General features: G+C 37.5%; 1 protein-coding gene and 1 pseudogene across 1 annotated transcript; one reads left to right on the plus strand and one right to left on the minus strand.

Annotated features, from left to right (window-relative positions):
* Positions 1–4,223: 4,223 nt before the first annotated feature.
* LOC125939136 (60S ribosomal protein L27a-like) lies at positions 4,224–4,658 on the minus strand (annotated as a pseudogene).
* A 27,950-nt stretch (positions 4,659–32,608) lies between these two features.
* Positions 32,609–117,992, plus strand: RSPO3 (R-spondin 3). The gene is made up of 5 exons (XM_049654317.1): positions 32,609–33,045; positions 65,015–65,206; positions 66,782–66,928; positions 72,270–72,467; positions 116,792–117,992. The coding sequence occupies exons 1-5, from the start codon at positions 32,949–32,951 to the stop codon at positions 116,983–116,985; spliced, it is 828 nt and encodes a 275-aa protein (XP_049510274.1). The 5' UTR covers positions 32,609–32,948; the 3' UTR covers positions 116,986–117,992.
* The last annotated feature ends 26,187 nt before the right edge of the window (positions 117,993–144,179 follow it).

The following is a 144,179-nucleotide window of genomic DNA, read 5'->3' on the forward strand; positions in this document are numbered from 1 at the left end:
CCATAATAGTAGGAGACTACAACACCCCACTCACAGTAATGGATAGCATATCTCATCAAAAAAACAACAGGGAAACAATGGCTTTGAATGATACACTGGCCCAGATGAACTCAACAGATATATTCAGAACATTTCATCCTTAAGCAGCAGAATATACATTCTTCTCCAGTGCACATGGAATAGACCAGATACTGGGACACAAATCAGTCCTAAGTAAGTACAAAAAGATAGAGATCACACCATGCATATTTCCAGACCACAATGCTACGAAACTCGAAATCAACCACAAGAAAAATTTGGAAAGGTAACAAATACTTGGAGACTGAAGAACATCCTACTAAAGAATGAATGGGTTAACCAAGCAGTTAAAGAGGAAATTAAAAAGAGGAAGTCCATGAAAATGATAACACCACAACCCAAAACCTCTGGGACGCAGCAAAGGTGGTCATAAGAGGAAAGTATATAGCAATCCAGGTCTTCCTAAAGAAGGAAGAAAGATCCCAGATACACAACCTAACCTTACGCCTTAAGAAATTGGAAAAAGAACAGCAACTAAAACCCCAAACCAGCAGAAGCCAGGAAATAATAAAGATTAGAGAAGAAATTAATGCTATCGAAACCAAAAAAAAAAAAAAAAAAAACAGATCAATGAAACCAGAAGTTGGTTCTTTGAAAGAATTAACAAAATTGATAAACCACTAGCCAGTTTGATCAAGAAGAAAAAGGAAAGGACCCAAATAAATAAAATCAAGAATGAAAGAGGAGAGATCACAACCAACACAACAGAAATAAAAACAATAATAAGAGAATATTATGAGTAATTATATGCCAATAAAATGGGCAATCTGGAAGAAATGGAAAAATTCCTAAAAACATATACACTACCAAAACTGAAATAGGAAGAAATAGAAAATTTGAACAGACCCATAACCTGTAAGGAAATCGAATTAGTAATCAAAAATCTGCCAAAAAACAAGAGTCCAGGCCAGATGGCTTTCCAGGGGAATGCTACCAAACATTTAAGGAAGAGTTAACACCTATTCTCTTCAAGCTGTTCCAAAAAATAGAAATGGAAGGAAAACTTCCAAAGTCTTTCTATGCAGCCAGCATTACCTTGAGACCCCACTAAAAAGGAGGCAGAGACCCCACTAAACCAGACAGAGACCCCACTAAAAAGGAGAACTATAGACCAATTTCCCTGATGAACATGGACGCAAAAATCTTTAACAAGATATTAGCCAACCGGATCCAACAATACATTAAAAAAATTATTCACCACAACCAAGTGGGATTTATACCTGGGATGCAGAGCTGGTTCGATATCCACAAAACAATCAATGTGATTTATCACATCAATAAAAGAAAGGACAAGAACCATATGATCCTCTCAATAGATGCAGAGAAAGCATTTGACAAAATGCAGCATCCTTTCTTGATAAAAACCCTCAAGAAAGTAGGGATAGAAGGAGCATACCTCAAGATCATAAAAGCTATATATGAACGACCCAATGTTAATATCATCCTCAATGGGGAAAAACTGAGAGCTTTCCCCCTAGGGTCAGGAACAAGACGGATGTCCACTCTCGCCACTGCTATTCAACATAGTATTGGAAGTCTCAGTCTCTGCAATCAGACAACACAGAGAAATAAAAGGCATCCAAATCAGCCAGGAGGAGGTCAAACTTTCACTCTTCACAGATGAATTGATACTCTATATAGAAAACCCAAAAGATTCCACAAAAAAACTGCTAGAATTGATTCATGAATTCAGCAAAGTTACAGGATATAAAATCAATGCACAGAAATCAGTTGCATTCCTATACACCAACAATGAAGCGACAGAAAGAGAAATCAAGGAATCGATCCCATTTACAGTTGCACTAAAAACCATAAAATACCTAGGAGTAAATCTAACCAAAGAGGTGAAAAATCTATACACTGAAAACTATAGAAAACTTATGAAAGAAATGGAAGAAGACACAAAAAAATGGAAAAATATTCCCTGCACCTACAAAGGAAGAACAAATATTGTTAAAATGTCGATACTACTCAAAGCAATCTACATATTCAATGCAATCCCTATCAAAATAACACTAGCATTCTTCACAGAGCTAGAACAAACAATCCTAAAATTTGTATGGAACCAGAAAAGACCCTGAATAGCCAAAGCAATCTTGAAAAAGAAAACCAAAGTAGGAGGCATCACAATCCCAGACTTCAAGCTATACTACAAAGCTGTAATCATCAAGACAGTATGGTACTGCACAAGAACAGACACTCAGATCAATGGAACAGAATAGAGAACCCAGAAATGGACCCACAAACGTATGGCCAACTAATCTTCGACCAAACAGGAAAGAATATCCAATGGAATAAAGACCATCTCTTCAGCAAGTGGTGCTGGGAAAACTGGACAGCGACATGCAGAAGAATGAACCTGAACCATTTTCTTACACCGTACACAAACTCAAAATGGATGAAAGACCTCAATGTAAGAAAGGAAACCTTCAAATTCCTCAAAGAGAAAGCAGGCAAAACCTCTTTGACCTTGGCTGCAGCAGCTTCTTACTCAACACATCTCTGGAGGCAAGGGAAACAAAAGCAAAAATGAACTATTGGCTCCTCATCAAAATAAAAAGCTGCTGCACAGTGAAGGAAACAATCAGCAAAACTAAAAGGCAACCGACAGAATGGGAGAAGATATTTGCAAACGACATATCAGATAAAGGGTTAGTATCCAAAAGCTATAAAGAACTTATGAAACTCAACACCCAAAAAACAAACAATCCAGTGAAGAAACGGGCAAAAGACATGAATAGACACTTCTCCAAAGAAGAAATCCAGATGGCCAACCAACATGAAAAAATGCTCAACATTACTCATCATCAGGGAAATACAAATCAAAACCACAATGAGATACCACCTTACACCTGTCAGAATGGCTAACATTAACAACTCAGGCTACAACAGATGTTGGCGAGGATGCGGAGAAAGAGGATCTCTTTTGTATTGCTGGTGGGAATGCAAGCTGGTGCAGCCACTCTGGAAAACAGTATGGAAGTCCCTCAAAAAATTAAAAATATATAGAACTACCCTACGACCCAGCGATTGCAATACTAGGTATTTATCCATGGGATACAGGTATGCTGTTTTGAAGGGACACATGCACCCCCATGTTTATAGCAGCACTATCAACAATAGCCAAAGTATGGAAAGAGCCCAAATGTCCATCGATGGATGAATGGATAAAAAAGATGTGGTGTATATATATATGTGTATGTATATATATATGTGTATATATATCTATATATGTATAAGTATATGTGTATATGTATATATGTACATATACATATATATATACACGTATATATGTGTACATATATATACGTGTATATATATACACGTGTATATATGTACACATATATACGTGTATATATATACACATATATGTATATACACACACACACAATGGAGTATTACTCGGCTTCGAAAAAATGAAATCTTGCCGTTTGCAACTACGTGGATGGAACTAGATCGTATTATGCTAAGCAAAATTAGTCAGAAAAAGACAAATATCATATGACTTCACTCATATGAGGACTTTAAGACAGAGAACAGATGAACACAAGGGAAGGGAAGCAAAAATAATATAAAAACAGGGAGGGGGACAAAACATAAGAGACTCTTAAATATGGAGAACAAACAGAGGGTTACTGGAGGGGTTGTGGGAGGGGGGATGGGCTAAATGGGTAAGGGGCAATAAGGAATCTACTCTTGAAATCATTGTTGCACTATATGCTAACTAATTTGGATGTTAATTTAAAAAATAAAATTAATAATAAAGAAAAAAATACTGAGATAGTTTAAAAAAAAAAAAAGAAATCCTATGAATTTTCCCCTTTGACTCTGAGTTTCAAAGGATAACCTCAGTTATCCTTGATTTCTACTCCAATTTGCAGTTCATTTTTATTTATGTACTCAAGATGTTCATTTGCTAGGTTCAAATAGTAATAATTTATAATTGTATTATATCAACCTATTGTTTTTCAGTTGTCATATCTACATTTGTCTAGATCAGGATTGTAAGCCTTTTGTTAAAAACTCTGGGAATTATGAACCATATCTACATGGTGCTTTTTATGAGGTCCCTTGGAACTTTTTTAATCCATTTACTTTTTTGAAAAGCACTTGTTAGAATTTAATGAAACTCCCTCCATGTGGCTTCAAGCCAACACACAGGCATCCTTAATCTTCTCCTTGGCTCTTCTACTGACGAATTTGGCCTTCATGATGACAGGCCATTTTGATAGCTTTCCCTTTCCCAAAACTTTATAGTAGCCTGATCGTACCACATCAATGATAGGAGCAGCTCCATTCTTGTTTTTGACAGCATTTACCCTTGTCTGCTCACTGACCAAGGTTCACAGTTCATCAAGGATGTCAGTTGGGCGGAAGTTCTGGTTCTTCCTTAAGTCATAATGCCTCATGCCAACTTCTCCAAAGTAACCTGGGTGATATTTGCCAACATTGATCCTGTGGTGATGCATGCCACCAGGATTACCTCAGCCTCTGGGGTGATTCCAGGGCTTGCCAATTTGGCTGTGGCCGTGTTTCACGTGGCCCCAAAGTTTCTGGGTCTTCCCCAGTCTGGATGGCATGTCAGCAGCCCAGACAAAAGAGTTTAATTCATTTTTTTAATGTTATCAGCATTATATCTAGATTGGGGTAGCCACCCTGGAATATAGTTTGAGAAAGATGCAAATGGAGAGGGTGAAAGGTCATAATATGTAAATATAAAAGAAACAACAAAATGAAGGGATTTAAGTCAAATGTCAGACAAATAGGCAAAAAGGGCAGTAAATTCCAAAGAAATCCAGAAGGAGCAAAAGTGACAGGACAGGTCATGGCCTGAGGCAGGCATACTAGTATATCCCAAATTTAGATTATTGTGTCTTATCACTTTAATGTCCCAAACAACTCGATCAATACAAATGCACCACCCTATTCACTTGAGGGAAATTTTGCCAAAACTCAGTAAGTTTCAATTTAAACACATTGCACATATGTTTACATTCAGTAGAGAAATTTGAGAATTTTCATGAGGATATACAAAAATTGAGTCTGGAAGTTTGTGGTCTAACAAGTCCTCCTACTCAAAAACAAAGGCATTATCGCCAAAAAGGCTGTTCCGAGCTCAGAGGAAAGGACTAAGGTTTGAGAGACAATGGGAAATAGTGTGCCTATCCCAACTAATCCCTGTTAAGAGTCAAGCTATCTTCCTGGCCACACCAAAATTGGCCAAGACCAGATTTTTGTGCTTACTTATTAACTTGGTGTCACAAAAAAGATGAAATGTTTATTTCAATAATTACATATTAGAATTCACAGTTTTCATTTCTTCAAGACTGCATGATAGGGTCCTGGGTAAGAAGCAGGATTCTCATTTCTATCAATGGAAGTGTTCCCCTAGAATTTACATTTGAAACTAATTTCCTTTTAGTTTATAATTGTTTACTCTCTTCTATTCGTGCAATAAAAGTCATTGATCACCTACTATATTTAAAGCACTTTCCTTACCACAGAGTACCAAATGATGAATAAAACAAAATCCCTGCCCTAAAGGAACTTAAAGTAGGCAGTTATCTTTGGAAACAGACCATCAGAGAAGCACACTCAAATTGCCACTCCAACAAAAATATTTAGGTTGTTAGTTGGTTTAACTTGCTACATTTATTAAGTTATCTGACCTATAAAATTTTTTTTAATGTTTATAAATATTATATCTATATAAAATATATTTACATACACATGTTACTATACTTTTTGCAAAGTTGAAAGTAAAGCAAAATTACAAGTGGCTAGACTCATTCTTATAATTCATTTTTATTAAATTGTAAGGCACTAGGAATATAAAAACTAGCCTATATTAAAACTAATAGCAATAATAATTTGTGGTTTTGCTGTAACCACTATAATCCTCATCCTCCAGTCATGCACGCAGCACTTTGACTTGGTCACTCTTTTCTGCCTGTGTAAATGTGCTGCTAAGTGAATTCACCTTGTGAATTCACTGCCATCATGAGGTTTCTATTTCTGAGAAAGTGAATCCAAGGAAAGTATTCCAAGGAAAGTTTCAGATAGCATAGCCAAGGTAAACAGATAATAAAGATGTTGAAGTGTCTTCCTTCAGCCATCAAACAGTGTCAGGCAGTCATCTGACTTATTTATTGTTGGGGTTCATCCTTGTGACAGCCACCTCTATTATTACACACAGGATAATTATTACACGGATATATCAGGCCATTGCCAAACTGCAACTAAGAACTCTGCATAGATCTATATAGGTGATGCTAGGCCACATGAACAAAAATGGAAAGATCACATCCTAGAATGTACCACTATCCTATTATTCTTTGCTTCAGACAGTAAAGCCACCTTTTGTTCATTCATATATGGTCTGAACTTGATATCCAGCATTGCCCTAGATGGAAAGAAACTGAGTAAATGAAATCTAAATACAAACATCTCATTTTTACCATTCATTGCAACTTACCTCCTCTGAACTTCTTTTACAAAAACGAAGACATGCGATCTTCAACCAAATTAAGGTCTCTGTTGCCTTTACCTCTCACTTTTCTCTCCTAGAATATTAACTATGTACCCTCCATCTCCAACATACATTGCTTTACTTGCTTCTCTACACAACCTACACCCCTATAGCCTCATATTTTTAATGTGTTTTTCCCAGTACATGGTCCTTGGTCGTTTTGTAGCACCTGTCCAGAAAACCTGCAAACTTTTAACAGTGCAACAATCTACCTTCTTCCTTGTTAACCACGAAACAAGATGAAAATCACTTATTGTGAAAACTGTGACCCCCCCCCCTACAAATTTCTGGTTTCTGGCCTCTTTGGGGCTTGTAATGTTTCATTTGCCCCTGGTCTTTATCCCTGCCTCCTATTCGCTCCTGTTGGACATTCCAAATTTTCACTTCTTTCCTTAGGCTCAATGCTCCATTACACTTGCTGCAGCACAAACAGATGATTTCTTCCAGTTACGTAGTTAACTTCCCTACCTTGTTTTTAAGCCTACATTCAAAGTAGGCTTCCTGAAAGTTCAATCTTACCTCTATTTACTTTATTACTGTTCTGGAGAAATCAGTGATAATTTCTTTCCTAGACTACTGAACATTCTAACTGATCTCCTTGCCTACAGTCCTGATTTTCCCTATCATCTGCCCCCTTGCAAACAACATTTATTCACTCTAATCCTATTTACATATGCTGGTAATTCCCAAACCCATAGCTCCTATTCTAACGGATCTCCTAAACCACAGATCCATAGTTACAACTACCTTCTGAATATCTTCAAATGCACATTCAGACTCCACATGCTTAACATGTCAAAAATTAAATTTTTAAGTTTCTTGCCCTGCAAGCTACCCACCCGCCACACTAAATTATTGAATCAATAGTGCAATTTACAATCTGTTAGCCACTGTTGGCGCCTTTTTCTTATTCATCAATTTCCCGGACGTGACAAATAACTGATGGGTGAGCATTGTCATTATACCACCAAATCTCTCTTCAATCTTTCTTCTATTTAGTCCTCTTACTAATGTTCAAGTCGTTTTCATTAGGATTAAAATCATGAATGTAGCCTACTAACTATTCTTGTTTCCTCAACCTTATTCCCTATCTGATACCCGAGCATTATTTCTAAAACGTACATATATAATTCAGTATGAAAAGGCTGGAAAGCATCTGATAAATCTCACTATTCACCATCTAAAGGAAATGAAAAGATAACGTTACACTAGAAACTAAGACTGACAGTAAACTAACACCAGGATTTAAGAAGCATTTGGGAAGAATCCTCACTAAATACAAAGTCAGTGGCATTGCCCACCATAATGAAGAAGGAATATACATTTGTAGCTACATGTATCACGTTATGCAGTAGATGCTTAGGTAAGAAACTAATTCATCACAACTCATTGGATCAGAAGTGTACTCTCCAGAAGGAATACCTATACATCCCTAGTTCTAAGTGCAGGTTTTCAAAGCAGGTGGAGGGCTTCTTCCCACTCCACATCCCAACCCACAATTTGGACTTCATTTTCTACAACTAGTCCAATCCTGCACTAGAAACTGGAAACTGGATAGGGAATAGAGTGTGGGCCAATAGTAATGACACATTTATTTCTAGAAAGTATACTTCTTACAAGTGATTCATGACAAGTATAGGTAGAGACAAGATTTGTGGAAGCAGGGAATATTGAAGATTGTGGTTTTTAATGTACATATGTGCTCAAAATGTCATAGAAAGCAGTGGAATGAAAAGGTAAATCACATCTTAGATAGCGACACTAGATAAACAGTTGCAAAAAGTAAAAACTAAGAACAAATTCTGGCCATTACAACCATAAGTCTGGGAAGTGGACTTAACCATCACTAAAGTAAACAGGCTCTGGAGACCAAAGGGCAAGGCACATACCCGGTGTGTTGCCAAATACCAAGAGTGAATAAATCAAAAAAGAAAAAGAGAAACAAAAACAAAAAGAAATGATAGCTGACTTCTGGAAAGGTTAACCAAATGTAAGCTCCAATGGAAGAAAGAGAATTTTGATAATTTAGTAATTATTAGATTTAACTTAATATATATATTAAGTTAATATAAGATATAGGTTAGGTAAGAAAGGATTGTTTCCTCAAGCTAAAATGCAGTAACAGATTTAAAATCTACACTGAAAGACACAAGTGATGATATTAACACTGTGAGAAATGAAACAAGTGATACAGTGGGTGTGCTTGAAATATCCCAGAATACTGTGGAAAAAGAAAAAACTTAAATGATGGATATGTAGGCAAAATTAAAAAAAAAAAATCTAAGAATGCAACAATAGTTAACACAGAGCATCCTTTAAAGCACTTTACAAGCATTCTACCCACTTAATTATCTCAATACTCCATCCTCATCATATTTATAGATATAGAAACTGCAGGAAAAATTATTAGTCCAAGGTCATGAAGCTAGTAGGGAGAGAATAACAACCAAGGCCATCTGACATCAGAGTCTGCTGTTAGCCACTACACTATAAACTCTCTCAAATATATATATATACACATATATATGTATATATATACACACACACATATATACAAATATATATATACATATGTATGTGTGTGTGTATATATATATATGTATATATATATATATATATATATATATACATATATATATATATGAGAAAAGAAACAGTCAAGTAACAAAAAAGAAATTTAACTGATAAAAGATTTGATAAGTTACATTATGGATTTGTTATCCATAAATGTAAAAATAGTGTAGACAAAAATTTTACATGATGGCTATAAAGAAAAAGAATAGCTTGGGGTGCCTAGGTGGCTCAGTCGGTTAAGCATCCAATTCTTGATTTCGGCTCAGGTCATGATCTCATGGTTCATGAGATCAAGCCCCATGTCAGGCTCTGCTCTGAGTATGGGAAGCCTGCTTGGGATTCTCTCTCTCTTCCTCTCTCCCTCTCTGCTCCTCTCCCATGTGCTCACACGAATTCTCTCTCTCTCTCTCTCTCTCTCTCTCTCTCAAAATAAACATTAAAAAGAAAAGAAAAAGAATAGCTGACACAGCTCTTTTTTTTTCCTATAATAATTGGCAAAAAGAGTTGAGAGAAAACTTTCTGTCCCAATTGTTTAATATTGAGCCAAGTTATTCATCTCTAAAGGCAAAACTGAAGATGTTCTAATGTTCAGAAGTATCCCTCCCTTGGAAGGGAAAAAAAAAAGAGGTTAGAGTGGGAGACAGCCAAAGCATAAGAGACTCTTAAAAACTGAGAACAAACTAAGGGTTGATGGGGGGTGGGAGGGAGGGGAGGGTGGGTGATAGGTATTGAGGAGGGCACCTTTTGGGATGAGCACTGGGTGTTGTATGGAAACCAATTTGACAATAAATTTCATATATTGAAAAAAAAAAGAAGTATCCCTCCCTTGCAACACTTGTGAAAAAAACAGATATGCTCAAGAAATGTTTGCATTACACAGCTAAGTGGGAAAAGCAGGCTATAAAACAATAGGTATTATGTAAACCATTTTTTGAAAAAATGTGCATCTTTGCAAATATATTCATAGAAAATGTCTAAAAAGTTTTATGGCAAGATTTTAACATGTATGGAGGTGTTTTTTTTTTTAATTTCCACTTTTGTAGTATGCAATTGCTTGTGCCATAACAAAATAATGAAAGTTAAAATAAAAAAATGTTTTTGGAAACAGAGATTAATAAGGAACTTTATAGGCAATCACATTAAAAATGATGGTTAAGTGTTGAACTCTATGAGGCATAAAGTCAAACAGAAATATTTACTTGATACTAAAACCTAGTGAGAACCCACAAAAAATAATTATTTGCTAATAATAATCTTGTATAAAAGTCAATTTAAAAAAATCAGTACCTCAGTAGCAAGAAGGGCTCAAAAGAGTCAAAAATTCCCATAGAACTCATCATACATGTGGGCCCTAAAGATAGCATGATGGAAGAATAAGAACAGACTTTCTTAGAAGAACTTTTAGGGGCTAGGAAATATGAAAAGCTGTTTGTCCTCCTAATTAAGGAAATATAAATTAAAGTAACAACGAAATGTTCTTTCATGTATGGGCATGGCATAAGTAGAGGTTTATTATCCAGTGCTATTGAGTTTGAAAAATCAGTGAAATTGATCACAGTAAAAATATATACAGATGATGAGAGATGTAGGAGTTAAGAGTGGCTGGCAAAATGTATAATGTGCATAACACTCATGTCCAACAATCTTACATATTTCTCTATTCCAGACAAGCATTTCCAAAAAACTTATTGCAGCATTATTTGTAACACCAAAAAATCAGAAACATGTACATGTGAGTTAAAAATGGAATGGGTTAAATCAATATGGTACATCCATGCTACGGAATACTGTTTTAAAAAATGAGAAAGAACACTATACGCTGGCATAGAACAATGTCCAAAAGTCATCATTTTATGAAGAAATCGACTCAGGAAAATACATACAAGATTATTCCATTTATATGAAAAAACTCCACAAAGCAAAAAGATACATATTATTATCTGCCTTAAATATATTAAAGTGTCTATCCAAAATCTGGAAAAATGGAAAAAGAATGGGAATTATTTGTTTTACTCCTATATCTTAAAAATCTCTATGGGATTTATTTTAAAATAAAAATATATCTGTCAAAACCCAGGTTTCCCAAAACACAGTGATTAAGGTAAAGCTTGGATCTTAATGCCTGACTGAGGGGAAGAGTATAGTCAATGGGCTGCAGGAGTGAGAAAAACCAGAAAATGAGGCAGGGAAGTAAGGAAAGCAAAAACAACATGGGGCAGGAAGGAGCTGGCACGGCTTCACGGGAAAGCATAGCTGGGGACATGTCCTGGCAGGCCAAATGGAACATCTGCACTGTGAAACAGTTGGGGGTGGGCTGGGGAGTGGACTAGAGAATCAGCTCACTCTCATCTCCTATTCCTCAGTGGTCAACTTTTTCCTCATAAGTTAACTTCCCTGTACTTCTGGGTCATGTTACTCGTTGCATCTGAAGAATCTTTGGGAAAGACAGATCTTATGTGCAATACTCAGTGCTCATCTGAATGCAGACCCAGTGGAAAGAGACGGAACTGTCATGTATTTAGTTGAGTTCAGCCTAGTTTAGATGGTGCTGCAGATCTCCCCTCATCAGGTGCAATAATGCCCGACTTCCTGCCAGGGAAACCAGAAGCAGCAAGTGGTATTTGGGAATGAGGTGACTTCACAGGGTGATGGAGATCTCCACTGATCAAGTGTCCAAGACCCCAGGAAGCAGATGGGGCCAAGTGAACGGGGGAAGGCACATGAATGTTTAATTCCACTGTCAGTGTATTAAATTATGTTAATACACTAATTATAGAATTTAAAACAAACAACTGAACAAATAAAGTTAATACATCTTTACATTCTGTAATAAGGGGAACGAAGATGGGGCATGTGGGTGGCTCAGGCAGTTAAGCATCTGGCTCTTGATTTCGGCTCAGGCCATGATTTCACGGTTTGTGAGTCTGAGCCCCACATCAGGCTCTTCGCTAAGAGTGCCAAGCCTGCTTTGGATTCTGTCTCTCCCTCTCTCGGCCCCCCATCCCAGGCTTCCTCTCTCTCTGTCTCTCAAAAATAAGTAAATGGGAAAAAGGGGGAAATAAAGAAACTAAAGAAGAAAGAAGAAAGAAAAAACGATGATGACACAATATAAACTGAAATACTAACAGTAGGTCAATTCCATGATAAAATTTATGTCTATTCTATTAATATTGGCCATATATATATACTTTCTCACCACTTATATCTGTATCAATAGCATAAGGAGCCAGCCTGAAGTTGAAGTAGTTCAGAAATCAAGAGAAAAGAATGATACCAACCATGCCATAAGAGGAGACAGCTGGCTGCTTTTTAGTAGTGTCACACTGGCTTTAGTACTCAAACATTCGTCTACATTAAAGGCACACCTCAAATTGTTAAATGAATTGTCAAAGGTCAGAAACTAAGACTTCAAAATCATGGATGATGCTAATTACCTCTATTAGGAAATTCTGCTCAGTTTTATTGTAAAAACGAAAGAAGTTTTGTTTTCTTTCATATTGGCACTTTGATTTTATATGGAAACATCTCCATTCTACAATAAAGACATAGAAATTAAGCTGGAATATTACTACAAATTGTCTGCAGTCTATGTTTCTGTTAGATACTGCACAGTCCACCCTACTCAGTTCAATGGAACGCCAGAAAAAGCAGTTGAACGGAACATAAATCCCAGGGACAGAACTGAAATCCAGGCTTCCAAAAACCCCTACCAGAGCTGATCCTTGCAGGACATCTGTCCCCTCTTTAACTCTTGTATTTCTCTTTGACTTTTAACATTAGCTTGTTTGACACTTCCAACTCTGTGATCGGTCAATGATCCTACTCTGTAACCACTAACATAAGATACAATTTTCAGATATATTTTTGGATAGGGATAAAGCCTTCTTACCCCAGTCATCACAGCAGTCCAGAGAGGCACAAAGGGATAAGCAGAAGAAAAATTAAGTAACCTGGATAGAGCTCTGCCTCTAGCCCTAAGCTGAGCTGAGCTGAGCTGTGAGGTGAGAAAGCTACAATGAAGTCGAAAAGATTCAATATCAGTAGAAGGAAGAACATTCTGCCCATAGCCACTGGTAAAGCCATCGATGTTCATAGGATGATATGAAGGACATGACGATGCACAAGGCCTTCCTGCTCAAAAATCTCAATCCCACCCCTTAATATTTTATCATCAGGGATTTATGCCTTCCTAATTACCAAGGGGAAGCAGATCCCACAGTGAAAGCTAATACCTGAAAGGAACAGAATGGCAGCCACTTGAAAAAGAAATACAGAAAAACTAAATACAGAATGAAAAGTTGGTAATGAAAAAGGCCACTGAGAGTGGAGGTATCTGTAAGGAAAAAAAAAAGGACAAATAGCCCACATATGTCACTCATTTCCCTGAATTTTCCATACCCTGGTTAAGCAAAAGGAACAGTGAGAATCAAAGCAAAATAAAGTATGTATTGGGCACCTAGTATACAATGCCTTGCTGTAGCTGCGGGCTATAAGGAAAAAACAAAATGTAGAAATGAAAGTAGGAAGATAGCAAAAAGGCATAAAAACAGAAATCAAAGTTACAACAATAAGAAAATGTGAAGCAAAATCCTAAAACACATCTTGTGCTAAATGTAAGAATTTCTAATTCCATGTCCATCTCTATTTGGAGATTTGATCCTATTGAAATATGGAAATAAATTGGTACCTTATGAGAAAAATGCTGACTACTCCTCAACTCTGAGGGCTACACCTACAGGAGACTGTGTGAAAATGTGCAAATCTGAAAAACACTCACTCAAAATCTGCTTCTTTTGAGTAAATATCAAATTAGAGTTGCCACAGACCAGAACTGAAGCTGTTGACTTCTTAGAAATAAATATGTAAAGTACAAAAGAAAAAGAAATATAAAATATTTCCCCCCTTAATTCCTAGAAAGCAAATGCCATAAACCTAATTTCCTCATAAACACAGAAGCTGTGTCACCATTCAAGTATGAAGCTTGAGGAACTGTAATTAGTGACAGCAAAATAGACTCCATATCTTCTTAAATAAGTTTTCACAAAAAGTGTTCTTTTTCAATAGCTTTCTTTTATTCATTCTGTCAGCACATTTTTGTTGAGCATATCCTATAGGCAAGCCATGTTGCTTAAAATGAAGAATGTAAAGTTTAGATCACTGGATCCCTACACTTAAGGAGCTTGAAGCCTTGTTGAAGAGGTAAGATGCATCCAGAAAAAAAACTATAATGCAAAGCAGAAGATGTCAAAAGAAAAATTAAAAATTAAAGCAAATGCCAGGAAAGCTCAGAGGAAGCAGAAATCATAGAGGCAAGACATTTTTCTTGGAGCACATACCAGCTGAGTAGAACCCTGAAGAACATGTACCATTTCTATAATTATGGAGAAAAACTGAAAGAATTGCAAGTGAAAGAAATATTGTAATAAAAGAAGCAAACATGAAAAAGTCCAAGATGTACTGGGGGCGGGGGGGAGAACATATAGTCTAGTTGTGTATATTTAGTGTATATGCTCAGGATATTAAGAACAAAATGCTAGACTTCTATGATTTTTCTAGGAGCTGCTGGCTTATATTCAGATTTTCAAGGCATGCTTTTAGACAAACCATAAACTATCTTCTGTTGAAATAATATCATTACATTTACATATGAAACCTTCTGGCTCAACCTTTTATTTTAGCAGAATTGAAAATTGAACTTCAAAGAGGATAAATGGTATTTGCAAGTTCGTATAGCTAATTAATGGCAGTGTTGAGACTCACAGTGTGGGTTTATTATTCCAGTCCAGGAGGAAGGATTTTCCCTGGGCCATAAATGCTCTCTTGCTCCACATCTACCTCTCACTCTCTCTCCATTCATGCCAAAATATGCATTGGTTCACAGGCTGACTCATGCAGTCTATGACCAAGGAAGAGGGTATTTTCTAGGTAAGATGCTAATTGGTTCTTTTAGGGAGTCAGTCTCTACCATGGCCTTGTTAGTTCCCAGGTTCTAACTAACTTCTAGACTAGACCTTAACTAAGAAGGTCAAAACAATGTTGCCACCAAGAAATTTTCTAAAAAGAACCAATAGCAGTTGAAATGTATTAAACATAACTTTCTTAGATTTGACTCCCTCTAGAGTATGTTGGAGGAAAAGACTTGATCCAGTAAATTCCTTTTCAATACACAGTTTAAAACATGGAAAGTTCTTGATACAATACTCTCCCTCTCCTGAAAAATCTATGTTTTCTTAAAAAAAAAAAAAAAAGCAAAAACAATTCAGTTTTTCTTAATGGATAGAGCTAAAATGTTTCTGTTGAGTAAACTACTGATTTATACCTCTAATTCATTCACCTACTGGTACCAGGACCAGAGATCTCTAAAGTACATCATTAAATACTGGCTCTTTAATTTAAAGTATTAAAATTCCAAATTCATAGTAATGCCTTTAGTATGAGGCAGGTTATGTTTTTTTAATGAGCTAGCATTTAATAAATGCTACCAAATTAAATAAACCTATTGTGAAGCACTTATGTTCTACAATTTCTATGAAAGTTCATTAACCCAATTCAATGAGATTCAGCTTTTCATACATATAATAAACATTATTCATTTGCAAGTGTGAAAATGTCATAAGTTCTTTTATGGCAGGATACGCATGTATTCATTCCATATTGCAAAAAAGAAAATCAAATAACTTGTTTAATGCTCCTAAAATCCTAATCTTTGAACACATTTAGGAGATTTCTTTCATGTGTTTTGCATTCTCAGTCTAAGGTAGACTTATTCAACATAAATTTTTTCTCAATTTCACTGAAGCATTAAGTACCATACATCAATAATTAGAGAAGTATTTGTGAAATCCCTCAGAGGAATAATACCCATGCTAGAATAATCAAATTACATCCAATCTTTTTTGTCCTTTCTCATTCTAGTGAGGAACATACATAAAGCATATACAGTATGTGTGCATGTGTATATGCTTTATAAACATATAGATATAGATAGAGGTGATACAGATATGGATTTCCATGTATATTAGTGAGCTCTGTTAAATGAGCTTCTGTTAGCCTATGTTGGTAGACCCTATTACAGTGTTATTTCACTACCTGTCACCCCCAAATTTAGTGTACTTAAAGAAACTTGGATATAACATGGTAGAAAAAACCAGAAAACTTTAATTTGAAAATACCTTAACACTCATCCCAATGGATGCAGAAATTCCACTCTGCAGGAAAACACATTCCATTTTAGGCAGCTCTCATAGTCCAAAATTAACCCTTATGTCATTCTCTCTCAGTAATGTTCCTCCCAGTACAGAAAGCTCTCATTAGGCCTTGGGTCCCCAGCTATTAGTTGATTACTAAAGTGCTTTGGCTTGTCTACTAATATTAATAATTAACTTGATTGATTAATATACATTAAAGGGGCAGGGGAAAGTCATGCTGGTGGGAACCTGTAACAGATTGGTTATTTATTTGAACACTATGGGGCATTAAGAGTTCATTTTGGCTTCCTTGAATACCGCAAAGCAGATAATTGCTCACTTTCCTTAGGATTAAGAAAAAAATTAGTTTTTTCACAAGTTGCAAAATGTAGTGACTAATCCTTATTACGTTGTATTACACAGTTGTATGATGACTCCTCATGTCAAGAGACCATTTCCCATTCCACAGACTAGACTTACTTGACTTTCTGTTTATTTTAGTGACACTCTTGTTTGAAATTCTGGGGGCTTCTTATCCCTTTGAGTCACACACTGCGTCTAGGAGCCTCTGCTCTGGCACTTTTAGCACCTCATTAATTACTGACTGTAGCAAAGTCCTGCTGTTTTGCAACTCCTCTGCCTTTGTCGGGAAATCACAACCCCTTGCTAGAATGAGAAGGCAGGACAATAGTTATCTGCCAAATGTCCAGTTTGCAAGCATATTACAAAGGCTAATTATCTTAGTGTCTAGTAATTTCCCTAGATATTCAAACTTGATAAGATAACTCATTGTTTCTCTGAAGTACCTTTAAGTTTAGCACCAGGGGAAATCCAGGAAGCATTTGCATTCAGCTAACTGATATTCAGAGAAGTTAAATAATTGTTAAAGTTAAAAATGAGAACAGGTGATGAAACAATATACCCTCCCAGTTAACATAGCCATCTTTTAGAGGGAGAGCCCAAGGCACAATACCCACAGGCAGGCGTAACAGCACCCTCAACTTCTTTTGCACATGCTGTCTGAATCTCTCATTGGTTTTCAATATATGCTCTGCTCCACTGTTTTTTTTTATTTTTTGTGCATCCTAGTTCTGATACCAATCCCTCCTACCCACGCCAACAAATTTTAAGTGCTTCAGAGGTACGAGCCATATCCTCTAATATTTTTACCTGTAACACCTATAAGAATGCTCCACACATTTCAATATATAAATACTTAAAATGCAGGCTATTTTCCTATTACACAATATAAATAATTCTCAGAATCAATGCAAGATCTTGCATGACAGCTAAGAATCTTATGAAGAAATAACCTGTCAAATCAACCTGATGTTCTATATCAAGATGGCAGATGTGTTGAATATAAGTGTCATCCACACCAGTATTAGAAATGTATTATTTGGGGCTCCTGGGTGGCTCAGTCGGTTAAGCGTCCGACTTCAGCTCAGGTCACGATCTCACACTCCATGAGTTCGAGCCCCACGTCGGGCTCTGGGCCGATGGCTCGGAGCCTGGAGCCTGTTTCAGATTCTGTGTCTCCCTCTCTCTCTGCCCCTCCCCCGTTCATGCTCTGTCTCTCTCTGTCTCAAAAATAAATAAGTGTTAAAAAAAATTAAAAAAAAATGTATTATTTCCCTTTGTGTCACATTTATCAATAAAGAGACTACCCATTCTTGAAATCAATATTCCTCAATCTGGGGTTTAAATATAAGTAAAAGGAATCCAAAGGACAGCTTTTCCCAGTACTGAAGAGTCCCTACCCCTTCTGTTCATAGTAAATCCTAAGACTCAGAGTCAAGTTAACCATTCTGATTTGCTCTCTCTCTTCCCCTAGAAACTATGGTTATCTTGTCTGAAATGTTCCCTTTCAGCACCAGCCCTTTCCCAAACAAAGAGACTTAGAGGTGTTGAGAATCAGTCACTGATCTAGGAGTAGCAATGGCTCTTGATAAAGATAAAGGGATGCCTCACTTGAGTCCTACCTCCACCTCTGCTCCCACCCTATCAGATATTTTGGACTCTCATCCCACATTCTCTCTTTTCCATGCTGACCTCCCTGCTTTGTGAGTCCATCCCCTCCTGTCACTTAGTGAAAGGACAGAGAGGCTCTGAGACAAAAATGGTCTCCCACAAGATTACCAGGTAAAAGGAATGAACACCATAAGATCCCCAGTGTTTCCCGGGCTTCCTTGTTAATAAATGGCTTGTTCAATATACTGAAAATTCTGATTTCTGACTCAGTAGGTCCCAGACCTAGACTCTGGAATCTGTTTTGTCAATAAGAGCTGTAGGTGATTCTTATCTTTAGGCATATTTGGGAAAGAGTAAAGCAATGTGCTTCACTCTGTTGGCACACTAGAAACTCTGGGAAGTATTTAAATCATACAGATACCCCAGTCAGCGGATTTTGATTTAATTGCATTGAAATAGATCCCATTCATCAGTACGTTTAAAAGCTCCCCCAAAGCAGCTTCTCAAGCTTTAATGTGCATACAAATCACCTGGGAAATGGTTAAAATGAGTCAGTAGATTGTTATTCAGCAAGTCTAGGGTGGGGCCTGAGATTCTGCATTCTAACAAGGTGATGTCTGTGGTGCTGGTCTGTGGACCACATGTGAGTACCTAAGACTATTAAGTGATATCTTTGGGACTGGAGCCAGAGCTAGAGGTAGCACTCACTCACTCACTTTCCCTTTCCCTCTCCCTCTCCCACACACATTATTTATATATTTCAGATTCCAGTAGTGAGTAAAATGAATAGCATGGAAGGGAAGATTGAGAGTAACCTGCTGACCTGCCTAGATGGGAGAACTATTAGGTGAACAAAGGTGACAACATGCCATAGGTGCCTCACGTAGAGCCTGAAATGTGGGTTCTCAGAAACTGGCCCTGAATGTGAATCTGAACACGGTGAGGGGGCATATGCACAGAGTGGGTCATTCTGTTGGTCTCAAAAGAGAGAGGAGGAGAATTTGAGCCTAAGTCTTTCCTTTGAACAGGAATAACTGTAACACCCGAACTGCCCTTTCCCTATATCTCCCTGAGATTTGCTTCAAAATCTGGATTAACGCTCAAGTCTTCAAAGACTGGCACCTTGACTGAACTGCTCATCTGTAGGCTAAAGAGCAATCTTTTTCTAGGGATGAGAAAGTATATGTAACATAAAATTTTCATTGTTTCTATTTTTCTTTATATCTTCTTCTTGACTAAATTATGACCTCCTGGAGACCTGTGCCCTTTATTTCTTCTGTGGCACTCTCACAACATTTAATAAACTTGAGTTTATTGCCCACACCATAGACACTCAGCACTCTCACCAATTGGCAGTGTGGAAGCTGAGTCCAAGTGATTTTTGTATACGGCAGGAAGTTGAAAATAAATGGATACATTTCAACAGTATTAGTTAGCTTAGCACATGGAATAAACACATTGCCTTATTTATTTGGGCAGGTTATAATTTTTTTCCTTAAGTCTGACTAAAAAGTAAAAACAGGGCCACTTGTACAACAAATTTATGTTGAAGTTCTCTATCATAAAAACAAATATGGGCTTCATTTCTAAAAGTAAATGCAGAAATATTAGAACTTCCTTCTATTATATTCAGAATTCACCTGACCCTAGACTTTAAAAATGTAAGTATATCAATATCAATAAAGAATTATTAAAAGAACCAAAATTAAAGTGTTTAACTCAAGGATATGAGTAAATTCATTATTATTTTAAATTCTATGAAGAATTCTTCATTGAAAAATGATAATGAGAAATTGAGGATAATGCCCAAAGACGATACTAAAGAATTACTACATAAATGTAAGTGAATGAATGAATAAACTAGTGAATGAATGAGCTGTTCTCAAATTCCATTGATATGAAACAAAAGGATACAAATTTTTAAAGCAGCATGAGTGATGAAACAGCATCCAGAATCCTGGTGTGATCAAAAGTATCCTACTCGTGAAAGGGAGTGCATTTTATTCTCAGCACTGACCATAGGGCCTTGGGCAAGCCATTTAAGCTTCTGGGTCTCAGTTTCTTCATACACAAAATAAAATAATATATACTAGATGATCTCTAAGAGTTCTTACAGTTCTCAAATTTTATGAATTTTGCAAGCCAAATTAAGCTAAAACATTCATTAAAAATCAGAAGTTTTACCAGTTTCTAGGCAAAGATTCTAGTTTCCTTTTGAAATTTCAACACAGAAACCGGATGTTGGCATAGCTTGCATTGATGAGAAATGAAATTTGTTCTAAATCTTTAAAAGCCTACATAGAAGATTGGAAACTCCCCCAAGGTCTTTAAAAACAGTATATACACTTTCCTCTCTCAGAGATGCTTTAAATATTCTCCTACCGCAGGTTCAACTGGCAAGCAGGTTTCCCTATTGTACTCCAGCCCCCACTGATTGACAGTCACAGCACATAGCCCTGTATGTAAAGGATCCTAAAAGCCCTTAGCACTTGGGGGTTCAGAGTGCCATGATCACATCAATACTGTACACTTCTGAGGAAGGGAGTTGTGGCTCCGGACTGAACATTTGCCAAGAGTGAAAGATTAAATTAACTGTCAAACCCTTCAAGTTCTCCAAAATACATGTATTTCAACTTGGTATTAAAAGTAATCACTCTTTGGGGTGCCTGGGTGGCTCAGTTGGTAAGTGTCCAGCTCTTGGTTTCAACTCAGGTCATGATCTCACAGTTTCCTGGGTTCAAGCCCTACATCAGGCTCTGTGCTCACAGCATGGAGCCCTCTTAGGATTCTCTCTCTCCCTCTCTCTCTTCCCCACCCCCACTCATGCTGTCTCTGTCTCTCTCAAAAATAAATAAATTTTTTTAAGGTGATCATTCTTTAACAATGGACATAAAATAAAAGAATCCATTCAATTAATCCAACAACAGAAAATATATTTATTCCAGGGGATCCAGATGTTCCATTTTTCAGTCAGTCTTGCCCATTATCTGTAAGGACCTATTGAATCTTATTCTGTAAATGATCCATGACTTCCCTCTTTGTTATCTTAATACAAACTGCCTACTTTAATTCCCTTATTTACTACCCTTCTGCATACTCATTTTGGTTTGCTTATGCTAGGCTCTATGCTGATGGAAGGAATCAGAATCTGACTTAAGGGAAACCTCAGAACCCAATAACTGCAAAGTATATTTCTCATTCATGCAATATGTCCAGCATAGTCAGCAGGGGCTAGGGAGTGAGAGGGCTATTCACCATAGTCCCACAGTGAGTTAATCTGATGAAGGCTTAATTTTGTCAAGTGCTTCCATGATCATCAATTACAATGTTAAAAAAGAGAATGTGGTAAGCCAATTTTGACTCTTAAAACTTTTATCTTCAAGTGACTTAGTGTCACTTCTGCTCTCATGTATACATTCTCCACTTAACTTTGCTGAACAGCCCCATAGCTACCACAGAAGGCCATGTCGGGGCCAGCAATATAGAGAAACCTCTTTGGGTCATTTTTTTACCCATGCTTGAATGCTGTACAAGATGTCTTTGGCCCCCAAGTAAATTTGCTCTTGAACTATTATATTAGGTCCCACCAGCATAGAGAGGAATTTTGTTCCTCTTCTGACCTTTGATTATAAGGTCCTCATGGACATTTTGGTTCCAGAAAGGCTCCACTCCCACTTCCTTCTGATAAGGAAATCTTTTAAGTGCTGATTTCTCACGATGACTTTTAGTGAAACTATATACTTAGACCTCCACACAAAGTTATTACAATATTATTGACTATATTCCCTATGCTATACTTTTCATTTCCATAACTTACGTATTTTATAACTGAAAGCTTATACCTGTTCAACCCCTTCACCTATTTCGCCCATCCCTCCCCAACCTCTTCTTTAGCGACCACCAGTTTGTTATCTGTATTTAAGAGTCTGTTTGTTTCTTTTTGTTTGTCTATTCACTTGTTTTGTTTCTTAGATTTCACATTTAAGTGAAATCATATGGTATTTGTCTTTCTTTGTGTTACTTATTTCACTTAATATAATACCCTCTAGGTGCATCCATGTAATCACAAATCACACATCCTTTTCTTATGGCTGAGTAATAGTCTATTTTATACACACACACACACACACACACACACACATCTCACATCTCCATCCATTCATGTGTCAATGGACATATTTGTGTTCTTTCTATATCTTGGTTATTGAAGTAATACTGTAATAAACATAGGGGTACATATATCTTTTCAAATTAGTGTTTTCGTTTCCTTTGGGCAAACTCCCAGTAGTGGAATTATTGGATCATATGGTATTTCCTTTTTGAACTTTTTTTTATTTAAATTTTTTTTAACGTTTATTTATTTTTGAGACAGGGAGAGACAGAGCATGAACAGGGGAGGGTCAGAGAGAAAGAGACACAGAATCTGAAACAGGCTCCATGCTCTGAGCTGTCAGCACAGAGCCCAACGTGGGGCCCGAGCTCACGGACCGCGAGATCGTGACCTGAGCCGAAGTTGGCCGCTTAACCGACTGAGCCACCCAGGCACCCCCTTTTTGAACTCTTTAAGAAAGCTATTTTTCATAGTGGTCGTTGCACTAATTTACATTCCCACCAACAGTGCAGGAGGGTTCCCTTTCTTCATATCCTTGCAAACACTTGTTATTGCTTGTCTTTTGATACTAGCCATTCTGACTGCTTTGAGGTGATAACTCATTATGGTTCTGATTTGCATTTGTACTCTACTTTTAATCTTCAGTGCATGTTTTGGATAATTTTCCTGTGTCATAGAACATGCCTACTCAGATGAGTCGTGTCAGGGAATTTTAATTTTTTTTAGAACAACCCATTTTATAATCTTTAATGCAATCTCTTCCTACACTAAGGAGATTGCAACAGAGTGTCTAAATTAAATTTTTATTAATGCTTTATTGGGCGATCCCTAGAAAACTAGGTTCATCCTTAAAACACACCTCCCCTCTGCTGCTGCTTTTTCTTGCAGTTTTGGTTTCTGCCCTCATTTTTCACCTCCCATAATCACTAACCATCCTTATTAGATGCAAATCTCCTAAATACTCACATTCCATAATGCCCTGCACAGGTTGGACCTTCTCCCTTTGCCAAATGTCAGAGATCTGTTACAAAGAAAACAATCTAATTAATATAATCCACCAGTTCTTCACTTTCTTGAGAGTATTTGTACTTAAAATAAATTTCTAGTTGTGATGATTTCAAGCAGGACATACATAATTTAATCAATAAGAATAGATGAAAATATGCATACACATTCACACACAGAGGGAAGCAAGCTATACATATCAGTATCATTATTTAGGGGAAACGTCCTCAAGTTATTATCTATTAGAAGTTAGTCTGGCCTTGAATTTCTAGCTATTATACTATGCATCTTTAACAAAATCATGAATGACCATATTTTATGTAATTAGTAACATTACAAAAAAATATTGATTCTTATGACCACAAATAATGAAAATTCACCATAAAGTCATGCAACATCAATGATCATTCTTAAGTTAGAGAATCAATCAACAGCCAAGGAATAAATCCATTAGTTTACTTGCCTCCTCTCCTAAACCCTGGTAAATCTATTTTGTAGGAAAAAATCAGTGTATCTATTTCATTAAATCTTAGAATTATGGAATTTAATAATATAGTAGTTTCATGTTCTTATGCACTAAAATGACAAGTCTTTCAGTCAATTTTAGTAAACAAAAGAAAGGCCTCCCAGCAAGAAGGCATGTACACAGTGGTTCTTTTTAATGAAGAGACTTGTAGATTGTATTCACAAATTTTTAGTAATGCTATCTTAGCTCTTGAGACCAAAAAGAAAGGAAGGAAAACAGGCTGAAGTTACCTCTATATAAAGAAAGTCCTTACGACTTCTCCCACAATCAGAATGCTCCAGCAATTTTTTCTCAGTGAGTTGCAAACCATAACACCTCTCTATTAATGGACTTAATGCCAAAACATCATTGCAAAAGTAGTCTGTACTGATTTGATATTCTGAGGACTCAAAACTGGAATTTAAACTCAATCCAAAGAAAGAACTAATCTAGAACCAGAATACTCTTTACAGATAGAGTATATGGTAAGTCTCATTTTGCTTTCTTATTTCAATTTGGTATCAGTTTTCTGACCTCCCAAAGGGTTTGAAAGCTTGACTTTATACAGAGATCAATAACCTTTTCATTACCTTTGTGATGGGTTAAAAACAGCCAGTAATTCTCATATTAAAAGATGGCATCTATTGGGTAAACTTTGGAGTCTGGGCCAGCCCTGTAACCTGCTTTGACCATCAGAATGTAGTGGAAATGACACTAGAGAGCTTCAAAAGGGCTTTTCAGTCTCCCCAAAGAGCCCATGCTCAGAGGGTGAAAAACCACCTGAGGAGAGAGGCCTGCCTTCTCTGCCAGCTGAATAGCATATGAATGAAGCATATAAGCATAGGCAGAGAGACCAGCAAGAGAACCAGTCAACCCACAAAACTGTGAGAAGCCATGAATAGTCAACAATTTCAGGCACTAAATTTTAGGGGTGGTTACAGCAATTTGTAACAGGATTCAAGCTCCCTGGGAGGAAAATCCTTTGTTTCCCTTCATTTTCTTACAGAATACTTCTCACTGAGGCAATAGGAAAACAAGGCAAATAGGCTAGCATGCAAATGTCAGAGGCACCAGCCAATGAGAACCTTTTCTATTCCTCCTAATGGCTTATAACTCCCTACATCTGTGGCATACCCCACGGGACAACATAAAATTAAAATGGGTTCCTAGAAAGAAAAGAAGAGAGAGGGCAGAACTAAGCTAACTCTTAATCACTACTACGTGACCTAGGGCTAGGTTTCAGAGTAGAAATCTGCTAATGTGGAGAAGTCTAGACAGCCAAAGGGATAAGGTTCAGCAGGGAAATTCTGGGTAAGGTTGGGGGCATAAAACATTGTTTGGGGAGAACAAGTTGCAAAGGAATTCTAGAAGGTATGGGGAATGGTGGAACATGAGGCTGGGGCAAGAGAATGAGAGCAGCTGGACACCTAGGAAGGCTGATCCTCGTTTCTTTGTCGGTTACTCTAAATACACTCAAACACTTGTAGGAAATAGGAGAAATGAAGAGTCATTTTTCTCACATGAGAGGAATCTACCCACAGTGTATCTACAATAAGCTGGTCAAATCATTAACCTAAAAAGACCCCCCCCCAAAAACACACACAGGTATCAGCCATTAACAACTCTCCCACACGGTCAATATTGAGCCACCTTGAATTGCTGAAGGAGGAGGAGTCCTGATACTACTCCAGACTACGGCTGCCTCCCTAGCAAGCAGGCAGCTGACTGGAACCACTGACCTCGAGAAAACAAGATAGAAGACCTTACACCTCCACCTCTGAAATCAGCACCAGTCTAAAGCAAAGGAAAAAGTCTTTCCTTATCTACAGTAAGACTCACCATCAAGTCCTTTAAATGCTGGTACATTTTAGACACAGAGTTTATCTCTACGCCCCATCCCCACGCATTCTCTTTCCTCTTCCCACAACATACCACGTAGACTTTATCACACAGCATTTATTTCATGAAAGCTTCAATGGTTTATACACCTGCCTCCCTCAGTGAGGGTTTTCTACTTGAGAGCAGGGCTATGTGAACTACTGTTCATAGTCTCGTATCTCTAGAAACTAGCATGGTGTAGAATAAGAGTAACCAGCTGACCAAAATTTGTTACCCAAACACATCAGTAGTAACAAATGTAAACCATAAATGATAGCTAATTACATAGATGGGGAAAGGGTTTTATTTTTTAATATAGGTCCTTTATTTTTTTTAATGTTTATTTGTTGATTTGAGAGAGAGCATGCTTGCATGAGTGGAGGAGGGTCAGGAAGAGAGGGAGAGAGAGAATCCCAAGCGGACTCTGCACTGTCAGCTCAGAACCCCACGCATGATCTCACAAACTGTGAGATCATGGCCTGAGCCAAAATCAAGAGTCGTACACTTAACTGACTGAGCCACCCAGGCGCCCCTAACAGAGGAGCTTTAAAGAGATGTTTCCTAAAGCCTGCTGTTGAGCATACCCATATGTGCTTCTACACTCCATTTTATTTGCTATAAACTATAACATTGCTTTTAACCAGAAGATCAACACGAACTATAAAGTCATCTCTTCAATATTGTCTTAAGGGCCATAAATAAAACTTCTGTTTGTCTAGCCTGGAATCACCCATAGCAGGCAGCCTTAACAAACATTTGTGGGATGAATGGATGACCAATTTACCTTAGCTACCACACTTTACTACCCTTTCCAACAAGGCACCCTTACTTACCTATGAATTGTTCAAGATGAGTTTTAGATCTAGCAGAAATTAATTAATTTTTAAAAAGTGACTTAGTCAAAACAGCCTCAAAATCAATGTCATCTGCTGCTGCTGCTGTGTCCTGCCTTGCTCCTTCTCTTCCTCATTATCATGTTGTTTCTAATGCCGGGCTACAATTTCGAACATGAACTTTGGTCTGCTCCTTGACATTCTGATTCTAGTTATTCGCTCTGGCTTAGCCCACAACCTTACTCTGATGTTGGGTGCCCATGGCCTTCCTTGATAAGCCTTTCTGGCTTGTAACCCTCCAGTCTCCCTTGATCCCCTCCCCTTCATCCAACTCTGTTTTAATCAGGGTGCATTCTCTGGAAAGGCCAGATGACATGAGAAAAAATAAAAATCACTGGCTTTAAACCAGGCAAGCTGGTTTCAAGTCCCAGCTGATACTTATGGTCACTTAAGAACCCAGCAAGAAATTTTGGAAGGTACTTTTACAAGAGGACTATGATAGTGCAGAGTTAAGGGATACAACAGGAGATGTTGAGGAGCCCAGGGACTAGGAACAATGGGAAGCCATTTCCACTCCTAGGCCTCAACAGGCAGGGAGAGTAGAGGGTGTTATTAAAACCTGGGAGAGATAAAGCCATGGAAAAGGCCTGCTTGACAAAGGCCCTCAGTCACCCTGAGGGATACACTGATTTCCAGAATGATGCCAAAGCAGGGAGGGAACAGAATCACTCTTTCCTTGCATGCTCCCACTGGTGTCCCCGTTGACTGAACTAAACCAGAAAGCAGAAGAGGAAAGCTCTTATGACTAGTCCACAGAAGTCAACATCCTGGGATCACAGAGGACAGAGAAAATAGATGTCAGGGTAATATAAAATAACCAGAATAGTTCCATGTAAATTTAGGCAAGTGACTTTACCTTGCTGACTTCAGTTGTCTCCTCTATGAAACAACTGTTTTGAGGCTGTTTTGAGATAACACATGCAAAAACAAGTATACAAACATGCTCATTAGGGGTGCCTGGGTGGATGAGTCTGCTAAATGTCTGACTTCGGCTCAGGTCATGATCTAATGGTTCATGGGTTCAAGCCCCATGTCGGGCTCTGTGCTGACAGCTCAGAGCCTGAAGCCTGCTTCTGATGCTGTGTCTCCCTTTCTCTCTTCCCCTGCCCTGCTCACGCTCTGTCTCTCTCTCTCTCTCAAAACTAAATAAAAACATTAAAAATTTAAAAATAAATGCTCATGAAAATGATCTTTCCCCTAACCTTGCACTCTCCATTTCATAGTACTTTTATGTCTTTGATAGTAAGCCCTCAACCTAAAGCTGCAACCACAGCCACTTAAACTTCACTGTTGACTTTCTGAGAGTTTCTTGAGGCAAAAGAGACATGGATATAAATCCTTATCCAAAGATTTAGATAGGAAAAAGAAAGGAATAGCATGAAATAAAAGGGAAAGTCCTCATTCAATGAAATCCCTGTTCCTTCCTCATCTATAGATTTTTGAAAACAGGAACTGAGATTGAGTGGTTATCTCCAGGAGGTTCAAAAGTCCTTTTCCTTAACCACTCCAAGCATCTGCCCACAATCTGAGGCTTAAAATTTGTTCTTCCTTGTCCCAAAGTCTAGAGACATCTAGAAAGAGTAAACTAGTTCTGGACACATTTTGCTAGGCCAGAGTCATCTAGGATTCTTGTAATGGGTTAAGCGTTTCCAGAAAATCAACAAGTTTACAAGCAGGTTTCTAAATCTGGGCCTATTGAATTAAACACAATTCTGTAAGTGAAAGCTGTGATGTCACATAACTAGAAATAGCATTGACATTTGCAATTACAAGACTGCCTTTCTTTTTTGGATATATTGTCATTATTTTCAGAGCTAAAAGGCACTTTGGAGATCATTTAACTGAATCCTCTCATTTTTCAGATGAAGAAACCTGAAACCTAATGATAAATGCAGAACAAGAACTTCACCTTGGTCCCTAGATTGCTAGTCTAGTGCCCTTCTTACTGTAACACATAGCCTTTTGATATTAAAGCTCTACAATCAAAAATTTCTGAGGTATTAAATTCTTTATATTAAATACTACTGGATATTCGCTTTTAAATGAGCCCAGCAATTAGCTTATTTGTGAAAGAAAGAAGTTTTTAAAAGTAAGGACACTAGACAGTGCTCACCAGTTTTGTAAGTGTCCTATAACTTCATCTGGGAGGAAGAACATTCCTTCTTGTTGACAGAAAGTAATCCATCATGGGTCTTGACTTTCTCATTTTCTTAATGCTATATAACCATTTAATCATTTTTTTTAAATTGCTATAATAATTCTGTCTTCTTTATTTCTTGCTCTAAGAATAGTAGCTGTCCTTCATCTGCTAATTTCAATGCCTTTTAAATGCTGCCGTCTGCTCTACATTTCAGGGATGACCTCTAGCTGCGTCAGTTACCCCACCAGCAATACCCTGTTTTCACTTATTCAGATGTCTCCAGATCTGAGTAACTGGAAAGCTGAGCATTTTCAGGATCTGCATGTTAGCTCTGTGGTATAATGACTGATGTCAGCCTGAACTTTGCCAAACATCTCTCATCACTACTAGCTATATCCCATTCCAAACGATTGGGCTTGCTCTCTTTCTGGAGCACACCCCCTTTCACATATTTGAGTATGGATTCAACAATATGACAATCATTTTCTTTCCTTAAAATGCCACTCCTGCCATGGACGAAAATAACTTGTTACTGTTGTCACTGCCTGCTAGGGGAGGTGGTAAAGGGGAGATGAGAAGTTGTAGTAACTAGTCTGGATGTGTTTAGTCCCCCATCTTTATCCAAAACTATTCTATTCTCCTGGCTGACTCTCTTAACTCCTGGTTATCCAAACTCCTTGGGACTTGAATGTTTTCTGGAGAAAAATTACAAGCAAACGTTGACTTCTATGCTGAGCCTATGGCTTGTAACTTGCTTTAGGCTTGGGCCCTGGAATACATTGGCAGCCACAGACTTCTATGAGTGTCATTTTATTGATTTATAAAAAAAAAAGGGGGGGGGTACTATGTTGCACAAAATAGGCCATGGCATGCTTTCCATAAGCTGCTAGGACAGTTGAGGGAACGGACGACTCAGCCAGGCAAGTAAACACACGTTTAATAGTACGGTAACATGGATCAAGAAAAAGTTATTCTAAAGCATAGCGTCAAGAGAGAAAGAATACACTCTCCATTTATTTAATGTTTTCCTTATGTTTCCTCAGAACAGTGCTTATTCCTTGACAAGCTTTCCCTGCACACAGCATCTAGTACTTCTTTCCTGGGATAGCCCAAGAACTGCAGCCTGTCTCTGTGCTTGTTTATTTATTTACACTGCCATTTATATTCTCATCCAAACTAACATATGTCTGCAAAATACAGAGTGAAAAGTACATGTCTTTCTTCGTGTTTATTTCCCTGAAGTTGTTCACCAAATTGCTTTTTTTTACATCCCTTTTGCAATCTCATCCCATCCGGCTCAAGTATCCCGGATTAGAAAGGCCGTCTCTGGAGTCCTTTTCAAAGGGAGCCTCCCACAGCCTTTAAATCCCCCACATTTTATGGTGCAGATATTCAGGATCTGAGGTATTAAGTAAGAAGGAAAGCAAAGCTGACTGGGACGGTCACAGAAAAATAGAGTAGCTTCTTGTTTGGATAATCATTATTGGAAGTGTCCTATTATCTGTAACCTTTCTGGTTCAAAGTGATAAACTCAGTCATTTGCAACTGGACATCATGCAACAGATAAAAAAGGGTAGTATGTGTGTGTGTGTGCGCGCGCATGCACACACACACACACGCACATGCATGCATGCAATGTACAGAAAATACAGTTCCACCAGAGAAAGAAATGTTGCAAATGGCAATTCTTAAAAATAAGTCAAAAATAATCTTGAGGCGGTTGTTGTCTTCCCCATAATATGAAATCTAAAGAAAACTACATCTAACTTCAAAATTCCACTACAGGTATAAAAGTAATTAATATTTAATTAAGGAATTAGCCGGTAAAAGCCAGCCTCTCAGATTCTACTTTTTAGCTTCTTAACAAGAATGTATTTTATGTTCCTTTCCGTTTGCTTCTGGGCCACTTCATCTCCTCAGTCCTCTCCTCTGGGATGTATAACAACTACACCATTGACGACTTCAGAGACATACAATTTGAAGCAATGCAAGCTTGCAAAATGGGATGGGTAGGAGCAATGACCTTTTTATCCCTCTCATTTATAAACACATAAATAGAAGACAATCCAGGCTAGGGATTATAAATGGAGGAAAAAGAGAGAAATAAAATCTTACTTGCTTCCCAGAAAGGCTTTGGCTATATTCCAAACCTAAATTATTTGAGCATAACAGTTAGCAAGGTGTATATGAATCGGGGACTTTTTCAAAGTGACCTCTCAGGGGCTGTGTAAACTGTAAGGTTATAAAGTATTGTCTTTAGGATATTATTAAATACAACTACCTACTAGTTTATATTAAAATCACTTTGAGGGCTTGTGACTTTAAATCCTTCTTCAGTAACTTCTGGAAGCTCATCGACTTGTGCTACTGGAGAAAAAAGGTGGGAAGCTTACCACTGACTAATAACAGCCAGAGTGCATACCGCTCAGAAACGCCGGCCCTCGGTTCTCCCATCCCTGGGTGGACCAGCGAACCTTATTTTCTAGATGCCATGCGGCCCTTACCTGCGCTGGGAACAGAAGGAAGTAGTGGACCCTCCCCTCCTCCCCCAAGACTGGAAAAAGTCTTTCCAAATATCATTCCCTGCCCTCCAGATGAGAAACTACACTGCACAACAGATCCTCTCAAGATTGAGAGACGGAGGGTGAGGCAGAGAGCACGCGCCAAGCGAGGGCAATCAGACTGAGGAGAGAACTGCCTAAGGGGTGGAGGAATCTTCCAAAGCAGCAGCAAAGGCTCAGTTTGGAAGAAAGCCTCAACACAACTGAATGTCCAAAGGGACGGTCCTGAACGCACACACCACTGGTTCCTACCCACTCCGGGCAGGTAACCCGAGGGCGAAGTGACCGCCAGCGCCCAGTGAGCTCCTCCGGACCAGCCTCCTGGCACCCAAGTGCAGCTGCCTTTATTGAAAGGAAGAAAGAAAGGGAGCAAAGCTACAGAGAGGGTCTTCAAGAAAACTGGAAAGGAGTCCGCAGATAGAAACCCTCCGGCGATCTGCCTAGGTGGCGAGGTTAGAGCTGCCTTGGGGCCAGTCGTTGAGCGCCAGTGCTGGGGGCGGAGGCGCGAGGGAGCTGGGGAGCTGTGCCCGGGAGAGCAGGGTGCGCCTAGCCTGGGGCCGCGGAGAGTAGCGGGCTCAGAAGCGGGGGGCGGGGGTCTGGCGCCCGCCGGACCTTCGGCCCCAACACTCCCAGCGCGAACGCGCACACCTCTCCCCGCGAGAGCTGCCTTCTGAGGGGGCTCTCCTCACCACGCTGTGCCTCCCCCACTCCCCCCGGCTCGCGTTCTCCGCCTTCTTTGCAGTGTCCAGAGATGCTCCGTCGCAGACCCGGGACCCCTTAGGCGCCTCTTCCCGTCCCTCTGCCAAATCGCAACGCCTGTACTTTTCCAGCTCCCTCTTTCCCTCTTGAAATTGAAAGTTATTGAGGTCGCTCAGGGTTGTTGCTCCAGCAGTTTCCTTCCCCGCCCCCGAGCTCCCCCCGCCCCCCGCAGCCATCCCCCTCTTCCCCCTCCCTCGTCCCGTCCTTCCCTCCCTCCCTCCCTCCACCACTGGAGCGGCTCCTACTCGCGAACAGCAGAAGCAGCTCGGGGTCTCTCCGCCGCCCCTTGGCCATGGCCGCGGTGCCGACGGCGCCCGCTCCCCTAGGATCCCCGGGCGCCCGCCGTTGCCGCCGCAGCCACCGCAACCTCTGAGCCCAGTGGGCCGCCGCCGCCGCCGCCGCCGCCGCCGCCCCCCGCCCGGATCCCACCCGCCGCCGCCGCTCACCATGCTACCTGCGGCCGTCCCGGCGAGGCCGCTCGCTGCTCGTGGAACCTTCGCTCGCGGTGTTGACAGCCACCGTTGCGGAGCCGCCGGGGTCCAGGACTCGGACAATTTGAAAGTACAATAGTTGGTGTCCCTGCACCCGACCCGCTTCGTTTGCCATCCCAGCACGCCTATCGGATCTGCGGGGAGAAGTTGTCCGCTGCTTGCGTTCTCCCTCTCTGTACGCCCAACACCTACCTATATTTCTAAAACATTTAATATAATTAACGGAAGAAAAAGGAGAAAAGGAAGGGAAACATTACTGGGTTACTATGCACTTGCGACTGATTTCTTGGTTTTTTATCATTTTGAACTTTATGGAATACATCGGCAGCCAGAACGCCTCCCGGGGAAGGCGGCAGCGAAGAAGTAAGTGCAGTGTTTTTTGTTTTTGTTGTTTTTTACGCGTTTGCTCCCTCCCGCTGCTTTCACCTGTCGGGTCTTCTAGCCTGTCCAGAGTCAGCTCCCAGCTGCAGCGGTCCTCCCGCCCAGCACCCCACGCCTCCGGGAGAAGGCGGTAGTCCAGGCTCCGGTATTGACGGCGTCTCTCACGGCTTCTCGCTACGCGCCCCTGTCTTCCTCCGCATCCTCGCGGGTGCCAAAGCGGGCGGACCGGGCGCTAACGTGGCTCCCGCCCCCTCGTGACTTAAAGTTCGCGGAAAAGTTCTGTCTTTCGTTAGACTAGCTCTAGGTATTTGTGCTTTCCTTCCGTGACTCGGGCGGGGGCCCGAAGCCCCAAGCATCCTAGACGCCCGACCCGCGAGTTGCCCCTGGCCACTGAATAAGCGCCGGGGGAGGCGCGGCCGCGGCGCCCGCTCACCTCACGCCGACGCCTCGGACAGGGAGAACTAGCTCGGGTTGCGAAGAGCTCGCGGGGCCGGCCTGGGAGCCAGCGAGCAAGCGCCTGCGCGGCCGCTATGCGCAACCGCGCACGGAGAGACCAGAAAGGCACGCGGGATGCTCGGGGTTCGCGTGTCTGCGCGCTTGCTGAGCCATTCGCGATTCCACTCCGCCGGCGGGGTGGGGGGTGGGGGGGTGAGTAGGCACTGCGGAACCCGCCGCTGGGAGCCAGAGGTGCAGGGTTTCCAGTTACGATCTTGCCCGTCACGCGTGAGCGCTTTTACCGTCTCAGGCTCTTTCAAGGGTCCCCTGGGGCAGACGGGGCCAGTGAGGGTGGGGTTCCCCCCAAAGACTTAGGCTCGCCTCCTAGCTGCCCCTTATCCTGACTCCTGTTCCTTGGATGGTTATTTTGTGAAGGCGTCTTAAAACAGTGCTCTGGCTTGAATTAAACAGGTATCCCCAGGGCACCCTCAACACGGGCTGGTCTGTCTGAAAGGTGGCGTCTTCCAGAAACTAGGAGACAGGCGCGAGAATGGCACGTCTCCCTGCGCCCGGGTAGCCCGGGTAGCCCGGGTAGCCCGGCGCGCTGGCGTCTGTGCCGCCGTGGGGAGTCTGTTCGCAAATAGCAGGGCCGGGGGCGACCCTGGCTCCAGCGTGGGGGGCGCTGGTAGGGTCAGGGAGGGAGAAACCTTCCCGGAGCTCGCCGGGGGCAGAGAGCGGCGCTACTGCGGTGGCCCCTCGGACCTCCGCCGCGGGGGAGCCAGTGACGCTTGGCGGCGACGCGTCCGGCGCGCGGACCCTTCTCGGAGCGCCGACCCGCGAAGCCTCTCGCGGCGGGCGCAGCGCAGAGGACACAGGACAGGCTTGTGTGAGATGGAGATTTAGTAATCGCTTCTCTGCGCTGTCTCTGCCCTGCCCCTGGACGTGAGGGTCCCCTGAAAGCTCCCTTTGTGCCACTCGCCTCGGGCAGACAAGGTCTGATTCACCTGAAAATTGCCTTTAAAAAACGTAGCTGGGCCCAAGCGCCAGGGGATCCGGCTCGGTCTCACCCGCCTCTGAGATCGCGTAGCAAGGGGCAGGAGTGCCCAAGCTAAACATGTCAGGGCACCCGATTTATTATTCTTGGCCTCTGAATGGTTTGTGTTCTTCGTAACTCCTCCATCCACCCTTTCAGTCAAGACGTGCGGCCGCCTCACAGAAGGAACGGCCTGGGGCTCGAGCCTTGCCCTTGCGCCCTGGTGGTCCCTGCCTCCTTTCCTCCTCGGGATGGGGCAATCTCGTCTCTGGTCGGTTGGGAGACGGATGCCGGGCCTAAAGGCAGCCTCTTGCTTTACACTGCTCTTACCCACTACTGCCATCACCCCACCAAGGACCCCAGGGGCAGGAGCTGCACAAATTCTGGGGCGGGACAGGGTCCGGAGCGTCAGTGCAGAGGTGCCTCTGATTGCTGTTTAAGGACCCCTGTTAATGAAGGAAGACACAGGGGGAAAAAACTGGCCATCCATTCGTTCCTACCTCTCCCAGCTGACCCTCCCGCCTGCCCCCCGAGGACAACTGTGCGGGAAGCTGCCCTGTGATGCAGCCCCAAAGCTGCGGAGAGCAAGGGATGACGCACCTCTAGGCTCATACTAGGCAGAAATCACAGAGTCAAAGGGGGAACTGCTTTCCGACTTGCCTTAACCATTTCAAGGCCAAGTCAGAGGCGCCCTCTGGTTGTGTAGCGGGGATGAGAGAAGGAGTGGGTGGCATTGGGTTGAAATTCCAATTATTCTGTGGGAGTGGTGCTGGGAGAGAGCTCCCATAACAAGGGACGCTCCTTGCTTCTTAGCCCTGGAGTCGGCCTTGGCGGCTGGGTTTGCTGGTGCAACGCTGGGAGAGGGGCGACCCCTTGCGTCCTCTGAGGAGACAGACGAGGCTCCTGGCAGGTGCAGTATGATTTTTTGGAGAATCTGGAAGGAGTGGAGGGTAAGGAGAGATCTTTGTTAAATGTCCATTGAAACTCAAGGCCAAATTGCGTGTACATGTACTCGTTTCTTTGGAAATTTGGGAAGGAAATGTGTAAAACTTTTTTCTTCAATTACGGTCTAGGGGAAAAACTTTTACGAAAGATAAGGTAGTAGTCAAAGGTATTTTAGGAAAAATATAAAAAAGCTGTCCTTACTATTTTTCCTAAGAGACAGCTAATGTGAACATTTAAGAGTATCCTTTTTGGCCTGTAGTTAAATAGCTTCACTTTTCTACACTTTTAAAATCTTAACTAAGGATACAAGAGATAGAAAATTAAGGTGTAAGGACTGTTTTTTCAAAGTTTTTTAAGTGATCTCTTGAATGTTTTAGTAGAAAAGTTTCTTGCCAAAAAAAAAAAAAGACATTTGTTTGCAGTGTTAAGTATTGTGAAGTGTAAGGGACCATGGTTAATCCTCAGATGTAGCAGATGAAGTCACGTTAGTATTCTCCTGTTTTCCTGACACAAATGCTGTACCATTTGTCTGTACTTTGTGAAAACTAGTGATCTTTAAACATGAATTGTGTACTTTAAAAATATATGTGGAGTTATGGGTGCAACAGATACACAATAACCTTTTTTTTAAATCTATTTGGATTCATATACAGCTTCTAGAGATGACTAACTTTAATTTATTTAAGATAAGAATGAAATGCAACTCTTACTTAAAACTCCCCAACCAGCAATGTTTTCAAAGGCAAGGCTTGGCTTTAAGTACAGTGCTAAATCAAGAACCCAAATCCAGTTCTTAACTCATTTCCAGCTCAGCCTTTGCAACTTAGTACAGTCAGCTTCTGAGTTTCAGATTATATGCTAATAAAATTAAAGGTCATATTTACCATAATGATAATAACCACAATACCTTACTGGCACATTGAACTTTCACTTGAATTATTCATTCAGACCCCTAAGTAGTAATGTGAAGTGCGGGCATTAATATTCCCATTTTACAGAGAAAGAATCTGAAAAACAGACTAAGTAATTTGTACAAAGCCATACAACTAGTAGGTAGAATTTGTCTCCTGCTAGTTACACTACCTGCTGATCCATGTCAGAGAGAAAATGTCAGTTATGTTAAGTAATACATCTGATAGTCTCCAGACCATCATTTATCCACTTTGTCTGAGGAATAAGCTGTTCTGGTTGACTGAAGATTTTTGGACTGATACTTACATTAGCAACCAACGTCAAAAAATTAATTATTTAGTAATAACAGTAATAACGTATACTAGTAGTGAAGCTTGCTAAATATAATAACATTATTTGGTTATTTAGAAGACATTGTAGGATCATATTATTCCAGAAGATTATTGTTAGAAACATCATATGCCTTTGTAGTATACATCTATTAATTGGATTTTAATTGTCTGGATTCTAGGTACACACAAGTTGTGAAAAGCCATTGCGTGCATAATAATTACAAAGCTTCCATTGCACAATCTGCGAAACTTCTAAAAATATTTCATAAATATATCTGAAATAAAGGAGTAAGAATACAGGACAAATAATTTTAATGGTAAAAAAATAAAAGCCATCTTATTAGAATACTCTGGTCATTGTTCATGACATTGTTTTGGATGTGGAGCCATTCTTTGGGATTCTGATACACTCTTGGTAATTACACTGCTAATTCTAGTAAATAACAACTTATAGGATAGAAAAAATATTTCATTCTACTTTGCATTTGTAGTATTAATTTTGAATGGAAACATGTTTTGGATATTGGCTACAATGCGTTTTCCTATCTGTCTACCTTTGTTACCAGTCTACTTTGTTTTTGAGAGAAGCATTGTTTAATAGATGGGAGACATGAGTAAAATTTGCTGGAGAAAATATATTCTGCAACCTATCATGTGATATCTATGAATCAAAGCAACAAATTTAAACTCGTAGGCAGTAATGGCAGTATCTAAAGACACTCAAAAGACATTTATTTTTGTAAATTCTGATATAGTCACTATTATACTATCAGAGTTATTTCTTAAAATATCTTTTTGTTAACTATTTTAATTCCTTGTTTATTACTTTAATGGAAGGATTTTACTTAGAACATTAAGAATGATTAATTTTTAAATATTGTGTTTTTAATCCCGAGCTATTCCATGAAAAGTAATTAAGAATGTAAGAATGAGTGTGAAATTGACTTAATATCATTTCATTGTTCCTCTAAGCATGAAATATGAACAGTATTCCAACTTATAAGTAGAAAAATTTTGCTAAATCATTTCTCCACTAAATATTTTACACATAATTTAATATTCTACAAATTAGGTCCCCAGAAAGCAATGAATGGAAATTAAAACATGTACTTACATTTGATTTTCAAGTTATTATGGGGAAACCATACATGCCACGATAGTACAAAACAAATTTCTTAGTCATTTGATCATTTTAGACTATTTCAATCTGGACAGAGATCTCTAGATTGCTACTAAATATCTAAAAATATTTTCCCATTAATATTTTAATGCAGTCATTCTTTTAAATTCTATGTATATACTGTGTACAGTTGTCAGAACCTTAAATGGAATTAAAGACCAAATGGTCCCTTTGAAATTATAAGAATGAAGTGTCAAAAAAATAAAACTATTCTACATATAGTTATTTCTTAAATCATCTTTTCCTGCTTTATCTCCATCTAAATGTTTCATTTTGGATGTTGTCCTAACCTTTCTTCCTATTTTCCCACTGTCCACTCATCCCACCTCCCAAAAATCCTTTTCCAAGTAGTGAATTCTTGAAATGCCATCAGAGTGGGTATTATATTTCATGAAATGTAAGATTCAACTTTGGTTACCATTAGGAAAACATCATTCAGTTCTGAGAGCATGGTAAGGATCATGCAAGACAGTGTGTTGAAATTACATGTTTTACTTGGTTAGAGCTATTTCTTCTCTGAACAGTGCATTTTACATTGGCATGCTTTTGAGAATGATCATTTGAAAAGTGTTGCATCATAAATTATATAGACTTTTTTAGCTTGCTTTTTGATTTTGAGGGAAAATGTGGATTGCTTTCTTAATTGTGGATTTTTTTCTTCAGGTTTAAAATGATTGGATTATCTTAAATTTACCATCTGTTGGACAACCTAGTAAGTTTGAAATGCTTTGCAAAACATGAAGTGTGAAATGTACATCTGTAAAATTTACTGCCCATTTTTTCTATTTATTTAATCCCACCCATCAGATATTTCCATTCAGGAATATACTAGCATTCTGCTTAAAGTACTGATCCAGCAATACCAAAAAGAATGGAATGTTCCATTCTCAAGGATTGTGGGGGTGCTGAGAATGTTTAATGTCCAAGTGCCATTGAGTACCATGAAATCCCATTTTCTGCTCCAAAGACTTTGCAACAATATGAAACTTTTGAGCAAAATACCTACATTTTCACATTTGAAAAGTTTAAATAATTTCAAAAATTCATTTTAAAAATACAGTTACAGGTGCCTCTTATCTGATAAGAGCATTTCTACTTTCTTTGTTATCTTGGCAAAGGACCTAGTTGCCATCGGCTGTCACTAAAATTCTTCTGGAAGTTTTATAGAGAAAATTCAGTGGTACTACAGAATATGATTGCCCAGTTAAATATGTATTTAATAGCTTTTAGCTGTCGTTATGCCTTATGCAAAAATCTAGTCCAGTCTTCGAAACACTACCTGATTGGCATTCCATCTGACACTTAAGAATTTGATGAATAGCAAGCATCATAAATTCATGGTAGAGACTGGGACCTAAGATGCAAATGAGGGAGGGGCGCCTGGGTGGCTCAGTCAGTTGAGCCTCTGGCTTCAGCTCAGGTCATGATCTCGCAGTTTGTGAGTTCGAGCCCTGTGTGGAGCCTGCTTCAGAGTCTGTGTCTCCCCCACTCTCTGCCCCTACCCCACTCATGCTTTGCCTCCTTCTCTGTCAGGAATAAAAAAACGTTAAAAAAAAATTTTTTTTTAAGATGCCAATGAGGGAGAATCCCCAGGGTGTGGTGGAGAAAAGTAGACTGGGAAGTAGAACTGGGTTCTAGATCCAGCATAGCTACTAATATTTGGACGACCCAGGCAAGTCCCTTCACCACACTAGGTTGTAAGTCCTCATCTGTGAAATAGGGTGGTTGATTGAAAATTTGTAAGTGATTCCTACAGTCTCTTCAACTTGTCATCTTTTGGCTTGAGAACGTAAATCAGGCTAGGGAGTTAAACAGTTCTTCTAAACTTAGTTGTCCTTTTCAACTAAGTTTAGTGGATGAAGATTGAGAATGCAAACAACTATAAGTATTCATTTATTATAAGGAAATGCATATAAAGATTCATTTTTAAGTACCTTATCAAAGTACAGACTGAATTAATTATGATATTTCTCATTCTTCACAATTTCTAGTGCCCCAAAACTGTAGCCATAGCACCAGTCAGCATACTCAGTCTTCAGCAGGCCTATCTTGTCCTTGAGTCTTGGGGTGCCTGGGGAGCTGGTTTGGAATGCACTAGAGAGATCCTGCAGAGCTCCCCTACCATGGCAGGCTTTCAGAAGTGGCCTGTGCTGGAATGGAAGAAGCAATTACAGTGGCCCAGGTTTAAGATAATAAGGGCCTGTGTTATGATAGTGACTGATTGAGCAAGGGTGTGTATACAGCACATATTTTCTATTGATCGAATGTATAGGTCTTGGCAACTAATTGGATATGAAGGGAAAAGACATGGACACATTTGGCAGTAAACTTTGTAGTATAAGGACTCAGAATCGGATGAATGGAAAAGTCATGGAGATAAACAAAAAGATGGGAAAGTGAGAGAAGCAGACTGAGTAGGAAACTTACTTTTCTTTTGAGCTATCTTTTGTTTGAGGGCCAGTAGAGCATCCAGTAGCTCAGAATCAAAGTTTCAGAGGGTCAGGGCTGAAGATAAGTATTTTGCAGTCACATAAAGGAGATAGTTGAATGCATGAAATAAAATCTAGTGGTGCCGTATTTATTATTAAAAGGGTTTGCATAGCTGACACTGAGACTCACTCTTATTGGTAGTATCAAAATAAGATTAAGGTACTTTCTGTATTTTAAAGAATCTAATATATCATTCTTAACTGCAGCTTCTCATTTTTATAAGAGAATGGTCACTGAGCTGCATTTTTAAAAATTATTTTAGAAAGAGAACACAAGTTAGGGAGAGGGGCAGAGGGAGAGAATCTTAAGCAGGCTCCATATTCAGCGTGAAGCTAGACTTGGGACTAGATCCCACAACCCTGGGATCATGACCTGAGCCGAAATCAAGAGTCAGATGCTCCACCGACTGAGCCACCCTGGTGCCCCTGACCTGCAATTTTAAGTTGCCAAATCATGCAACTGGACATCATACTTGGAAATCTTATCACCTGTGGAACTGTCTTACCTAGCCACAGATCACAGGAGACTTAAGAAACTTTATGATAATGAAAGATATGTTCCCATAAGGTGTAAAAAATGCTTTTTAAAAAATCATTCCATTGGGATCTCCTCATAACAGCATCTCCTCATAACAGTGGCCTTCTCCTTTCAAGCAGATTTCTCTCCAAAGTGTGCTGTCTTATAATCAGTGGTTCTGAGGATGGGGCGGAACTTAAAGGAGCCGAGTCCCTCTGGACAGTGTGTGGATTCCCTCTGCAACATCTCTTCTGTGTAGTTACCCAGCCCTAGTAACAGCTAGGACCCCACCCTCTTTCTCCTCCTATTCAATTTTGACCTTCTGTATCAGAAACAGGTAGTGTTTTCCAGTGTGTCTGTTCTTCTAGTTCTCTTCTGAGCACTTGGCTTGGGCATAGGATTCAATTAAGTTATGTTAAAACATCTTTCTAAAATGAATACACAATAATGCAATGCACTATATTCACTCCTAAAAACTGTCCTCAGAAAACTAGCTGGTAAGCATATTTATAATTATACCCCAATACAAAGCACATTCCTGAAAGCAAGTGGTAAAGCAGCCCCCATTTTATAACCACATAATACAAACCACCACCACACAATATAAAATAACAGAATTTGTGAGATGCTTATTTTAGAACACTGTTTTTTTAACATATGCTTGATAAGTTGGTAAGAAAAAGAGCAGCTATTTTCTCATTGTTATGTTCTAATTCAAAGGGACGTCACAGGTATGAACACAGTCATCTTGATAAAGGCTTTCACAGAAGGAAAGGCGTATTGGTCACATTTTACTGATATGAAAGAGACAAAAATGAAAATTTTTGTGAGTGTAAATGCCTTGTGGCAAACTATAGTTTTGTAGTCCTCAGACCACTGTTATATTCATATATTTGTTATTTTACTATACATTTATACTTATTAACATGAGTGTTGAGATACTGATTATTATCTACATAGCTGCCATGTTTTGGGGCACCTGAGTGGTTCAGTTGGTTAAGCTTTCGGCTCTTGACATTGGCTCAGGTCATGATCTCATGGTTTATGGGTTGGAGCCCTGCGTCGGGATCTGTGTTGACAGTGTGGAGCCTGCTTAAGATTGTCATTCTCTCCCTCTCTTTCTGCCCCTCCACAGCCCGCTCTCTCTGTCTCTCTCTCTCTCTCTCTCTCAAAATAAACTTAAAAAAAAAATAGCTGCCATGTTTTAATCACCTGTGAGCGCCAGATCCTGTACTTGATGTTTTTGCAAATGTTATCTCATTTAGTGTTCACACTTACCCTGTAAGGAAGGTACCAATAGTCTCATGTTAGTTGCCTAACAGCACTCAACAAAAATGTGGTGGACCTGGGATTTCAGCCCAGGTTTGGCTCCAAAGCCCATGTCCTTCCCTGATTTCTTCACATCTCCTCGACTCCTGGGATTATTACTTGGGCGGTAATAGGTGTATTTTCTCAAACCTCAGCTCACCTTTTCTTTCCCTTACTCTCTCTTTGCTCATTTTTTTTCTTCCTCCTTTAATAAACCACAGCTGCTACCCCAACATTTACTATAGAGGTCATTTCTGGTGTTCTAGTACTTTCTCCCACTTCTCTTTCTTTATTTCTACCCCTTTGCTCCCTTTCCTTAAATTTGCCCTACTGATGGTTTTTAAAAATAAAAAGTTGTTGATTTTTTCATTAGAAGCAATAGAGTAACACATCTTATATGAAATACTTTGAGATTATTCTTCTCATGTACCGTGTGCATATCCAGGAGAAGATTAACTTGGGCATGAGGATGTGGGAAAGTCTATAATTTTGCAGTTAAATATCAAAAACCTTTTATGTAATTTACACCCACAATAGATATTTCACTGGCTAGTTTTTGTTTTCCAGAAAAGTTATCTTTACGGTGTTTCATAAAATCTGCTATTTATATTACTTTTACCATGAGTATTAACAGTAACCTCCACTCCAAATTCTTGCTTTATGGGCCTTGGTACAGTGATTTTCAACCCTGATTTCAAATTAGAATCACCTGGGGAATCTTTAAAACAAAACAAAACAAAACAAAAAACTAATGCCAGACTCCACCCTGGGCCAAATGAAGCAATCTCTGGGGATGGGCCTGGACATCTGTATTTTCAAAAGTAGCCCTGGTGATTCTAATTTGCACCCAAGACTGAGAACTACTGTTGAAACCTTAATTCAAGAGTAACTATTACAGGGGCACCTGGGTGGCTTAGGTTGGTTAAGCTTCCCGACTCTTGATTGTGGCTCAGCTCATGATCTCATGGTTCGTGGGTTCGAGCCCTGAGTCGGTCTCTGTGCTGACCCTGCGGAGTCTGCTTGGGATATTCTCTCTCCCTCTCTCTCTCTCTCTCTCTCTCTGCCCCTTCCCCACTCTCAGGCTCTCTCTCTCAAAAATAAATAAGTAAACATTTAAAAACAGAGTAACTATTACAGCCAAGCAGCTGTTAAAAACAATGCCAGTTTCATGGGGGTCAGACAGAAAAATGCACTTGTGTGAGGCGTGACAAGAGATGAGATATATGTCCTCTGAGCAGGTAGTAGTTTAAAATATAAAGTAGTCTGATAGCCCCATATTGTTTATCAATAGAGTATTGTTAATTAAACCTGTGGCACTGACCAGAACACAGCAGACTATCTGACAGAGAATTGTTTCAGCTGAAGAGTCTAAGAAAAGAGAGCAAAGTGCACACAGTAGGACACGATAGTGTGTTTAACACTGACTTCACAGGGCAAGAACATTGCTGCTGGGCGACGTGCACCAGAGGAGAGCCTGCTTGCTGCTGAACTCCTCCGTGGGTGAGTGAGGCAGTAAATGGATAGAAGATGGGGTATCAGCCATACCAAAATTTTTTTTCAAAGCTTCTTAATAATAAACAACTGTTTTCATGTCTTACCAAGTGATTGGTAATGTGCCCTCGAGCCCTTTTTGTTTTTAGAACACACGTAATGGTTAGAAAACTGCCTAAAAGAAATAAACATTCCTTTCTTTTATAGTTTCAACAATTGCTGACTAACTTTAGATTGACTACTGTTGGTGAGTAAAATTACTATAAATAGCGTACTTTAACTCCATGTTAATGGGTTAAGTTTTGTGGTAGGTTGTTTACTTATGAACTTACTGCTTTTTACTTCTGTCCTAATGTGCTCTTCTGTGGGTGGTTATCTTCATTACATCTCATCTATTATTCTTTTCCAGTCAATGAAGGATTTTCAAACCTTGTCATAAACCAGGGAAATCTCCATGTAAAAGTGAAGTGGAAGTCTGGGCTTCCTGTCAGACTTAATTCGGCTTGTTAAGGGGGCTCCTTGGGAGAATTTGGGTTCTAGTGAGTCACCAGGCCAAATCCCAATAACCACAATTGCCAAAAGTAATTAGACTGAGGAAAGCCAGGCTTCTTGGGAGGAGGGTCATCACAGCACACTTGAGCCATTGCTCCGTGGTCAGACCTAGTTACTTGTCCCTAAGGATTGGGAGCAATCATGAGTTACAGAGAGCAGGAAATCCACCAGAAAACAGTGCTTTTCCACCACTTTTTTTTTTCTTCAATAGATTATTCACCCTAAGCATGCAAGAGATGAAACTGTGCCCGTGGCATACACGGTATAAACTGCAGTTCATGTCACCATCAACTTGACAACCACTTTGTCTGCCTGCAGGGGTGCATTTGCACACACAAGGAGCTCCTGCTGCTCTGCAAGTACTCTCCTTCCCATCCTCAGTAGATGAGAAGAACCTAAAAAGCTTACTCTGAGGCTTTGTAGAAGAGGTGTCTGGTTAGGATGGGAAGGGAAGAGATCCTTGTAAGCATCCTGAGTTCAATTTAGATATAATATTACTGAAGTAACATTTGGAAATAAGAAAATCATAGTACATTTCCAGGACAGGGGTTCTAAAACCTCCAGAGCTAGGAAAGGGCCAAGAGTGCACTTACGATTTCTTGTACTGAAAAGAATACCACTTAGAAACATGATGCCATAGTAGCTAAGGAGAAGTTATCAATAAGTGGTGCTCTAATTTTAAACTTGTAATATGTTAGAAGTTAGAAGATTGCTGAACATTTCTGTAGGAAAATATTCACGTAACACAAAGATATCTGTGCTTAATAACCTAGGTGAAAGTTCACCTTTGAAATTATTGGCAATTGCCTCAAACATCCAAAAAGGATACTCTGTCACTCTATGTGATGGATCTTTAATTGTACAAAGACACAGAGTTCCCACTGTTCACTGTCCTTAAATGGGGGGAAGTTTCACATTCTTTTATGATTCAGAATAATTTCAGATTATTTCAATACTTCTGTGACTTTGGATCACTAGCTCTTTTTGTTTAAACATGTGGCTGGGAGATATTGCTTACTTTAAATCCGTAGAGAGGCAGGCAGTCAGATTCTTTTTCTGGCCAGCATTCTCTGGCAAGTGGCAATGTCCAGGTAACACTTGGCAAGTAAACCTTGGCCTCATGCACTGTGCACCTTGAAGAGATGCAATGACCTCTAGACACTATGATATTACCAATTTGGTAGCACTGTATATTTGATTTTCTTTGGTCTTGAATTTGACTATGAGATAATCTAAGAATAGAAAATTTTAATTTTTGGAAATTTAGCAGCAGAACTGTGACCTCTATTTACTTGTGTCACTACCTTTGGAAGGCATGTCATTTCTGCCATGAAATACAAAAGATAGAGACAAATGCTGCTTGGCCACAAGCTATATGAGCACATACTGAGCTGCTGAGTATTTGTTTCTTACAAAATTCAGTCTTGTCTTTCTAATTTATGACCAATTTGTTGACCTAAGTCCAAAAGGGCCTTCATTACTATTTGGTAACAAGAAACCCCACAGGTGGCATCTTTAGCCACCCTGACCTCTATTCACCCACTCACTTCATGCCATCCTCAGAATAACTCTTGAGGTATCTCTTAGCCTCTTCCATAAAGAGGAGGCAGTCTCTCTTTCCTATAGCACATTTCCGAGACATCCACCCAGCTTTCCAGTTCTATCCAGGGCTTGATGTAGACCCAAGCTTTTAACATAGATCAGTGGGATTTCCTAGGAAGCCAGTTAGACTTACAGGATCTTGTCGATGCATACTCGGCCCTGGTATCAATAATCAATAGCATGTGCCATTCTACCCACTACTGAGGTTCCAGGGCCCAGCCCTGATTCATATCTGTTTTCAGACTTGTAAGCATTATGAGCCCATACGTCAAGGTTTAATTTCTGATAAATCAAAGGACAGTTCCAGGAAAAGAAATTCCCAACCATTTCAGGCTACCACTGCCATTTTCAGCATCCATGTGCACATCTCACTGAAATTCCAGAAATTCATTAAAAACTGCCTCTGAACTTAATATATTATCCATACTATAAATGGAGAATGTACAATCCCAGAAACCTTTATGTAATAATTTTTAACCAAATTACTAAATTAATAGGCTGAGGGGCAAAAGTACTATTGTTCTTCAGGTAAGAACACATTTTAAATGAAAATTGGCAGGATTTTCCAACGTAGGATATTTTCTCTACCCTACCCTAGCCCCAAATCACTTCCTCAAACACTCTTAAAATTCTAAACCACTACGAAGATGAGTTGAACAGTCTTAATTTTAGAATCTTCCAAAGAAAAAACAAACACACAGACAGCCGAGTTAATTTATAAAACACTGCTGCATTTATCTTGGCAGATTTCAGTTCTCTCCTGTCTAACTCTTGCAGGCTAACTCACACTCAGCAATTCATGGAACCAACAAGTCATTTCTATGTATTAAGCACATTGGGAACCATTGCACAGAATAAGTCTGGTGCTTCTTCTCACTTCTTGTACAAGTTTCTCTTCTCCTATACAATTCATTTACTGGGTCTCTGAAACCTAAATAATCCCTTTACTTTAAACCTGAAGCAAATGGAGAGTCATTTTTACAAGAGCAATAAATGAAAGTGGCTGTTGAGATACTTTACTTGAATTGGTCTGCACACTGAAGTACCTTTTTGTTAATACAAACCCTTCATATTCTAGCAAGCAGCTCCCTGAAATTCTAGGGCTGCTTAAAATTATACGACCAGAGACCAGGAATCTCCCCTCCCCCACCAGTTCCCTGCTCCTGGGAGTATGCCAGCAATTTTGCAGGATTCATTCTGACAACTGTTCTGGTGTAAATATTTAGAGAAATCCTTTCCATTAGAGATTAAACAAAGTGTAAGTAACTGCTCCTAAATGATAGATCTTATTAATGTTTGCAACAGCAGGCCTTATGCTATCTGATGCACAGATTCCAATACACTGGAAAAGACTAAGGGAAAAAGAATCAAGACAGGAATTACATGTAACTGTATGTAATGTGAACTGAAAAATATTGTCTTAAGTTGCTGTTGTAGAGACATGGTTTAATTTGCACAGAATGCAGGAGAAATGAGTTAATTTAAATAGAAAAGAATAAAAGTTTGCTACTGGTGTTTTAATGGTTTATAAAAGATGGGGGGGGCAGTAATTACAGATCTCTTTATCAGCAGGTTCAAATGCAGTTCTTAGCTATTTCTCCCTTTCCCTCCAAAACAAAGTAATAATAGATCTGAGATCCTATCTGATATAAGCTCTGGTTTATATATTGTTAAAGATTATTAAAAGGGATAACAGCTGGGCTCTAGTGCTTATACAAATACCACTTTTTAAAATAGGGTGGTACCCTATCTCAGGGGGTAGAAGCACACTCATGTTCCACTTCTGTGCCTTCCTGTTTGAATGGCATTTGGAAGTATTTATTATGTGCTAAGGGATAACACAGCTAAGTAATTTAAAGCATCAGAGCCTTCACTGACTGAATTTAAAACTAATTCTACACTATTGATGATTACTATCATACTTGACTAAAAAAGGTATACATCCTGTAGACTAGGTATTGTTTCTCCTTGCCTTTGATGATTTAAGGCCTCCACTATAATCTAAAAACCTTTAATTTTAATTCATTTCCTTCACTGGTATCACTATCTAAGATTTCTCATTAATATACTCAGTTTGCCTTCTTTATAGGAGTAGGATTTTTTTTAATGCTTATTTAATGTTTATTTATTTTGAGGGAAAGAGAGACAGAGTGTGAGAGAGGGAGGGGCAGAGAGAGAGGAAGACACAGAATCTGAAGCAGGCTCCAGGCTCTGACCTGTCAGCACAGAGCCCAACACGGGGCTCAAACTCACGAATGGAACTGTGAGATCATGACCTGAGCCAAAGTTGGACGCTTAACCGGCTGAGTCACCCAGGAGCCCTTGATTTTTTCCCCCCTGTGGAAAAGCACTATGATGCTATGTAAATAAAAAGATGTAAAATAAAAAGATGCTATGTAAATAATGTTAAAATATCTGCAGTGGGGTTTTACTTTTCCTTGTTTTGCTTCAATCATGTAATAACAATCATTCACTGCTGAGTCTTTAGTTGAATGTCACTTGAATCCTACATTCATCCAAATTTAGCAGAGAAATTAATAAAAAGATACATACTTTTTAATTTTTTTAAATGTTTATTTATTTTTGAAAGAGAGACAGCACGAGTGGGGGAGGGGCAGAGAGAGAGGGAGATACAGAATCTGAAGCAGGCTCCAGGATCTGAACTGTCAGCACAGAGCCCTATGTGGGGCTCGAACTCACAAGCCATGAGATCATGACCTGAGCCGAAGTCAGACGCTCAACCAACTGAGCCACCCAGGCACCCCAATAAAAAGATATTTTAGGGAGAAGAAATGGAAACTTCATAACCTTCATTGCAGAAAAATAACATCTTTCTAATTGCCGTTTTTAGACCTAGATCTTCTTGAGTTTGGACTATAGTTCAAGAAATCCCAGATTAGGGGGCAGGTAGATTGTTTTCTAATAATATTCTGCTGTATAATTTAGAGAAAACATTAATTTAGTCTACGATTCCATTGCACACACTATAAAATGAGACTCATAATCTTTCACTTATCTGAAAGCAGGAGATGTAATGTGAACTGCAAAATATTTCCTCCAACAGGAAAATCAAAGAACTCTGCCTTTTCCTTCTTGTAGCATGCTGTTCCCTTAGGTAGATAGTTGTCTGTCACAATTTCAGTATGGACTTAGGACTTCAATTCAAAGGCATGAGTTTCTCCTCATACTTTCATGGAGTTTTTTAGACCATAAGTTTTTAAAGCTAACCAGTGAAAAAGAAATTCTATTGGGGAAAAAAATAGGAGGAAAAATTGAGATTAAACTTAGTCCTCATTGAAACAGCATAAATTCATTCATTCAACAGCAATTTATTGAACATTTAGGATGTTCTGACATTACAAAAGTGAGCAAAGCACACATACAACCTGCCTTTGTGGCATGTCACAGTGGTTAAGAAAGAAAATATAAAACTCGAATTAAACATTATTCAGCTGAAGATAAATCAGAGCTGTTAGACACTCTTTCCAAGCTGTATAGCATTTCTTCTTAAGGCTTGTTTAAACAGAACTGGAAATTAATGAGATCATTCATAAATGAGCCAACGCACATTCAGATTTTTCTCTGAGAAATAAGGGTACCAGATAGCATGTGAAGAGTGAGGACGAAGCAGGAAGGTGGAAGGAAGATCAACTGAAAACACTGGAATTTATTGGGCCTCCCAGTATTATCTTGTCTGAAAATTTATGACCAATGAATAAGAGCCATCGTTTAGCATGACATTTGTGACAATCATAGGAAGTATGCTATGCGTACTGTAAACGCAGTTGGCATTGTTAGGTAAAGCTTGTAATGGAGTGGCATAGTTTAGCTGAGCAAATTTCCATTTTCGGCACATTGACTAATTTCTATAGTTGAACTTTCCCACTAGTTCCCTAACTGGAATTACTCTTACCAAACAAATATTAAAATATTGTATGTTTAAAAATAGTGCATTTTTGTCCATCTCACAGAGGCATTTTTCAAACCTTTTATGGTAACCCCTTGACCACTGCATGGAACGTATAATCTGATCTGCTTAAAGCACCAGTTTGGTAAACTCATATCAACATGTTATTTGGATTTCTTATGTAAGTCTGCAGATGACCTTTCCTAACATCAATTGATAGCTTTAAAGATGTTAGTTGCCAGAATTCAGAGCCTTGAAAATAGCATGATCCAATTCTTTTCTGTGTGTTATTGCTAACTTGTGAAAGCTTTTGAGTAAAGAAAGGTAAATATCCAGGTGTTTTTATATGTATTATCTCATAAACCTCACAACAATCTCACGATATAGTTTATTTTATAAGTGAAGAAACTGAGGCTCAAAACCATTAAGGAACTGACCAAAGTGACAGCCAACAATGGTACAAGTAAGAGTATACCCAGATCTTCTGACTTAAAGCACAGCTTTCCCGTTACACTCTGCTTTTCATCAAGAAGAGAAAGCCAGAGAAGTGTTAAATGGAGAGTTCTCTCTACAGCTGAGATGGTACCACAAATGGCTACTCAGACAAGAAATGAACTTGAGAGAGAGTAAATTGTGTGGTCAGCAGTGGTTGCTTGAGGAGAGCAATGAGAAGGCTTTAAGTTGTTTTTAAAGCAGGGGCCTGATAAGATCAGAACTATTGTTCTTAAAAGATCACTCCAGGGGCGCCTGGGTGGCTCAGTGGGTTAAGCATCCAACTTTGGTTCAGGTCATGATCTCACAGTTCATGAGTTCAAGCCCCGCGTGGGGGCTCTGTGCTGACAGCTCAGAGCTGGGAGCCTGCTTCAGACTCTGTGTCTCCCTCTCTCTCTGCCCTTCCCCTGCTCGCACACTGTCTCTGTCTCCGTCTCTCTCTCAAATGTAAATAAAAATTTTTTTAAATATATATGTGTATATATGTGTGTGTGTGTGTGTGTGTGTGTGTGTATATATATATATATATATATATATATATATATATCTCACTCTAATTGCTAAATGGTAGCAGTAGTGGTGGTGGGAAATGGAAACATATGAGCTGTCTTGGTTAAGGATATAGAATCCATAGGGAAGAGTGTGTAGAGATGGGGTTCCTAGACTCCTGGCTTTAGCAACTGGATTGGTGCCATTTCAATAGAAAATACTAGAGAAGGAGCACATGTGGATTTGATATACAGCATGTTTTCATAGGTAGGAAGATTTCGGGAAGCAGTGTATGCAGCATAATCCCCTCATATTACTTAAGAAGAAAAAGAGAGTCCAGAGAAGTAAGTCAGCTGGCTGAAGTCACTTTGTAGTGGACCAGGGAGTAGAAACAACTCCTGTGGCTTGCTGTTCTGTAACACAAAATGACACACAGAGTTCCAAGGCTGGCCTTCCAAAGAAGTGTTCTGTGGATCTTCTGGCAATCTGATTCTTATTTGTATAATTAATGGTAATTTCAAAGAGAATTATCTGCTCGCTGGATCAACACTTATTTCACAATCTCTTTATTTCTGTACTCCATGAGATCCAAATCTAAAAAGTTACTATAACCTGTTGCCTTAGTCTAACATGACTCATGATGGGGCACAATTTAAAACAACAAACAAATTACACATACTATCATCAAATATAGCTGTCAATTTTCTCATCAAATGTATTCTTATTCTCTTCTTGGGAATGGTTAGATTCAAATCTGGCCCTGAGTTGGTAGAGTATCATTTATGCCCACTATTAACTATAACATATCAATATAATTTTGTACAGCTTATAAACATTGTCTTATTTGATTTTTTTCAATACCCTTATGAAATGGGCAGAGCAGGGTTTTACCATTCTCATTCTACAGATGAAACTCAAAAGATGTTAAGTGATTTGTATAGTATCACAAAGCTAGTAAATTTGAGCAGAACTCAATCTCAAATTTCTGATAGGGGCATATTTGTTTTGTTTTACAACAAGTCCACAGCCTTTCCTGGATGGCCACGATCCCCATTTATCTTCTGTGAAGTTCCTCCTATTAGTATGATGTCTTTGGATTTCACAATAATGGCATATAAATTGGGGGAAATCTTTTTCACAAATTAGATTATTCTTAATGGCTGACAAGGTGAATTGGTGGATCATTAAGGTTCTTTCCCTTTAAGTACTCATGTGTGAGCCCATCCAGGGGGAAAGAGATGCTGTGGGGAAAGACTGCTAAATAAGCTATTTTAAAGACTGACCAACAATGCTTTCAAATCTACAAATAAAACTCTAAGCCCATGGCTCACCTAATAGCCTTTATAAACTAAAAGAAACTAAAAATAGAGACTCTTTGTAATATACAGTTGTCCCCCCTTATCTGCAGGGGACACATCAAGACTCCCCGGTGGATGCTTGAAACCAGGAATAGTACTAAACCCTATATATACTGGTTTTTTCCTACACATACAGACTTATGATAAAGTTTAATTTCTGAATTAGGCACAGCAAGAAATTAACAATAACAACTAATAATAGAACAATATTAGAACAATTAGAACATCATACTGTAATAAAAGTTATGTAAATGTGCTCTCTCTCTCTCTCTCTCTCCCTCTCTCTCAAAATGTCTTATTGTACTCTACTCCCCTTCTTCTTGTGATGCTGTGAGATGACCAAATGCCTACGTGATGAGATGAAGTGAGGCGAATGACATAAGCATCAGGCTACTACTGACCTTCTGACTCTGTGTCAGAAGAAGGATCATCTGCTCCCAAAACATGGTTTCCACAGACAACTGAAACAGTGGACAGCAAAACCGTGGATAAGGGGGGGCTACTGTAATACTCTGTGAAATGGTTTTTTAAAAAAGACCTTTTCCATTTTGTTATTCACTGTCTATAATTAGTATTTTTGTTAGATATAGAGTAGTGAATTTGGATTCTGAAATTAGCTCCCTCTAAAAGTTGATTAGCGTGCCTTCTCATGATAGTGTACAATCCAACATGCCTGGTGGAGATAGGATGCAAAGTGAGCCAGGTTGTATCTCTCTTTTGTAAAAAAAGATTTTGGCTCTGTAGTCTCAATGTAGAGTGATTATTTCTAATGGACCACAGGAAAATGTGTCTTATCCAGTGAGGAAGGTGGAAAATCAGAGGAATTTTGGTGTCTTTGCTCCTACTCTGGGCAGTGTTCATGACTAACTTTCTAGGTCCTGTCTCCACAGTGACTACTCACCAGCACTGAATATCAGGGAATGATCTCAAACTCTGGAAAATGTGATCGGATATTGATGCCATAAGAAACTAAGGTTAACTCCAGCATTTTAGCTGTCTGGCTTTGGAAAACTCTTGGCTTTCATACCTAAATTCATGCATGCTCAGGTGTGATGGTTGAAATGCTGTATTAGAAGAATCTCCTCAACTTTGTTTTCTGAACTCCTAGAACACATGAATTTTTTTTCTGCTTTTTTAATATTTTCATTTATTTTTGAGACAGAGAGAGACAGAGCATGAGCAGGGGAGGGGCAGAGAGAGAAGGAGACATAGAATCCGAAGCAGGCTACAGGCTCTGAGCTGTCAGCACAGAGCCTGACGCGGGACTCGAACTCACGGACTGTGAGATCATGACCTGAGCCGAAATCGGACGATCAACCGACTGAGCCACCCAGGCGCCCCAACACATGAATTTTTCTTCAGATTCCATAACTTTTCAAATCCATGACGGTTCTTTGTTTATCTTCACGTAAACTCCTTAGCCTCTTATTCATCTCCTCATGTTTGGTCTTAATTTTTTCTCCCTTTAGTTCTCTCCATAAATTTTACATTTTAGTGAAATCAAAAAACCTCTGAAGAGTGCCACTAAGGCTAGGGGATCCTTCCTTGTGAAGTCACCAAAATTTCCTAAGTCTCAGTTCTTGATTTGGGGGAGGGGATTATTTTTTATAAAATGAAGGGGTTTATTTGTTCTTTATGGTTTATTATGAGCCCATTTATATGCCTAGTCCTGGGCTATGAGTTTGGGATACAAAGCAACAATAAGACAAGTCCAATCCCCTAGGACCTCAATATAATCATTTGTACTTTTCTCCTTCAGTCACCTGTCCTTCTAGTTTGATATTTCTTTTTCCTTTTATCGCCATTAATTACATCATTTTGTTCCTGATCTCCCCAGTTAGAAACCCCCAAATCAATATTATTCTTTCGCGTACCCATTTATAGATTTTTTTTCATTTACCCATGTAAAATTGATTGTTAAATCCTGTCAACCTTGCCCATTCTTCTTTGGAAATAATTTTAAAATCCTGCCCTCTTTTTTCCATTTTCCCATTAATGCTATTCTAATTTAGCTAATAGCAGTGCCAGGTAAGAATATAATATCTTAATAACTCAACTTTTAGTGTCTCCTCCTCAGAAATTATTCTCTTTGTCATCAGAGTATTTGCTTAAAACAAAATTAAATCATGTCACTGATTTGTCTATAAACGGTTCCAAGTTATATATAAGATTAAATTGAAACCCCTAGCCAGTTTCCTCATGTTTCTCAAAATCCAGCCTGGATGTCAGGTTTCCCAAGTAGGTGGTTCCAGATGGTTAGTTGTCTCCTTTCTGCTAACGACTTGTACATAATATTTACCACCCTGGCTGTACTTTGTTTATGGTCTCTCACTGTACTTCAGACTCCTAGGTCTTATCCACCTTTCCATCCAAAACACCAAGCTTTGTTTGACAAACAATCTTAGGAAAAAGGAGAAAATGTGTTGGGTGTGTTCTATGGTACCAGAATTTCCTGAAAGACAGGCAGGTTAATGGGGAGAGGCTTTAAGATGTTCAATATGTAGAGATGCTGTCAAATAAGTATATTGGCTGCCCCCAAATATCATAAGATTTGTTTTACTAGACGTAATTAAATGGACGGTTCTGGGGAAGCTGTTTGAACTAAATCCCTCTAAACTTTCAAAGGTTTCTGATTCTGTCAGCTAGAAGCTAATTAATTATGTGGACCACAGTGTTCTCATCTGAAAGTTAAGAGGGAAGGAAGAACTGTAAAATCCTCTTAAATTCCCCAGTTATATTCACCATTCTCCCAAATCTTCTTTATGTGTTCATACATAACACTCTTGCTCATAACATTCTCTTCCCCCCTTCCCATTTGTCTAAGTTCTTCTTTTCCTTCAAGTCTCATAACTATTCCGAACTGCAGGCTGGCACCTTCAGATACCTCAACCATCAGTAATTGCTCTTGCCTTGTAATTTCTGTTGCACTAAGTTTCTGGTATGTATATGTATGGGCCTTAAAATATGAAAAGACTGTTATACTAACTATATCTTAGGCTTCTTGAGTTAGAGACCATGTTTTGTCTTCAGTCCTAGAAGAGAAATCATTGAATAAGTACTTATTTGTGACAACAGCAGTGATGTGATACTAGAAGTGGGGTATCTGTATCACCGGTGTTGCATTCACCTGAGGTGCTGCATATAGATGCGACTACCCGGGCTCACCTTTTCATTCCTGAATCAGAATCTTTTGGAATGAAGTCTATGCATTCACATTATTAAAAAGTACCTCAGCTCAATTTTACACACGGTACAGTCTTAGAACTTAACTGGCATAGACCTTCAGGATCTCTACACCATTCTGATATCATTTCTGTGGTATACCTTACCTCTTTCCGCCTGTTTAAGCAGGCCCTTGTTTTCAGTGGGTTGCTAGAGTCCCAGAGAACTTGTTGCCCAGAATGTTGTGTGAGACTACCATATCTGATACTCATTAAAATCTGTGTCTGTGGTCCTTAAAAAGTAGCCCCTTCCTGTGACTGTTAACGAGTTCCAGGCTCCCTGAGTTTCCCCAAATCACCTGTGTTAGAAAGAAGCATCAGCATTCTGCCCTCTCTCCAGTTTTCTTACTTGAAGGGTTTTGAGAGAGTCAGTATTGAGTAAAGCTTCACAGCTGTCTTGAGTAAGAGTGGAACTAGTACAAGGTTATAGTTAGTACTTCTTGGGTAAAACGAAATGCTTTCTACATACTGACTTGTAATGAGTGCCCATAAGAGTGCTAGGTGCTTACATGGGATCTCAATTCAAATAGAAATTCCCCTGTTACAGATGAGAAATCCTAGGTTCAAAAAGCTTACTCAACTTTTGTCTAAATAACCAGACTGTGAACTCCTTGACACAGGTTATTGGTTTTATTCAACTTTGGATGCTCACTAACTAGAAGCATGTAGATGTTGGACAGTTTAATTGTCAAAATGAGTAGCTGGATGAAGAGATCAATTTTGGTTATTCAGCTAGTAAATGTCAGAACTGTGTATGAATCCAAAGCCAGTTCTTTACCTCCCAGTCCCTGTGCTGCTCTGGAAAGTGTGCAGGCCCATATCTGAATGAGGTAGTGATGCAGTGAACCATGCACAAAATGTATCATATGCACAAAGGTGGATATCTAGCACCTTCTGTTCTGCCAGCAATTTTGTGAATCTACGAGAAAAAACCGCTTATTTTTTCTGCTCAGGATTTTAGATGTGACCCATAAAGCTGGATTTGTTTAATGATATGCCCTCTATTTGCACATCTTCTTGTGCCTGTTAAAATACCACAAGTCTTTCGCCTGCTGTTTGCTTACACTAAGACTTCAGCCATCAGATATGCTGCTCTAGCATGCTATGTGGCAAGAAGATCCAAGTTTATTCAGAATATAACAAAGTAGAGTTTGTTTTTAGCACAAACTGAAGTTTGTTTCTTTCAAGAATGCAAACTTAGTAGTTATGGAATCACACCCATGCCGATTCATTACCATTAAACTATCACATTTTCTGTTTATGTTGATTTCTAATTAATTCTCTACGTTAAAAAAAAAAAAAAGGAATGGAACTCTCAGCCAGACCAGAGTACATAATGATTCCCACTGTTGGATGAACACTGTTGGATCTGTCTCATGAAAAAATGCTGTTATTACCACCCACTAACTCATCAACAGGTCCTGGCTCTCTACAGAATCTGGGTCTCCCTTACCCCTATCCACTCCCTCTTGTCCTCTATTCACCTCCACTTGGGAACATGGCCACTTGGAAAAGGGGAAGCTTTCCCTTCCTTAGCAACAGCTGGAGATGCTGATTCAGTACCTTACATTTTACACCCGTAGCAGGGTGCATTAACCTTAAGATAGATTTTCTACTTGTGGTCAAGAAAAAAACACTATTTTTGGTTCTACAAATACTTTCTGTTGCAGTGTCAACAGCAGAATCAACTATAGTTATCTGGTAGGTCACAGGAAAACTAATATGGCTTTCACTACTTTTGAAGAATGAACTTGGGAATTAACCCACAGATTATTAATTTATTTAACAGAAAAAAGAATAGAATATAGAGATTCTAAAAGAAATATTATATTAGAAGTGAAAATTATAATGCTGTTGCTCTAAATTACCTAAACTTTGTCAATATGCATCACTAATGGCAAGAATTCAGAAAAATGCAGAAAAGAGTATATGCAAGATTACAAAATATTTTATTTTTTATTCTGTTTATTTGTTCTTATGATCTATTATGAATTCCATAATTTCCTGTGTATTTTTACCACCACCTCTATAATAAAAAAGAATGACTCCACTCCAATAAAAAAGAATGAAAATGTAAAACCCCAAAGCAAACTCAAATTATTGCTAGAGAAAGATAGGAGAAACAAAGGAGAAATGAAATGTTTCCAAGAGCAAAGAACATGTAAATTGATGTACATTCTCTTCAAAGATAAGAATCAGAGTGTAAATCTCTATCTTGTAGCTAGTTAGAACATTCTCCTCTAATATAAAAATTGGTAAGACAACATGTTTCCAAGGAACACAAGTTGCTGGTTCCATTTTATGATCCATAAAATTAACAAAAATTAAAGTAAATAACTATGTCAGGCAAAATGTGTTCTTTCCTTTCCTTCTGATATTCACTTAGCAACGCAGAGTCTAAATACACTTGGTATATAATCCCAGGTATTTACATTGGCCCACACGGTTCTTTAGGATCTGGCTCTACCCTCCTTCTTTAACCTCATCGCATACCACTGCTGCAACCTCATTGGTTCCCCTTGTGCTGTTCCTTATGCCTGGTTCTTTCTCATGGACTTAACATCTTTGCACGTGCTGGTGATCCACCTGGGATATCTTCCCTCCCTCAGGTTTTCATAGTTTACTTCTTCTCGTTCTCTAGGTCCCAGCTCAACAGTGACATTTTAAAACGTGCCTTTCCTGACGGCTATATGTAAAGTAGTTCCCCAGAGTTATTCCCTGTTTTGTTCACCTGTTTATTTCACTCACACCATCCATCACAATCTTTAAGCATCTAATTGTGTACTTGCTTACTAACTGATTAACATCATAAAATCAGGAACTAGATGTCTTCACTCCTACATTTCCTATATCACGTGTACTGTTAGGCACATAGTAAGTTGTAAGAAATCTGTGTTGAAAACCTTAATCACGGTCTTCACAATGTACAGATAATGCAGCCCCTTTCATCTGCCTTTAGTTTCTAGTCCTAATTCTGTAGACTGTGGATGGACAAAGCCCAGCCATTGGCCACCAAGTTGGCATCTAGCTACCAAATATTCATCATAGCTTAGATTTCAGGAATTCTATATCTGCCATCATTTGCTAGCCATTTTCTTAATATTTTGAGCTGGCTTCATTTTAGTGGAAAGTCTAGCTAATTGCTGTTTAATGTTAGGTCTGTGTTATTACTGTGGTTTTATTTTAAAGTATTTATAGAATATAAATATTAGACTCCCTTCAGGAAATTATTATTCAGTAAGAGAAAGAGAAAGATTTTCCAAGTTCTCAAAGAAATAGTTTCCATTAAAAACAGTATTTTTTCCCCACATAATAATGGTGGAGCCCTAACTGGGCTTTATTCAGCAGCTGGTGAATACATTCCTCTCTGAGACTTTAGGAATTTTGTGAACCCATTGGTGTGGGTACAAACTTTCAGAGTGTTCAAGGTTGATTCACTGGGACAAAAGATGTGACAGACTCTATTATCCTAACTACTTCAGGTCAATTAATGTCTGTGCTATTGACTTTAATTAAAAACTATATAGAGTGTGTGCACATCGTGCGTCTAATTACATATACAATATATACACATATGTACACACCATCTGATGGTACACAGTATTTCAGAAATATCAAAATCTATTGTGTTTGTGTATATAAACATATGGCTTTCTCAACAAATTACTAGTCAGAAATAATATTGGAGGACTATGACAGACCTATATTGATCCAGTTATCATCACTTGAGAATGTAAAGGAGTATTGTGTACCAGTAAGTAATTATATCCATTCAAACAGCTTTTCATATTGTGCTGTCTATACCTAACAAATGATTATGGAGATTTAGCCGTTGTCTGTTCTGCCTTGGCTTCTTTAACTTATGAATAAATAAGAAACATTGACTCTCAATATTTTCTGGGGTTGATTCAATAGAATTTAAAGGAGACTGCCAAGTAATTCAAATTTTTAACACTAGATTTTTCTTAAAGTGAATAATTCCAAACATTCAGAGGACTCATGAAACATCTCTTTCAATGACCATAATGCTATATTAAACTTAAAAATGATTCCATAATAATCAAGACAGATATAATATGATAGATGTGATAGATATCTAGAAATGATATGATAGAAATGTGCTATCCTTACATAAGCAAAAAATAAGTCTACATTTTCTTTAGGTGAATAGATAACTGAAATAAATACACCTAGAAAAACTTTTATTATTTTATTTTGAATGATTTATTTCATAATTAAGCATCCTCAAAGTGTATATGATTTGAAATTTTATTCCTTTACCAGATGTTTATAGGCACATCCCACTTAAAATCAGTTATCATAAATACTTTCTATTAAGTGTTTACCTCTTTGACATCTTTATTATTTTTAAAAACACAAATAAATAGCTTATCTTTTATATTTACTGCCTTCGTCTCTTCAGTAATAAAAAACTCTTCACTGATAACCCATTTAATAAGCAGCTGCCCTGTGTAGAAGCTAGGAATTACCAATAAAATTATGAAGACATTATCAAGACTGACCAGATACCTACCTTCAAGAAGCTTCAAGTCAATGTGAACATCCTTGCAAAAGAAGAGGACATGGAAGAAAGGACAAAAGTGAAAATAGCTTTGCTTATAGAATTCCACTGGCCTCTTCTCCTTACCCTGTCTCCGAAGGCCACCATATAGAGAAAAGCAGGCAGTGAATGTTGTGAGAACAAGAATGCTTTAGGAAGAATTTGGTTTTTTTTTTTAATTATTATTATTAAAAAATTAACTTTTATCACATTTGTTAATTTATTATTTTTTATTCTCTGAATTATAAAATCTCAATACATTACTTTCATGTACTTAGCACTTTAAACTTCAATCAAACCTTTTATAAACTTAAATTCTGTACTTCTGGAAATTCTCTAGCCACAAATAAATGACCATCAGAGGTAACTGGCAGCAGGCAACATTGAATTTCTTCCACACAGAAATTTATAATAGATGTGACTACATTTGCAGTTGGGGTTTAAAAGGGGATTAAAGTAAAGCAAATCCTTGAAGTTTGTACTTAAATTGTTACAGAAACATAACTTAAATTTCAATGCTGCAACTGGTTTAGTATATCGTAAAAAATGAAAATAACTAGCCAAAGATTGTGTATTTACCAAATGCTCTACCATTTAAAACTCTATGTTCTGGATTTTTTATCAAAAAAGTTGATTTAACTCTCAGGACAATAGCCTTTATGAGCCATTACATCAGTTATGCATCGTAAGATTACCAAATAGAGAAATAGTAGGAAAGCTTAACAGCTAGGAAAATTGAAGTCACTTATTCAAGGGATATTAACAGGTCAGACACTGAACACTGAAAATTGGTTTAAATTACACACTAATATATACTATTTTCATCCTTAACCTTTGTATACAAGTTAAGAAAAGATGCTTCCCTCTTTCCCAATTTTAGGGAAAGATACATCAATTTTACCATGTATTTGACACATTTGTAAAAAAAAAAAAAAAAAGTCCCAATTTAACTTCCTCATGATTTCTGACTGTTTTTCCACTCAGATTTACCCTTGTTACATAGCTAGAGTATACTTATATATGTAAACAGATTGTTACCAGACATCAAAGATCTAGGTTCTAACCTTTGATATCAACTGCTATTTGTCTTGTAGTTTCAGAATTTCTTTGAGTCCTAGTTTGGGGTTTCAAGATAAATAATTGTGATGGCTTCTATCCTTACTAATAAGGAGTTAATTTAGCTTTCTATGAGATGCATGCTTTGAAAGCAAAAATGGTGTAGAAATGAACTGAAAATATGTCTTTTTTTGTTACCAAATATCCCTTATTTTGGACTATGTTTCCTTCTTCTGGCATTCTTCAACTCCTCCCTCTTTCAGATGTCTTCTCTAATTAGGTAGTTACAGCCAGAGACTCACCCTTACATCTCTAGCAACCAGTACAATATTAAGTTCCATCTCTTAAGGATCACTTTCTGGATATTTCATAAAATCTTCAAAATCAATGATCCTAAGCCATGTTTACATTTTTATACTTTTTGTTATTCTGTGTACTTGCCCCCACACTCCAACTGCAGGCTTTTACTCCCCCAGAAGTCCCTCTTCTCTTCTATTCACTCACGGGCTGGAACTCAAAACACACCTTCTCAAATCCTCTTTCCTGTTCGGTCCACATTCTGTTAGTCACCGTATTTGACTGACTCCACCTCCTAAATATCCTTGGAATAGTCATACCTTCCTCACCACATTACCCTGCCTTTGCTATATTTTAAGCTATCACCAGTCTTTTACCTTGATCACTATATTAGTCTTCTAGTTTCTGTGTTTTCCATGCTGCCAGGGAGATCACCTTTCCAATACAAAAGTGATCACGTCACCCACCAGGTTGAAATCCCTTATATCTACAGAATAATGTCCTTGGCACAAACCACAAAGGGTTCCATAATCTAGATCTACCCAGTGCTTGCAATCTTTTTGATACTCCTCATATCTCCATTAACCACTCTTTATGCATCAGATGCATTGAACTCATGCCAGTCTCCTTCCTGATGTGGATAATTGGGGTGTTCCCTCCTCTGGCCTCATGATGGTCACTTACATACTTATAACTTCAACTTATTTTCTAAGATTAAGTTTAAACCTTAGATATTTTATGAAACCTCCTCACCATTAATACCTCCATTGTTTGTATAAACTAATAGTACTAAAACATTTTTTAAAAAGAGGTGATTCGGAAATACAAAATGAAGTTTTTATCAGAATGGAAGAGGAAGAAGGATGAAAAGCAGAATTCTATTTTCTGTCTTAGAATCATAAGATTTTAAGGCTGAAAGAATTGTTACAGTCAATCCAGACCAAAGTTTTCTGTGGTTTTCATGTAAAAAGTAAAACCTCCCCTTAAGATGAAGTTTGGGGAATTTGTATCTAGTTGTGTAATACAGGCTGTAAAAATTGAGTGACCCTTACATAGTATTCAAGAAAACAATCACTACTCTACTCAACTGTAAAACAAAAATCTAGAATCCTAGAATCTGAGCTTCAGAGTCTTACTTATTCTCACTTCCCACAGCATAACACTGAACACTTTCTGAAGAAATAAAGTTGGCTTCTTTACTTTTCAAAAATCTATTTTGCCAAAAAATTTTGTCTAAAAAGGCACAATATGAAAAAGAAGCAAGAAGAAGGAATGTAGTGCTACGCTATGAGTTGATTGTGCTAGATTTCATCAGTAAAAGTTTTAAAGAAAGAATGGAGCGAGGTACTTTGTCACATCTCAAAATTTTGATGGGAACTGTTACCAGGTCATTGGGCCTGTATGGAGCTCTTTCCTGGAGAAGTTTCCAAACATCCAAAACCCATTTTTAAAAAAAATTGGTGTTTATTTATTTTTGAGAGAGAGAGTGTGAGCATGAGTGGGGGAGGGTCAGAGAGAGAGAGAGAGAGAGAGACAGAGGATCTGAAGTGAGCTCCAAGATGACAGAGAGCCAGAATTGGGCTCGAACTCACAAACCACAAGATCATGACCTGAGCTGAAGTCGGACACCTAACCGACTGAGCCACCCAGCATCCCCAAAACCCATTTTTAAGTGAAATTTATTTTAAGGTACATCAGTTTTTGAGGCTTCACATATGTAAATCATGTTTATTCTCATAACTGATTTAAAGTTGTATCATAATTGACAAAAGTTTCAAGGTGCTTGAAATTATAATTTTGTTTCCTTTGGGCAGCTGCATTTCAGAGATAGAGATAGATTGTTGTGGGCCAGTTAAACCTAATTTCATTCAAACTCAGAGTCACTTAGTGCCCTGGGCTTGAAGTGACTTTCCTTCAAACTGAGGTCCACTTCTCCACAGACAGTTCTTATGAGAAGATTTCACAGGTTTTTAACTACACATCTTGCTTCTTAAAATGGACCAAACTAGAGTCTGAGCACAGGAAGCCCTCTTCATCCCTTTCCTTTTTAGGGTCTTTCCCTACAGAAAACACATTTTCTGTAAGTCTCCAATGATGAGTTACCGCAATGAAAAAGTACCCTGTTACTTGGAGAACAGTTTTCACTTACAAGTTCCCCAAGTCCTGTAATGCCTAAACCTCCTGTGCCACTTTATATATTCTTCCCACCCCACAGAGGAGCATGTACAGGAAAAGCAGACTTCCCTTCCCCCCCCACATTTCCTCATTTTATTTACAAAACGTCTTGGAATGAGAATGAGCTGCTTGTGGTTCCTGTGGCTGATTCAGGGATGCTTTCCTCTAGGCAGAGGACACTGGTCAACCAAATGACCTCTCTGTAGCTAATTCTTGCACCCCTGTAGTAAGGCTGATTGGGCTTGTAGGTACCCTTTCTAACTAAGCCTGGTGGGATTTGTTTTTGCAGTAAAGGACTTAGCAAGAACCAAACATCACTCTGAAGACAGACCTGATAATGGCAAGGCCCATCACACCCCAACACGCACACACACCACTACCAACAAGAGAAATCAGAAATACACTGGGGTGCCTTTGCACTCCTGTGCATCAACCTTTGTTTCTTATAAAGGTCAGAATTTTTGCCTTCTGGATTCCTAGAGGAACAATAAAGCTACTGATAGTGTATTTGAACACAGAATTCATTAGGAGAAGAAATCATCCCAAACACCAGCTCCATGAGAGATGTACTTTAGTCAGCAATTTTACACCAGCTCACACACAGATGTTGATGACCAGTTGATAGTAATAAGAAGATTTAAAGTTGTGAAGATCTCAAGTAAACATGACTCTTCCACATGTTTGTTTATGTTTGTTCAGATTTGCTAATGAATAGCCAGCTCACCACACATGTTGATGATTCTTGGAAACCTTAGAATTCTTAGGGGTATGTGTAGCAATACTCTTTAGTGTCATGCCCTCACCAAATACATACTTGAGTAGAAGAAGTAGAATTATTATATATTATATATATAACATTATAAATATTATATTATAAACTATAAATATTATTATAAATAGCCACATGGTCTTGTAGAAATACTGGTAAGATAAGTATCACATTGTCATCATGGTATCAGTTTGAACTGATAAACATTAAACTTATGTGAGAGGAAATATTTTAAGAAAGCATGGGGGTGGGGGAGTCCCAAGAAGCTACATAGTTTCAGAATCAATTTGCAATGGATCAAAGAGTAATATTGTGTTCTCTAATAGACCATACATGAAAAAAGATATCCTAGAACAAAGTGTCCTTACTCAAGTTAAGCCTTTTCTATGTTGTCATCTTTGCTTGAAGAAATTAGATACGTGCTCATTGCATAAATGATGAGCAAAGCTAATATACATTGATTTTAGGGAATAAGCTCAAAATTACCCAATCTCCAATCTGCCAGGGTGCTAGTTCAATGAGAATATTTCACTACATATAAATACATATATGATCCATAAATAGTTTGAGGCAGTATATTCTTAGTTTCCAAATGCCAAAACTTGATCACTTAAAGTTTTTAATAACTTTTAAATTGAAAACAATGTATGTATATATTTAAGGGAAATACTAGATCACAGAAAAGAGAGGGGAAAAAATCCCAACTTATTCACCCATTACCACCAATTGAAAGCTAGTGAAACAAATATATCTCTGCCTCGAGAATGTCATTGAACTTCTTTATTTATGATTTAACATTTGTTTTTGTCTTTGTACATTTGTCCCTTCAGTGCATCCTAACGTCAGTCAAGGCTGCCAAGGAGGCTGTGCGACGTGTTCAGATTACAATGGATGCTTGTCATGTAAGCCCAGACTATTTTTTGTTCTGGAAAGAATTGGCATGAAGCAGATTGGAGTGTGTCTCTCTTCATGTCCAAGTGGATATTATGGAACTCGATATCCAGATATAAATAAATGTACAAGTAAGTGCTACACAGAATTATGTTTTTATCTCACCCTTAGGGACTTTCCAGATTTGAAATGGCCTCTAGCATATTTGTGATATTTGGTGTTAAGTTAATAATAATATTTACCTGATAATAAGGCTAAAGCATACGTGGACTTAGCCCTCAGAGCAGGAAGATTTTCACCTATTGTAAAAAGCACTCAAGTTTTGTAGGGTTTTTTTTCCCATCATAAAAGCAAACACTGAGAACATGGTTATTACTCACATAACCTACAGAAAACTACCATAAGCATTAATGCCATCTGAGTTCCCATTACTGTCACAACATCCCATTACTATCACAACATTTAATGATTTAAAGAATAAATTCAGCTATTTTTGCTTCAAGAAAAATTCCAGTATAACATAAATGTTGGAAATAAATGTTGAAAACGCTCTCATATCACCTCTCATCTGGACCCCAAAAGTCTACTCTTCACAGCGTAGACTGAGTAACCTTTCAAAATGTAGCTTTAGGAAATACCATTCCTCTGTCAGGCACCACATATAGCTGCCTACCTCTCAAACTCATTTCCTATGACTGCACCTCATCCACTGTGCACTGGCCTCACTGGCCTTCTTGCAAGATCTTCCCACCTCAAAGCCTTTGCAGTTACTGTACTACATTCACTATTCTGGCAGCGTGGAAAGCTCTTAGCCCACATCTTTGCTTGGCTGGTTCTTTTCTTTCATTCAATATTCTCACATATCACCTTCGCAGAGAGGTATTTCATGACCAGCTAACTCACAATAATCAAACTTTTCCTCTTTTCATTTTCCATATCTTTCCCCTACCTTTTGTTGTTGTCATTCTTTTTTCCAGACCACCTCTTACTCTGGAACCAGACTGCCTGGTTTCAAAAATCACTCTGATCTGGGCTGGTTTCAAAACTTTATGAGTCTCAATTTCTATAATTCCCTGTAAAATGGGAATTATAATCAGGGCTACCTCACTGGGTTATTGTAAAGTTGAAGTGACTTAATATTGTAAAATACTTGCAGCAATATCTGACTTACTAATCACCATATAAGGGTCAGCTATTGTCATTGTTTATTGTGTCTTCCCTCCTAAAATGTAAGCTTTGTGAACTCCTTATCTCTCTTTGGTGCACTGATGTCAATCACTATCTAGAATAGTGCTCGGCACATAGTAGTCAATCATATACTTCTTGAATGAATGAATGAATGAATGGACCTCTAAAATAGCACTAAAGCAATATCTAGTATATTTCATTAAAGTTCTGACGAAACACTTTTTACTGTTATTTTATATAAATGGATACTCAGTCTTATAAACATTCTTGGCAGTAGACATATTGCCAAAAATTTTTTCGTAGGACTCTCAGTACAGTAATTTTGAAATCAATGATTGATGTTCATCAACTAAATGACTGTGGAGGAATCCATACTTTAATTTAGAAAAATAATTTTGAATCCTAATTGTTTTGACACAAAAGTCACATGTGCCTGTGTTGTAAGCATAGAGACCTGGACCAGCAATAAGTAAGTGAAGATAATGAAAGCATATTTCTTTTCTTTTTTTCTCTTTCAGAATGCAAAGCTGACTGTGATACTTGTTTCAACAAAAATTTCTGCACAAAGTGTAAAAATGGATTTTACTTACACCTTGGAAAGTGCCTTGACAATTGCCCAGAAGGGTTGGAAGCCAACAACCATACCATGGAGTGCGTCAGTATTGGTGAGGAGGATTTCTAAGATTTACAGGGGAAGATAAACACCTCCGATGATAATGTCAGTCTCCATGGAAGTGCTGCTCAGAGTTCTGTTTCACAAGAACCTGAAGGGGTATCTCCAAGAGGCTTTCTTCATCCTTCCTTACAAAGATACCATCTTAACAGTGCTCCCACAGCCTTAGCCAGCATGTATCACAGTACAGTTTACCACCCCGCGGGTGCTCCATTATTTCTTAGGGAGTGTTAATAACTGTTTTGGATAGTCTGATCATTAAAAATTTATTTCATATTATTATTTAATGAACTTTATTTAGAGTAATTTACCATATACACACTTTGTGCAAGTATATATCATATATGTTATACACACACATACATATATATAAAGATAAAGATAAAGAAATATATGAATATATGAATATGTATATTTGGTCTTAAACTAAATTTTCACTTTAGGACATGAGTTTCACATAACACTTAGGTCTAATGTCAACCAGTGAGCAAAGTTGTTTGTTTGTTTTTTTTTAATGTTTATTCATTTTTTGAGAGAGAGAGAGAGAGAGCAGAGGAGGGGCAGAGAGAGAGGGAGACACAGAATCTAAAGCAGGCTCCAGGCTCTGAGCTGTCAGCACACAGCCCGAAGCTGGGCTCGAACCCATGGACCATGAGCTCATGACCTGAGCTGAAGTCAGACGCTGAACTGACTGAGCCACCCAGGCATCCCAGCAAAGTTGTTTTTTAAAGGCAGGAAACATTCTCTGGATATAGCCCTTTGGTACTCAGTAGATGAGCCAAACACCTACAGAAATAGAACTGATATAGTTAAAAATCTCATTTTTTTCTCTCACCCTGCTTTACTGAAATGTCCTGCTTGCACAGGTATTCAGAAACAAGGAGAGGATTTTGGACTTACTCAAACTGACAGAAGGACATAGTCATAGGGTCTGATTAAATGCAGGCTGAAGTTCTTGAAGGGGAGGTCCCTCAGACCAGTTGTTTGTCTAAATAACAGATCACTGTCAGGCTTTATTTCTCCCTTTTAAATGTTGTGCAGCTACTACAACGACGAGTTGGATGAACAGTTGGGGAGCAGATGCTCAACCAAATGGGAAAACAGCATACTAAATCTCAAAATCCCCTGGGCAAGAGCTACAAGAACCTTTGATGCTGCACTGATATTGGCATATGCACACAAATGTCCTTCTGATTCAGTACAAGATAGTCTCCAGGATTCCCCTGGGGTCCCCACAGATAGATCCCCCGTTAGAATCGAAAGTGCTGGAGCAATAACTCGAAAGTGGTGACTTAACTATTTCAAGTCCAGAAATAATTGAAACAGAAAACACTCATTTTTCAACAAAGTTTCTAAGAGAATGAAACAAATAGATGATATTTTAATGATAATTTCAAAAGCATCTGGAAAACAACATTTCATGGCTCATTTTGGTTGAGTCTTCTTTTTTTTCCTTCTAGTCAATAAAGACATAGAAAAACTAGTTAGAAATAGGGTAAAACGTACATGAGAAAGCACTTCAAGTTCATCTCTGTTAAGTTCTGAGGGCTGATGAGTAAAGGTAATAAGTTCCAAACTGTGGAAAAAATAGGAAACAATTCTGCGGAGTATTCAAGGACAGAAATTCAGGATGAGTTGCAGAAAGTTTGTGCCATTTCTCTACCCAGAAAAAGGGGTGCATGTTGTTTAAAGGGCGCATGTTTAGATTTTCTTAGTTGTTTAAAGTGTAGTATTCAGTCCTTGAAAGGCTATTTATCTTCAATGTTTTAATGCTTTTCTATCATAGAGAGCATTTGGCACTTGGCACTGTTAGATTAGCTAGTAAAGCTTACTGGTAATTCATACTACTATTTAGACAAAAAATATTCTTAAAACAATGAAATTTAAGAAATTTATATATTTTAGAATAGGGATTAGAAATCTAAAAGCCATTTAGCGAATCTGGCTCATTGAACAGTTAGGTATAAATCACCTAGGACACAGCACAAATCCGCAACTTTTGTTGAGAGCCAGCTCTTGTTGCTTGCTGTAAGGGATGTCTCCCAGCATGTGCTCTCTAGCCAACAAGTAGTAGGTGGGCTGTGACTGAGGCTTGCCCCACGATTTCATGAAAAATGATGACCTGTTTGATTATCACAAAAGAACATTAAAGCCTATTCCTTTAGCAAATATGAAACTAGGACCCGGAGAGCTGAAATAATGACTCCAAGGACACAGTGTGAGTTATTGTCAGTGCTATTATTAGTACCTTGACTCTAGCTCTCTGTTGTTCACCAAAGATTTTGAAGAATGTGTCCCTCCCTCTCTTTCCTGAAATCTACATTATGTGACTTGTTTCTTATCCAGATTATTACCAAGAGGAAAGGTCATAACAGAGAAAATACCACTCTGATATAGAGCTAGGGTGAAAGACTTCTGCCTCAAAATATCCACTCCTCATGGTTTTCTGTCATATTAGGCATAAATGTCCACTGAACCCAATTTTATAGGAGAATATATTTCTTCTGCTTTATGCTGTAGATATTTCCTTCCTTTCTGCACTGTCATTGTGCCATCCTCATCGCTCCTCTGGGAGAGTTGGCCTCATTCAAGTAGTCACAGAGGGAGATATCCAGCTTTAAACTGTGAGTAGCAAGGAACATGCCCTTGCTATGTTCTCAGTGTAGCCATGCAGTTAGTCAACAAGAATGAGAGCAAATGAATAATGCTGTCTTAAGGCCCTTACTGGTAGAACATCCAGTTCAGCTTTTCTTCCAATTCAAGAATTCCTTTTATAGCTTTGTAGACTGATGATCTATCACAGCATGACCATTTCTGGGGACAGGAAGCCAATTACTTTTTTGAGACCCTTGTTTCATTAGTGAATAGTTAAAGATTTCCAGGGGCACCCAGGTGGCTCAGTTGGTTAAGCACCCTACTCATAATTTCACCTCCAGTCATGATCTCACAGTTCGTGGGTTTGAGCCCCTCATTGGGCTCTGTGCTGACAGTGTGGAACCTGCTTGGGATTTGCTTTCTCCCCCCACTCTCTGCCCCTCTGCCCCTTCCCACTTGCCCTGTTTCTCTCTCTCTCTCTCTCTCTCTCTCTCTCTCAAAATAAATAAATAAACTTTAAAAAACTGTGTTAAGATTTCCAGTGTTAAATTGTCCTTAATACAGAAAACAGAATAGAAAAAGGGTGTAATTTTGTTTTTTTCTTAATTACCTCTTAACCAAATAATGCCCCAATTCTATGTTGTTCAGACCTGAATATAACTTAAATCATCCTTTTTGTTGTCTTTACATGTTTTTCAAAGTTTCCAATTTTCCAGAAATATTTTTTACACAGTAACATTATAGATTCATTTTATAGTATTTCTCTAGGAAAGTTCTCCTCTTCTCAAGGATTTTTAACTATCCCTTCTTATTAGAGCTTTTTACTATCTGAACTCATCAATTTTAAATATTTCCTCTTTTTCTTCCTCAATGGAATTCTCTAATATTGTCATTAGAATTTAATTTTTAGAACCATTTATATCATATGACTAAGGACTCATAATTGTAATTTTAAAAATCTTATTTTCTGAAGTCTAAATATCCATTTTCCTAGACTACTTTTACAATTGTGAAGAAGCCCCAAAGTTCTTAGTCATTTTCACATCATGTTTTTTTTGTTTTTTCTTTTTGTTTTTGTTTTTGTTTTTTTTTTTTTTGCCCTCTTCAATGAATACTGGACAAAGTGACAGCTCACAAACTTTGATTTTCATTTTTCCATTTCCTTTCTCAGAGGTGTTTTTATTTGTTTTGTGTTAAAGATCCACTGTTTTTGTGTCATTAATATCAGGATGGGAGATACGTCCTAACTGGCAAAAGATTATGATATCAGTAAGTGACTTCATTGTTCTGGTCTTTAATTCAAATCATGTTATAACTGAACATGAAACTAGTATAGGAGTGGTTCAGTGAAGTTCATTTTTTTACGTTCATAGAAACTTAAATTAACTTATCTAGTCATTTTCCTTTAACTCTGTGTTACATTCAGATACCTGATGGTAACTACAAAACATGGAAAAAATGTATGGCAAATGGATTTAAATTTCTAAAACATTTAGGTTATATTTTTTGAGGCTGCATAAAAGATAGCATTCCACTCTAAAATAAGGATTTTTTTTTCATCAGAAGGAAGCAAGAAAGGTTAATGGAAAGTTGTGGAAAGAGAATCTTGTATCATCGAAAGAATTATTGCTGCAAGCTATTTCAGTTATTGTAAATTAGGAAGTTGTATGAACATAAATAAAATGATAGCATCTTGCAGATATTTATTTTCATTAGAAGTTCAGAAATCTGCTATAAGACCTTAGAAAGCCATGATTGAAAAGAAGGTATTAATATACAGAAAAGGGGAAAAATCTACAAAAGAAGCTTTATAGAAATTACATCTGTTCAGCTTAGGAATCACTCCTTCAAGTTAATTCCAGAAGCAGCTTATCAACTGAAGTTGATCCAGAATCCACTTACATACATGCTGCTATGCCTGAAGAACACCCATTAATGAATGATAATATTTACGGGCACCTGGTGGGGGCTCAGTCGGTTAAGTGTATGACTTTGGCTCAGGTCATGATTCAAGTTCATAAGTTTGAGCCCCACATCGGGCCTTGTGTTGACAGCTCAGAGCCTAGAGCCCTTTTTGGATTCTTTATCTCCCTCCCTCTCTCTCTCTCTCTCTGCCCCTCCCCTGCTCTCTCTATCTCTCCTTCAAAAATAAACATTTTTTAAAAATTTTTAAAAAATTAAATAATAATATTTAAGTACTCAACTGCAAATGAAGCAGAAAAGGAAGTGAATTGTAGACAACGACCCGGATGCATTTTTTGCTTAACCATTTTCTAGCACAGAAGTTCTCAAAGTGTGTTCTTGGTACCTGCAAATCAGCATCACATTTATTGTTAGAAATGCACATTCTCACGAGGGGTGGGGTCTAGTTCATTCAGCAAGCCCTCCAGGTGCTTCTGTTGCACACTAAAGAAGTACACTAAAGATAGCACATAATAATGACTAGTCTATCAAATTATGGTCAGGATCAATCAAAAATTAGAGCAGTGCTCTAGAAATTGTGAAGCATCGGTCAACTGTGAGCAATTAGATTAGTGCCTGGGTTAACAACTCTAGAGTGAAAAGTAAACCTAATGCAAAAATGAGTTTACCTGGCACTGTGAGCACTACAAATGTGAAAACATTTTATTCCTGTCTTTCTCTTTATTTTCATTTTCTTTAAGTTACCTTGCGCAAGTTTGCTCTACAGGATTTCTGCTCAGAATTTGAGCAAGTTTGTTTGTGCTGTTCTGTTTCAGTGCACTGTGAGGCCAGTGAATGGAGTCCTTGGAGTCCATGCATGAAGAAAGGAAAAACATGTGGCTTCAAAAGAGGGACTGAAACACGGGTCCGAGAAATAACACAGCATCCATCAGCAAAGGGTAACCTGTGTCCCCCCACCAGTGAGACAAGAAAGTGTACAGTGCAAAGAAAGAAGTGTCAGAAGGGAGAACGAGGTACTATCATACTAACAAAATGTACTTATTTGAAGCCTCATAATTTTATGCAAATTTCACTTTATTTCTACAGTGTTATTGGTCATGTCTAAAACTCCAAAATGTGTACCAACCAAAGCATATGCTCTCTGTAAATTACAGAATATAGATATGCAATTTTTTTAAAAAATGGGAGTCTGGTATCAAAATTATAGAAGTATGTTAATTAAATCTTGATGAAGGAGGCTGCATTAGATATTTAGGCCTTTTTGTTTTGGGTCATTGTCTTTCCTATCATCCGCCTTCCTTGTGCCTAGAACACGTTTGAGAAGCCTCATAAACACAAGTTCTAACACCATTTGGTACAAGACCATAGTGAAGAGACTCCAGCCATCAACTTACTCCTTTTTTCATTGCCTACCGTCAAAGTAGTACAATTCGGTTGTAAACTTTTCTAGCTAAATGTATTTTAAAGGTTACCTAGTATTTTTTAAACATTTATATTTTTTTAATGTTTATTTATTTATTTTGAGAGAGAGATTGAGAGCAAGCAGGGGAGGGGCAGAGAGAGAGGGAGAGACAGAATCCCAAGCAGGCTCCACACCATCAGCATGGAATCCGACATGGGGCTCAAACTCATGAACCATGAGATTATGACCTGAGCTGAAATCAAGAGTCGGACACTTAACCGACTGGGCCACCCAGGCACCCCTAAACATTTAAATGAATATATGTTTTTAATATTGACTTTACATTTGAACTAAATGACCAAGGCCACATTTTATAAATATAATATAAGCATTAATGAAGTTCGATCCCCAGATTTTTTTTCATGTTATACTGACTTTGTAAACTAAGTTACAGAACTTATTAGATCAATCGTAAATAACTCTGTGTCAGATATTCTGAAGTCTTATGACTGCCAAGGAGAAATATACCGTTTAATATAATGTTTTAGGGTAATTAACTTCCACTTAGAAGATCTGCAGTTTATCTTTAAAATAGAATTTTTTTGCCTTTCTCACTAATGTCCTCGACTCCACTGCTTACAAAGATATTATGTAGCTTTATATATTATTGGTAGTTCTGTTGAGCCAATAAATGATCCTCAGTGAATTGCAGCTTGAAAGGACTTTGGCTGCCTCTGTAGTTGGATTTCCTGTGCTTATTTCATTCATTCATTCATTCATTCCTTCCTTCATTCATTCATTCATTCAACATGGTTTCAATGAATTATTACTCTGTGGCCAGACACACCACTAAGTCCTGGGAATTCACAACTGAATGGGGTAGTATACCTATCCTGAAGGTATATGCAGGGTCCAATGGAGGGTTGAGATGTTTAAATAGATAATAGCAATATCATATACAAAAGGGAGATTATAGATATGTGAACAAAATTCAGTGGGAACAGAGAGGAAGTTGTTGTGCAAACTTGAACATTGCTCATTTAAGAAAGATCTTGGGTCACTGGTACTTTGCAAAATGTCTTTCACTATATCAAAAGAGTTGGCCATTATCACGATGTATCCAGCCTGATATTGCTATTAGTAATCAAGTAATTAATGTGATAACATTTTTGAAGACATGGATGATTTTAAAGGGAACTTCAAGCTTTTGTAAATGTGTAAGATATTTTGATTAAAATTAGGTTTAAGGAATGAAAGTTGGCTAGGTCTTTCTGGCATTTGTTACCAATTAATTTAAAACATCTTAAATTTTAAAAGTTGGATTTGGAAATCAAATATTTCATCACTCTACTTGTTGGTAAACTCCCATAGCTGTACACTTACTTATGTTTGTTAAATTTTCTTGGAATTTAATGACTTACAGGTGGTCCTTGCTCACATTATACTTTCACAAAGATTCTACATTACTAATCAGTATTCAGTATACTTGACTTTTAAAATAGAAGTAAAGAAAACCTTATCCAATAGAAAAATTAAATTATGATATAATTCTTTTATTTGAGAATGTGGTCTAATATATTTTCCTGGCACTTGATTTAAATATTAACATTGAAAATGTCAGTTTTTAAAACTAGCCACACTTAAGACAAATAAAGCCACAAGAAGTTTAAAATAACCTATGGCATAAGCTTGGCTTAAGTTTCTTCTGGTCCTGGGGTGCCTGAGTGGCTCAGTCAGTGAAGTGTCCAACTCCTGATTTTAGCTCGGGTCATGATCCCATGGTTGGTGAGATCAAGCCCCATGTTGACTCTGTGCTCACAGTGTAGAGCCTGCTTGAGATTCTCTCTCTCCCTCTCTCTGGCCCTCTCCCTCACTCACACCCACTATCTCTCTCAACATAAATAAATAAACATTTTTTTTAAGTTTTCTGGTCCTTTTTCCTCCTTTATGAGCAGGATAAGTTACATTTACAAATAGAACTTTATACAACTAGAAAAATTTAGGAGCTTTATTCTTTTTCAGATTTGATAATGCATAGACTACCAAGTGGGAAATATGGATCACATTTATATTAAATTTCAAATTTAGTTCTACTTTTATTTAATCTCTATTGATCTTTATATATGTCTCAAAAATGTTTTCCCTAGTGGCTCATAAATTTAAGATAGGAAGGATACCACTTCTCCCTTCATTTCTTACTTCCCTAACTTAATAGTTTTCTTAGCTTCTCTTAATGATAACTTAACAAACATTCTATTTGAACATGAAGAAATCAAATAGCAAAGTAATTATGAATCTGGACATGCCACTATATCAAATATCATATCAAAATAATAATGTTACCCAGAGTCTTCTCATTTAAATTCTGAGATATATATTATAAATACTTATGAAGTATAAGAAGACAATTACAATAAAGTGAAAAAGATTTGACTTCTCCTACCATTGGCTTATAGACTCATAAATAAGATCTTTTATGGTCATGGTTTCAGCTTTTCTAGATGAGTAAACTAAAAGATAAGGCTTTTAAAATAAAATTTATCCTAAATGGGTAAGGGGCACTAAGGAATCTACTCCTGAAATCATTGTTGTACCATATGCTAACTAATTTGGATGTAAATTTTAAAAAATAAAATATTAAAAAAACTAAACTAAAATAAAATAAAATAAAATGAAATTTAGCCTGAAAATCTTGAATTTAAGCTTAAACTCCCTGTCTAAGAGGTTCACAATAGACAGAGGTAGATAACTCATATTTGGAAAAGGTATGGAGCATGTGTTCAGGATTTTTTTCTGCTGTGTTGTAATTGCCAAAGGCAAGGTCTCTGGAGAAGAATGATAAGATCCAGAAATGACTTTTCAAAATGTACACAAAGAAGAAGCTGAATTGAAGGAAGTAGTTTTTAGTAACAGTGAATTCTTCAAGTTGTGAGATGTATTTTAATATATGTTGAAAAAATTGGTTGCAAAATCTTACACACATACACTCTTTTTACTAACATTCTTCTCATACTTAGTTCTAAGAAATGAATCTAAGGATATAAATGTAATTTTTGTAGCCCCCTAAATTTTTATCTGATGTTTGCCTCTTCTAAGATTATTTCCCTTACCTGACATATTGCCTTTTAATCAGTCTTAACTTCTCCCTCAATTCCCAACTTTAATAAGAAGTTATTACCATTGCAATATTGTCTAGCTTGAGCCTATCTCAATGAAATTATATATCTGAAATGTCAGCTATATAAAATATATTTTAAGAGAGTATAAAGGCTAATGTGTAGACTAGTTTCACATGAGCATTAAAACCATGTATTGAAATGGAAGTAAACAAGGAGGAAATGCATGTTCAACAGTTGTCAACTTACATTTATGAATTTTTGATATACTGTTCATCATCATCTTAGATAAGGGGAAGTGAAACAGGACAGGAAATATGTATGTGCCTGTATTTGATGCCAAAGGATGATACTGTGTGTGTAGGAGCATTGAGAGGTCAGAGGAAGGAGGATCACTAAACATGTTTCTCATTCATTTTTTACATTTCTTTAACTAAAGAGAATTTCCTATAGATATTGGGCTTTAACGAAATTCACAAGAATGAAAGAAATTTAATTGTATGAAGAAGATACTAATTACTTATATGTAGCACATAATCTTGGGATAGAAAGGAGAAAGAAGAACAGAGTCATGGAAGAAATGGGGGAGGGTGTACTTTCTTGATTCAAGAAGAAATAGCATCCTTCCTAGCAGAAAGAGAAAAGAAACTATTAAAATGAAAATATAAGCATACCTCAGAGATCATGTGGGTTTGGTTCAAGACCTCCATAATAAAGCAAATATTACAATAAAATGGGTCAAATTAATTTTTTTGTTTCCCAGTACATATAAAAGTTATGTTCACACTATGCTATAGACTAGTAAGTGTGCAATAGCATTATATCTGAAAAAATAATGTACATACCTTAATTTTAAAATTCTTAATTGCTAAAAAGTGCTAACAATCATCATGAGTGAGTTGTAATCCTTTTGCTAGTGGTGGGTCTTTCTTCAATGTTGATGACGGCTGACTGATTAGGGTGGTGGTTGCTGAGGATGGAGTGGATGTGGCAATTTCTTAAAATAAGACAACAATGACGTTTGCCACATCAATTGACTCTTCCTTTCACAAATGATCTCTCTGTAGCTTGATAGCATTTTACCACAGTAGAATTCATTCAAAATTGGAGTCAGTTCTCTCAAACCCTGTTGCTGTTTTATCAACTAAGTTTATGTAATAATCTAAATCCTCTGCTGTCCTTTCGACCATGTTCACAACATCTTCACTGGAAGTAGATTCCACCTCAAGAAACCACTTTCTTTGCTTATCCATTAGAAGCAATTCCTCATCCAATCAGGTTTTATCATGAGACTGCAACAATTCAGTCACATTTTCAGGCTTCACTTCTCATCTCTAACTATGAAAACCCTATGCCATCGTCTTCCAATAGAAGGCTGGTTAGTCTGCATTGAAAATCTGCCATTTAGTGTAGCCATTTTCATTAACGATCGTAGCTAGATCTTCTGGAGAACTTGCTGCAGCTTCTACATCAGCACTTGCTGCTTCACCTTACACTTTTCTGTTATGGAGACGGCGTCTTTCCTTAAACCTCATGAAATAACTAACCTGTGGTAGCTTCAAACTTTTCTTCTACAGCTTCTTCATATCTCTCAGCCTTCATAGAATTGGAGAAAATTAGGGCCTTGCTCTGGATTAGGCTTTGGCTTAAGGGAATGTTATGGCTAGTTTGATCTCCTATCCAGACTAATAAAATTTTCTCTATACCAGCAATAAGGCTATGTTGCTTTCTTATTATTCATATGTCCAGTGGAGCAGTACGTTTAATTTCCTTAAAGAACTTTTCCTTTTCATTCAAAACTTGGCTGACTAGTGCAAGAAGCCTAGCTTTCAGTGTATCTCAGCTTTTAAAATGTCTTCCTCACTAAGCTTAACCATATCTGGCTTTTGGTTTCACATGAGAGATGTGGGACTCTTCCTATCACCTGAACAGTTAGAGGCTATCATAGGTTATTAATTGGCCTAATTTCAGTACTGTTGCATCTCAGGGTATAAGGAGACCCAAGAAGAGAGAGAGATGGGGGAAGAACCAGTCAGTGGAACAGTCAGAACACACACATTTATCAATTAGGTTCTCTGTCTTGTGAGGGTGCAGTTTGTGGTACCCCAAAACAATTACAATAGTAACATCAAAGATCACTGAGCACAGATCACCATAACAAACACAAAAATAATTTAAAAGTTTGATATATTGCAGGGGTAAATATGATACAGAGACACAAAGTAGCAAATGCTGTTGGTGCCAATAGACTAGCTGAGTGAAGGATTGCAACTAAACTTCAATTTGTAAAAAAACAAAACTAAAAACAAATAAACAAACAAACAAAATGCCATATCAGTGAAGCGCAATACAGCAATGTGCAATAAAATGAGGTGTCCAGAGTCATTCCCAGGGATTAAATAAGTGTAGGGAATTATTGCATTATTTGAATATATTATATGTCGCCTTATGTGCCTTCTCCAAATTAAAAGCAAAGTTGTAAAAGTCATCTTGGTTCCACATAAAGGAAAAATGTGACATGCTAATCCATAATTGTAATTAACCATTTCTTCAAATACCAGTATTAAAAATATGCATTATGTTTTATCATGAGCATGGTATTTAAAATGACAGCAAAGTCAATTTTTAAAAATCAAGCAAATAAAAAATGAGTCTGCTTTGTTCCTAGGCTTGCTTCTCTGTCTTTTAGGTTACTTCTTAAAGTGTTTATAACAACTATTCCAGTATAGTTGAGTTTTCTGCAGGAAGAATTTGTATTAAATATGCATTCAAATTCAAAACAAGACATTTAGCAAAGATTCCCAGAACGATTCATCAGAACTCAACTAGATGCATTCATTAGCTCAAATTTGTAGTGTGCCAGTTGGCTAGAGTATTTAGATGATGTCCTCTCCCCACCTTCACCTCATGGAGGACAACCAGCTGGCCTACACACTCATCCTGTGTTAGCACTGAAGGATGGGAGTTTTCTGCTCTTTCTCTACACCTAATTAATAGACTAGCCCTTTGAGAGAGGTCAGAAAATATTCAGGAAAATACGGAGCAGAAATGATAACAGCATTAGAGATGGTGATTCTCAACCACACATGATTTTGTTCCCCAGGAGACATTTCTGATTATCACAACTTGGAGGGAAACTCTGCAAGCATCTAGCAGGTAGAGGCCAGGGATGTTGTTCTACTACAATAGAGAGGACAGCTGCACGCAGCAAAAATTATCTGCTAATCATACAAGGATGAGAAACCTTGATATAAACCTAACAATCTCTGTTTGTTATCCCTTCTCGGGGCCTATCCAGTCCCTACTGATCCATATTGTCTGTTCAAATTCTGTGGCAGACCAGCTACCATCAATGAAAAACCTCATATGGTGTGACTCTTTGGTGAGAAGGACAAGATAGTGGGACAGAGGGGGAAATTTCATTTCCCAATATAAAGGCAACAATCAATTTTATTAAAAATTAGTATTGTTTGATTTAAAATATTCCAGCACAAAAATATCCAGGTATATTTAAAACTTTCAAGAAAGGTAGTCGATTGAAGTAAATAACACCCTTCACTCTCAGAGAAGTGGTTCTTGGTATAAATGTATGTACCTCCTCTCAAAAGCTAAGCCAATTTTTTCATTTAATGTCCTCACTGGAGAAGCCTGACAGTTGTTTAATCACCACTTACCTTTGTCTTCACCAAAACTAATCATACAGCTATACCCATCTCTTGTCTTTTAACACTCTTCTCCCTATTAGGTGGAGTCATGTGAAATTGTCACTTTGTAGGTCATAAATGGCCAAATATTAGCAGTTTCAGATGGTTCAACCTAACACTTCAAAATTTTATCCTCTGAATTTTGTAAGTACTAAAACCAGACCTAGAGTGTGGTTGTTATAGATCGAAAGATTACAGTTTATATATACCTCAACCCAATTTAAATATTAGGCTTTTAAAAATAGTACAGGTGTACTACTTTTTTTTGAAGGATATAGGCACTACTCATCTCTAAAGATCCCATAAATTCACAGTTCATCTTCAGATGCTTTTCAGTCATGGTCGCTCAAGGCCTCTTTCCTTATTTTAATCTGATTATTATTTTTTCTCCTTAGCTATATTACTCAACTTTTATTCCTTTTCTTAATCACCAGTGTCCCATTGAATCCTTGAAGCATCAAATTAGCTTGCAAACTCAATGGATAATGTCATAATTTATTACCCACACAGATAAAAGAAAGTTACAGCTGCTGTGACAGGCCACAACCTTTTTCACTGTTTCTCCTGGTATTGATATTACAATGGCAGGATCTTTGCAATCATTCTCTGCTGCCAGTTTTGTGGGTCGAAAACCATGCCACAATCCTTTCTATGTATAGTTTACTCCCTTCTATAAAACAGAGCAAAAGGATCACAGGCAACACCTAGAAAGGTGTTGAAAAAAATGAAATGACAGTTACTAGGTTTCTTGCCTCTAACACATTTTTTTAAATTTTTTATTTATTTTTGAGACAGAGACAGAGACATCTGGGAGAGGGGCAGAGAGAGAGGGAGGCACAGAATCTAAAGCAGGCGCCAGGCTCTGAGCTGTCACCACAGAGCCTGACACCCAAACTCATGAACTGCAAGATCATGACCTGAGCTGAAGTCAGCCACTTAACCAACTGAGCCACCCAGGCACCCCAACCTCTAACATATTTTCTAATCCTATTGTATGCTCTTAAACTTCTCAGTGTTAAAGGAAAAGCTCTGTAGGAAATGAGAAGCTTTTTATTTCATGCCTTGCAATCCTAGGCACTATACCATTTTTATCATTCAACCAGAAGTTATAATCTCTTTATAATGAATGCCAAGTTTCATTCCATTTTTCTGGCTATCCAGGATATTTGTAACATTATCCACGGTGGTCAGAGTCAGGTGAACATACTTATGGTAGGACATACTCAAGTGTTAGCATGATCTGTGCACTCCCTTCCTTGCTATGGTATAGAATCATTTTTAGGCTTCTCTGCTTTGTTGGTATATACCTTAGCATCCCTATTCTAAAAAAGTCTTTATGATAAATTATCCTTGTAAATGCCTGTATTTTCTGATACGTCTTTTTTGTGATGTTTATAAATAACTAATGCTTTTCAACCCATTAGTGTGTGTCACGTGGCACACGCTAGTCAGAATAGAGTAGTAGTTGTACTATACAAAAGCATTCTTCAGTCCCTAAGCAAGCAAATGATCTTGCCTGTGCATGAGGGTTTCAGTTACTTTTGCTGCCTAACAAATAACCCCAAAATGTAGAGGCTTAAAACAACAACCATTTATTTAACAATAAATGTGAGTGGGCAATTCAGGCCTAGATTCACTATGCACTTCTGGCTGGGCTCCCTCACATGGTTGGCTGGCTAGAGGACTCAGGAAATTGTGCTTGGTTTCTATCATCAATAAGATGGAGAAGGGGATCTATAGGGTTCCACGAGGGAGAGTATGAGGAGTTCCTTTTGAGGCTCGGCTCGGAACTAGCGTGATTTCACTTTCACCATATGCTGTCGGCCTATCAAGCTAGTCATAAGGTCAGTCCTGATTTAAGAGTTGAAGAAATAGATTTCACCTGTTGGTGGGAGAAGCTGCAAAATTACTTTTCAAGGTGGCTTGCGTATACAAGATTGGGTGGAGAGCTGTAACCATTTTTGCCATCTGCCACGAGGTCTTTCTCTTGGTTGCAGTTAGATGAGTGTGATTGCCCATTCATTCAACTTTTTTTTTTATACTTTCTAAGGTACTGTTTCTTCTTTTGTAAAAACACACTCAATAGTTAATACAGGAGATGTTGTATAGGAGACTATTTCCATTGTTCTTTCCAATTTGTATGTAATGAGAGGAATAGGAAGAATAAATAAAAATCCAGGCCAAGATACCCTCATATTCAACAAATATTTATTAAAAAACACTGGCTGTGTGTCAGGCTGAGGATATAGTACTGAACAAGAAAGGCAAAAGTCCCTGCCATCATGGATATCTTATTCTAGATGTTGGCATCATGATTTATGCCATTCCACAAGGTAGTGATTGCCTTGATCACCTTACTCCTAGCATAGAACTGTGTTAAGTTTTCGTCTTTGCAGTTTCCTCCATCAGCAGCTGTAGTCTTCACTGGAGTTTGCTAACACAGTCACAGACATTTCGTTTATGCTGGCAAAAATGAAATATCTTTGACTACTTTTGTTTTGGTCTCAAGGCGAATATATGTATTTCTTCTGTGACCACCATGTTGATGTGCTAATCTGTGTTTGTAAGACAGCTAAGCAGGGTTAAAGATACAGCTTGTGGCTATGGAACAGAGCTGAGTTAACGGGCCCTTTGGAGAAATGACCCCAAGACCTTGGCTTCATTTGCAGCCTGTTCTAGCCAACTGAGATCCCTGCCAATTAGGAGGGTTCCCTAGAGAGAGACTCGGAGAGCATCAGCATAAATTTAAATTCTGGACCCCCAAGTACAGTTTCCAAAAGAGCTTTCTTGTCCTTTGCTAATTACAAAGTAAACATTTCTCTAGCAAAAAGACACTTCCCCCTTTCATGCTTCTGTCCTCCTTCCCACCTCCCTAACACAGTCACTCCTTGAAACTGCTGGTGTTGCTGAAACCTCTTTGGCAGAGAAGACACCCCACATTTGAAGGCACAAAAGAATTATTCTTTCCATAGATCATTATCTTGTCCTCTTTTTATCTACTCCAGCAACTTCGTCATGGAAGCATTATAGACTAACTTTGTAGATTGTTGTAGCCTGGGAAGAAAGGAGTCAGGCCTCCCAAGAGGTGTGACCAGGCAAATACAACCAGATTACAATTAAATTCTGTGACATCATTGAAACAGAAACATTCTCAAACTTGTTTACATTAAAACTATATCATTTTTAGCATCATGAATGGAAATGCACCACTCAAACAGTGTAATCTTTATACATTGCTGTCAAACCAGACCCCAAATAGAATGAGGTATAATTTTTAATGATGGACAAATCCAAGCATAAAGTGTCTGGCACCAGTGGGCTATTATTATTAACATGTACAAAATGAGTGTGAATTGTAAAGTCATCAAAACCTCTTAATCCACTATGTTTCTGCTCCCTTCTATATCTATTGATTGCTTTCCTTCTTTTCTTTCTTTCTTTCTTTCTTTCTTTCTTTCTTTTTCTTTCTTTTTTAAATTTTTGTTTTTGAGAGAGAGAGAGAGAGAGAGAGAGAGAGAGAGAGAGAGAATGAAAGCAGGGGAGGGGCAGAGAGAGAGGGAGACACAAAATCTGAAACAGGCTCCAGTCTCTGAACTGTCAGCACAGAGCTCAATGCAGGGCCCAAACCCACGAACCATGAGATCATGACCTGAGCCAAAGTTTTAGTTAAAAATGTAAAAAATCCAACATTTTAGTTAAAAATGACAGATCTCAAATTAACTTAAGCAATAAGAAAGCTACTGGCTTAGGCACAGTTTGCTCTAAGGGCTCAAACAATATCATTTGCTCTTTCTCATCATTTCAATTCATCCTGCTTCTGTTTCTCTTTGTTAATTGGCGTTGCTCTCTTCTGCTGCAGAACCTCTCTCTATTCAAGAGAAAAGCTGACTCTGGGCAGCCCTAATTCTATATCCATGTTGTTCTCAATCCAAAAGGATAGCGCGCTCTCCCTTCTAGTATTTATTCATCCATTCTCATTAAAGGACTCAAAGTGACCCTGCTTGGGTCACATGTCTATCCCTTTGAACCAATCACTGGCAGGGGAACTAGAGTCTTATGATTGGTCTGCCAATTGGTTGCATGCCCACCCTTGAAGCCAAGGGACATGTGGACTATTCTGAGTGGTAGTTCTACATAGATATAAGGATGCTTGGCTGACAAAATGTTACAAATTACCTCCTTCAAAAAAAGAAATTCAAAATGTTAAAATTGAGAGGTTTGTACACTTCTGTAGGGTAGTCCTTGTCCAATATTATTCATGAAGAAAAAAAATTTAAGTGAGGAAGAGTAACCTAAGTTCTACTCTCTCTGTTTTAGACTAGAGAGGCATGTCCAGCATAATACTAATAATAATTTAACTTAACTAATTTGTTTTCTGCTTTCTCTGGTTTGCTGGAAACATTTTTATGTGAGTAAAGTGGCCCTGAAATGAATAGAAAAAGAATCCACAACTCCTACAAGTGGTTTCTGGGATTGATTTGTGCAAACTAAAGTGAAGACGTGTCCAATTCTAGCTGCTGAGTGTTCTGTGTGAAATGTACCAGTGTGGGTAATGACCTTTTGCTTGATTATGCACCAGGTCACTGGAACTTTAAAATTAACTCAAACCTAATTACTGAACTCTTGTGTTTATACTGTGTATACAACACCCGGTCATAACTCTAGCCTCTGTGAGCCAAGACGGCCATAATTGAGAAATATGCCTTGTAAAGGGTTGTTTTGTTTATTTGTTGTTTCTACTGAAAAAGCCTGCTTTTCTTATTTGTGCAAAGGATCAGATTTAAGAAAGAGTTTCTGAACAGAGTCCAGTTACATTTAATATCTTCATGCAAGACATGTACATTTCTAGATAAGATATTCTTTTTATTTTTGCATTACATAAAATTTAATATCTAGAAGTATAATGCTACTTATTTCTCACTGATATTTAGAATAATACCACATTTTAGGGAATATAAACATAACTAATCACACACTTGGGAAATATGAATAATTGCTAATTTCAAAAATTAGACATACAGTATATGCATACTTAAGATCAACAGTTAATATCTAATTAATTGCAATCTTATAATCCTAATTGACAGAAATAATAACCTAGTTTTCCATAATGTAATTAGCATAATGCCATTTTGATAGCTAATTATTTATGGAATATGTACATATGATAGTGAAGTACCCCTCAGAATAATAAATACATACTATAAACATCTGATGTGATGTATATCATATCCAACCAACACCAAAATCATAAAGGGATTTGGTTTCTTTCAAATTTGGTTTATTTAAATAGCTAAAACACAGTTTACTAAAGTATTTCATGGGCAAACCTCTGGTGGATTTACACTTGTTCAATTTGTCATTTTGCTTTGAATTGTGTAGGAAAAGGGAGTTTTTCTATTTAATTTCTCTGCCTCAGCCCTTTGGCTTCTGACCATGTTTGATGCCCTTAATGCCTCCGCTCCTGCCTTATCATCCTTTCCTCCCATCCCCTGCAGCCTTCCTCAATTTTCCAAGAATTGTCTCCTTGTGGAATCGTTCATGTTCACAGTCTTCAAAATATGTTGAATATTTGCAATGTCAGCTTGGTGAAGTCAAAAAGTACTAAAATAGCTAGAAAGGCAAAACCATCTCAGTTCCACTCTGGATTTGCTGTTTATTTTAAGGGTTTTTGTTTAGTTTTCACAAAAGCATTTGATTTTTAATATCAATAACGGTATACATTCTACATTATGTATAAGATACAATAATGGCATATATACCAATGTACCATAATGGTGTAATGGATAGTAAAATTTGTCCCCTTTTACTTTTATTACCATAATTAAAATCTCTATAATGTCAGTGAACTTGTGCACTCACTTTCCATCAAAGGTAGAAGGGGTGAGATATATCATAGTATTTAAAATACAGGCTGAGGGGCTCCTGGGTGGCTCAGTTGGTTAAGCATCTGATGTCACCTTAGGTCATGATCTCACGGTTCATGGGTTCAAGCCCCACATTGGGCTTCACCCCACCAGTGTGGAGCCTGCTTGGGATTCTCCGTCTTCCTCTCTCTCAGCCAACTCTCTCTCTCAAAAACAAATAAACTTTAAAAAAATTAATATATAAACAAAATAAAACACAGGTTCTGAAACCAGAGTACCTATTTTCAAATTTCAGTTGTGTTTTTAACTAACTCTATAACTTTAATTATTTAGCCTTCGTATACCCCATTTTCCTCATCTGAAAAATTGGGATGATAACAGTAACCATATCTCAGATTTATAGCGAGGAGCTAATGAGTGTGTATAAAACTCTGAGACTTGTATCTGGCACATGATAAGCACTTCATAATTGTGAGCTCTCATATAAAATGGAGTCCCAAACATTGGATGGATAAATCAGAAGATGTGCACATTTTAAATATAAATTTAAATTTTACTCCCCAGATTATTTTTTCAAAAAGGTTTTAACAGTTCACATTTGCAGTATATCAGGCATGCTTATTTTTATTATCCTTGCCAGAACTGGATGATGTTAGTCCTTTAAACTCTTGCCAATCTGATGGATTAACAATGATATCCTATTGTTTATTATAGGCATTTTTCTGACTAAGAATAAGGCTAATCACATGGTTATTAGTTATTTGCATTTCTACAGAACACCTATTTACATGTTTTGCCCATGTTTCTGTTGAGTGATTTCTGAATCATTTGTGGGAACTCTTTGTATAATAGGGATATCAACCTTTTGTCACGTATATAGCAAATATTTCTCTTACTCTGTTATTTATTTGACTATAGTGTGTTTTCTTATCTTTTAAATAATGATAACTTTTCCTTCTAGGTTGCTGACTTTTTTAAAAATTTGTTAGATACTGTAATCTTAAATGTGTGAGTGTTTATTCAATAAACATTTGTTGGGCAGCATTTGTGTATTAGACAGTACTGGATACACTACTAGTGTAATATATTCGTGTATACATACATATAAGCTATCTTGCCCCATGTCCCTCATAAACTCACTTTTGCCTCTGGTGGTGTAATTAAAAAGATGTGTGTGTTAGGACTAATCTTACTCCTCTTGTATAATAGTAGTACCATGCGAAACACCAGAATAAGAAAGTCAAAAGACACCTTAGAGATAAATGGTTCATCCTTTTTTGGCAATAAATGACACCAAGACCTAAAGAGATTAAGTAACTTTGCCCAAGTGGCTTTGTCACAAGGCTGGTAATGACAGAAGGGGAATGAGAATCCCAGTACATTGCACTTTTCACTATATCATTCTGCTTTACCGACACAATATTTTCTGTTGTATTATTACTTCCACTAACAACTGTGTTGATGTTAGTAATTCAATTTGTGGAACTATACAGATATTTAATAGTGTGCACTAACTTCACGTGCTTTCTCCTTTTTTGAATCACTTCTTATCAGCTCTATTTTTAAACAGCAAAATCATCCATCTACTTGAACTATCCTTAGTTCCTACAATGGAAAGAGAGTCTCCCCTCAATTAGTTAGGTCTTTCTCAGTAAGTTTTTTCTCATTGCCTGAAGTGAATTAGGGCCAGATATTCTGTAAAGTACATTTGAGTGTTAAGCTGAATCCTCCCTGGAAATGTAGTCTGGGAAGGGTCACTAAAAGGAACCAAATAAAAAAGTAATGAAGAGGCATATAATAGATATCTCATAGGGAGAAGAGTGGCCTTTTTGATGCGTGTTTTACCAAGTCTTGTTTTGCTCCTGGTAATAGATTGCTGGGCTATTTATAGATGCTTGCAAAGTGAGAAGATTGGATTAGAAAAGTAGTTTTCAGATGGGTTGTAGTAACAGAACCCTCTGCTTTATTGAAATCTTATGCACATCCCCATATATAAAATAGATAAAAAATACAAGTGCTTGTTGTTAGTGAGATCTGGAGAAATTGGAACCTTTGTGCACTGTTAGCAAAAAATGTAAAATGGAAGAGCCACTATGGAAAACAGCATGCTGGTTCTGCAGAAAATTAAGAATAGACTTACCATATGATCCACCAATTCCACATCTAGATATATATCCAAAATAATTGAAAATAGGGTCTCAAAGATATATTGGTACACCCATGTTTATAGCAACATTGTTAACAATAGCCAAAAGATAGAAGCAACCCAAGTGTCCATCAACAGATCAATGGATAAACAAAATGTAGTGTATACATATACAATAGAATGTTATTCCGCCTTAAAAGGAAGAAAATACTCCAGGGAATGAAAGGGTTGTTCAACATCTGCAAATTAAATAATGCAATGTACAGCATTAGCAAGATGAAGGATAAAAATCATATGATCATCTCAATAGATGCAGAAAAAGCATTTGATAAAATTCAAAATCCATTTATGATAAAACTCTCAACAAAGTGAGCATAGAGGGAACATACGTCGACATAATTAAGGCCATATGTGACAAACCCACAGTTAACATCAAACTCAACAGAAAAGATGGAAGCTTTTCCTCTAAGATCAGAAGCAAGACAAGGATGCCCACTCTCCCCACTTTTATTGTCATAGAACTGGAAGTCCTTGCCAGAACAGATAGGCAATAAAAAGAAATTAAAAAACATCTAAATTGGAAAGGAAGATGTAAAACTGTCAGTATTTGTGGATGACATGATTTTATATGTAGAAAACCTTAATGACTGCACCAAAAAACCTGTTAGAACTAATATGTGAATTCAGGAAAGTAGCAGAGTACAAAATCAGTATACAAAATTTAGTTGCATCTCTATATGCCAACAATGAGCTATCAGAAAAAGAAATTTAAAAATAATCCCATTATAATTGCATCACAAAGAACAAAATACCTAGGAATAGATTTAACCAAGGAAGTGAAAGACCTGTCCACTGAAAACTATAAGTTATTGATGAAAGAAATTGAAGAAGACAAAGAAATGGAAAGATATTTCATTCTCATAGATTGGAAGAATTAATGTTATTAAAATGTCCATATTATGAAAAGCAATCTATACATTCAGTGAAGTCCTTATCAAAATTCCAATGACATTTTTCACAGAAATAGAACAAACTATCCTAAAATTTGTATGGAACCACAAAATACACTGGCTAGCCAAAACAATCTTGAGAAAGAACAAATATGGAGGCATCATGCTCCCTGATTACAAACTATATTACAAAAGTAATCAAGAGTATGGTATTGGTATAAAAACAGATGCACAGATCAATGAAACAGAATAGAGAATCCAGCAATAAACCCACACACAAAAATGGTCAATTAATTTATAACAAAGGAGGCAAGAATATAGAGTGAAGAAAAGATGGTCTCATCAATTAAATGGTGTTGGGAAAACTGAACAGCTACATACAAAAGAATGACACCATACACAAAAATTAACTCAAAATGGATTAAAGACTTGAATGTAACACCTGAAACTCTTAGAAGAAAACATAGTTGGTAAGATACTTGACATAAGTCTTGCCAAGAAAATTTTGTATCTGACTCCAAGAGCAAAGACAACAAAAGCAAAAATAAACAAGTGTGATTACATCAAACTAAAAAGCTTCTGCATAGTAAAGGAAACTGTCAACCTAAAAGACAATCATTGGGGCACCTGGGTGGCTCAGTCAATTAAGCATCCAACTTTGGCTCAGGTCATGATCTTGCAGTCTGTGGGGTTCAAGCCCCATGTAGGGCTCTGTGTTGACAGCTCAGAGCCTGGAGCCTGCTTTGGACTCTGTGTCTCCCCTTCTGTTTGCACCTCCCCTGCTCACACTCTGTCTCTCTCTCTCTCTCTCTCAAAAATAAATAAACATTAATTTTTTTAAATAAGTATAAATAAAAGACAATCATCTACTGAAAGGGAGAAAATACTTTCAAATCCTATATGTGATAGGTAGTTAATATCCAAAATGTATAAGGAACTCATACAACTCAATATATAAAGAACTCATACAACCCCAATTCAGGGGATCTGAATAGACATTTTTCCAAAGCAGATATATATATGGCCAAGAGGACATGAAAAGATGCTCAGCATCGCTGATCATCAGGGAAATGCAAATCAAAACCACAATGAGATGTTATAGTGACACCTATTAGAATGGCCAATACCAAAATAACAAGAAATAATGTATTGACAAGGATATGAATAAAAGGGGATCCTCATCCACTGTTGGTGGGAGTGTAAAATGATATAGCCACTATGGAAAATCGCATGGATGTTCCTCAAAAAGTTAAAAATAGGACTACCATATGATCCAGCAGTTCGACTTCTGGGTATTTATCTGAAGGAAATGAAAACACTAACTTGAAAAGATATATACAGCCCCATGTTTATTGCAGCATTATTTACCACACACACACACACACACACACACACACACACACAGTGGAATACTACTCAGCCATAAAAAAGAATGAAATCATGACATTTGCAGCAACATTGATGATGGATGAAACTTGAGGGTATTATGCTAAGTGAAGTAGGTCAGACAGAGAAAGGCAAATACCATATGATTTCATTTATATGTGGATTCTAAAAAGCAGCTAACCAAACCAAACAAAAATCATAGATACAGAGAACAGAATGGTAGTTGCCAGAGGGAGTGGTTAGAGGAGTAGGCAAAACAAGTGAAAGGGGTTAAAAAGTACAAAATCTCAGTTTTAGAATAAATAAGTCATGGGGATATAATGTACAGCATGATAGCTACAATAATATTATAGAACATACTTGAGAGTAAATCCAATAAATCAACTTTGTATGGTGACAGATGGTAACTAGGCTTGTTGTGGTGATCATTTCACAATATATACAAATAACAAATCGTTATGTTGAACACCTGAAACCAATATAATGTTATATGGCGATTATACCTCAATTAAAAAATTTTTAAAGGAAATAAATTGTCCCATTCTACAACATGGATGAAACTTGAGGACACAATGCTGAGTGAAATACGCCAGTCACACAAAGACAAATACTGTTTGATTCCACTTATATGAGGTACCTAAAGAAGTTAAATTCATAGAGACAGGAAGTAGAATGGTGGTTGCCAGGGAGTGGGGGTAGCAGAGAATGGGGAATTGCTATTTAATGGGTACCGAATTTCAGTTTTTCAAGACAAAAAGATTTCTGGAAATGGGTGGTGCTGATGGTTGCACAACAGTGTACTCAGTGCCACTGACCTGTGTACTTAAACATGATTAAGATGGTAAATCTTGCCATCTGCATTTTACTGCAATATAAAATAATTTAAAAATACAGAAGTGCTTGTGTTGAAGTAGTGCTAACTAACCAGTTTACCACGTGCTAGAATACTCTTTAAACGATCATTAAATAAGATGGTTTATGAAATCTCTTTTATGTTTTTCAGTTAGATTCAGGTAAAACATGAACTTGACATTGTATGGACACTTTACTAGAGTAAAGTATTTTTTTCTTAGGAAAATTACTTGAATCTTGGAAGGGAAGAATATATCAGTGTGCCCCCCAGTGTGCATCATGCAGAGGTTATGTCAGACATCTTAATGTATATTATACTGTAGCTGTAGGATGTTGTAGGGTGACAAGAAATAAGTAGCTGTGAATGCTAGCTCTTTCAGGAAATACTAACATGATGGGCTTTGTATTTGTTGTTTCTTGGTTTTTCCTCAAATCTGTATTCACTTTTACTAATTTATGGAAGTGTAGCTTCCATATTAACATCTGAAGCAGCAGAACTATGGGAAAAAAGACATTCCTAACACATACACTTGTACACATAACCTTTAACTTGTAATAAATGCAATGCATTGAATCATTTTGAATATCTTTTCTTATTTTGGTCCCACCCAATCCCCTGACACAATGCTTTTTCAGACTTTCTGTCATTTATCTCTCCTTTTTTGATTGCTAAATGCATAATCCAAAATACTACGTTGCAAACCAGCCTAAACTTGGCTGGAGCTTAGGGGCTTAGGAACACTTTTTATATAAACTCTAAGAGGTCAAATTTAGAAAAATCTCAGCTGCTTTACTTGGATCCCATGAGCCACTGACCATTTATAATTAATATTAATAAATGGCAGATGACAGATGTTTATTGCTTAACTAAAAATGTGTGTGTGCAATACTAAATTTTTTAAAAATTAGTTAAAGACACAAAGGACTTGAATATATATATTTGGAATAATGAATATATATTGAATATAATGAATATATATATTTATATACACATAAATATATATATTTGGAATAATGAATATATATATTGAATATAATGAATATATATATATTTGGAATTTTATATATATTTTAAATATATATATATATTTGGAATATATATACATATATGTGTATATATATATATATATATATATATATATTTGGAATAATGAAAAGAATAAAACTACCAACATATAATCCAGAATCCTCTAACTGTAAACACCCAAAGTTCCATAGGAAATACAAAAGTATTTTTGATTCATCATATTAAGCATTGGACTGCCATGAAACTCTATTCCTTTAAGTTAAAATGCCTATTTCACAAGCAGTTCTCTGGAAAAGAGGTTTATGAATCATTAATATGTTCTTAACTATCAATCTCACAATCAAAACCCAAATTGTTTAACATGTACAGCTCTTGAAATTAGAAATTTGAAAAAAGTAATATCAAAATTCTGAGGTGGTATAAATCTTTATGTTCCATGGAGCCTCACTAAATAATATAACAACTGGAAGGGACTTTATTCACCTCTGGATACTAAAGAGTAGAACACAGTAATTCAGCTATTAGTTATATTATTCTGGGAACCTGATAAGATGATTAAAATAGAAATGAGACTTCTAGTTTGAAGAAGAAGTAAAAATGGCTTTCCAGAGGAATTATGATGGACCCAAAATCATGTAACAAAAAGCCAAAAAACAGGAAAATAATGTGCTTAAGTTGTAGTCCTTATTCAATTCCAATAACCATATCCATTGACATAGATTCTTTCCAATTGGGCTGTGATTTAGTAATATGATTTGCCTAAATCCTGGCAGTTTTGCGTAATTAACTCATGCAGTCCTTCAAAAATTCCAGGCATCTCTGCATTTTTGTTATCAATTCCGCTTTTAAAATGAGGAAATTAAGACACTGAATGTAAGTAGTAGACTTAAAGTCACACATAGTAATTGGCAGACACAGAACTCAAACCCAGACCTGACTCCCAAGTCTAGTGAGATTTCAAGCAACTGAGGTGGAAACTGTTGGTAACTACCTTACGAGTGTTAGCTAGTCAGTAAGTGAAACAAGATTAGGACATGGCTCTTTTGTCTATTAATCCAGTCTCATTCCACGCTATCTCTTTCCAACACTCCTCCCTCATGTTCAAGATAATCATTTATTTCTTTTTGTCTGACCTTTTCTAATTATACCCACCACACATGTGGTTGGAATTATCCATTATTTCTTATTATTGTCATTTTGTTGCTGATAAAATTGCGAATGTTCTGTTTCTACCACCAAATTTCCTAAGTCTTTCTGTTTTACAAACATTCTGTTGTTCAAAGAACAAGCTTGAACTTAATGAGCAAATTGGCCAATGATTCTCCTTTTACTTCAAATCACACTGATGTTTTAAAGCCAAATGGTTTTCACAAATTGTCAACATCATATTCAAATGCAGTAAATGATTATGTTAGCAGCATCATGCTGTCTAAACAAAAACACTGTCAGTCAATAGAGCCGGTGACATTCAGGCTCTAAGAGCATTGTGCAATTTTTCACAGGGTTATGTTTAAATATGAACACTAATAAAAGTCCTTGTTTGGCTTTTTTAAATGTTATAAAAATCAATACCCCATTCAAATATACTAAAATAGCATTGAAAACATAAAATGAAATTCACTAAAAAACGTATTTCAAACGTTCAGATTTTTGATTCAATTTACAAAGTATGTATGGTCTCCCAAGTGTTGTGTGAATCAGTGAATATGCCAGACATGGAGCAAAGTTCCCACCCCAGGAGGCTTCCAAGCCTTAAGCAAGATGTAAGTGGATAGAGTTCCAAGAGAGAACATGATGTGCATGTTTGAAGAAAATAGATGCAGCATGACTTTTGGTTTGTTCTTTGAGAACTCACGACTATATGGAAAAATCACATGCTGCTCTCAATTGCAGTAGACATCTGCTGAAAGCACATGAGATTGAGACTAGAGCAATGGTGCAAGATTTCTTCTAGAATATAGTAACTTATAGTAAGAACAAAATTCTTATTCTTACATTATAAATGTACAGCATGCTCACCCGTGTAGGCAAACAGAGGGCAGTAAGCTATTTGTTGAAAAAAAAAAGGAGCACTTATTTCCTCCAGTAAATATTGTTAGATATCCATTTACAGCCTTTAGTTTGGACAAAGAACAGCCCATTTCTAATGGTGTGTGTGTTTATGATACCTTGCTCTTGGCAAAGGCTTAAAAATTTAAGGAGGCTTTTAAATATTTTTTAGACATGAAATTGAACTCACAAAATAAGCTTAATGGCAAGTTAGTCAGAAACACATGGATATGTTTCTTTAAATTATGTACAGATTTTCAGAATTAAGATGTGGTAAAACCTACTAGTGGTCTATTAAGCCATCTAAGTCACTAGAAACATAATTAGAGATTTTCAAATTCAAGGATGTCCTAATGGAAATAAGAATAAATTGGTGGTTGGCATTTTGGCATTGCTCACGTATTTTTACAAACACTTCATTTAGCCTCATGTTGGAATAGTGAATATGCTCCCATCAGGAAAAGACCAAGAGGTGTGAAGACAGCAAGGGAAATGTGGAATATTAAGAAATCAGGGTAATAGATACATATTAAACTGCTTCTATGCTGGACTTTTTGTTGTTGTTGCTGTTGTCTTTATAGGAAGATGTTCTGTGGGTTTTCAGGTTGACCCCACTGCTGCCATATTCCCTAGAACCATTAGTATGGAACTAGTCTTCATTTTCCTCAAAGTTTAATATGTGTGTTCTACCCAGTATTTTATTTTATCTTATTTTATTTTAATGTTTATTTTTGAGAGAGAGAGAGAGAGTCAGAATGTGAGCAGGGGAGGGGCAAAGAGAGAGGGAGACAGAATCTGAAGCAGGCTCCAGGCTCTGAGCTGTCAGCACAGAGCCTGATGCAGGGCTCGAACTCACAGACTGTGAGATCATGACCTGAGCTGAAGTCAGATGTTCAACCGACTGAGCCACCCAGGCACCCCTACCATGTATTTTAAAATAATATGTATGGAGTCAGAGAACTGGAAACATAGTCACCAACCTTATTTTAACAAAGCCTGTTTTATGATGTATTTGTATTTATTCTTAGCTATATGACAGGTTTCCATTTGAAGTACTCAGTAAAATTGTCTTAGACCAGTTTTCAAAGAAGTCCAACAAAAATAGTGTTTAGATTTATGGAGAAGCTTTCTGTCTTTAGGCAGGTTTATTTTACTCTTTAAACTAGCCATGCCATCAGATGAATAAGGAACCCTTAGACTTCATTCATTTACACCCCTGACTTTAAGCACAGATGCATGAAAACTTATTCAATCTTAAAACTTTTTAGTGAGTAGATTTTACAGCACATTTCAACATGAAAAGAAGTTATTTCCCCAGCTTATTGAAAGCAATCAATGCTCACCTCACCCTCTTTACATTCTATAATTTCTTCATCCTTTAGTATATACATTTTCCAAGTATAAGAGTTATTTATGATTTGTGATTATTTGATTCATGGTTGTGCTCCTATATTGTGTTAATCTTCAACTGTGCCCACTTGTTTTGTTGTATTTGTCTAACTTATAAAATAGAGACCCTTATTGAAGGACCTTTATCAACGTCCCAAAGCACATTATTTAGTTTTTTCAGGGCAAGGGAGGATATGTATCTTGCTGAATATTGAAAACTCCAAAAATCCAAAGCAGTAAGAGCTTTGCTCATGTGAATTAAAGAGTATGTTTGAAAGACATTCAGCTGTGTTACTTTCTTAAATTGCATATGGTTAATCTATTGCTGCCAAATGGAAATTGGTTAGATGGCTGCTTCAGTTATCAAATAATACTACCTAATAACATTGATTATTTTTGTGAGTATAAAGTGCTGGAAAATCTTATACTTTCTGATAATTTAAATACCTCTAAAAACAACCATTTGTTTCAATATTGAATTGCTTAACAAACCCCTTTTGTCCCTGACAATATTGCAAAGGTTAATTTTAGCACACATCACAGTCTATTCTAAATCGTAGACTCCAAACTCATGAACTAAAGCGGATTTTTTTTATTACTTAGCATGATTTCTGCATCTCCATATTAGTCTCAGTCTGAAAACTACTAAGAATAGATTTAGCACCAAATCTGGATAATCTTAAAGACTGTATTCTTTAAGACTGGCTCACCAAATTGTCTAATACTGGTGAGTGAAGACATATTATATTGGATGAGGGTATTGTTAACCGTATTCTCTCCAAAATTCATCTTAAAATGTTTCCTTGTAAGTATTGCGTATTTATCATCAAAAATCATCACTATTATTTTAAAACACTTATAAATTACCCATCTGAAGATGATATGCTCTTGGGTTCTTTGTAATGTTAAACAGATACAGACATAAAGACAAAAGCAAATTCCAGAGTATTTTTGCAGCTATGAAACCATCATAAAAAAAGGTTTGTGACCCCAATGTTACCTTAACATTGTCTTGAGCATTTCATATTTAATTATAGTAGATTACTCACCAATATAATAAATATAGATTTATGAGATTCTTTAATGTTCCTAAAACAAATGAAAACCACCCAAGAGGAGCCTTACCAACCCTGAGGTTGTCCAGATTGCATTGGCTCAGATTAAGTGGAAGATCATTCATCTCCAAGGGTCATGCAATTAATCTGAGAGTGGGCATTAAAGCAATGACTAAGCAGAAAAGGAAGCTGAAGTACAAGCCTGTAACAAAAAGGGCTGGAGCTCCAGCATTAAGAAGCCTATTTCCTTTTTTGTGAATAGACCTAAAATACTTCTTACTATCAACTTCTTTGGATCCTAAAATCCCACTTGTTTAGGTCAGCTAAATTTTCATGACCATTACTGGTACAATACAGCAGGTGAAAAAAAAAAAAGACTTTCAAAAGAGCACATTGCATTTTAATGTCTAGGAAGAAACAAAGGAACTTTACCTCAGGAGTCAGCAGAAAGGATTTTAGGATAAATTTATGAGAATCTAGGGTTTGGACATTGAGAAATCTCAAGACACAATTTAAAGAAGAAATATTCTACTCCAGGGTTTATATATTTATTTAATTTCAAATAAAAGTAAAAATTCATCTTAAATTAGCTCAGGTGACACCTGTTGTAAAATATGAATTCCTTGTAGCTAAATTACTATACTCTTGATAATCCCTATGATTCCTTGTGGCAGCAAATTTTTATTTTCTATAAACACTGTTTGTCCACCCCCGCCCCCCACCAATCCACTAATATTCTCAAACCTTACATTAGAAGCCAAGACTTCTTTTGAACTTGGTCCTTCCTTAATGGCAGCAACTTTCTCCAACTGGGGAGAATCCTGACCCAAAATTGGCCTGCCTTTGGGGTTTTACTGTGATGTGCCATGGCTGATGTCTCATGAAAAGTGACTGCTAAGTCTGTTGCTCACATCAGTGTTCCCACTGGATATTTTGCTCATTTCTTGGGAATTTTAAAGAATAACAAATAACCAACAAATCATCAAAAACTATAACATGTTACCCAATTCTTGGGACTAAGCCAATGACACTAAAATCTTCTTAAATATCACAAATGCAAATTCTCAGCCTTCCAGCTACCAAATTGTACTAAATGCGCACCAATGACAATTCCATATCTCAGCTGTACAGAAGGGGTGCATTCATCTGGTAGCTGTCAACCACGATGTTCTGCTGCCTCCGTAAACCCAGCTGGCCATACAGCAGGCAGGAGCTGCAGGCTTGTCCCAAGACAGCAGGGAGGAGTGCCCTGTCACAAAGAGGATATAGATACAGATGTAATCTAGAATTGATCTGAGGTTGACACCCAATGTTCCATGACAGTAGTAGGTGCTTGTCACAATAACTTAATTCTGTATTCCATTAGAATTATTGATTAGGTGTGAATATAATACATAACAAACTATAGGAATGAATAATGAGAACTGGATCAAAAACTAAAATGATAAAATAAAAACTGCAAAGTTCTAAAATTGTACATTGAAAATATTTGCATCTACCTTCTCTCTTTTTGTAATTTGAATGCAAGCGATGAAAAACAAATGGAGAAAGGATTCACAGGAAGCCAAACCTTTACAAACGTGTTTTTTCCTCAAAAGCCAATTATTAAATGGCCGTCCAGGGAAGGGGGTCAGAGCCAAACAAACAGTGGTCTTTTGTGTTTTGTTATTGGGGTTTTGTTGTTGTTTGTGTGTTTGAACAATAAAAGAGGATAATAAATTTTATTACCCTAGTATCAGTCTCACAATCTGTGGGATACAGGGGCGCCTGGGTGGCTCAGTCGGTTAAGCGTCTGACTTCGGCTCAGGTCATGATCTCGCTGTTTGTGAGTTCAAGCCCCGCTTCACGCTCTGTGCTAATATATGAGAGTCTGGAGCCTGCTTCAGATTCTGTGTCTCTCTCTCTCTCTCTGCCCCTCCTGCTCACTCTCTGTGTCTTTCTCACTCATATGTGGAACTTGAGAAACTTAACAGAAGACCATGGGGGAAGGGAAGGGGAGAAAGTAGTTTCAAACAGAGAGGGAGGCAAACACATAAGAGACTCTTAAATACAGAGAACAAACTGAGGTTGATGGGGGGGAGGAGGGGAAAATGGGTGCTGAACACTGAGGAGGGCACTTGTTGGGATGAGTACTGGGTGTTGTATGTAAGCAATGAATCACGGAGATCTACCCTCGAAACCAAGAGCACACTGTAGATACTGTATGTTAACTAACTTGACAATAAAACATATTTTAAAAAAAAGAAAAGAAAAAACAATAAGCCAGTGGGAGGGTGAAGACTTCGGTTTAAAACAAAATTATAATCTGTGGGATATAGTCCTTCTTTGGCTCATTTCTGAACTAGCAATGAAGTGTGACATGAAGCTGGTACTCGGTTAATATTAATAAGTATTTAATTAGCTGCTCTTCTAGGACTGCCCACCCTACAAGAGAACCTTTATAGTTACCTTAGAGCCAAATATCAAAATGTTAACTAATATAAAATGTTAACAAAAACTAATATAAAATGTTAACAAATATAAAATGTTAACTAATTCTATTTCACTGTATAGATGTTTAAGCAATAGGTTATATGTTATAGTTGACAAGTGGAGACATTTTGTAGAATTTGGGCCGAACAACAACTATAAATGTTACAGACAATTCCTTGAGAATCTCTGACGTATACACACCGGCTTCTTAATTACTAAACTCATAACACAATGTTATGTCTTAAAGCCGTTTTAATTCGAACCCTATTCAAATTAAATTATTTTTGCACATAATCAAAAAATAAAAGATAAGTAATATGATTATATTGAGAGCAACGTAGTTTGGGGTATCCCTTCAAAGAGTTCCCTGAAATGATTGGAAGAATAATAAATGTAAACATTCATGCTATAAATATGTTAAGTTATAAGTCAAAATAAATAGTAGAATATCAGTTGCCTATGAATTTTCAAGGAAAAACAGGCTGGGCTAAGAGTCAACATCCACATAACATGACATTTATTGCCTTCTATTACATATTATATATAATATTATATTATATTACATTACATGTATAATTTTAGGCACTTCTAAAGGATGTTTATATTTTGTGAACTTCTTAAATGAAATCAATAAAATATGTGGATAAACAAAATACATATTGTTCTAGATTTCAACTAGATTTTTTCATATTATAGTTCAAAAGTATGAAAATATTGCTGAGAAAGGAGCATCTGTGTCTTTTCACATATAACTTTTCTTGATTATTTTCTAGGAAGGCAGACTAAACATGCAGTTCTGACATAGTGCAGCATCCCATTTTGATTTCTGGTAATCTCAGAAGCCTTCACCGGCTAAAAAAAAAGTCTCTGAAAAGGGCAAAACTTTCTGACCTCAGGAGGTTCTAATAGGAAGAACTGAAGCAATGAACACCAAGAGTGCAGAAAACATTGGAATAAATTCCCCAAAGTTCTGTAACCACATTGATGTGGGCGCACGGAGGAAGGCATAATTTCATTCTTAAAGAATCTCCCTGTTTTCACATTCTTTCATTTCTGTTAAAGCTGATCTTGCAGATGATATAGTCCAGATGAATTTCTGCTTAATAGGAACTCTTGTTCACATATTGACACTGAAAATGTATTCACCATATATGTAAAAAAATAAAATGGTGAGGACCCATCTTGTTTCCCAATTTGGCTTAGAATTTATCAGATAATTTTTAGGAAAAGTACATTTTTGATTCACACAGTGTTGGATAAAGAAAAGAGGTATGAACTTTTAAAAAAATAGTATGCGTTTCTTTTTGACACTTGGCTGTCTTTGATTAATTTATCATTTTGTATCTGTTATCAATAAATTCAACTTCTCTAATTCCTGGATCGAAGTCTCCAGAAAGGAACTTAAAGTGCTTATGTTTTAATAGTCGGTGTAGACGTTAGTCTTGTATCTTCACTGCTCCCAGCTGGGGTAATTTATAGGACAATTTTATTTATTGGATCACATCATCCCCAGAAAGAGAAGATTTCTTTACTGAAAATAGCATAAAGAAACTGACAAAGCATATAATTGTGACAAAGGAAAAGTAAGTCTGATAAAATACCTTGTCCTCCTAGAAAATTTGTGTTTCTGCATTGAATTGTCATTGAACTGTTTAGTTTAAACCTTGTGGTGTCACCATTCATCTCGCTTTGCATGATTCTAGCTCTGAACATACTGTCTAGTCCTCCTTTCATTTGCTTTTATGTATTAAGTTACTACTATACACCAGCACCCGTGCTAGATGCTAGAAGTGAAAATGATAAGCAAGATATACAAATATGTATGAGACTCATTTGAGAGTTCATAATTTAATGGGAGAGTCGATTGTAAACAAATGGCAAAATAGATGGATGGGTATGATGCTCTAGAAACAAAGCGGGTAAATTGTTATTGGCTCTTATAGAACAATTAGAATTTTTCCAGCTCAAGAAGCTTTCCTTTGAGGAGCAGCATCTAAGGCATAAAAACAAGAGCATACAATGACCCACCAATCATGAGATACATAGTGTGGCTAGCGGAGAAGCACACTAGGGAAAGAAATAATGCTCTATAAAGTTTGGGAGTACAGGCACTAGAGAGATTTAAAAACAAGACACTAACAGGAACAAGAGACCAGCACCCTGTGCTTTTTTATAAGAAAATAACGTGTCAGCAAGGTGGAAAACATCTAGAAGCAAAAAAAAAAAAAAAAAAAAAAAAAAAAAGCAATATCCCTAGTTTTGCAAAAATACATTCCAGAGATATTAAGAAGCTTGAACTAAATGAGAATGAAGAGAGAATAACACATTTGAGGGATATTTGAGAGGTAAATTTTTCACAATTTTACTAAAGCAGATGGACTTGTGTGGGCTATGGACTTCCACCAAAAGTCTTAAGAGAATGAAGTTCCCCTGAGGTTTTATCCTACTCGGATTAAGGCTGTTTTATTTTCAAAGGTGACTTGATTCACTCAACTATTTTACATTTTTGCAGAAATCATTGTTACCATCATCATCATTATTTAAAGGGTTATAATTTCATAATTCTTTCCATTTTCTAAGTACCTATATATATATCATTCGTTCCTCACACCTGCCCCAAAAAGTGGGAATAACAGGAACAATCCATTTTAATTTATAAATGAGGCAGCTGAAGCACAGAAAGTACTTCATTTAAGGTCACATAGCTAAGTAATATAGCCAAGTCTAAAATGCACACTTTCTGGTAACCATTTCAGAGTTTTTTTTATTTATTTATTTATTTTATAATTTGAGAGAGAGAGAGAGCACAAGCAGAGGAAAGGGCCAGAGGGAGAGAGAGAGAGAGAGAGAGAGCATCTCAGCAGACTCCTCGCTCGGCCCAGAGCCCATTGCAGCTCCACCTCACAACCCTGGGATCATGACCTGAGCTGAAATTAAGAGTCGGTCGCTCAACCCACTGAGCCACCAGGCGCCCCTGATTTTTGATATTTAATTTCATGCCACACATATTTTTAAGCACATGGTTTTTGGTTTTTTTTTTAATATGGTCTTGAGAATTTCTGTAACATTAGGAATGGACAATGGCTAAATGGTTTGACAGAGAATCAGACTCAGATCTAAGACCTAAAGTCAAGGTCACAGAAGCTATACTTTACTGCTTCCCTGATTCCCTGATTCCCTGCTGGAGAATTGTTAGGGAAGACTTCATGAAGAAAGCAGCCTTTGAAATGTATCTTGAAAGATGTATAAAAAAATCACAAGGAGTGATTTTCAAAACACTTAACGAGTCCAGTAAAATATGTTCATATATTAATCCATGTAGGAATCAAAAATGTCAAATATACCTACATAATGAATACAACTGTTTACAATGTGTTGTAAGCGATAGTGAAAATCATCTATGATCTGAGTGATCTCTGAAATACTTGATGATTTTTAAATTTTTTTAATGTTCATTTATTTTTGAGACACAGAGAGAGAGCCTGAGCAGGGTCGGGGGTGGGGGTGGGGGGCAGAGAGAGAGGGAGGTACAGAATCCGAAGCAGGCTCCAGGCTCTAAGATGGCAGCACAGAGCACGACACGGGGCTTGAACCCACAAACCATGAGATCACGACCTGAGCCAGAGTCAGACACTTAACTGCTGAGCCACCCAGGTGCCCCTGTAATATGTGACGATTTTTAGAAATCACAGATATCATTGTCTGTTTAGACAGATTCACACACCCATACCCAGATGTGTTCATACTCAAGAAAGGCTGTCCAGTAAACATTCTGTGTAACTCCTCAAGGTTGCTGCAACTAAAAGGTACCAACAGAGTTTGCAGGGCTCCCAAATGCATTTGATTAAGGGTGACCCAGGTGTAATGGAGAAGATTTTCCCTCTCATCTACCACCTCCCTAACCCCCAGCACAGCAGAAAGACAAATCTGCCAGTGTTACATCTGCCCTAAGTATTTTTACTCCTAGGTATTTTTAATCACCTCCTACTACCACCCCTTTGCCTAAAAATGCCCTGAAGATAAGGGAAAGGCTTATAGACAATCACTGACCACATGTTCCCTTTTCTACCTCAACATGGTCTTCTGGTACAGAGCAAGATTGTTCACTTCGCTCAGAAAATAAAAACCAAAACCATGGGTTATCAAAAAGCATTTATCCCTTTAAAACCTTTTTCTATTTCAGTTGGCCTTTTTATTTCAAAGATCACCTTATTTGATTCTTAAATATTCAAATGAATGTTCGTTTTCAGGGAGATTGAGTAAAACAGAGTTCATTCCTTCAGGAATTGTCACAGTTCCTTTAATTTTTAGCTCATTTGTTTAAGTCTTTCCTGGGACTTTCTCTCCCCATTAATTGCATTACACATACCATTTGCTGCCCTTGCTACACCCTCTTAAATTGGAAGTTTCATCATACTACCCAACAGCCCTTTATTTGGGCGGAATTCCTCTACAAGTAAAATTTAATAGATCACAACAAAAGCCATGGTCATTCAAAATCAAGAGGAAAATCAGACTTCTGAGACTGTGTAGTACCACTTCAAAAGCTCCAAGACTGGGCCAAGATGTGCCAGGATCATATTTCATTACTTTAAAAGAAGACTATATTCCCAACTCCACCAAATAAAGCATCATTCATGCCTGCTACAGAAGATAATTTAAGGAAGAAAAGGTTATTTTGCCATCTTTCAACTTTTCACAATCATCCAAGTCCCTTCCTCTCTTTCTCCATTTCCCCTTTCCCACCCTCTCCCTCACTACTGCTCATTCTCCACTCTCAGAAACTTTTTGTGAGGCCACTGATTCCCAGTTTGGGCCTGGGTCCACATTCCCCACCTCAGTGAAACTTCAGAGCCTTCAAATCCCTGAAACTCTTCTAGAATTTAAATTCCTTCTCAATATAGAAGACAGTAGAATACCTCTCCGTTGCAACCTGGACTTCTAACTTCTCTTCCTGAAGCAGCCTTAGGGATACATTAGTTATTCGTCATTGGTTTGGCCCCAGAGATGATCTTCTAGAGCATAATAAGTCAAATTATTTCCCTGCGACCATGATGAAGCTTTCTGGAGCGGGATGTTGTCACTTGAAGCCCATATTGGAACACATGTGGCTTACTGGCTGAGGACTCCATAATAATAAATAGCAATCGGGGTGCCTGGGTGGATCAGTCAGTTAAGTGTCCGACTTCAGCTCAGGTCATGATCTCACAGTTTGTGAGTTTGAGCCCTGCATCGGGCTCTGTGCTGACAGATCAGCCTGGAGCCTGCTTTGGATTCTGTGTCTCCCTCTCTCTCTGCCCCTCCTCCACTGGCACTGTGTGTGTATCTCTCTCAAAAATAAATAAACATTAAAAAAATAAATAATAAGAATAAATAGCACTCATTAAGACAAGTTGTTTGAAATACTGGGTAATCATGGCATGCTTGCATATGTAAGAATAACATCAAAGCATCTCTCTCTGTATCTGTCCTTCCCCCAAATAAAATGATAGGCATGAAATCAAGAAAAGAGAGTATTATTTATCTTTCATTTAAGTTTTTCAACAAATATTTATTGGGTATCTACTACATACAGGCTCTTGACAAAAAAAAAAAAAAAAAAAAAAAGCAAACCTACCCCACTCTGGAGCAATGGTACCAGTGCTTTACCTGTGTACCTGGTATGCGGCCCTCATACACCTCAAGGTTCTCTGTGTACAAACTTGTGCAAATGAATCAGAAAACTACTGCTAGAAGCCCCAGTATTATCTACCCACCAACAAAATAACCTGTTCTGAGAATTGTGTTTCTTTTGAAATATTTTTATAGGGAATCAAAATTAAAGTTGAGTTTCTACAAAGAAAAGTTCATCATTTTTGCGATTATTACTACGTTCTTCCTAATATTACAAAAAGTAGAAGTATCATTCAGTATCACCTTGACTTATTACAAAAGCACCTAGAAATATAGATAAAAATTCAGCAGATAGTATATTGTTATACCCTTAGGTACCCAATCAAAACAATGGAAGGAAATGAACCAGTTGGCAGCAAAGAAATAGGACATAGGGATAATATCAATGTTGGGAGAGAAAGTCCACATATAGAAGATTGAGTTTCCAAAGAATGAAAGTAATTCTTTAATTGCTTCTGCATTAATCAAATGCTTATTAGAGGACCATATTCTTTTTTCTCACAACATGTTGAGTTTGTGAAGAAAAAAGAGGATGCAAATGTTAATTTGGCATATGGAAAATATGTTTGGTAAGAAAAAGTTAAAAGTCATATAGCCTAGCAGAGTCTGTTAATTTTAAAGGTTCAAGCAGCTGGGGCGCCTGGGTAGCTCAGTCGGTTAGGTGTCCAAAGTGCTGACAGCTCAGAGCCTGGAGCTTGCTTCAGATTCTGTTGTCTCTCTCTCTCTCTCTCTCTCTCTCTCTCTCTGCCCCTCCCTGGCTTGCACTCTGTCTCTCCCTCTCTCTTAAAAATATACATTTAAATAAATAAATAAATAAATAAATAAATAAATAAATAAAGGTTCAAGCATCTGAAGAACCCTTATAATAAGATGAATCTCCTTTTAGACATGTTAAAAATTAAAGACGAAAACAAGCTTTCTGTCTCTGAATTGATATTTTAGGGGCACTTGGGTGGCTCCGTTGGTTAAAAGTGTCTGGCTTTGGCTCAGGTCATGATCTCTTGGATTGTGAGTTTGAGCCCCACAGCCAGCTCTGTGCTGACAGCTCAGAGCCTGGATTCTGCTTCGGATTCTCTGTCTCCATTGCTTTCTGCCCCTCCCCTTCTTGCTCTCTCTCTCTCTCTCTCTCTCTCTCTCAATCTCTCTCAAAAATGAATAAACATTTCAAAAAATTGAATTGATATTTTAAATCCACCTAAAAAATAGAACTTTTCCATTTATGGTGGAAAGGAACCGACAAATAAATATGTACATATATAGTTATATTTATACACAAACATAGACACACATTTGCTGTACATGTGCCCACCTCCCCAGCTCTCCTCTCCCACCCTAACACCCATCAATGCAGTGATAAAAGGAGTACAGTTAAAGCTGTAAAATGAGATGTCATAAAATCTTACTAATCTTGTTTAATTATAGGGTCCATATTTCTAGGTTAGTGAACATTCAATTGCTAAAATATTTTAGAGAAATTAAATCAGTTGCATTCCACTCAAGTATATGTAACCACTATTGATGAAGTAATTACAAGGAGCTATCTTGCTGGTTATAGAAATTCATGTGGAAAGTATTTCCAATTAAGAACAGATATTTGCACGAACAGAGTAGGATAAAAAGTACTTAAGACAGTTTGCATTATCTGCCATAAGTGAAATATGCCGCTTATGATCTTATTTGCCTCAAGAATGAAATTTATTTCTTATAAATTTTAATATAATACAGGCTAAGTGAGATTTTTCTGTTTTCCATACTAGTTAAGAAATCCATAGTTTGAGGGGTACCTGGGTGGCTCAGTTGGTTACGTATCTGACTCTTGACCTCAGTTCAGGTCTTGATCTCTGGATCATGGGTTCAAGCCCCATGTTGGGCTCCATATGTGGAGCCTACTTTTAAAAAATCAATAGTTTGAGATAGCATCTGTAATTAAACTTTTTTTTCTAATACTGAAGCAAGGTGAAAACATTTGAGAATGAGATGCATTAAAAAAGTGAGCTTTACATAGGTAATCAATCAATAAATAGCTGAAAATATTAAATTATAGCTATAGAGGTGTATCATATCTGTACTAAAAACATCATTGAGTAACACGTGCTAAATAGGAGGTTTGGTAGTTGTTTTTCCCTCTGTGATGTAATTCCAGATCAGAGTTTCATTTTTTCCCCAATAGAACAACAAAAAAGAAAAGAAAGAATGGGCTGTGGTACAATGAGAATTAGACATCAGAATCAACTAGTGCATAAAATGATGAAAGAGATTAGAATAGTCTCAACGTTTCTTATATAATCAATCACTGCAAATGTGTCAGCAAGTATGAGGCATCCCCTTCTGTCAATACAACCAAGTAGACAATCTGGGTTAGGCAGGAAGTACAGCATAGGCAAACATGGCTATCAACACTTCTTTCACTGTCTCAGAAGAACAAAATTCGGAGACAAGTTCTTGGAACAAATGGAAATTTATCCAAATGAAAATCAAATGATAAATGCCAAGAGAATATTCTTTCCTTGGAATTCTTTCAGTTCTTCAGCTTAACCAGCTGGAATGAATTTTCAAGTAGCATTTTGTTCAGCCTTTTGAAATGAAGGACTTTTCTGTTAATTGGAAAGCTATATTTCATCAAAGATGAAGACAGTGCTCTTGGCTTAGTGATCCTCTTTTTAAAAAAATAATAAGAGAGAGAGAGAGAGAGAGAGAGAGGGAGGCATTTGGTAGATATTTACCCTCAACAAATTCCAGAACATGTACTTCAAGTGTGAAAGACTGAGCTGTGAGCCTATATACATACCTAACTAAAGAAAACTGGGGAAAATTCAAATACCAGTGTTATTCTAAGCTCTGCATGAAAACTCGGTATTATACTGTGCTCCCTCCTGAGAGGAATATGTAAGGACAGAAAAAAAAATCAAATGTTATTAACTCTCAGAATCAAATATTGATACAACTGACGTTTTTGGTTTTCTAAGGTAAATGAATTGCATAAGGCAACAAATTTAAGGATTCTTTATTCTGTTACTTTAACATGTGTTTTGAGGACAGGAATAGCATGATTGTCAACTCAGAAAGATTTAGAGCAAGAAAATAAAATTAACCAGGAAAAAAATATTTAAGACTCAGATTTTCAACACAACCTACACTTTAGACAGTACTTGCAACTTAATTGTTGATTAATGATATGTTAAATACACATTTAAAATTTAAATTGACACAGAATTAAGCAAACTGATTTATCACAAAGCATGTGAAAAGTTCTTCAAAGGAGTTAATTATACTGTAATACTAAAGAAATAATGTTTCCAGCCTTCTTAAGGGAATCCCTCGATAAGCAGTCTGAATGACAATTATGTATTCTGTTTTATAATAATTTTATAAGAAAGCCTATTTATGATGCTATTTATATACTTTAAGTCTGGCAATATGCGTATTATAGGAATGATCAAAGAGGTTATTTTACTGTTTTTTAAAAATATTTGAATTGCTGCAATAGATTTTTTAAAGAATGATGTGAAAGAAATATTTGACATAAAAATTCCTTAGACTCAGACATATTTTGTACCTTGACATATAAGCTGATGGTCTATAGCAGCAGGCAGCATAAGCCTCAGATGGGCAATGAGGAGAGAATTGTAAAAAAAATAAACTCATCAACTTTTTTGAAATAGTCATTAATATTTGAGAAGACTGGTCTAAACTGAAAATTTCAGAAAGGACATTTAGCAGTGCAACTAGGCAGGCTTCAGTCATTTTTTAAATAGTGGAGCCAGCCATACCATTATCTAAATTTCTAAAGAAAGCAATATACACATTAATCCCCCTATTATAAGTTTATAAACAGTATATAAAACCACCAAAATATTATATGCAGAGTGATTTTTTTTCCTTAAGAGACCAGTTAATATTCATTCCACAAACTGGCCATGAATTTTACAGTAAAAGTAGTGAACTAAATTTGACTGAATTTAATAGGTGAAATTTACCAGCACACCCTTTGACAATAAGTGAAAATCAGAATAAGTTTACATCCTTATCCAATAGATACAATTTCATAAGATCCAAGATCTAGTTCAAAACATATTATACAAACATGCTTAGATCAAGAAATTTTCAACATATGAATTAATGTGCGTGATTTAGTTTCCAAGAGTTTTATAATCTAACCGAATGTGGTGGGTAGAATCTCAAAGAGATTTTGCATTGAAAGAAAACAACAAACAAACAAAAAAGAACATTGCAAACACTAATTACAAATGAATTTTAATCAAAAGGTAGTTGATTCAAGAGAAATAAGCTTATATAAAAGAATACTAAACTTAAAGTAGTTATGTAAGTGAAATAGTTATAGAAATTGTAATGCCCTACTATGTTTTTTTTAATATTATAAAATTAAAATATAAGATACCTTTTACTTTCATGATGAGTAGGTTGTAAATATTGCAAATAGTAAAAAAAAATCTTTGGGTGCTTTCTCCTTTGCACTTTTAACTATTCTTTTAACACTGATGATTTACAACCGGAAGACATTTTAGTATGCATAGTATGCAATATCCAGTATCTTTAACAGTTTGTTTTGGACTCTAGCTAATATCCCTCTTGAGTGCAAAGAGTCCAGGCTAAGGTTCTGGTCAGCAGAAGGAATGAGATGGAATGGAGTTACCTTGGGTGAAAGGGCCGTGGAAATTTCTGTCAGCACATAGAGCTAAAATTCAAAATTTCAGATCCTGAATCTTCAGTGAGTGATGAAATTACTTAAACAACAGAGGGAAAAACTGTCAAGGCAAACTGAAAATAATCAATTCCTAAGGAAAGTATTCGATTTCACAAAAGAAAGTTTATTGTACTAAAGCAGATCATGAAAATAAAGGTTCTAAAAAATTGTGATTTTAGATATTTATGATGTTTGCTATAAATAAAATGATTTATATTAGGACTGCATTCATGCCTTACTGGGATTTTTAAACTTAAATCATTAGAGTTTCTCTTTCTCCCTTTTGATATTGAGTGTAACAAAATATAAAAATCTCTGATAATTTTATTAGGATTTCAGAAATGTAGCAGTGGTAGTTTAGAGGTAAAATAAAGTTTCTAAATAAGATATAAATGGCATAATATGTAAATAATTTCCAAAACCCACAGTACTACATCTTACATTTTTGTGACTGGGAAGGTGATGGAAATACTGAAAAATAAGTAAACTGTAGCAGTAAGAAAGAAGGAAGAGAGGCAAGAATGTGGTGACTGGATGGTGCTGACATAAAACATCTCTTTCAAAATGCTGTTAGGATCTGATGAGCAACTTGCTGCTCAGAATTCAAATTACAAGAGGTTAAGAAAGTATACTCTAAACCATAATTTCTATCAAACTCTCTGTTGTGTTTAGTCCACACCCTTTCCTTTTTTTTTTTACTCAGTAGCTTAAATATGAACTAAAACAAGGATGCCGTGCCACAGTGTGCTCTGTTAAGATGTGATGGGGGGCAGAAGAGCACTGTGGTTAAGAGCCTCATTGTCCTCAGTGTTAGATGGAGGTTATAGTAGAGTTTTTAGACCCAACACTCTCACTTAGAAGTGTGCCTGGTATGTGTAAGTGTCCATTAAACTTTAATTATCATTACTCTTACTATTTTTAGAAATAGACTGCCCTGTCATTTTCACCATGGTTACTGCAACAGGCTAGTAATTGGGAGTTACTGAGCAAAGAGGGTAGAAATACAAATAACCTAGCCTAAGAAAAGGTGAGGGAGTGAGGAAGGTCCCTCTGAAGGGGTGACATGTGGGCAGAGAATTAAACACAAAGTCTGAGTTAGAGCAAGGGATGTAGAAAGTGCATTCTAGTAAATGTATCAAATACATGGGGTCAGTAAACATAGTGGGTTCTGGTGAGTAAAGTGCAGGAGTGAGTAGGAACCGAAGTATGAGGCCATTAAGAAACTTAGGTTTATCCCTTTCACCTCCTAAAATTTATACTCAGTGTGTTACAGTCAGAGCAATCTTGTTTCTGAATTCCCAAAAAGAATGCAACACAAATAGATTGCATCTCGTATATTAGTCCTTTTCGAATGGTGGGAAAATGCTATTTCAGTCTTAATATGTTTTAATGATCAGAGCTATCTTTGCAAAAATGGTTCAAGGTAATTTCCCAAATTAACAGCATTTGGTAGAGTCTGTAATGCTATGCTAAATTATTTTTCTGTGAATAATTAATCAGAAGCATCTTGGAAGTTAAGTAGAAATGCAATGAAATTAATTCAGGTATTAAACTAGAGAGTAAATAATTCAGGTAGCTTTAAACTTCAGTTTGGATAATTTAAGTGCCTATTTTCAAAAAGCTATCCATTCCTTTATATTTTCACTATATTTGTTATAAACTCCTAGGTTAAAATAATAGCAAGGAAATGAGTATTCCAATTTATTTTTTAAAAAACAAAAGATAAAAGGTTTGAATGTATTTCTCAAGTTAATTCTACTTGGTAATAGTACAGCTGAGAAGGTCTGACTTTCAACCTGTTCTTTACCACTGGGTCAGGCTGTCCTGTGTTGGTATAGCTCACAATTCAAAAGCCTTTAAATATGTATCTACCTACTAGATCATAATTGCCGAAGAAGTAATACTATAGCAATTTCCCCTCCTCTTCAAAATTCCCCCAGTGATATATTAACTAAAAAGAAAAATATTTGGAATTTCCATCCTCTATGCATAAAAGTAAGGTCAATTCTAGATTTATAAATCATCAGGTTAACCCCATTTTCACATCATTTGTGCTTTTTTAAGGTATAAAACCATGCATTTCCAATTGAACTTCATTCCACACCCAATAATGAGAAAAGACCTAGAAATAATAAACTTTATATTTTAATGGGATATTTACTTAATTGGTTTTAGTTATAATAATTGATATTTAATCCTCAGTCTAGGGTGTGGGATACATTTTTAGCTTTTTGAGAAAATTTTTAACAGCTTGCCTTGGAAGTGAAGCTCCATAAAGCTCAATGGCTCCCCTTAGTGATGTCTTGCAAGAAATTCACCAAGAAGCCACCTTCATAAAGACCTCTGCACAGACATTTCTAAACATTCAAAATGTGAAATATTAATTCACAATTAATGTGAATATTAATTCACAATTTGACTAATTCTCAACAAATAACTCCCATCTGTGATTCTGGGGATACCAGCTTTTTTATTTATAACCCTATTACATTTTAAAAGGTAATTGCATTTTCCAGTTTTCATTTTTCACTTGGAACTTAAATATGTAATACATAATTTAGGAAAAATAATTCAGGCCCATTTCCTTTTCATTCTTTTTTACATGTTTATTCTTTTTAGCTCATATTTCTATTTGAACAAGTTTTTAAAAGACAGTCTGCAACTAATTTTCATTTTGTATCTAGGTGTCTATTCCAGATACACCTAACCAGAAAACTTGCCTTAAAAATTAGTAGCTATAGTATGTGAAAAAAACATACTTTATATATAAGAAATTAAATGAGAAACCATGAGAGGTGAAATAAATTCTAAGAGTATACATTTAGGGAAATTGGATCTCCTCTTGGTCTACAGCTATGGTTCTTTTTTTTTTTTTTTCAAATTTTTAAAATTTGTTTTTATTTATTTTTGAGAGTGAGAGAGACAGACCATGAGCAGGGGAGGGGCAGAGAGAGAGGGAGACACAAAATATGAAGTAAGCTCCGGGCTCTGAGCTGTCAGCACAGAGCTGGACACAGGGCTCAAACTCACAAACTGCGAGATCATGACCTGGGCCGAAGTCGGACATTTAACCAACTGAGCCACCCAGGCGCCCCTACAGCTATAGTTCTTAATTATGGCTGCACATCAGAATAAACTAGGAGTGAACTTATTATTCACTATAGGTTCCTGGGCCCATCATAAGAGCTACTGAATCATAAACTCCAGGGGTGGGGCCTAGGAATATGTATTTTTCAAAGTCACCTATACTTGGAAACCTGGTCTGCAGAAGGCCCTAGGAGGTGCTTAGATAAATGACTATATTATTTCTGTATTAATAAGAAATAATTTCACTATCACAAAAACATCAATCATGTATTCAATTACATGGTAGTGGTTTGCAATGAAATACTAAATAACACGTGGCTAGAATGGTCTGTAGAGAGATTTTAGGCACTCTTAAAAGTTAAGGCTCAAAAATAAATACCTTTCACTGCCTATACTCCCTCTATGGATTCTAATTACTTTCAAAAGTGTCCCTGAAATAAAAAAAAATAATGTCACATGTCAGAGTATCCCATTGGCCTTTTGTAAACTAGTCACAGAAATATCCAAACTCTGCCTTGCTCTCAGATTCTGATTCTTGCCCTTTTCCAGTTTTCAGTATCACTGATCCTCAGGACTAACTCCCAACATGGCAGTTGAGTCCAGTATATCGTTCCAGCTTCTCTGAGTAATGTCCTATATATAGACTCTGATCAAACCAAGGAAGTCTACTTTTTTCAGCTCCCCAGATTCATCATGTCCTTGCATGCCTTCATTGACAATATTGTTCACTGCCTGACATGCCCTTTTTCCCTCCGTGGCCTGGCAAATGCTCATTCATTCTTTAAGGCTCAGCTGAAACATCACCCTGTCTGGGGAGTTTTCTTTCGATCTCCGTTGGCAGAGTTCAGTGCTTTCCTTGCTGTGCTCCCAGTAGGATCTTGTTCATGCTTCTCTCTATTTTAGCATTAGCTTGTAACTATAATTATTATGCCTGTCTCCATATCTCATTAGTGTCCCCAGGTTTTAGTGCACATTTTGGCATGGAGTAGAGGCTTAATTCATGTTTGTGTAATGAGTTAATAACATTAGCTTTTATTTCACCCATGATTAATGTGTGCCCAGCACTATGCTAAGTTCATTGTAAGTATCTCATGTAATCTTTACAACATTTAGTAGGTAGTAATGATTATCCGTATGTTAAATATCAGAGAGCTAATCCTGAGAGATACCAACAAATTGTCAAAAGCCACACAACTCGTTGGTGACAGACCTAGAATTTGAACATTGTGTTTTTCTGACTTTAAAAACACCATTATTAAACAAATGTTTGCACCATAGTGCTTCTCTGCAAAGGCTCAGAATGTGCTCGATTGCTAATAGCAATTTCTCTTGGACAGTGTCTATCTAACACTGCCCTCATACCTGGAACATCGAGGGATGATGAACATTCTTTTAATCATGAGAGCCCTCTACAACCCAATTCCATTGCCTGTGTGCATGTGTATACATGCCTAAGCAGTGAATGACAAAACACAAACATATACGTAAGATTGTGATAACCGGAATGCCTAGTTTGCAAAATTATCCAAAAAGAAAAAAAGTATAAAAACAACTATTGATCCCATCAATAAAAAGTCAGCAGAATAGAAAAGAAGTCCCCTTTAATGAAAACCTTACAAAATTTCCCCAATTGCACGTGATTTTTAATGGACTACAGCCACTCTTCTGCATTTCTATTTTATTTCTTGGACAAGAAGAAAATATATTATTTATGCAAAAGGGTAGTTAGTGTTTCCAACCACTAACACATGGCGCGTAAAAAATAATAATCCCATTCTTCTATTGTGCAATCACCCTTTGTTGGGCAACAACAATGTACAATGTGCTAGTTTCCTGTTGCTTTATTAGAGCCTCCCCTTACACTCACCGCCCAGACGAAATAGTTATTCCTTGGATAATAAAACTATAATACTGAGTTTCAAGCTACTTCCAAAAATGTGTCTGCCTGTCTTAAGAAATAATCATATCAGTTTGCTAATAAGCAGAAATACACTGTAAGTTGAGTATGTTGTCACATGTGGCTAAAAAACATACGAATCAATCTGTAACCAAGAAAGAAACAATATATTTCTTATGTATCCAGAACATTATGGTTAAGATCACAGCTGTAAGATGTTGGACCATCATCAAGAGAACAATGTCAAACACTGAACTTTTGGATAATTTCCATAAAAATGTTGTTTGGGGTCAGTAGTTTTTATGGAATTCTGGAATGATTTTCACTGACCATTTTTTTAGAGTTGAACTTGAACACCTCCAAAATGCTCCTCAAATGGAAATATTATGTAATCTAACCTTTGCAGCCATGTCCTTCTGAAAACCAAGCACATATCATGAAAACCAGCATTTCTTTCTTTCAGTTTGTACAGTTTCATGAAAATTACATTAGGCTACATATTTAGGAAGGTAAATTTACTCTTCAGTTTTCTCTGTTTTGTTACCAAGTTCCTGTCAGCACTTCAAAGGTGTTAATAATTAAAGCCAGAATGAGAAAAAAACAAAACCAAACCTGGATTCCTTCCACCAAAATTTTATCAATCCAGCAATATTCTTTTAAGTGAAAAGAACAATGGAATTGGTGAATCAGTGTAGAACTAGCTCAGCTCTAGCCATAATATTCAACTCTTAACATTTTTTTGTTCATATCCAAAACAATTTGACTGCCTTACAGTGGTCTGAATTCTCATTTTTGTTAACTGTCTTTAAAGTTTAGAATTTGGAGGTGCACTATGTCGAGCCCAATGAAGCAAGTTTTCATAAAGCAGTTGGAAGGTTTTACAAATATAATCTCAGACAAAGCTAGTTGTGGCCTAAAATCATTAATCCAAGGAGACTGTGTTGGCTAAGGATATATATGCAGTATTAATAATATTGCTCCCTAGGATTCTGTAACCAGAGCTCAAGGAAAAGAAAGCCAAACCACTGAATTCAATATCTGCAGCCTATTTCAGGACATGAAAATATTTTGGTTCTCTCATGCAAATAAAGTCTCCAAAATACTTTTATCCAAAATGATCCTTTGTAGACAGATACTAATTGCAAATGTTACACGTCTCAGTCTGTGGGGATATACATTATCAGGATTTGTCCCACATCAAGGAGTTAGTAGGTTCTTAATTTTCATTTCCTATGATTTTGATTTAATTCAGTACTTTCTCATTGGGATATATGTAGCAATGGATGTTACTAACCCCATTCCCCGGAAATTATTTTGCACTTTAGAATATATATGTATGTATGTGTGTGTATCCATATATATAATGTTTACATGATTATAAAATATTTAGTTAATTTGCTGTCCAGAAATAAATAAAAACACTCTATCCAATTTGGTGCAAGTCTCATGCACTTTGCTCAGATTACTCTCTTCCCCTAAAACTCTCAGCAAGTTTCCAATACCAACAGAATGAAACAGTTTTCCACCCTGGCTCCAGTCTACCTTGCAGTATGTCTTCCCACATCAAAACCTTAATATCATGTTGGTTCCACTTTTTAAAATGCTCCATACTGTGAATATGCACTAAATATATAGTTCAGACCCAGTTCAAGATCAGAGACCTCCACTGAATCCAGTGTATATCCAATAAATATTTGCTCATTTGATTGATAGAGACACAGTGTTCCTGCCCTTGTAGCTTATACCATAGGGTTATTGACAAGTTATAGTTGCCACCACCCCTGCATGTAATTGCAAAGGAAATTAATTTCAACATATAAACATTTGTGTTGAATTAAGGTACAGTTATCCTGGTTATTTGCGTATTTGTTATGCAAACCAGTTTTCTTTTAGTAGATGGCATGCAGTTATATCAGCAGACTGCAAATATGTAACTACTACTTGGAAAAATTTAAATACAAAATAGTGCCTTAAATGGGAGCCAGATAGCAAAATACACATTAAAATTTTCTTATATGGCAGGAATGTATTCAAAATTTTGTATGAAATATTCAAAACTATAATGTATATTACCAACTGTAGAACCCTCTAAGACTGTTCAGAATTATCATATATCCATTGCTTCCTTATATTTTGTACTTCATGTTTACATTTCTTAAAATATAATACAGACTTAATGGAAAGTAGTTGAGTAATTTAAATAGTAATTTGGGGTCGCCTGGCAGGCTCAGTCAGTTGAGCGTCTGACTTTGGCTCAAGTCATGATCTCGCGGTTTGTGAGTGCAGGGCCTGTGTCAGGCTCTGTGCTGACAGCTCAGAGCCTGGAGCTTGCATCGGATTCTGTGTCTCCCTCTCCCTCTGTCCCTCCTCCCCTTACACTCCATCTCTCTCTCTCTCTCTCTCAAAAATAAATAATAAAAGCAAAAAAATTAAATAGTAGATATTTAGTATCTATGAGTACGATATGCAACAGAGAAGTTTAACTCATTTTTTAAAACTTAGAATAACCAAAGAGAGCATAGTTGAGTATATTTTTTAAAGGTGTATTCTTTCATTTTAGGAAAAAAAGAAAGGGAGAGGAAAAGAAAAAAACTTAATAAAGAAGAAAGTAAGGATGCAATACCTGATAACAAAGGTCTGGAACCCAGCAGAGAAACTCCAGAACAACGAGAAAACAAAGACAAACAGCAGCAGAAGAAGCGAAAGGTCCAAGACAAACAACAGAAATCGGTATCAGTCAGCACTGTACATTAGAGGGTCCCATGAGATCGTTGTAAACTCATGATGCTGCTATCTCAACCAGATGCCCAGGACAGGTGCTGTAGCCATTAGGACCACAAATGGACAACGTGTCAGTTACTGCTCAATCTAAACAACATTCCAAATAGTTGCTATAGTCTTCATACAAGCATAGTTAACAACAAAGAGCCAAAAGTTCAAAGAAGGGATGTTTTCAAATGGTTATCTTACATGCTTCTGTGCATTCCTGAGAGACAAAAAATCTTGTACATAACTATCAATAGGCTATAAGATGTAACAGCGTAATGATGACATCTGGAGAAGCACCATCTTTTCCCTATAAAAGTAATTGTTCAAGCTATTGCTTTAAGAAGCGAAAGATAGTTCTGCAAATTCAAAGATGCAGTATCCCTTCAAAGTAATATAAGAGATCAGGGAAGAGAAACAGCCTTGTTTTGTCCAGGAGATCTAGAGAGTGCTCAGATACTAGGGCCTGGCATTTGGAATCATAGAATTTCTCAGCACAGAAACAACCGTGTTAAGATTGGTTCTATTGCCCTCACCCTGTCCTTCTGCAAGAAACATGAGAGTGTACACCAGAGTTAAGAATACCATATGGGATTGGAGAAAGGCAAAATGTGGAAAAAACCATAGCATTGGAGATGATTTCTGTGCTTTACAAGACTGTGAAGTGTTGTGATTACTGGGAACAGGTCTCCAATCTATGTCAGCACTGTGTGGTTCAGCCTCTGCTACCCCTCGGGTTATATAAGTCTGTAAACATGTACCTATAACTTCCACAAACAAAATCATACCTATTAGAAAAAAATTCTGATTTCATAGAAAACAAAAGCTAGAGCAAGGAGAATAGAACATGTTTGCAAAGTCATGTGTTTTCTGAGGGAAAAACAATGTTATTACCTGCTTAATGGTCCACCTGGAACTAAAAGGGATACTACTTTCTAACAAGGTGTATCTAGTAGGGGGGAAAGCCACCACAATAAATATATTTGTTGATAGTTTTTAAAGTTTTGTTCATTTTGTTTTATTGTTTGTTTTTATTGGAAAGCTGTTACTCTTACAAACTCGTGAATTAGGAAAGACGATTCTGTATCCTATGTAATTTGAACATACTACATTTCTCAATGTTTGTTTTTTGAATCCACCTTTATGTAAGTACATAGAGATTTACTTATAGGATATTAGGAAATATTTATTCAACTTCTCTCTTACTCAACAAAATTCTACTATAGATGCATAGGCCTCCCAAAATTATTTCACTGCTCCCCATTCATTGTTTAGAAATTAGCATCTTTCCTTGTATGTCAGTTCCTCCTGCATCTTGAACATTTGGCCTTTTCTTCTCCATATTTTCTCAGTCTGTGGATCTCTTTTGGGGATTGAAGTCACCCTAGCTGACGGCCTCACCAGTGTTTCACAGAGGACACAGCCAGCCCAGGGCAAGAGGAGGCATCTCTGAGCAAGCAGTACAGGAGCTCATGGCCCACCTTAACCTTCTGTTGTAATGGAAGGATGCATGGTTGCTCTGCCCACTACACTGCCTAGCCCTCTAAAGATCATGCTTCCTGAAGAATTGGCAATGAATCTGGCTTCTGGCTGCCTATCTCTGGTCACCCCTTTTCCACCAACTGTACTGTTCATGTGGACTGCTTGCCTTAATTCGTTTTTCATTTCTTTTTTTGTCTTCCAAGATATAAAATTTTTGAATGGTGCATTTCTGTTTCTTATTCTGGTGTTTTCTTTTCTAGTCTGCATGAGATAAGTGTTTCAACCAACTAGATCGATTCCCAATGAACAAAATCAATTTTATTTTCAACTACAACTTATATCACCAAGGAGAAATAAAAATGTTCCCACAAAACCATATTAAATGGAAGTATATTCCCATGTTCTAGAACTTTTGGATGGTTTCAGACACCATCTTTGTCCTGTGTTATCTGGTCAAGCTTAAGTTAAGGACAAATTATTTGTGTCTCTTTCTATGCTTATCACATCTCCATTCTTTCAAAAAGCAATTACTGGGAAGGTCTACGCCTGCAAATGAGGTGCTGGAAAATGGTCTAAATTAACAAGGATGTAAAAATTGTGGCAACGACTCTCAAGTCTTCCCAAGGGTTTTGACTCAAGACTTTTACCCCAAGATCCTCCAGAAAACAGCAGATAATCTAAATTCCTGATGCAGCACTTAAATAAAAATAGAATTATCACAAAGGAAAAAGAAATGAAAATTAGCATTAATATGCACATCTTGGGTGAAATATAATGAAGACAAAGATACAATTAATTTTAAATGTACCTGTAATAGGTCTTGAGGCACACAGAATCATTGTGATCTTCAAACTGACAGCCTACTTACCTTTGAGCAAAAAGTCATGATCAACTTCTGGCAAATTTCCCACACTAGTCACAGAACTCATTAGCTTCTGTCCTGATTCTGTCTCTGGGATCTGTTTAACTATTGATGGTAATGGATGGCTGGTAAATTCTTGGTTCAAAGAAAATGGAGAGAAAGTGCACAGCAACATAAATCCGTCTATATCAGATCCACACTCTTGGTCTCCAAATTCTGCTTCATAACTGAAGGGTGGTCTCTTTTCTATCATCAAAAGTTAGGTTCTGGTCCCAGGTGTTAACCATTGGCAAATCACCTAAGTGCTCTGGGTTTCTATTTCTTAAGTGCAACCTGAAAGAAGTCAGCTGGAGGTGATCACTGGCAGGGGAGCATGTGACCTCTCTGTTAGTTCAGGGTGATGCCCCTAATGAGTACTCCTCAGTGGTAGTGTTCTTTGGTTCCTCAACTCTGCTTTTTCCCAAAAGTGCACATGTATAGGCTCTTAAAGGATACAGATTGAACTATGATGTTATTGACTTAAAAGTTATACACATTCCTGGTTATTAAAATATTGAAATGAATAGCACTGAAAAAGAAAAAAAGGAATATGTAAATACAGCTAATGCCAGGCGGTTTCAAGATTTCTCCACAAAGGGAGATCTCAAAAAAAGTAGGACATTCTCCATAGCTAAAGTTAGGTGGTCTGCGTTAACATCCCAGTTCTTTTACTTAACCGGTCATAACCTGTATGACCTTGAGCCAGTTGTATGGTTTCTCAGAGCCTCCATTCTTCATCTGAAAAGTGGAAATGGCAACACGTACCTTGCGAAGTCGTTGGGGAATTAAAAGGTTCATCACTCAGTATAAAATAACTATTCTGTGTGTAAATAAATATCACTAAAAAAGTAATGAATGACTAATTTTGGGGCGCCTGGGTGGCTCAGTCGGTTAAGCCTCCGACTTCAACTCAGGTCATGATCTCATGGTCCATGGGCTCGAACCCTGCATCGGGTTCTGTGCTGACAGCTCAGAGCCTGGAGCCTGCTTCAGATTCAGTCTCCCTGTCTCTTTGCCCCTCCCCCGCTCACACTCTGTCTCCCTCCTTCAAAAAAAAAAAAAAAATATATATATATATATATATATATATATATTTAGAATGGTCATCACTCAATATAACTATTCTGAATATAAATAAACATCACTAAAGAAGTAATGGCTAATTTTGGAGCCCCTGGGTGGCTCAGTCGGCTGAGCATCCGACTAGATTTTGGCTCAGGTCATGATCTCATGATCAGGGGATCAAGCTCCGCAGTGGGCTCTGTGCTGAGTGTGAAGCCTGCTTGGGATTCTCTCTCTCCCTCTCTTTCCTGCCCTTCCCCCCCCCCTCAAAATAAATAAATAAACTTTTTTTTAAATGTTTACACATTTACTTTTAAAAAAGTAATGACTACTTTCACAAGTCACACATATAAATCAATTTTATTTCTTGACTAATGATAAGTGATAATATCCATATAAGCGTACACATGTAATAATTTCAAGTTATATATGTGAGAACCACGAAATTACATCAATAATAATAACTAAAAACACAAGTTTTGTCTTGAATCTTCTTAAAACTGAGAAATTACTCACTTTCAAGTATGCATATGTATTTTATCAGTTAGCATAAATAAAGACACCCCATCTTTCCCATGGATATATTTTAATAGCAGAGGAACTGACTAGACTTTTTCAAAACAGTGGCATTATTTCTATACAAATTAGGAGGGAAAAGTCCTCTTTCTTTTTTTTTTTAAACAATTTTTTTTAATGTTTATTTTTGACAGACAGAGAGAGAGAGAGAGAGACAGAGCATGAGTGGGGGAGGGGCAGAGAGAGAAGGAGACACAGAATCCAAAGCAGGCTCCAGGCTCTGAGCTGTCACCACAGAGCCCGATGCAGGGCTCGAACTCACAAACCGTGAGATCATGACCTGGGCTGAAGTCGGACGCTCAACCGACTGAGCCATACAGGCGCCCCAAAAAGTCCTCTTTCTAAGGGTGATTTGTTGCTTCTTATAATAGAGTTCATAAAATTGTAGCTTCTTTTGTGCAGCCTTTTACCCTTTGACTAAATTATATTCTGTAATTATCCCCAAAGCAGTCTGAGTGAGCTATTGATCTCCTTTTTTCACTCATATGTGAATTTAAGAAACAAAACAGATGAACATAGGGGAAGGGAAGGAAAAATAAAATGAGATAAAAACAGAGAGGGAGGCAAACCATAAGAGACTCAAATACAGAGAACAAACTGAGAATTGATGGAGGGAGGTGGGTAGGGCATGGCTAAATAGGTGATGGGAATTAAGGAGGGGACTTGTTGTGATAAGCACTGGGTATTATATGTAAGTGATGAATCACTAAATTCTACTCTTGAAACCAATACTACACAATACGTTAACTACCTTGAATTAAAAAAAAAATCTTAGAAGAAAAAAAATGAGGAAATTGGGGCACAGGGAAGTGTCCACAGTCACGCAAGTAGCAACCAATAAGCCTGGAGGTCAGTCTTCGCTCTAGCTGATTCCAAAGCCCATGTTCCTTCCCCTACATTATGTCCCTTTAAAATCATATTTATTATTCCTTCCAAGAATGTCCATGGCACACGTTGTGGAAGTATTTTCCTGTGATCTGAATCAGTACCTCATGAACAAGAATCTAAGAAGTCAAATCACAAAGGCCTTAACCAAGGATAAGACTCAACTCTGAATGTGTGTATAAATGTGTGTGTGTGCCTATATCCGTGTCTGTCTGTCTTTGCGTGAGCTCCAGAGGGCCTGTGGGCTACCTGGTGGGGAAGTGAATGGGAGCAGGCAAGTATGTTCAGAGGGTAAGGAAAAATGAGAATTATGTGCCATCAGAAAAGACCATAGTTTGAACAGAAAAGGAACAGCACGTCAGCAGGTATGGCTCCTTGGGAAAGTCATGGATTACTGCAGCCCTTTATGACTGTGAACTGATGCTCTGTTTAGTTCTTTCTCTGTTTAGTTCTGTAAGCAGGGTATTTGCCAACATGACCCTCTTTTCATTGAGTTTCTGGTTAGAATTAAAATGATACAGGAAGAAACATCAACAAGTCTTTTTGCTATTGGACCTGCCCTAACAACTTCCTTTAGATAATGCCTCATTTTCTCCCAGCTACTTCAGACAATAATTATCAATATTTTAATTGCCACACCCCTTTTCTTGCCCATCTTGTCTCTCAAGCATTTCAGAGGCCCACATATTCATCATATAAACAGGTTAAAAAAAGAATGGAAAGGGAAGGGAAGAGAAAGGAAGGAGGGAAGGAAGAAAGAAGAAAGAAGACAAAAAATAGTAACCATTTTTATTTATAGTCATTAAAATATAGTTTTAAGAGAACCTCAACTAGTAAAAATATTCCACTCACTGGAAAATTGGAAACATGGTAATTTCAGAAGACAGAATTGCATGACCAGAAAATAATCTGATATACCAACAGCTTGAAAAATAATCTTATGCTTCTATATCTACAGTTGTATGCAATGAAAAATATTGTTGAAAATTATTTTGAGACCATACAAGATACTGAATCATCTACTGAAGATTAAATTTTATTTTTAAAAATAGAAAATTGGCAAATATGCATTAGAAAAATTTTCAAGCTAAGTGGAATAAATAATAAATTTAATTACCAAAGATTTCTGGTTAGTTGAGGTTTAACTGATATACTAGCTTTTATACTATTAATATCAGTTACTATTTTAGTTCCCCCTATCAAATTTCCATCACAAATGGATTTTAAATAAGAGATAGATTCTTCAACCAATTTAATAGCTCATTAAAAATTTTATAGGAGCATCTACCTCTATAATAAAATAATACAACACATTTATAAATGTTTTGAAATTATAAACACAATAAATATATAAGCTAATATTGTTTTTAGCCTGTCACTCGCTGCAGCAACAGATTGATTGCCTTTCCTCATTCGTCACATTGTTGACCTCACTGGACACTTTATTCATAGAGGAAATTACCCATATCTTTACCAAGAAGGAGTTAATAAAAGTACTAATACTTGAGGTGACCACATATTTAAGAATGCAGCATGCAGCCTTTCCTTCTGGCATATTTTTCTTTAACTGTTATCATTGGAACTTTGTCAAAAATGGGGCAGGAGACATCACCACCACTTCACTTCACAAATTTTGTGGTGCTCAGACATAATAACATAAGCTACTATGAAATTTTTAATCTATACCAGGAATATTTTTGAGTCAGTTGATGGTACTGTGCATGTTCTCTCTCTCCCCAGATCATGCATACTCTTGGTTGTTCCCAACCTCTCAAGAGGTAGGAAATTCTATGCCAGCTCAGTCAAGCATTTGGCCATGACTGTCTCAGTATCTGAAAGGGAAAGGCAAGGCAAGGCAAGGCAAAGCAAGGCAAGAAAGCAAAAGAAAAGAAAATACAAAGCTTCTGATTCTGAAAAGAAGGAAGGGGTGCTTACTTTCATCCTTATCTATAGATACTCTGTGATAACCATGCACTGCCTCTCGCCTAAAATGCTATGCCAAAAACAAAACAAAACAAAACAAAAACAAAAACAAAAAACAAAAAACAAAAAACAAAAAAACATACTTCTAGCCTTGGAACTGGGCTCTCCCTGGTGGCAATGTCAATCATCCTAGCCTCTGGCCTCTTTCCCCACTTTGCTCCTGTACTTTGCTTGTTTATGTTTTTTGGTTGACTAGTTTAAGAAGAAGAAAAAATATTACCCAATGATTTAAAAATTAATGTAGGCATATGTTGGAAAAGAAATAGTTTAGCAAGTTCCTCTACTCTTAATATAAAACTATGGAAAGAATATTGTTTACACTTCTTAAAGCAGTAGTTTAATAAAAACAAAAGGAGGGGCGCCTGGGTGGCTCAGTTGGTTGAGCATCCGACTTCAGCTCAGGTCATGATCTCACAGTTCGTGAGTTCAAGCCCTGCGTCGGGCTCTGTGCTGACAGCTCAGAGCCTGGAGCCTGCTTCAGAGTCTGTGTCTCCCTCTCTCTCTGCCCCTCCCCTGCTCATGCTCTGTCTCTCTCTCTGTCTCAAAAATAAATAAAACATTAAAAAAATTTTTAAAAAACAAAAAACAAAACAAAAGGAAACTAGGAAAATAAAAATAAAAACACTTGGTATTTAACATACAAGGAAATTTCTTCATGCAGTAACTATTTAGAAGCAGGTCCTATTTATCACTAAGTTTGCTCCTACTGATCTTTTTCCCATAGTTAAAAAAATAGTGGGGCACCTGGGTGGCTAAGTGTGTTGAGCACCCAACTTTTGATTTCAGCTCAGGTGATGATCTCAACGTCCATGAGATCAAGCCTCTCATAGGGCTCTGCGCTGACAGCATGAAGCCTGCTTGGGATTCTCTCTCTCCCTCTCTCTCTGCCCCTCCTCTACTCACACTCTCTCTTTCTCAAAATAAATAAATAAACTTTTTTGAAAAATGGGTATGATTCACTTCAGGAATACACCAAATGCTATAGGAAAATAGATTTTAGTGTTATCCAAACCATCAGTGAGAATAATATATGATTCAAAAAAAAAAAAAAAAAAAAAAAAAAACAGAGAGACAGAAGCAGAATCCTTAGGAAAGGGAGTCATTTTCATGCAAATTAATTCTAGTTTTCTTGATTGACATCCTAGCCCCTTTTTAAATGTTGGAGTTTTTAGAATGGAAGGGGAAAATGATTTATTGGAATAAACCAATATTTCTACTTGTCGACTGTGGAATATTTAAAGCATAGCTTAATATACAAATGTGTGTTAGGGCCTAGGGAATAGAATTTGTGTACCTGTATGATCCAATCAAATTTGAGATGGGATTATTTATACAAAAGAAGAGACCATTAGAACTTGCTGTTCTAGGTCTCCAGATTTCTAAATTTATCATGAAAAATCATCCTTCCCACAATCATCAGAAAAGATTGTTTGGTCTTCGACATTCCTGCAATCCTAAGCAATCTGAAATTCCAGGCTAGTATCAGTTTTCTTGTCTCTACTCTTTCCACTCTCCAAAACAACCAGTCAATTAGATAATAAATAAAGACTAAATTGGCAAAGAAGAATTAAAAATTAATAAACTTAAAGAGCAATTACTATAGGAGAGCATCATTTGTTTCAGGTTTAATATTTTGGGAATGAAATCACTTTGGGAAATGAATATAAAAACAATTAATAGAGGTACTCCCTTCCTGTCTTAGTCTGTTTAGGCTGCTACAACAAAGTATTAGAGACTGGTTAGTTTATAGATAACACTTTTGGAGGCTACAAGTCCAAGATCAAGGTGCTGGCAGATCTGGAATCTAGTGAGGACCCACTTTCTGGTTCATACATGGCACCTTCTCTCTGTGTCTTTGCATGGTACAAGAGGCTAGGGATCACTTTGGAGCCTCTTTCATAAGGGCACTGATCCCATTCATGAGGGCTCTGCCATCATGACCTAAGCACCTCCCAAAGGCCCCACCCACCTCCTAATACTATCTCATTGGGAATCAGGATTTCAACATACAAATTTTGAGGGGACACATTTAGACATAGCCCCATCCATTAATGAGGTGCCATTTAAATAAATGAAGAATGAAGCTATACATCCTTATTGTATAGCTAATTAGCAACAGTACTTTGAGGGGCCAAAAGAGCTACCCAATTACACTTAGTATTTTCCTATGTATGGGCTACATAAATATTTTTCTAAAATTTTCTATCAAGTCTCTGGGTAGAGGTTAAAGGCTTTGTGTTATTTTAATAATTGCTTTACCAACCCTTGTGTTCATAATAATTATTAATGTTTTCCAGTCTGTACAAATAATAAAGAAAACATATTATTGCTTCAGTAGCTACATAACTTTATTGGTTTTGATAACCAAAAAAAAATCAGAAAATGTGAAAATACAGTCTAACTTTGCAGAGATAAAGTGATTTAATTATCTTTTTGAGGGAAAATGTCTCTCTCTATGAAGGCAATCATGACTGAACCACTGAACTAGCCAGTAAAACTACGCAAGACTCAATCATTAAGTTAAAAGTGAATTGAGAAGAATGCTTCAGAAAACCAATTCATTCTCGAACGACTTCTTAAAATGTGGGAAGAAAAATAATACTAAAGTAGGAGAAAATAATTAAGAGTGGAATCGCCTATGTATTTGAATTTGCAAAATGAAGCTTCAATCTTACTGCAAAGTGCTGCACTTACTTTCTGAAGATGCCACACCAGCCCTAATCCCAAACTGTCCTCAGTGCCTCCACAACCTTCACTGGATGCCACATTCCTGGCTTCTGTTTTGCAATGCCCCCAGCCCCCACACAAACTCAGTGCTGGATTTCCCAATAGGAAGACTAAGCATGCTCTGAGGGACTCCGCAAAACAGAGGTAAGAAAAACAATTTTTGAGAAAAAAAATGCTGTTTTATGTTACAAAACAATTTTTGAAAAGCAAATGCTATTCCACATGACCAAAGTGGTACGGAAGTAGTCACAATGGGAAAAATGAGAACTTTGTTGAACTTTCTCACACTGGTGTTACAGTTTAATATTGTTTTATTTTGCAACACATAGAGGAAGAGGATAACAGAATCTTTCAGCAGGGGGCCTTCACAACCTTGATGGAGCTTTACTTCACAAACACAACCACTTCGCCCCCCCCCCCCCCCCCCCCGCACTCCCCCTGCCCAACAGCCGGTACTAAGCCTGGTTCAAGATACACCAGAGATTGTATCAAAACACAACTAACTGCTCTGTAACCTGGGTGCCTTGGGACAATCTCCAGTTTCACCTTTGACAGGAGCCAGATCTGTAAGCCAATGTACGGAGGCACAGTCACCCATTCTACCTTGTGTTTCTTTCATTCTCTGTGCAGGGTAATTGCTGCAGGAATGCAACTCTTCCTTACAAGTAAACCATGTAAAACCTTACACGATTAAAAGAAAAAGCAAGAAAGAAAATGAAAAGGAAAAAAGAGTCCTCATAATGAAGGGAAATGAAAGGAGTAACAGAGAACACACTAGAGAAACCCAGACACGCACACTGTTTCTAGTGCTCTGTAGCGTAACTCACACCCAGAGTAAACGGTCTTCACTTGGAGAAGCTGTCTCTCTATAAATAAACAGACAAATGTATCTTTAAAACGAAAAGGGCTTGGACTGTCATAATAGACATTGCAAAATAAATACAAAATAACATCTGGACCCAAAGCGTAGGATACAGTGGAGTGACACAGAGTGTTAATTTTTCTTAGTTCTGTTAATAAAGTATAGATTTCATTTTTTTATATTTAGGAAATGCTTCCCATGATTAACCAAACACAAACCAAAGACATCCTGATTTTAATTTAAAATCCCAAAGAATGTAATACTGTCTGTACACAATGTCTTTTCACAAGTTGGGCTAATCTTAGCGATACTTTAATTCTTTTGTTTTCTACCGTTAGATGCTAGGATAAGAAGTGTTCAATTACTAAGCCAATACATTTAAATATGAAAATAGTTGATTATTAGCTCTAATTATTATTGGCACTGGTAAACAAGAAAGCTATCATCTTTTTGCCTTGGGAAACCAAAACCTCCAATGTAATATACTAGGAAAATGAAACACTTCTATTATATTACAGTAATTATTACATTTAAGTGTTATTCATTGCAACGACAAGCAAAAAGACCATGTTTTATGTACTTCTCATAAACATCCAGCTTGGTATAGTGATCCCATTCAATTGTTTAGAGAGACCCTACAGCAACTGGTTGGGCTCTCTTCCTGTGCAAAATAATTACATGGAATGCTTGAGTTTCTGCTAATACACTTAAGGATTGTTAGATAGGTACTTGCCCAGGACTCACTTTGCTTATTTTCTGTAACGTTCTGATAGTATTTTGTAGGTGACACAATAAGCATTGTATGTCCAATGCCAAAGAAACAGAAGCACTAGAAACTTATGTAACTTATTAGTAAATTGTAATACCTCCTAAAAAATGTTTATGCCTAATTTATGTAAATAATAATAATCAGCTAAATTATTCCAAACTCATATACTGTTGTTTCTTGTTCCCAGTTCATAAATCATGATTTTTTTTTTTTTAATTTCAGAGACAGCAAGAGAGAGAGAGAGCATCCAAGCAGGAGAGAGGGGCGGAGGGATAGAGAGACAATTCCAAGCAGACTCCACCCCCAGCAAGGAGCCAGACACAGAGCTCAATCCCATGACCTTGGGATCATGACCTATATGGAAATCAAGAGTTGGATGTTCAATTGACTGAGCCACCCAGGAGCCCCAATAAATCGTGATTTTTTTTTAATGCAATAAACCTGTTAATAACTAGTGGGATAATAATTCTCATTTAGGCAAATAAGTATGTAAAAATATGTAATCTTGTATAAGTGGTTTTAAAAAGTGTACTTATTTCTCTGGACACCTCTTGGCTCAGTTGGTTAAGCAGCCCACTCTTCTTTCTTTTTTTTTTTTTTAATTTTTTTTTTTTAACATTTATTTATTTTTGAGACAGAGAGAGACAGAGCATGAATGGGGGAGGGTCAGAGAGAGGGAGACACAGAATCCGAAACAGGCTCCAGGCTCTGAGCTGTCAGCACAGAGCCCGACGCAGGGCTCGAACTCACAGACCGTGAGATCATGACCTGAGCCAAAGTCGGCCACTTAACCGGCTGAGCCACCCAGGCATCCCTTAAGCAACCCACTCTTGATTTTGGCTCAGGTCACCATCTCATGGTTGGTGAGCTCCAGCCCCTCCTTGGGCTCTGAGCTGTCCTGGGCCTGCAGAGTCGCTTGGGATTCTGTCTCCCTCTCTCTCTCTCTGCCCTTCCCTGCTCACATTCTCTCTCTCTCTCTCTCTCTCTCCCTCAAAAATAAATAAACGTTTAAAAAATGTTATTTCTCTTTCCATAAGCAGTAGTGTTTAGCAGAGGAAAACTGATGAGACATGGTCTGAGATACCCTAGCATCTACTAACTGTCTGCTCCCCAAGATACATGTTTATTGTATTTCTTACATATGACCTACAATACACCAGCAAAATGCGGGACTCGGTTTTCCTTTTAAAATTATCTTTTGAAAACAACAGTCATATTATTACATATATTTTTCTTTTTTTCTTATTTTTCTGATTAACCCAAACACCAGTTGTTAAAAGATGTTCTAAATTCTAGTCTGTCTTTTATCAGATACAGTTCTGCAAAAGTTGGAGGTAGGTCAGATTTACCCAGGCTACAAGTTGTAACAAGTTGAATAAATGGAGTCACTGGAGAACCCTAGGAAATAGGTCTGGGGAGCCCACGCTTTGGAGATAGGAAGACTTGCATTTAAATCCTCCCACCACAGGTGGGCGGTGAGGCCAGTCAGGGCTGGCTCTCTGCTGGGGCCCCTGCGCGTACGTCTGGTGGGTCCCATGGCCAGCTGGCAGCCCCGGGCCTCTGGGCCGAGGAAGCGGCCCTCGGTGGCGTCTGGGTGGCGTCTGGGGCCGCAGAAAGAGCTCCTCTGCCAGCGCTTGAGAGCAAGACTGCAGAACGTCTGGGGCTACGCGGAGCTGCTGGGGGTGAGTAGGATCCCTGGGGCTTGGCGCCTGAAGCCCCTTCCTCGCTGTGCCCCCAGGGGGCCGCCCTGCTGCGGGATACCTCCCTGGCTCGTCACAGTGACCCCACAAGAAGGGATGTCTTTCTGTAAAATGAGGGAACTAGACTGGTCCACCACTCCGGTGGTCCCGATGATAATGTGATGACGGGAAGCGTGTGGCTCGCTTGGTGCGCTGTATACACAGTGAGCTCTGCAACTCCCCCTCCCCGCCCCCCCCCCCAACTCTCCGCAACCCACCAGGTGCTCCTACTTTCCAGCCGAGACTGTTGAGGCTAAAAATTGTGGCTGGAGAGGCTAGCCCAGGGCTACACGCAGCTCAGAAGCCAGGATATGAACCCTGAACTGACCCATGTCCCTGGCCCGGCTTTCTGGGCTTGCGCGCCTGTTGGGATCTAGTAGGGGTCCTTCCCATCTTCAAAACTGGGAAGAACAACCCAGTTCTAGAGTCCTCCAGAGAGAGGTGGGGGCATTCGTTGTTCCTTCCCACCTCACTGTACTCTCCCTCGAGAAGAAGTCCGCCCCTGTCCCATGGTTCCAATATGCATCCAGCAGCCAGGGGTAGAGTGGGAGGGGCCTTTAAAAAGAAAAACTTTATTTCAGAAAATCCAAACATATAGAAGTAAAGACAAAAGTACCACCAGACTCTCAAAAAAAAAAAATACAATACAATACAGTAAAATAAAATAAAATAAAAATAAATGCTTCCACCATAGACTAACCTTATTAAGTTCTTTGAGTCTTGGTATCCTCTTATATAAAATGAACTTATGATTACAGACTACAAACCTGAACTAATTTCTCAAGTATGAGTAGTTCTTTGCCAGTGAAACAAGATAGGAGAGGATTCATGGCACCACAGGCCATGAGTCTGGCATGAAAGAGCATACACTGTTTGGGGAACTCTAAGTGGCATGTGTGTTCTCTGACAAGAAACTAGGGAGGTGCATGAGTAGAGCACAGATGACAAACAGCCTTCTGTGCCATGCACAAGACTTTGGACTTTATCTTGAAAACAGTGATGAGTCTGGTAAGGAGTTTAAGAAGAGCAGTGGGATGATTCTTTTTGCCTCACAAGATGCCTTTGGTGGCAATGACTGGATGGAATTTTTTAACGAGTAAAGAAAAGAAGATTCCGATGAGCAGCAGTTTTAAGTGTATGGGTATAAAATTGTATTATTTAACTTCCAAATAGCTAGAGCATGAATTAACTCAGAAAGAGGTGAAGGAGAGGAGGGGTTAGATACCAGGGATCATTTGGAAGTAGTAGCCACAAAACCGGTAGGAGGAAGCAGGTGAGTGAAGCGCTTGTTTTTCTTGGTGGACCTGAGGGGGCAAGGTCACTCACTACCCAGGGAATCTGCCACAGGCAAGAGTAGAATTGCTTGTTTGTTTTGTTCTTTTTAAGATGTGTGAAACATTCACTGGAGATGGACTCAAGGGAATCTGAAATATAAGTCTGTTCTTGATTAAAATGTATGAAATGTGGAGATATCGATTGAAGAATAATAATCATCTAATAAATAAATCTGAGGGCATGGGTGAGTGGACCTGAGGAGAATACAGTTAGAGAGAAGAGACTGAACAACTAGCAATATTTAACCAGAGAGCAGAGGCCAAGGAGGTGGTGGAGGAAACTGAGACAGCCAGACTGAGAGGTAAATAACGAACAGAGAAAATGGTAACACACAGACACTGGGGTTGAGAATCAAAAGAAGGTATGAGTATACCGAACGCCATAACAAAATCAATTGATCTGAAGACCCCTGTGTTCCTGGGATCTGGAACATCTTTCCAGATACTCATCTGGTCATCTGCTCATCTTTCAGAAGTTGTTTCCAAAAAGCTGTGAGGATTCAGAACTCAGTGTATTGAGAACAGAATGGGAGGTAGGAAATGGCAGATGTGAAATGTGGGCCATGCAACAGAGGAACCATTTTGGTGGTGCAGTAAGAGGAGCTCTCAGAGCAGGGCCTGGAGCCAAGGTGTGATTTACTTGGGTCCGCGTTAGGAAGACAGAAATTAGACTGGAGCATGTTAAGCCATTACAGCAAAAGAGAAAAAAGAATTTCCTAGTTGACAGACAAGGAGTAGAATTACACAAACCTGTAATAAACTAAAAGTGCAACTAAAAATATTGTATTAAGTACGGTGGACAATTACCAACTTAAACAGAATTGCCATTCTAATCTGTTTCTCCAGTTTTCTCTCAAATGCCCATATCATTTCATAATTCTCAAAGATGATTTTTTTTAACTTCTCCTTTATTTCACTGTCTCCTTTTTTATAAAAACACATTTGGCAATGTTAATTCGCCTTAAATGGTCTTTCTATCTGAAACCAATCTATAAACATATAGGTTTATAGATATGGATATGGATATACATAAGGAGATATATGCCCTCCTTAATACCTAGGTCAAGTTTCTCAACTTTTAGGCAACATTGCCTACTCAACTTTTGTCCAAAATTTACATGAATTTCTACTTTTTTATGTGACTTTATAAATGAATTACAGATACAATAAAAAATGGATGTAATAGTCCTTTTAAAAATGTGAAATACAAAGTACAGTAATACAATATATAAAATACATATTTAATATAAAGTATAGAAACATAAAGTGTAACAATATTACTCATATCATTTTAAGGATTCCTTATTGCCTTCTCAGTCATGTCGTAAGCCGGTGTTTGAATCATGAATAACATGAAATCAGTAACAAGAAGAAAAACTGTTTATGGCAATTTATGACTATCTACTAGAAAAAAAATTAAGAAAAATTAAGATCTATGAAGCATTATTTTATATTAAGCATACATTTTTTTCCATACTTGCTTTTCTTTATTTCAAATACATGCAGTGGCAGCCCACTGGTTACAGTCCTATTTAATGAAATCTGTTCTATTTTGTTATAGTTTATAACCCCATCTTTCACATATTGGCACACTTTCAGCTATGCTATTAAAAATTAGATGTTTTATTAATGTGTTTAGTTGCTGATAGGAAGCATCTTGTGCTCAGTGTATTCAGCAAAAATAGAGCTAAATTGTCTCCATTAACTTATTTGATGTCTAAAATCAAAAACCTTATATAATGCTTATAGTATAGATCCAATGATAAATATAGAATTTTAGTCTTCCGCTCAATTGAAACGTAGGTAACCGGTAAAAATCTCCTATCTTCAAAGTTCCCCTGAATAAATAAAGAAAAGAGAAACACTTGTTTTCAAGTCAGATCCCAAATCATAAAATCAAGTATCAAGGATCAGAAAAGCAAGCAATTTTCTCATATCTCTTGTACATTAAAAAAAATTATCACCTTTATCACCTTCTCAAAAATGCTCATTTTTCTTAAATTCCCTTATTTTTAAAACATATTTTCTTTTGCCTAAATCACAGGGCCTATCCTGGGGAACAAAGGTAGATTCTGAAGACTACACTAAAGCTGTATGTTTATACCTGACAAAATTCTAAAACTAGTATTAAGCTATCGATGTGGTAGCAAGGCCAGACTTTACTGTCAAAAGGGACCGTACAGGCCACCTGGAATCTCCACACGTCTCAGACATCAGGAGCTGCCTCAAAATTTGCACTTTCCTGTTATGTCCATTTTTTTGTTTGGTTGGTTGGTTTGGGAGGGGTTTTTTTTTCTTCTTTTGGTAAGAGTTTTTAAAGTAATAAATTAGGGAAATATCATAGACCATATCTTGAATTTAACAAGGGATTTGACAGAGTTTCTCTGGATATTTTTGTGAATAAGATTTACAGAAGCAGCTACAATTAGATGGCTGAGCCACTCGGTGTAAGGAACAGTGATAAAATTATCTATGTCAGCCTGCAGATTCTATAATGGCACACCAAAGTCTTTGCCCTTCATCCTTTACTGTTAGTTCATCTCAGTAGCTTAGATGGAGCTAAAGAAAGCATGCTTATCTAAATTTGAAAAAAATAAGACAGTGCTGAGAGAAATAACTGATAGGTTGGATAAGATTAAAATTGTAAAACTAGAATGTAGATGGGGACCAAAATGATACAATCAATAAGAAAAGAAAGCCTCGATCCACATGAAAGTACTAGGAACTACACAGGAACAAGAGAGTTAATGGCTATTGGCATAAGGAAAAAAAAAATCAACTCTTCAAGGTTTTACTTGACCACAAGCTTAATGGGAGCGATGCATCTGATATGGTGCCTAAAGGATCTAGTGAAGGAGCAGTGCTGTGGACAACTTGCCATCCCTCAGGGCTGCTGCCATTTTCACCTTAGGGTCAAGTCGTGGGAACTAGCTCATCTGAGTGTCTGCACATTTCTTCAGAGGCCCATAATAAAATCCCGTTAACAATTTGGAATCTTGAATACAATCTTGAATACAATCTGTTTGTATTCTCATGCCACTACCTGCTCAAGTTCAACCCTGAGCTTTTTTAGGAAATGTGAGGCCACGGAATCCCAGCACATGAGAATTAAACACCAGCTACCCTCTCCATCCCACCCCTGTCTTGAGAGAATCATTCAAACGGACATGGAGGGCTCAGTTTACAAAGAGTTTGGTCATATGTTGGATTCTAGGTGTGGGGTTAGGAGAGATGAAAGTGAGGAGTGGAGGAAATTCAATTCAGACATGAAGCAACACAGATGAAAGAGGGAAAGGATCAAATGTTGGTGGGTGACCAAGGATGAGAGGGATGTTCATGGAGGAAGAGGAAGAAGAGAATGAAACTTCCTTCTGCTGTTTTTAAAGCTTAACTTCTCCTTGAAACTCAGGACATCAAGCATAATCATGCTTTACACTTACGCTCAACTGCCATTTTCTGACTCCCTACTCGCTGGCTGCACATTTATCAAAGCCTTGAGCAGACCAATCACCAGCTCAGCTTTTCACCCCTATTTCTACTGCATCTTGGATGACTGTCTGTTCTGTGTAGCTAGTATGTTCAGTGCCTCAATCTCATTGTCTATATACCTCTATTCGGACACCCTGGACCATACCACATTCGGAATTCTTCCAGTTTTGGATTTATAATTTCTGGATTGCCACTCTCCACAATCTCCCAAATTTTCTGCTTCCTCAATGTGCTGGTCCACAGATAATATTCTTCAGTCTCATTAAGGACTTGTTCCTTTAATTTATCTTAATTTTTCATCCTCCTTCTGATTTCATTCAGCTATTCAGCTCAGCTTCATTTTTCTCATCATAGTTAATGTGAGGATTAAGAAATAAATTATGTAAAACACACAGCATTGCTCCTTGCTAAGAGTAGGTCCTTGCTGGTCCACTAACGCTCATGATTTATTACTTAATAAACTCCCTTGCCATTACTGTCAATGTCCTTGCTCTTAACCCTTCTTCTGCATCTAATTAGTAAAACTCTGGCCTTGGATCAACCAGTCACTCCTCTTCCAGTTTCATATCTGGCTGCCAAGCGCTACTGAAAACAAATGTCACAACCATGAGGACTGATGCCACTACAAATCCATGGTCTGCCCCACCAGTTGAGCTATTAACATTACACAGTAAAGCTTCTGGTCTGCTTCTCTTATTCCCCACAATAACATCTTCAAACATTCACTCTGATTTTCTCCATCACACTCAGAAAAATGAATTCTACTTTAGTAAGAAAATAGTGACCACCATGCAAGAACATTCCCTACTTACTGTCTCTCCCTATAATACAAATGTAAATACCGTTAGAGCTAGACTTACCCCCTTCTCTTTCGGTGTTAGCTAAGTGGGTGTCCTGCATTTTGAATGTCAATCCTTCCATCTGTTCTTTGAAGGACATCTTTCCATTTCTTTGGAACCTTATTAAATCAGTATATTTCCTTTCTTCTGTATCTCTAATGTCTCTTTTTCTTTCAGTATGTCCCATCTTGTCTCTGTATCTCCTAGTGATCCCTTTATTTTTCCTTTTCTTCTTAGAGCCAAGTTGCTCCAAAGACCAATATGTTCTTACCTCCATTTCCCCATTTCCTAAGACTGTTTCCACCACTGTTTCTGTGCTACTTTATCTCCATTAAATCCAGTCTTACAAACATCTTTCTAGTTGCTAAAAGCAGCAGACATGGCTCAGCTCTTACCTTTCACTACCTCTCTACTATTCATATTATTTATCATCTTCTTGAAATCATTTCCTTGCATGATTGTTATGACATCAACTACTCTTGATTTTCCTCCTTTATCTCCCATGTAGAAAATCTCATTCATTTACAGGATTTTAACTACCATTGATTGTTAATACTTCCACATCTAAATCTCCAACCCTGGTCCAGTCCAGATCCATGTAGCCAATAGATAGTTCAAGAAAAACAAACAAAGCTTCTTGATTTGGATGCCATATAACATTTCAAACCTATTACATCCCAAATTGAACTCCCCATCTTCCTCCTACCTTGAAATTTGCTTATCTTCTTTCTTCCTATCTTGGGAAACTACCACATCCCAAACATTTTGTCAAGTCATAGATTGCATCCAACCTTCACATTTATCTAGTTATTGAATTGTCAATTTTTCCCATAATATTCCTTAAATCCATAATTTTGTTATTATTATCCTATGATGACGGTTATACACTGGCATTCTCCGTGTAGTTTTCTACAAGACATTCCTCATTGTGTCTGCCCAAAGTTACTGGAGTCATACTCATCAACCACACTGCTGCCAGGTGTCCTCCCGATTGAAATATTCCCCCAAAGCTCTCCATTGCTTTTAAAAACTTACTAACAACTTCCACTTATTAAAAACTCACTATTTAAGTAAATACTTATGGGCTTCTTTGCTCAGAAGCCCCTGGACAGTCTCATAATGTGAGGGACTTCCCCTCTCATGCAGCCCTGTGCAAGCAATGCCCAATAAAGCTTTCTGTGTGTTACTGCTCTTCATGGGCTTATTTTTTCTTGATGAACCCCAAGTCCCTTGAACCTTAGCAATAACCATGCTATACTCATTTGAGGATGAAATCCAAACTTTATAGCAGACCCTGTTAGAGAATTCATCGTCTGGTCTCTGTTTCTCCAGCCTCATTTCTTGCAAACACTTTTCTTTGTACCTGCAACATTCCAACAGTAACCTATTAATTGCATTTCCTTAAATGGCCATATTCTGTCTCATCTTTGTGCTGTGATAACTTCTTTGTTGGGATAATAAAATAATGCCCAAATATCAGTAGAAAAATTTAACTTAACCAAGGTTAATAAAAGGTCTGATAACTGTGTCTGCTGTATTCCTCAGAGGAGGCTCAAGTCAATAATTTATTTTTTGAACAGTAATCAGTGCATTCTTCCTCTGTGCCTGGCATTCTTCTGGGTACTCGGAGTACATTGGTGAATAAAATAAACATATGCCAAAAAAAAAAAAATCCCTGCACTGTGAAGCTTCATTCTGGAGGGAGATAGAGTGGCAGTTGGCAAATTTAAATATAGTGGATTTTAGATTTTATAGTGGATTAAAGAAGATTTGGGGGAGGTGACATTTGAGTTTTAAGATTTTACTCTGAGATAAATGGGGAGCCACTGGAAGTTTTGAGCAAAGAAGTAGCATAATCTGACTAATATTTCAACAGAATCACCCTGGCTTCTAGGCTAAGAATAGATATTAGAGGGAAAGGAACAAAGGAAGCAGCTGAGAAAAGATGATGTCTTAGAATAGGGTGGTGGCAGCCATGCTGGTATAGAAGGTCAGATCCTGGAATTATTTTGAAAACAGAGCTCCTAGATTTGCTCATACATTACAAGTGGGGTGTGGAGGAAATAAAGGAGTTAAGCATGACTCCAGTATTTTTTGATAAGAGCAACTAGAAGGATTGAATGGCTATTGACTGATGGGGAATACCATGGGTAAGGCCTTAGCATTTATTCTCTCTCCAAGCATAACTTTTCTCCTCAATGAACTACAGGCATTATTGTATTATCAACACTTTCAAAAACCATCTTGATCCCTGGAGAAAAAAATGATTTGAACCAAACAATCTCATCTCAAATTGTACAATAAAATAATGACAAGTTGGATGGATCAGTGTGTTCTCGATACTCTGATAGTCCATATGGTCTAAAGCATAGTACAAATCAAATTGCATCCATAATAAATGAGTCACAAACAGGAACTGTTTAAGGCTTGCAAAAATACAGTATAAATACAAGTGGATTTTAAGATTTATTGTGAAAAAAAGCTGTTTTTCTTTACTTTGTTTTATAACCCTTCTCTCCTCTATTACCTTCTAATTTGTCATTCTTTTCTCCTTTCAAAAATTGTATTTTGCCCTGGTTTCTCATTGGTCCACTAAATTTTGAAGGCATTGGTTTTAACCTGAAGTCAAAATGTGATTTCTGGAACATATGTGGATTAAAGTTCATCCAAATCCATCATGTTTTATTTTAATCAGTTTCCTATTAGCAAAGCAAAAAGTGCCAAACCTACTACAAAGTATAATTGGTAACAGAAGGGTGCTGGTGACTCTCATTCAGAGTTGGTGGAATGGGTACTTGACTCATGACTTGCCCAGGGAAAATATTCACACTGCTTCAAAAATTGAAAAATCCTAGGATGAGAAAATGAAATGTTTATGTCAGCCTGAAAAAAAAAAAACAATGGTTATTGTAAAGCCAGAATACTTAGGACCTCTATATTATATCTAAAAACTGACGTTAGGCAAGTCATTTAACCTGAGTCATAGTTTCCTGAGGTGCAAGGCATCTTTCCGTAGTTTTTGTCTTTCTTTTCTTCTTGCTTCTCTTCGTCTTTTTCCTTTCATATCTTTCTTTCATTCCCTCTCCCCATCTCACCTTCACTCTCTCTTTTTCTTCCTTCCTCCTTTCCTCTCTTCCTTCCTTTTCTGCTTCCTTTCTGCCTATTACATCTCATGCCATACGGGATTGAGAGAAATTTCAATAAAAAACATATCCAATGAAATAATGGGAAAATGAGAATAGGAATAGAAAGCCAAGAGTACAAATAAATACAAATCTGTCACCATAAATAGCACCGAAAGAGCTGTAATAGTTGATCTGTAAGCAATTAAATGTTGAAAAGATTTAGCTTAGGTTGCTATACCTTGATTGGAATGAAGATATTCAATCACTACTGTCAGCTGACTAGGAGCAATCACACCCCCTTGTGGAGGGGTTTGAAGTTCTCAGTTCCCAGTCAGCTCTAGCATTTGCACACACGAGATAGGTTATTCCTGCTATTAGGGCCTTTCTAAAATTCTCCCTATTCTATGCACTTCCTAGGTAGATAAACACTGACAGTGTGTTTAACCTCTCTGAAATAAGTTTCATTATCTCTAGACACTGAAATAAACATAAATCTGTATATTGCTATAAAAACAAAATATATATGAAAGTCTTTGTATTCATTTTCTATTGCTGTATGACAATATTGCCACAACCTTAGAGGCTTAAAACAACACAAATTTATTATCTCAAGTTCTCCATGGGCCAGGAGTCTGGGCATGGCTTAGCTGGATCCTCATCTCAGAGTCTCATGAACTTGCATTCAAGGTACTGGCCATGATGCTGTTATCATTTGGAGCACAGAGTTCTCTTCCAAGCCTATTCAGATTGTCAGAAGTCTGCTCCTTGCAAGTATAAGACTGAGGTACCCATTTATTTTTATTTTCTTCCCATTGGTTGGTGACCAGAGGCCACCTGCAGTTCTTTGCCATATGGTTCCCATAGTCAGGCCACAACGCAGATGTTTGCTTTCTTCCAGGCCAGGTGAAGTGAATCTGTTGATGTTTTATTTGTTTGTTTGTTTGTTTGTTTGTTTGTTTGTATTTTTTTAATGAACTCTTTTAAGAGTTCATTCAGGAGCTCCTGGGTGGCTCAGTTGGTTAAGCATCTGACTCTCCATTTCAGCTCAGGCCATGATCTTGCTGTTCATGGGATTGAGCCAGTGTTGGGCTCTGCTTGGGATTCTGTCTCTTCTCTGTCCATCCCCCACTCACACTCTCTCTTTCTCAAAATAAGTAAATAAACTCAAAAAGAAAAGAGTTTATTCAGTTAGGTCAAGCTCACTAAGAATAATTTCCATTTTGATATTTATCAGTCAACTGGTTAGTGACCTAAATCATAAGAGTGAAATCCCATCATACTCACACTTACACCCACTCATTGGGTGCAGGTTATACTAGGTCATGGGTCACTGGGTGTCTCTTAGAATTCTGTCTGTTGAATGTAGCATACCATGACACCCACTCTGTGCAAATAGGACATTTAAAACAAGATTTTATCAAAAGTGCTGCCTGGTTTAATCTTTTTGACACACCAGAATCTTGACTCTATTGAATAATCGGTTCAGTCTAGGTACCATTTCAGCAACGTGTTACCTCCAGAATTTCTCAAATTCAAACATTTTTGTGTCCTTCATCTATCTCTATGATACACTTAAATATTTGTTAACTATCTGCTGTATGCTGCATACAGTGCTGGGCAGTGGTGACAATAAAATAGGCGTGGCTTTAGGCTTCACAGAGCTTATCACTAGTACTGGAATAATAAAACAAATAAACACCCCACCCCCCCAAAATAAGAGGGATACAATCTTTTCTAAATATGGTTAGAGCTTTCAGTCAATGAAAGGCGTTTAGCAGAGTAGTGGCATTATTCAGATAGTAATTTTAGAAGATGGCACTGAACATTATTAAGAAATTAATGTTTGTTGAGAATGACTGGACCCATTTATGAAATTGAGTATTTGGTACTCTTTACCACACATAAACATATGACTATGTTGGCTTTAGCAAGAACTCAAGCATCTTTCATCAGCCTACCTTAAATTCTACTTACAATGAAGAAGAACAACTCTAGTTTAATTTTGTTCGAGGCTTGAAGCACTGTATTGGGCCACAGTTGTAGCAGGTGCCATTAAGATATATCTGTGGCAGTCTAGTCACTAAGACCCCTCTTTTTAGGGATGCTTCTTGCCAGTAGATGTGATCTCAACTGGAATTTTATCCAACTGGAATGACTCATCACTTAGAATTAGTTTGGCTGTATATAAAAATAATAATAATAATGACTCAAACAAGATTGTTTATTTCTATGTCATGTTTAAAAAAAAATCCTGAAGATATGTGTTCTGTGGCTGGTCCTGGGCTCCATGATGCCATAAACTCAGGTTCCATGGACCTCAGCTCATTCCTTCTACCTCATGGTCCAAGGGAACTGGTCAAGTTCCAGCTGGACTCCATAACAGCCAGTTGAAAAGAAGAAGACCTGAAAAAGAAAGGAGGCAAAGAGCGTTAGCCAGCTGCCCATTAAGAAAAGTTTCCAGAATCTGTAAAAACAAAAACAAACAAACAAACAAACAAACAAACAAAAACCTTCTGCTTACTTCTCATTCACCTCAATTGCATGCCATATCTAGCTGCAAGGAAAATTAGAAAATGAAGACTTTTTTCCAGGCAGCTTATTTCCAACTAAAATCCAGAGTTTCCATTACAAGGAAGAAAAGGAAAATGGAAACTGGAGTAGGCAACCAGCAGTCTCTGCCATGTGGTATAAGGCAGGAAATGAATTTGAGTGGAGTAGGCAAAGTCCACAACTCTAGGCCAATTTTGTTCTAGGCCACTCAGGCTAACCCAGTCTAGACAAAAGGAGACCTTTATGTGGCTGGCCTCATCAACTAGAGTTCCCAGTATAGAATTTGAAGTTGGAGTCCCAGTTAGAAGTAGTATAGCAGTTTTTTATGATAAAAAAAAAATAGAACAAATGAAAGTTTTGATGCAATAGTCTGGACCCTATCAGATATATGTGACAGAAGCCCACATTGATCTAGCTTAAGCAAAAGGGGATGAAAAGATATTCATCTAATGCTCAGAACTTAGAAAAATACCGAACAACCAAGACTTTGGGAAGACAGGTGTTGAACTAGCCTCAAGGATAAACCAGACACTGAAAGTGTCTTCTATTTATAGTAATATTCTCAAGACACTCACCTCTATTTTGAGGGGGTGGAGAGGTCAGCTTTATCTTCTTGGATTTCTCATTATGGTAAACATGTGACATGCCTGCCAGCTGCTCAAACATGCCTAACAGTTCCTGACCAGAAAAGAGATAGAAGGAGTTTCGATTCCTGGAAAGGGACTCTGATTGGCCCAGTCTGAGGAATATTTCCATCCTTGGACCAATCACTGTCAGTCCCCAAGTGAGCCAAGTGTATGAAAACAGGAAGGCAGAGGAGCTGTGCATGAGGAAGGAGGAAAGCTACTGAGCAAATAAACTCAACAGTGGTCTGCTAGACTTGGAGCTGACATAGGAGAGCTTTGGAAGTGCCGAACATCAGTTCTAGTAGCAGAATCAGAGACAAAAAGAGAATAGGTGTTTCTGTATACATTTCAGAATTTTAATATTTCTTCAGGAATAATTTGAGAGTAAGATCCATTTAAGAAATTTTCATTTCTCTGTGGAAACAAAGGATGTTCTTGATTAAGAGAAGAGATGCAATTTGTTTAGTTTTATGGAAAGAAAACAATTTTCAGACACATTATATTTCTGGCCCCATGTAACTGAGCTGGGCTTTTATCTGATGGATGTTGCATAACCCTGGCTAGTTCTTCCACCCAGCTGCATAAGAAGAGCAAGGGAGCTCCCTTGAGTTCCTCTCCCAGCCAACCCAAAAAACACAGGAAGGGAATCCAACCAGTTCTGCACTATGCCTTGGGCCGAAGACACTTTCTTGGTTTTCTCTGCGTTCTTGCACTGTTTGTTGCTAGATGGTGTGCTTCCCTTGACTCAAAGAGTGCTGACATCCAGACTTCAGATTTAAAATTTGGTAGAAGCAAAGAAAGCAAGTAGGTCTTCCACTGGAGTTTGATCCTAGGCTACTTAGGCCCAGTTAGCCAAGTGAAAAGAACCAGCATATGGTTGAGGCTAGTCTAGCCACTGGAGCTCTCCAAGGGAGAGCCAAACCCCGCATAGCAATAAAGTGCTCTTTGGTTTTGTTTTCTCTGCATGGTATTTGTTTTTGTTTTATTTGTGGGTATAGGTACCTGTTAAGAATACAATTAAGGTGCTTGTGATTCTGTGTCCTAGCTAGCCATATCTCTTTCCATAAAAATCTTTTGCAGTTCACATATACATATATACACGCACTCACTTTCCTATACTTTATCACAACTGACTACATGCATATATATGTGGGATACTGATATCCTAGTATAGTGGAGTTCTAAAATTGACTTTTAATTCCTTTTTTCCTAAGGAGCTTATGAGACCCCTTTAGCCAGTGTAAATGAGGAAAAATAGTATCTGTATTGCCTCAATCTAAAATCTTCTTATATTCTCTTCTATGACTGTGATAGATTTTAGCAGGCCACCTGCATTGGGATTTATGTCTTACTTAAAAGCCCTCATTACTATTTTCAGAGTAGTCTTTTTCTTTTATATCTACATGTTCGAATTTCACTATCAGTTGATTTCTATAGAGAATTGATTTCTCTGATTTGTTCCACAAAATAGTTTCAGCCTGCTTTACTTCTTAACCTTGAAATGATCTCTCCCCCGCCCCATCTCTTTCTTGGATGGATGGTGGATGGATAGGAAAGAAGAGAGGGAGGGGAGGAGGGAAAAGAAAAAGAGAAAGGAAGAAAGAAGAGAGGGAAAGAGAAAGGAGAGAAAGGGAGGAAAGAGAAAGGAGGGAAGGGGAGGGGACTGGAGGAGAGGGGAGGAGAGAAGAGAAGAGGAAAGTTAGTTTTCAGAGAGCATTGGTATTCCACAAACATTGGCAACAAGTGTTATCTCCAGTGTTATCTCTAGTTGATAACTACTTTCGTATTGGCTAAAACATGAATATCATGCATGATATGGATTGAGAAAGTATCTATTTAACAGTTTCACCCATAATGCCATAGAGTTTAAAAACATAGTTAAAATTCAGTTTCCTCCTCTTTTGATAGAGGATAACCACAAAGGCAATAGGTACACAGGTGTCGCAGAGAGGGGGCAAAAAGAGGCTCAGAAAAGAGAGACTGAGGCTGCCAAATACTAACTTCTCTACCTCAGTGCTTGACCTTTTCTGTGGCTTAAGAATGAGCAGAGGAGAAGCTTTGAAAAGCCTAGGGAATGGGTTTAATTGCCCATGTGGCACTTTTGAAATCAGGGAATCAGTAAGGGAGGGCCTGAGATCTTATATACCTCCCATTCCCCCAGCCTTTGGCCAATTACTTACTCACACAAAAATATGAATGCCTAACCCTTTCTCCTCCAGTCAGGACAAATGCT

This window comes from Panthera uncia, assembly GCF_023721935.1.
Source record: "Panthera uncia isolate 11264 chromosome B2 unlocalized genomic scaffold, Puncia_PCG_1.0 HiC_scaffold_24, whole genome shotgun sequence".
In the NCBI taxonomy this organism is placed as follows: domain Eukaryota; kingdom Metazoa; phylum Chordata; class Mammalia; order Carnivora; family Felidae; genus Panthera; species Panthera uncia.

Coding starts and splice junctions, on each gene's coding strand:
- RSPO3 (XM_049654317.1), top strand. CDS start 32,949: ATGCACTTGCGACTGATTTCTTGGTTTTTTATCATTTTGAACTTTATG. Junction 66,929..72,269: donor CATGGAGTGCGTCAGTATTG/GTGAGGAGGATT, acceptor GTTCTGTTTCAG/TGCACTGTGAGGCCAGTGAA. Junction 72,468..116,791: donor GTGTCAGAAGGGAGAACGAG/GTACTATCATAC, acceptor CTTTCATTTTAG/GAAAAAAAGAAAGGGAGAGG.